The sequence below is a fragment of the Manacus candei genome, unplaced genomic scaffold (assembly GCF_025592945.1).
Source record: "Manacus candei isolate 608988 ecotype Guabito, Panama unplaced genomic scaffold, ASM2559294v1 h1tg000043l, whole genome shotgun sequence".
Lineage (NCBI taxonomy): Eukaryota > Metazoa > Chordata > Aves > Passeriformes > Pipridae > Manacus > Manacus candei.
The window spans coordinates 4,842,802-4,986,980 of NW_026138091.1; the positions used below are offsets into that span (position 1 = coordinate 4,842,802).

The 144,179-nt window shown below is 39.0% G+C and overlaps 1 protein-coding gene across 6 annotated transcripts; it reads right to left on the bottom strand.

Annotated features, from left to right (window-relative positions):
* Positions 1-810: 810 nt before the first annotated feature.
* CNOT2 (CCR4-NOT transcription complex subunit 2) lies at positions 811-82,119 on the bottom strand. Of its 6 annotated transcripts, none has more exons than XM_051795899.1 (17): positions 82,006-82,103; positions 50,983-51,055; positions 35,237-35,359; positions 24,668-24,734; positions 21,200-21,347; positions 20,402-20,584; positions 18,343-18,422; positions 17,059-17,184; positions 14,410-14,534; positions 12,833-12,953; positions 12,565-12,721; positions 10,692-10,753; positions 10,546-10,595; positions 9,622-9,722; positions 8,899-9,043; positions 1,845-1,950; positions 811-1,091 (listed from the first exon to the last, which is right to left on the bottom strand). In XM_051795899.1, exons 3-16 carry the CDS (start codon positions 35,345-35,347, stop codon positions 1,864-1,866), a joined length of 1,563 nt encoding a protein of 520 aa, XP_051651859.1. In that variant the 5' UTR covers positions 35,348-35,359; positions 50,983-51,055; positions 82,006-82,103; the 3' UTR covers positions 811-1,091; positions 1,845-1,863. The 6 variants fall into 6 exon arrangements, with proteins under 6 accessions (XP_051651859.1, XP_051651857.1, XP_051651858.1 ...); XM_051795897.1 differs by adding an exon at positions 44,801-44,871 and having other exon boundaries at positions 811-1,950; XM_051795898.1 differs by lacking the exon at positions 82,006-82,103 and adding exons at positions 44,801-44,871; positions 64,926-65,608 and having other exon boundaries at positions 811-1,950; positions 50,983-51,051.
* Between the last annotated feature and the right edge of the window lie 62,060 nt (positions 82,120-144,179).

Sequence of the window (144,179 nt, forward strand, 5' to 3'; positions counted from 1 at the left end):
ATAAAATCAACAGGCTTATATTTTTATGTCTACCATCTTAAAATAGAGATTAGAAAAAGTGCAGAATTTAAAATGCCATACACCTGACACAGAACCACAGCGAGGCCATTAATGGTCCAACTTCCAAGCATAATTCAACACATGCCAACAAGCTGCTTCTGCACTACATAGAAAAATGGGTCAAAACGTAAAGACAAACCCCCACGATTCATTGACGTGTCTTTTCTTGCTTTGGTAATTTCAGGTATTTTGAAATGGTCTGCACGGTCAGAGGCAACTCAACCAGAAATGGCAATCATATCTAGAAAAAGAAAACTATCCAAACAGTTCAGGTCTTTCTTGCTCTGCTCTAGAGAACAGTCAGAATTTTCAGAACAAATGTATATTCATGTTTGTTAGCATCTGGAAGTTCAAGTAGCGGTGAACATCAAATGAAATGTATTTCTGTTTTAAGTGCGAAAACACCAACATGGAACTAAGCTGAGCTCAGTTCTAACCCCAGCTTCTTCCAAGTGTTCTTTCTGTGACGAATTCTTGAAGCATCTTTCTATCACTTGACATGGTACCCCACCCGTCTTTCGAAAAATTATTTGCTATTATAGAGAAGGGATCTGAAACGAAAGTTAACCAAACTTTTTGGCTGTGGAAAAGAATATAAAACTCTCATAAATTTACTTGTCAGCAGCAAAAAGACTCTTCAAGTGTCTTAACCACTGTACAGTTTCATAGTTTTAATACTTCAACTTTTTTTTCCATTTTTCATTGTTGAAGAAATAATTTCACAATCTCAAATCAAAGTCAACACTGCAGTGAGGAGAGCTTTTCTACTTTATTACAAAGAGAAGAAGCCTTTATGTGGTCAGAAAATACAAGATTGATCTTTTTTTTTTCTCTTCCTATGAAACGCTGCTGTTCAAACAGCCAGAGTGAATTGTCTCAGTTCACTTCTTTAAGTCCCATCACATTCACTTGGGTATGGATGTCCTTGGCTGCTGAAAATCTGGCCCTTTAGTGCACAGGGCGACAAAGTAGTCCCCTGACCAGCAGTTCCAGAATGTCCCGTTTTCATATATTGCATCCATGCACACCTCCTAAAAATGAGGTACAGCAGGGCAAACATTTTCCAAAATAGATGTCATATATATAATATATACACATTCGTACATACATACCTTTATTCATGTGATGTCCAAAAATTTAAAAAAAATGTACACATTTATTACAAAATCGTAACAAAGACTGGACAGTGTTTTGCTCATTCTGGAAAGATGAAGCTCAGTAATACACAACTCTGGAAACTAACCAGAGACTGTGGCAATATCGTTCTTCTAAACAGTCAGATATTCTTGCATTAAGCTTGGCGAAAACTGCCTTTCAAAAACAGAAGGGGAAGTAAAATAAAGGAAGCAAACCTTGCTCATCTTTCCAAATGAAATACGAGAAGGATCTTCACATAAAAATGCACAAACAGTTTTTATTACCAATAGTGCTACAATGAACAATGCAAATTTTGTTGTCTAATTTTTTGTCTTTTTTCTTTTTTTTTGTTTTTACATTTTGGAAAACTAAGTGGTAAACTTTTGTCAGTGTACTCGCTTGTCTTTACAGACCCAAGCTTGTCTGCTGGCAAAAAAGAAAACAAAAACAAAAATTCAGACCCTGCTCAAACTAAAGAAAAACAATTACAAATTTAGTTGTTGGGCAGCACATAATTAGTAAGGCAGGACCTCAAATGGTGACCCTTCGCATGAGCCAATTGCCAGATCCTCAAGGAATTAAAACCAGGATGCCTGAGCCACATCAGTTCTGCAGTTATGTTGAGTATTGTGCTGAGACAGCCATACCCCAAGAAAAGGGAAGTCTTTAGAAGGCTTGCTGAGCAGGGTTGTAGTTGAAGGTTGATGGCAGATGAGGCCTTTCTTCTAGTTTGTCATATTCCAGATGGAACTCCTACAGTTAAAAAAAAAGACAAAACCAAATGACATATCATTTACTTGTTGAGACCTGGTCTTTCTACCAGCCATTGAAAAGCACAAATACAGAGGAGATCAAGCACTAACTTATCCTAAGGTAGAAACACATGATTTTGCTATCTTGGATTCCATATTTTAAGTAGAAAAAAGCAGTCAATTATAACTATCCTAAGCCATTATACCTGCAACACGTAGGCTCTCCTATTCTTTTAATGCTGCATGACCCTCAAAACCCTTGTTATGATCTCAAACAATTTTATATATGCACAGACACAAAACACAAATACGCAATTACAGCATGAGCTGAATTATGAACAAAAGCTTCTGTCTTTCCACATATCAGGAGTACAGAGGCTTAGTTTGGATGAACTGAAGTTTAGGAATAGTTTGTGTCATACTACCAGACCAAATGGCCTCAAGCTGTGCCAGGGATGGTTCAGGTTGGATATTGGGAAAGGGATGTTAAGCACTGGAATGGATTGCCCATGGAGGTGGTGGAGTCACCACCCCTAAAGGTGCTCAAGAAACAACTGCATGTGCCATGGTCTAGCTGACATAGTGGTGATCAGTCAAAGGTTGGATTTGATTCAAAGAGGTCTTTTCCAACCTAAATGGTTCTGTAATTCTGTGAAATCGTGAGTTAAACTAGCTAAGTTTCTCCTTTGGGAACACTATCTAAAATGTTATAGACACAAAGTACTGAGACCTACTTAAGCCAGAATTTATCAAAATATTTCACCATGTTTCATACTCATATCTAAGCTCCGGACTCAGCAAACCTGAAGTCTTGTATTTTTCAGATACTTTCAGCAGCGTAATTATGTCTCATCTCTATTTCATTTTCATTCAAGAAATAGGGTAAGCAGAAATTTCAGAACTGCTCTTTAATGGTAGTGCTTGGTAATTCAACAAAAGTTACCTTGGACATGCGCAGTTAATTTATTTTGCCTAAATCGGTGGAGAATCTCAGCAGGATATCATCTCTATCTGCAGAGCAAACTTGCCCCACTATTTTTATATACAGATGAAAATACTGAGAGTAATGACAGATTATTTTAGAACACTCTCTGAAGTGATTAAATAGTATAATATTTCAGTACAAATTAAATTAAGGACCAAGTCAATTCAACAACAGAAATAAAATCTAGAAACTCCAACTCGCAGACAAGGTCCATTTAGCATAAAAAGAACATTCAGCATGGTAGAAAAAGAAAGTGGAGGTAAATGTGAAGCATTCTGTATTCCCTTGAGAATACTGTCCCTAAAACTGGAAAACCATAGCAATATCTATGTAAGGTTACAACCATCTGCACTGAAATGTTGGTTCCCTGCTCTCTACTCCAAAAAGTTTTTAGGGGTTTTTTGTTTGGTTGGGTTTTTTTGGAGTTATTTATTTATTTATTTGGGTGATGGGTTTGGGTTTTTTTAACCTTTTAGGTAATATATACAGAAGTGCATTGCTTTTGGCATTCCTAATTAAAACTGCATGCCACATTGTGTGTGTTCTCTTTTTGTGCAGATACATACATGTGCTGAGACTGAATAGATGCCTGCTCCCTCCTTGGGTCAGAAGCAAGATGAAGGTGTAGAAATCTGTGTATGTATTTTAGCGTCAAAGGCTAGATAGCCTAGATTAGGCTGGGCTAGAATAGGTTGTGTGGATCTTATGGGGCCAACAGGAAGGCTGGAGAGAGACTTTTTGCATGGGCATGTAGGTATAGGAGAAAGGGGAATGGCATTAAGATCAAGAATGGTAGGATTTAGATTAGCTATTAGGAATAAATTCTTTACTGTAAAGGTGGTGAGGCACTAGAACAGGTTGTTCATACAGGTTGTGGACGTCCCATCCCTGGAAGTGTTCAAAGCCAGGTTGGATGAGGCTCTGAGTAACCTGGTCTAGTGGAAAGTGTCCCTGCCCACAGCAGAGGGGTTGGAACTTTAAGGTCCCTTCCAATCCAAACTATTCTGTGATTCTATGATCTTCAGTAATTCTGCAGCCATTTTATAATAGAAAAGATACTACTCAAGCTTTCTCTCCCATTCACAGTTGTCAAAGTTTCTATCTTGCACATAATCATGGAAAGGCCTACAGATTACTATCAATCTATGGTCAGCTTCAATCAGATAACTGAACCTCCACAAGCTCTGTCTGAAATGCCTTCAAAATTACCCATGCAAAACTGCTAATGAGACTAGTAAGATATAGTAAGTATCAGTATCCTAAAGAAGGGTTTTCCAAATCCAAAGCTGTTGTGAGCCTCTATTGGCAGTGGTAGCTGCAAGCAAGGTGGGTGTGGAATAAATGCTCAGTAGCTTGAGCAATCCTTTGTCCCACAGATTGATGTCCCTCATTCAGAAGGAGGAGTATGATTCCCTACCAAATTTTCTTTAGAAGCATGTGAGTTCACACTTCAAACTGTCATCGATTGCTAAAATAAACAGGCTTAAAACACCCTTTTTGATTTGCACTGCAGTATCAGCAATTCTCAAATTCAATATTCAGCAGTGTGTAAGAACACCTAAAGTTTTATTTGACAAAACAAAAAAGAGAACTCATTGACCGAGAATTTTTGAAAACTAAAAGGCAATTATTTATTACATATAGGAAAATACTTTTATTACAGGTATACTTTATGGTTTTGTTTTTGCCACTGTCGTTCAGGATGTCAACAGCAGATACGTTTTAATATAAACAGATACAAACAAAACGTAAAAAAAATCCATTTATCCATTGATAAATGCGTTAAATTGTTTTATTTTCCACACAGAGGTAATTATTAAAACTTAGATAGTGTTTATTAACCAGGAATAATAAATACTAAATGTGTGTGAAAACTTATAGCACACGTGTGACACTAAATAAATTGTTCTATGCAAAGAAAATAACCACCTCTCACATCATCCTAGGAACTTGCTTTGATGGTAAAGTTACATCAGCCCGCACATGTACAAACAGGATACTTAAGACAGAAGAGGATTGCTTAGAATGATCTTAAGCATTAATAGAGTACAACAAAACAAAAAAGTTAGCAGAATAGGTAGTGTCCCTGAGGATAAATATTCTGGACTGTGTAAATCCATCAGAGCAGAGGGTAGAAATCTCACAGCTAGCTCAAGAATTCCAAATGCAACTTAAAAGTAGCATTTATACTGACTTAAAGATGGATGCAAAGACTCTAATTAAAATTAGGGGCTGAACTGAAATGCTATGGCACATCTCTATTAGAATAAGAAATTAATTTTCTAGTAATTATGAAACTACTTCAATTAATATTGATCTTAAGAGGATAAGGAGTAATTTAACATAGACAGCAACCCTGACAAGTAAATAAACACTTGCAAATCTAACTTTCTGAACTTTCTGTCCCATAAAGATTCCATGTTCTGTAACTATAAAATCAAAGTAAAAAGGTCTTATAATTTTGCTCCTTAAACAGATCAAGTCTCCTTACTGAAAAGCAAGAAGGAGAAACTCTAGATAGCTTACTTCAGACAACTTAAATCAGGATTTCAGTAAATGTGCAATTGTCGAAAGCACTTCTGGTGTCATACCTACTTCCCTTCTCATATCTCCTCAACAGCAGCAAACTATAGCCACAACCTAAGTGAAAAAATCAGTGTCTTTAACCTCAGTGCCCATGTGCCCTAGGATGTTTCCATGTGCCCTAGGATGAAAACCATATACAGACATATCTATAATCAGATTCTCCTGCATTTTAGTTTGCATTTAAGGTGAATTTGAAGTTTATTGTCATTTATTTTTTCTTCACTATTTAATACCAATATGTCAAAACAGAATCCATTTGATTTTATTTCCTAACAGTTTAGGAATTCTTATTACTCAGCTACTTTACTGCATTTCCTTCTTCAGTTTATTATCGACTAGGTATATAAAAATAGAGCCTATAGTTTAATAAAAAAGATAAATATATTTGATGTTTTCTTGAAAGAATTCGTTCGTCCTTCTTTACTTTTGTTAAATCAATGTAGGACACTATCAAAAAATCTATTAAATCATGAGTGGGTTATGATTTTACAAACTTAGTCCTACAATTTAGTCACATTATCTAAACGGCTGTATTTCACTGTATCTATCATACTGCACCGTAATTTAAAATGGGGACAATAAATACATAAGCTCATAATGCAGGTCTGCAAATGTCTGCAAGCAATGTCTGCCAAGTACAATACATTAGAAAATGTGCTGCCCTATATTTGAGCATATACACTGGAACAACAGACAAATTTATAAAGCACCTTGAAAAACAATTGAACATGCACAAAAAAGAGACAGAATTTACCAGAAATTATTCCTGTCTGACTGCTTCAAAGGACTAATGGAACTCCTAAGCAGTAAGTACTATGGTGGACTTCTAAGGAACCGATATTCCCAGCCTTCACTAATAACAGTTACAGTAAGAGACTGCAATTTATCATAATTCTTTTTTTCTTCTCCAGCTCCTTATAGGTTTCACTTCCTGAAACATTTATTAATTACTCCTGTGTTTGTTAGAAAAAAATTACTTAGCCATACTTTTCTTTGTATTCAAAGCAACACAGTTATTAAATACTGCTGTTCTCGTTATGGTAATCTACATTAGTCTTCTTCAAATTCCAGAAATTAATACCAGAGGTAACAAAATTACCACTGAACGTTAATATCACACTTGACGTACATCTAAGTTCTTATTTATTTATCACAGATGGAAATGTCACAGAATTACTTCTAGTATGCAATTCCTTTTCCATGTAACAAAACCCCACAATTTTCCCAAAATCATTCTCTGCCTTCCTGTGATCAATACTCAATCTGTCTGCTGTATTTTGCACATAATCACGTGCAAAACAAATCAAAGTTAAATAAAAATTTCAAAATAATATTCCAGTTCAAATTTTTACATTAAGGAATATGCCAGCCTAAAAGAAAAGACATTATTGCATCCTATGGACATTGGGGGTGGAATAAATAAAATAATCATGTTCCTTGTTAAATTACCACTGCAGGTGCAAAATTTTAGAAAATTCTCTCTCTGCCTTACTAGCTATCAACAGCTTCTTGATGTCGGGGGAATTATTTTCAGCATGCAAATAAAGAGAAGAGAAACTATGTAGACCTTGGGGAAAACCATTCATAGAACAGCAGTGATTCCCATCTCTCTTTCAGCACAGTGTCTCCAGGAATGCTAAAAGAAGGATGTAGTGTGCATCACTTAAGGACTGGATGCTGAGATTCAGCACAGCACTCGGGATTCCAAATAGAGACAATACTATCTTCAAAAGTAATGCTAAAGCATCAAGTAGCAGATTTATACATTTAGAACAGGCAGGAAAAGAACAGACACTGAAAAGGTTACTTTTCTTATACAATGGGCACCACTTCCTCCTAGTAAAAGAAATGTTGTGTTTCCATGCAGGCTAAAAACGCAATTCCATTGATATATGAACCTACATGAGGCTCTTAATGCTCATAAATAAGTGGAATATATTCAGGTGACTCCAAAAAAGAAAGCTATCCTTTCAAAAGGTAATTACTTCCCCTCTGATGATCTTATGTAATAATAAAATAGCTTTAAATAGCATCTTGGGGAACCTAAGGAAGTATACCAAGCATCAAATAACAATTTGAGTAGAAACAAAAACTTTCATTTTGTTCGTGTTTTCGTTTGAGGGGAGTGATGCTTTTGCTTAAAAGTTTTGGAATTACCTTGCACTTAAAAAAAACATACAGCTAGGGCTTGCCATTAAAATCTTCAGTTACAAAGGTTTTCTTATGGCAGCAGAAAGGCAGAAGAGACAAGGAGTCACACATGCAATTGGACTGAAGAACCTCCCATATCCTTTAGAGCAACTAAAAATGTTGATTTCTGAGGGGAGCTTGCACAAACTAAACAAATTTGGGGGGGGGGGGAGAGAAAAAAATTGAATTATATCTAGTTAATGTCAAGATGATGGCAAATACACAGAGAGAAGAACACTCAACTTTATTCTCTTTAAAACAGATGTTTAAAAACACATCAACACATATATGTAACTATTTAAAGCAATGTTTCATAATCTCCAAGTGTATAAATACAACTTGTTCACAGCTTTTCAGCAAACAATTCATAAGTTATGCTGCAGGTGAAAAGATTTCTGATTTTATGAAATACCTAAGCATGTGGAACCACAGAATATAGTTCCAACATGCTGGAATTACATCTGTTGAGTTGGTCTGATCTGATCTGTTAGATGTGATACTGTACCTACAGATGGTCTGACACAGAACATTACTGAGAATATTCATGGACAGAATGGGATAAATAGATTATGAGAGCTGGGAATGGAAAAAGCTGTAGCTTTCTGATTTTTTTAATGCTTTGGTCTACAATATAGAAAACAAGCATCATGAAAATATGCCTCCCCCTTAAAAGAAGTTATTATTTCAAAGAACTCTGATGTTAGACAACAGCATGGACGTCCTGAAGTATGGTCAAGGAGAGACAGCACCCAAAAACAAAAAAAAACGTTTCCCACACCTGTTCTACATCCATTATTAATTCCAAAGTAAGGTGTGGTAGCATCCTATTTAAATTTCCAAAGCAATAATAAAGTGTTCATAAGCACAATTTTTAAAATGCCAAATAATGCTTTCCATTCTATAACTGTGTACATGGAAAAAGCTTTCAATTGTAACAAAACTCATAAGAGAGGTTCTATGTCCTTCTACCTCCCAAAGAAAACTGGAAAAAAAAGAGAGACAGCTTCTTATTTTGCACAAGCAAGCCAGTGTTTTAGGCAACCTTTATTCCCTCACACATCAGATATTAGGATCATGAACAACAGGAAGTTAAAAAGTTTGAGATTTTTGTGGAGAAAGTTGTGTTTTGTCTTTCTAAAAATACATGGTTGACAGATTTAAAACATCTGCACAAGGGAAAAGAGATACCTTAGCTACTTTCCTCCAGTTAAGACAGTCAAAGAAGTAATATGTTCCCCTCTCGTACGTATTGGTTTTCATTGTTGGCTCCATGCCCGGTGCCCTGGTGATCCATACTCGTTCTTCTTTGTGGTATCTCCAATCTCGGTTAAATCTTTCATTTTCAATAGGAAGGAAAAATAATTTTTAGTGTTAGTTATCTGAAATTGACATAATAAACTAATTTTAAAGGTTTCAATCAATATTGTGCATTGCATTCAAATCCAATACAAGATTTCTATGACGTTGTTATTATACCTGTGATTTCATACCTCTTCCATAAAATTATTACACCTCAAACTAAACACATATGAAACTTTAAGAAGTCTGATAGTTTCAAACAACAAACTCTTTTTAGGAGTATCTACTGGTTTTTGTTTTGCTGAAGATAGGTAAGTTACACATTTAATAATGATTGGCACTTGCCATTTTTTCACAGTGCTTCATAATGCAAAATACATGGGACAGGCTTTTGATTTCCACTATCTGAATGAAAAAAACCCATATGAAAACAAGGTCGGAGGAGGTATTTTAAAAAAAAGGTTTCCAGTTCAAGATGACTAAGCTTCTTTCTTTCAATGTCTAACTTGTTGGGGTGTGATTTTTTTTTTTTTTTTTTTTTTTTTTACATCTACTACTTCATTACTGCAATAGATTAACTCATATAAGACTGACAAAATAGTTTGAACGTACAGCTCTACTGCTGCTAATAGCTGTAATACATCTCCTCCATTCATGTAATAGAGATAAAACAGGAGATCTTCTCCATATCGGCCAAGTTTTATTGCAGCCAGCTGCAAAAGATTGAAGAAAATGAGGATGAAAAATCACAATAGATAAATGTTTTAAAACATACTATCCCACTTAAATAACACAAGGATACATCCAGAATGTGCTTCCATCCTAAGTGTGTTGAAAATGATACTCTAATATAACAAGAGTAATAATTACTAAAACAATCAATTTTTCTTCACTTTTAGTTAACCTTTCCAACTTAAAGGATACAACAGAAAAATAAACAGATGTAACAAATCAGCAAGACAGAATTTTCTCCCTGTATGTGTGTATCCTCACCTACTTATTTTGTTTGAAAAAACCCAACAGAACAACTTCTGCATGTATTTGCTCACTTCACACTCTATTAAGCAATATTACTAAAACTTCTTTCACTATTTTTCAATGATCCCTCTTAGGGAACCACAACAGTTGAAAGAAAATATATATCAAAAAATCCCTATTCATGTAGATACAGAATGAACAGATAAATGTGAGAACCACAATTTTGAACTCATCTCAAGAAGAAATATCTCCATTTAATTAATTTGGCATTTGAATAACACTGTAAGAATCCTAACCTTCGGGAGAAGGGCAAACTCTTAAAAACATACTGTGCTCTTTTGCTATTCTTTTGCATGCCCATTCTCTTTTTGTAAGGTATAATGGGTGCTTGATGTGTCCAATCAGCCTGTTAACACACCACTGCTCCTAGAAAGACTGAGGAGATCCATAAAATGCACTGATTTCAAACATTACCTCTCTGAAAGAAAATTTAGAAAATTTCTGGTAATAAAGTAACAAAAAATGCACACATACACACACATAGACACATGTACTCACCTTATCCCTAATGTGAATGTTAGTTAAGTATTCAGATGGAACATGGAAGTCTAAAAAAGAATCGGAATTGATGCAACTATTAAGACATGTAAATGAATGTAGTTTGCAAATATTAATTCTGATTTAAATAGTTATTTCTCTCTTACCTATGTCTTGAGGTCGACAAGGTGATGATGCCCAGGGGGATGCAAATTTGGGATAAAGATTTCTGAAGAAAAAGAAAAGCATAAATTTATAAAAATTAAACCCCAAAACAACCAACTTAAAAAAAAAAAAAGGCTCCATAAACAACCCTGAAAACCTAAAAACTATCACACAACCAAATCACTAGCTGGGGTGAGAAAAAAAGGAGGAAAATTTCCTAAAACAGTTATATTTATTAATTTTCTTTTTAATATTCAGAGTAAGGTTGCATTTAAACTGCCATGGGAAACTACAGGGTCAAGATTTCCTTTATCTTTCCTTCTTAGGAAACTTAAGTGTCAGAGATCCCTTTTTCAGGTATCCAATATTATACAGGGTTTCAATTTGACTAGGAGCAGCTGTCACAAGCCTGGTGTGTTCTGATTTATTAGCCTATGGTTTCAAAGGGGAGGAGAAGCTCATATTGGAAGGTTGTTTTTTTAAAACTAACCAGTAAAGATTTTACTCTTCTTCTGAACAGGAATTAGAGAGTTAATTTAAACCACTAGAAATACACACAGAATTCTTAAATTTTGTTTCCAAAAGCACACTTATTTTGTTGTGTTTCCAAGTCAGACAGGTATTTTTTACCATCATAAGTACCTCACAGGGCAGAAAAATTTGTCTTTTCATATGTGAACTGTTTTTAGTTTTTCAAACAACAATTCACAGAGCAAAGAACGTTTAACATAAGGCAAGATGGCAGGCCAGACACGGAGGACTGCATGGGCTGTTTGCAAAGCTTTTCTGTAGCACAAAGTAAAACCAACTTATAATACAGAACTGTCTGGATTAAACATTAACTCTATGCTCTCCATTCAAGAACCTAAATATGCTATACAGTAATTAGATATTAAGAATGTTAAAAATCCAGCTATTTACAGCACAGTTGCTAAAAAATAAAGAACTATTTCTCCTGTGCTTTATATCCACATTCATTAAGTTTCCATGATTATATGCAGCTCCATATAAATTTGTGAAAGATGGAAACTGGGCACGTATGGTGTCTGGTCTTTGTTTTTTTAATACAGTATGTGCAAACCTTAAAATACGTATATTACTCTGTCTATAAGGCTAATGCTATGTAAATCTCTGCTGGAATACAATGGTGTGAGACTGTCAGCTGAAAGTCAGAGCACCAGAAATTAAATTTCTCTCACAATTACAGTTCCTAGAAGACACCAGTCTTGTTCAAACTGCACTAAGTTCCTTCTGTAACTAGTGGAGAAAGAGAGGCACCCTGGGTTGGTTGGTTATTCATCTCACCTGTCTTATGCACTTCTCTTACCATTAGTGCAGTCACTAACTGCTTTTCTCCCCACTGCCTCTATAGCAAACCTAGATGACTAAACTAGTTCACCTAGGTGAACTGACTAACTAGAAGTTAACTATAAAACTACATTTTCATTTACATTTATCTTCTGTGCAGTGTAACACTGCACGTGCTCTGTTCATTATTACACTAAATCAAATTTATCCCCTGGATTGCTGAGAATTAAGTGTAGATATCCCCAGGATATATTAATATTTGAAAAGTAATGTATACATGACATTTATAAACAATATGCTGTCAATTCCTTGAAGAAAGTCCTAAAGAAGTTAGGAGAATAAGCAAAGCCATTAGGTTTATAGAAAGCTTGCATAACAGGATTTCAGCATGCCTTGAAGCACAATTCTCTTCTTTACAAAAATTTTATTTTACCATCATTACATTTTCAAATTTTATTTGGCAAAATACCTTGTGGGTTTGATAGTCAAGTGAGCTAAGTGAATGTACTATGAATGACAGCATAACAAAACCAAAACTGAAGGCAGTATTAAAAACCAGAAACTTACTCAGGAGAGTTCAGATTGAGACCTAGTGTTGTTAAATCACTTCCTAATGCAAGATGTACCATTCCTGGATCTGTTTCTGCTGCCCTGATGAATGTTAACAAGCCAATCATTCCAAACTGGTCCGTCACCATCCCTTGAGGAATGTTGGTAACCCGACCTGGGCAAGAAGAACAAATTAATTTTCTCCTTTTAAGAAGTGGAGAAATCGACAAGGGGATCTAAAAGACTGTCAAAACTTTTAAAGCAGAAAAAGTGGAATGACACGTACCATCAGGTAACACCTGGATCCCTTTTTTCTGCTGGTTGTTGTTTTGCGTAGTTGAACTTTTATCTCCAGGAAACTTGGGCCCATCTGTGCTGGATGATGTTTTGCCTGATGTACTCAAATTCTATTAAAAATAATTTGCAGAGTTGGTATGATGAAAACAAACCAAAATGCAAAACCTCACAGATCATATCTTTCAGTCAAGCACTCTAAGCCAGTACCTCAGGTCACTCTAATAAATGGCTCCAAGCTGAAGCTCTTGAGTTCTGCTGACAAACCTTATGTAGTGTTTAGCACTTCCTAAAGCATACCCACCATACAGTAAGTGCTATTAACAGGTTAAGAGTTTGCAGCTTAAAAGGATAAGGAAGTATTTTACACCTGATTTGGGTCTCCCAAGTGCCTGTGACTAGAGTTTCTTTTGGACTCACCCACATCGTGTACTTTTCCCCCCAGTCTTCCTTCATAACACTCCATGACATAGCAACAGATAATAAGCCAATTTCAGGTGCAAGCAACATACAGTAAGCATATTTGCAACTATCAGGAAAGACATGTAAACACTGTGTCTGGCAAGAAAACTGACTGTGCTCTAGGTACTCAAATGCTGACAAAAGAATCTGCCATATCCATTATTTCTCACTCTTTATTAATCTTTAGAACAAGTTTACAGTCACACAATCGCATTTACTCCCTCTCTCCTTACTGTACTCAATGCTAACTGTATCAGAACATCTTCCTCACAACAAAATTGGCCACAACATTTGGGGCCCGGGCTTCTTACTGCCCCTTTTTTTGAACAGTTGCATTTTTTAGTTCTCACATGAGTTATTAGTCACGTCTACTATTTATTCATCAGTATTTATGCCACCCTCATTAACACATTTTTTGAAATTAGAATGAAACAATCAGAAACTAGAACATTTTGTCAAAAACTGTGGAAAAACTGTCCTCTGTCATCCACATTTTGTTCATGTTTCATTTACAATAAAATAGCAATTTTTATTACAAATCTTTCAAACAATGAAGAAAAGCCCATAATTTTAAGAACTAAGCTACACACCTAACTCATTATAATTATACCATTACTTAAGATACAATATATCCCACTAGTCTACAATATAGCCATGAATGATCTCTATTAAAAGAGCTTGTTCCCTTTGATTTCACATCTGCATATAAGAATTTTACCTTGAATTGATATTGTACCACCTAACTTGCAAAAGATTTGACAAATTTGAAGAAAGAAGTTATAATGTGTAAATTACTACTACTGATGAGAGGCATCAACAGCAAAAAATGAGCTGCAACTGACAGAAAAAGAAATTATGAATTGCAAACTTGAGAAATATATACCAATTCTCAAAAATAAATTTTGAGGTGTCCAAGCAGGGTCACAGTGACTGTTTGGACAAAAAAGCTTCCTGAGAAATTCCATGCTGCTTATGCTAAATCTCTCACCAATTTAGAGAGGCAAATTTGAAAATCCTGTATTACAGATATAGTCACTACCCATTTTAAGATATAATCATCAAAAGAAGTATGAAGACTAAAACAGAGAAGATTAAGAGTTTACTTACAGATTTATTGTCATCATTACTTGATGTTGGGTCTTTGTAGCTGGAGCCTGGTAATGCTGGAAAATCTTCATTGTGTATTGAAAAGTCCTGGGACTGCTCACTTGCTGGTTTTGTTACCATTCCAACTATCATCAAAATGCAAGCAGGAATAACATTAAACAACCACTAAGTAAAGACTTCTGCTGCTGATCTGTCCATTTTCACTATGCTCAAGCTGTAAAGCGATGACTTTTAAAAAACCAGGTAAAGCAAAACAAAGCATATTCATTCAAAACATCCTCACACATTAGACTAAAGCCTTTTATTCAAGTGTGAGCTGAGAAACACTATGGGTTAAATTCAAATACATCCACTGCCACCTTGTTTTGCACATCTAAATAATCAAATAATCTTTACAGGCATTATTAAAGCTGTAGTCAGGTAAATCCACTGATGAAGGATGTACTCTTTTAAGAGTATAATATGTTTTTCCTACATCCCCTAATTGCATGAAGAATTTTGTAGCATAATCTCTTCAGAAGCATGTATTCTCAAAGTACACCCAGCTAACTTGCAACAGAACATGTCACGAATTAAATACTTGCCTGTGACGTAAGAACAACAACTACTTTCAGCATGAAAACTGAGAACATTTAGCCTGCAACTCTCAGTGCTCTGACCCTAATTTCAAAAGAGCAGGCCAGTCACAATGGAATTTGGATTCTTACTACTGAAAAGCAAAAAGGCAATGTGGTTTGTTTTTTTTCTTCTTTATGCCAGTTCAAACCAAACCAAACCAAGTTCCCACATGATGCACCCAAGAGCAAATAGACTTTTCTAGACACAGAGAAGTAATACAGTGATTTGGTTGCAAAGAACACTGCAACAGAGGAACAGAAAACAGAAGGAAGTCTAGGGCCTATTTTTCAAAGGTTCTTAGTAGATGTATAGGATCTAAAATGGTTCAGCAGATGACTATATATGACTATTTTGAAGTTAGAGGTCAAAGTTCCTTTATTTAAAAAAAAAAGAACAACACTGAGTTAATCTTGTTTCTGCTGTCCAGCCTTTTCATCCAGAGTTATTACAATGTCTTCCACTGGATAAATAAACCAGAAAATGAATTAACTTTAATGAATATTTTTATTCTATCTAAAAGTTATTTGAAGTATAATTTTCCTGAATAACCAAGCATGAAGAAAGTATGTCTCTGCTCCGTTTCAAACCTTCTTTTCTTGTCCACAACCAAAACTGCTCTCCATTTTTGTCTTGGAAGACAGCATCCAGTGCATCTCACATCTCCTTTTCTGGATTGTTTCTACCTCCATATGCATCCCCTGCGTTAAGCAGCTCAAGATAACTCTTCAAACAGAGAACTTTCTTTCGTGGTTCACCATACAGTTGTGCAAACGGCTATGCTAGCACCAAAATGGGGAAATGGTGTAAGCATGAGAGCAATTACAGGGGATTTTTTTATGCTGCAGTGCTGTCGAGCGCTGAACTCCAGATCCATGCTGGAAGTACATCTGGAAGTGGATCTCCCTCCCACCTTCTATCATTTTTTCATATAATGTCTTTTCTTTCAGAGTTGGAACTAGATGACCTTTAAGGTCCCTTCCAAACCAAGCCATTCTATGATTCTACAATGGACAAAATTTCATGCAAGCTGTATTAGGTCTCCACTCTTGGTCTGAGTTTTGAGTGTCTTTGTTTGGGGAAGTGACTTTTCCCTGTGTTTGCACAGGCAAGTTTAACTTGTTTGGTTCTTTCTCACAGTTATCTTACACAGAGGGCCTGGTTATGCCAAATCCATGAGGCTACTTTCTGTTGATAATGTGGTATATATTATCTCCAACCACAGTTTGAGCTATCTCTGAAAAACACCAGCTTTTATAGTTAGAAAACACTAAGTTATTTTTGGTTAAAAATTTGACAAGTATCCTAAAAATAGGTTATAAAAGCAACTTTTCAGAGTAGCTGATGCAACATGCATGACAAAATCTACTAAAGTAGTAACAAAAAAAAAGTTTTGTGCCTCACACTAAGCTTACCTGAATTTTTTCCAAGACCCAATTAATAAGATTTGTATCCACCTAAAGTTTTCTCCTTTTATTGTTTTTAAGTTGTTCAGTAAGAACTATATAAGATACCTACTTGGAATCTGACTGATAATAGTTGATGCTTACAGGTTATTTTTTTTGAAATTTGATGTTTGTCATAAGAGTGACGGTGAACAGTACTGCAGCAAATACTATTAATAAACAGCAAAAATATACTGTATGTTTACCACTGCTGACTTTTTACACAGTAACATCTCTACTATTCAAATACTATTCCTGTAACTTATTACTCAGACATCAACAGCTCTTGCAATTTGAATAAAACCTGTTACCTAAGAAATACCTCGAGCGAGCAGCCTCAGAGTGATCATACCGGACAGACCAAAACACCCAACAATCTCTATTGACAGTAAAACTAGAAAGTATGAATTCTGATACTTACAACGAGAGGTCTCCAATCACTGTAATATTAATTATTTCTTTTTTTAAATGAGTCTTAGGAGCTCACACATCTGGCATTTTTGAAAAGACTACCTATTGTCTTATGAACAGCAAAAACTGAATTAAGCAAATACCTATTTCATTCAAAGAGCTTTCAGTATAGTCTTACCATAGGGTGCCCTTCCAGCTAAAGGGTTTATTAATGGAGTTGGATTGCCACTTCCTTCCCTTCTGTTTCTGTCTGCTAGTGCTGGAAAATCTGAGAGGTCCAGTCCTGTCACATTTTCACTTCCATCTACAATAAAAACAGATATTTTTAATTTGCTTACATACTTTGCTCAAAGACTTCATTATGTGCAAGATAAATGTAGGACATGTCTTCTTTAACTTAGTCTTTTTTCTTGTACTATTATTATCACAAATAACTACAGCCTTTGTGTTACAAGACTTGCCTAAAGAGCACCAAGATGTTTGAGGTTTGCTTTTAAATAATAGCTAGTCAACAGCATTTAGTAACAAGGTCTACTCCTTTTGAATTAAAGATTGCACACGTAAAATACAGGCAGACGATCAAAATTACAGTACTAGGATAGGTGGCCTGTTTTAAATTTGAAGAGCTATCAAGAAGAAATTTGAGAGAATAACCCATATTAGCAGCAGCATCAAAGAGCTCTATTGTCCTTAGACAAATTAAGACAAAGCTGAAGCAGCTGAAGAGCCAATGCAGTGCAAGTTACATGGGAACACTTTTTCATTTGCAGCAGAAAATACTACATGGGTGAGGCCAGAGCTGCAGCTCTACAAAAATGTCACAATGTCCTAGGGAATGCCCAAATCCTTCCACTCTCGTGATGTCACCAGCACCTCAGGTTGCTTCATATATGCAACCACCTACAGAAACATCAGCACACATGAACCTAAGGCATTTCTGCACAAGGATATTTTCCACTCTCTAGTTCATTAAATTCAGGTGAAGAAGTAGTACCCAGAGAAAAATCACAGAGAAAAATCACAACTGAAACAACTGACTGAAAGGAATACATAAGCCAGCTGTTCAAAAGGAGCTTGAGATTTCAAAAAAAAAAAAAATGCTTTTCCACTGGTTTTATGTATCTAATGTTTTCACAGAAAATGGATAAATCTTTTCTTCTCTGATGTCCTTATCAATTCCATGAGCTATTCTGCATTTCTAACCAACGAGGTATAATCTATAACCACGTGAAGTACAGCGAGTATACTACAGAGTACTTTGTCTTCAAAAGTTTTAAAATCCACTGCTATGAAGTAGTAACAATTTGCTAGCGCTGCTCTTGGAGCAGCATTTCTATGGAACAACTGAAAATTATAAGAAAGTTGCACTCCAACAGAACAAAGTTTTTTTCAATGAGACTTATTTAGTAAAAAAAAAATCTCTACTGTAGTTTAAGATCAACATTAAACAGAGTAAACTCACCCGTTCCATTAAAAATGTTACTTGATAAGGAGTTATTCATTCCAAATGCCTGATTTCTGTTCATCCCAAATCCAGACATACTGTGAAAAAAATTTCAGGAAGTCAGACAAAAGGGTATACGTACGTTTTAATTTCCAGTGGAAGGTATTAAGGGGGCAAAAAAACCCCCTAGGACATTTAAATTATTTCAAGCTTAAGTAACCCATATTAGCCTAAACTCAGATTTTAATTATTTTCCTTTATACTTCTGAAAACTCTAAGCAGCAGAGTCAATCAAGTCAACTAGAATGACTTCAAAATAGCTCCGTTTTTTAATAGCCACCATGTCTTAAGATATCTGTCAACCAAGAGGTTATGACAAACACAATCGTTACTCAGTAATTTCATACAGAAAAATGAAGCAGCAGTAAATGCAGTAGTTAAAAGTCAGACTGTAATTCATTCATTTGCAGGTGGGAAGCTGGATCATGAAAGTGATCGAGTTTGTCACGACTCATTCATAATCTGAACGATTAAGGTGTGCAATCACCACCAGATACACACGACATTACTACGAGCATAGCGATAGTCTCTGTCATAAGAGGACACAAGTTGAAGTTTCATACAGTCAGGTAAAAATACCTGAAAACATCTAAATATCATATAGGTCTAGTGTGGTTGGAAAGACAACCCCACAAATAATCTGTTTCATTCCATGAGAGCTGGAGATGTTGAGAAGCTCAAAGGTAGGCCCCCAGCTGAGTAAAATTCTGAATGTCTGCCCTGTGGGGAATCACGAGATTCACTTTTCCCCCGTAACAGGATGAAAGCTGATATTATAGAAATTTCCATTAAAAAAAAAAAGAAAGAAACGCTTTCCTAGTGGAAATCACACCAACTTTTTACACAGTTACAAATCTGAAGCATTTCACTCTAATTTGAAATACCCTTAATTGCTTCATGTTCAAAAACCTAACCTAAAAATTTTTGATGCTCCAACTAAGCAACTATTCAGAAAACACTTCTTGGAAGTCACCTAATTCATGCACCTGACAAGCAAACACCATAAACTTTTTCCCAATAATGATTTCAAAATTTTGCTAAATATATCTATTAGCAATTGGATATTGTACTACTACTATACTTCTGTAGCCTAATAAACTGTAGAATAAGAACCTGTCATTGTTCCAGAGATATTTCCTTTTCAATTTGTAAAAACCGTAGTTTCTTGAAAGTGAGATATACAATGAAACAGTGAAAGATGAGGATTTTAATTCAAATGCTCCTACGGACAGGGATTTCATTATTTTCTCTCAGCTGAATGAAATTTAAACACATAATTTCTATACATGTATCAATATCCAATATTATTGTCCTCTGCATGTAGAGTTTTTAAGTATGTTACTACTTCAACCTTCTGAGACCTCACATTTCAAAAACACTTTAAAATATGATATTATCTTTTAAAATTATCCTCTCCTCTACTTGACACTATACAGGATAGAAAAGGCATAATCTGTGTAATCAGAGGCAAGACACAAAGTCTTCTCAGACTCCAAGAACATAAACTGCTACCACCGAATCGCTAGTGCTGTGATCGTTGAGAAAAGCATCTGTATGCCTATATCAGTGTGAAACTACACAACTAAGTAGCCTGATTAAGATTTAGATAACTGTGACATTAGTTTTTACCTTCCTTTATCTATTTTATAAAATACTATATTGGGTTAGAGATGGCACCTGACTGCATTAGCATGTTTGTGCTCCTCTAAGAGCGACTCCCCTAAGGAGGGGCCTGAAGGGAGAAAAAGGACAAAACAGGGAGCACAGCGATCAATGAGGTCATGGAACAAAGCAGCCAGCCATGCAAAGCTGTGACTACACACATTAAATAATTAGAACTAAGACAGTACTTACAAGTTTATCAGTATGAAGAAAGCATAAACATAGCACCAAAACACAGCTGAAGCCTAATGAACACACGAAGCAGTTTTTGAGATTTATTCTAATGGATAAAAATTACATTTCCTGATTAGCATGTACATGGCTCTACAGGGATGGTCCAACTAAAGAGCCTTACCTGTTCACAGTAAAAGGTTGTCGAGAGGGTTGCTGCTTTGGCATACATATTATGCTTGGAGAGCTTCTGTTGGGGCTGCCTAACCCTGAACTGCTCATGCTGTTTGTCCTGCTGGGAATTCCAATGCCCTGACCAACCTGGGAGTGGTTCATCATATTCCTAGGATTCATAGGCAATATCCCCCTGAAAGAGAAAAACCATCCACAGAGATGAATCTGTACAACAGTATTTGGCTACTCATTTGTATTACTAATGTAGGATGGACTCTGAGCTGTTGCAATTTAATTTGCACTTAGTGACCAAACAGCATGTTTGGATTACTCTCTATAATTAATGCAGTTCTGGATTTCTTCAGAAATACCAGATGACCCTTTACATACTAATCAAGTCCTTGGTCAAGTTTAGATAAATACTTAAATATTATAAATACGAAAAGGTGTTACAACTCCTTTTTTAATGAGAGCTTCAGACCCACTATCTTAATATTCTTACACAGTGTATGGCATCCTATAAAAATTTTAACTGTACATTTACCTGAACAATCAAATAACAACCTCTTACATTCTGAAGCAGAATTTGCCAGCAATTTGTCCTTTATATACAAAAATCAAATAATGTCTTACAGTAAATCCTTACTATTTTACTGTATTATTTCCCTAACACAGGCAGTGGTCCATAAGAAACTACTTTTCTTCTTTTTTATCAGACTGTAAAGTAGGTGAGGCAAAATATGCAGACCATTTAACAAGAGCTCTGCAAAAAGACACAATCGCAGAAATATTGGCTGTCAATAAATACCTGCTCGGAGATGGAGGCGTGTGAAGTGACATTGTTGGTACCCCTGTTGTTGGCGTTACGTGGCTCGGTAACTGAGTGCCTTGTGATAAGCTGCGATTTAACTGAGGGGTATTGTTGCTCATTCCCCTCATTGGAAGGCCTAGTGCACCTATTGAAAAAAAATTCAGAGGGGTGGAGATACAGAGCAATCAGGAACAAAGTCTTCTCCATCAGGTGTAGATGGAAACAATTTATGCTGACAACGTACCAAAAAGTGTAAAGACTGAAGGAAAGTGCAGTGCAAAAACTAAGTCCTTGTTTGCATAGTAGATGTCTAATTATCAAATTCAGCCCCATTTCTCTTTAACTTAGACAGGCTCTTTGAGGAATTTCTGTATTCGAAGTCGCTAACAAAATTTTGTTTCCTTTGAGATGTATACTGTAGATGAAGGGTTGAGTTTTGAGTTTTTTTATGAGACATGAAAACCTACAAATTATCTCATAAAAAGGCAGCATTTTGGGAAAATTAGCAACTGCACTCAAGAAATATGTTAACTGGTATATATATTTGGCCAGTATTTAGAACACCGATTTGTCTTGCTAAAAATTAAGCAAATCTTTAATAAAAAAAAGAAAGTGATTTACTTAACAGTAACATTGTTTTCAGGAAAACGAAAGCAACATTTTAGGCCAATTCTCTCTACAGTTTAAGTTGCTTCTTTATGGCAACAGTACTTCAGTGTCCATGATCAAGTCAAGTTTGACCTTTTGAGAAAAGAAAGCAAGCAGAATTTTAAATGCCCTCTATTTGCATTTAGAAACATACAGAAGAGTTTTAACATTGTGATCAAAAGTATTTTCTATACAAACAACTGTGTGACAGAATAATGCAAGCTTTTTTTCACACTTTTTTCAGTAAGGTAAAAAAATAAGTTACTTCAATTTAGAAGAGTAGAAGATAACCAGTTAGTGCCCTGTCCCAAAATGTCCAAAAGGTTTATGAAGTTCCTCATCTTTCTCACACCACTTTTCTGTGTTTATGAAGTTCCAGAATTAAGCTCAAAGACAAAAAAAAGTCATTTAGTGCAGCATAGCAATAGGAACAAACTTAGCATATAAAATGCAATAACTGTAAGTGACAGTTCCTATTGCTTTGGCACAAGGCTGCTGAGGTAGACTCACAGAACTCAAAACCTTATCTTGCAGACCAAACAAAAGAAAATTATGATGTATCAGCACTCTCCCATGGTAGATCGTCGCTGCAGAAGAGCTGAATATGCCATTGTATAATGTGATTAAATACTAAGAATGCAAAAGACAGACATAGCATATGCTCAAATTATTATCAAGACAAGGTCTGAAGAAACCTCCCAGTCATTTAGCTCTCACACTTAAAGAACTGGTGTCTGTGTCCTATCCTACAATTTACAATCCAAAAAGTTTGCAACAAAACTCGAAGTGTTTATAACACTCAAATCTGTCTCTATACATTCAGATTAAGAGCTAGTGTAACTTGCTATAACAAGCATCCTAACACTTCATTAAAAGCTGATTATATCAAGGTGTTCACTGTAAATATTTTGGCAATTTACTGCATCAGAATAATGACAATGAGCATAAATATATATTATAAATAATATTTCACACTGATTAACAATTACGTGGAATTTTAAAAATAAAATGGTACAAAAAAATACATACACTTTTAAACTAGATACAGCACACCAAAAAACCACAATTACAACATTCAAGTTAATTTTGTGCAAGCATTTGTTTTAGCAAAGCCAGTTTTACACTGATGGTTATTTCTTCTTGTTGGCTTTCTTTAAACTAGAATTTTTAATGATTAGGGATGTTACAGCAAAGTAGAACTATATTCCTGGCAAGGAGGGGCAATTGAAATAGTCACTGAGAAAATGCCCTACTTTTTTCTTACTTTTTCCAGTTTTCTAATTGAGACAAGAGATCTATATGGGCTATACTAGAGGTTGATCAATGAATGGCCAACTTCCTTCCTAATTTTATGTCTAAGTTACATTAACTTTATAACATGGCATCTTGCTTAATGACTGACAGGTACCAATCACTACAAGTGCATAGCCATTATCAGCTTTGTTTTTCCTAAAAAAGTATTTTAATCATAAGCATGAACTTCAACACAGAAGTTTCTTGCTACTTTTCCTCAAGATTTGGTAGAAATTGACTTCTGATAATATTTACTTTTAAGTTTTTGGCTATGTATGCCTCCATGTTAGAGATTACATCCTAGGCACCACAACCAACTCTATGAACAACTAAGTTGATGAAAAAAGTTGACCTTAAAAATAAACAACAAATAACTGACAAATAGAATGAATAAACTATTTCAGTATCTGTAGACAGTTAAGTTTGAAAGATTCAATTGTGCCAGAATCAGGACCCAAAAGACAAGACACAAACAGGACTCTTGGACTGGCTAGAAGTTGCTCATATAAGTCCCAGTAGAATAATCAAATGCCAATTTATATTACATAGTCACTCATCAATGGCCACTGAGATAAGTAAACAAACCCTACAACAAAAAAGAAACCAACAAAAAAGAAAGCCCACTATATTTTTTAAGAAGCTATTTGAAGAAAGCTCAAAGAAATTGGGAAGGCCATGCATCTAGCTTTTAGTTTGTCCAGACAAAAAGTCCAGACTCTCTCAACTACTCTGAAGACACCTTTTCATAGAATCCGAGTCAGAAGCACTTGGCAAAACAGTTGAAAACATTCAAAACCACACAGTGACACAGGAGAGATGATGCTCACAACCAGTTTTACTTGTGGAACTGTATCTAACTCAGATATTCTGTGTCACTGTCTGAATGCACCTCTCAGTTACAAGGAGCTTCAGTTCTCAACACTGGCCGTAAGTTAGCACTCCATGTGACTGTTGCTCTATAGGTCTTCTATTGCAACAGTGTCCACAGGACTGGCAGATATAGATGAAACTTCCAAGGTACAGGAAAGAAAAAAACAGTGGTGTAGAAGGCAATAATCTTACTGGCCAAATCTTTGCCAAATGCAAGTTGCCAAGTACATATGCAAGATTCAATATGCTCCAGCAGAGCATGAAATATCAGTTATATTTAAGGTATAATTTCCTTCAATTCTTTACATATTTTTCTGAACTAGGCTCATTTTGGCCCAGTTCACTTTCTTTAGGTTTTCTTTCAGAGAATCATGCTTAAATCACAGACATTTTTTATAGCCTGGTTATATCTGGATATTTAACAGTTATACAGTGTCAGTATATGACACTTTGCACATTAAACACTGCAAAAATGCATACTAAGCAAAGCAAAAATATATCTTAAAAAAATTAAAATAATTGAACATAAGGGGACATACTGTCATTTTTACAATCATCAGAAAACAAAGCCATCTGCATATTCTCTATACAGAGAGTGCAACTGTAACATATTTAGCATAAAATAAACATATAACCAATAAAAAGAATTCTTACTTTGTTGCCCGTATAAACTTGCCCCAAACTGAGACAGCTGACCTGATGTTGATGGTGATGCCAGCATCTACAATGTAAGAAGAATAAAAGGCTATTAAAGACACAAAAATACTGTGCTATCTTGCTCTGAAAGTTTGCAACAGTATGTTATGCCAAGAAAGCCAAAACAACTGAAAACTCCTTCAAAGTCATCAAAAATTTTAGAAACTCCCAAAAATATCTGCACAGTAACACCTGTAACAGTATATTACATACACATCAGTGTTCTAAGAGGAAAAGAATCAACTATTCTCCGTGCTGCTGCAGAAATGGAAAGTATAACTGCATTTGAGAAACAGAATATATAAACTGAACACTTGGAAAAAACCATTTTGTGATCCTAAGGACAGTTAAGTACTGGAACATCAATTTCTGGACGTCTTTAAAGAACAGATCAGTAGTTAATCAACATTTGGTATAGTTGATTGTCTCTTGGAGTAAGAAGAGTTATTAGTTGATCCAATCCAGCCAGTTCACCACAGAACATGCTACTTGCACTTACTAACACATGGGCAAATGTCTGCTTGTTTAGTTAAGTAGTCTGGACTTGGATTGAATTTTTAGATAGTTTCATGGAAAGGAATGTCTGGATTCTTAGACATAATGTGATTCCGTGCTTTTTTCAACTTGAGAGCAAAAAATTCAAATCAAAATAACTTTTACTGTGATAAACTGTAAATTGCTTTGTTGGTATCATCTAGACAGATGTAAAACCTAAACCTTATAAACTGAATCAGCTAGTTGTCTATACTTGGGCCAAATCCAGATGGTAAAAATGTGAAACAAGACATGCAGGTAAGTCACTAAACATCAAAAGTAGCATTCATATCTATAAATCACGAAGTATTTATGATTTTTTAAAAATATATACAGAAACAGGGAAAAAGAAATTACAGGATGTAATTACTGTAGACCATCAGAAAATGTATCAGAAATATCTCCTCACACATATTTCTCATATATATATATATATACTCATATATGTTCCTATATATTATACTCACACATATTTCCAACAAAATGCTCATATTTGAAAGTAAGCAACTACAGGAACAAACATCCACACTTGTGTACACAAGAGGTTTGAAACAGCAAGACAAAAAACTTTCTGCAAAAAAACCCCCAAACCTATAAAATGTGTCCAACCAGACCAGATATCTCCTTTCTTAGTGAAGAACTCCCTGTGAACAAAAAGAACACTTTAAATTAAACTACCAGTGGCTCTAACTCAGCACTCACAGCCAAGTTCACAGGCCACATCTGCATCAGCAAGTAATGCAGCCAAAGACAAGTGCACTTGTAAAACAAACAAGTTGGTTCTGAGCTAACATAGCTACTGCATTTCTAACTAGAGCTAGCCATGACTAAAACACCTGATGCCATGGACTGAATGCCCATTAGTGAGTGGTACATGTCTGGTGCACTTCTGGAGCACCTCTTCCAACCTGTTTTCATCCAGAAAGAATCAAATTCACTCACACCAAGATTGCCCTGCAACGCAAACCAAAGCATGCTGAAGTGGGGACACTTGGGAGACATATTTCGAAAGCACTCTTCCCCCAAACTAACAAATTGATTAAACATGGATACAATAAGCTGCTACAGTAGTTTAAAGAAAGTAAAGTGCTCAGGTGAAAGACAGCAATATTCAAGTCTGACAAGTTGAAAATCCTAAAATATGTTGCGAGGTGTGGCAAACTGTAACTCTATGGGAAAAAAATGAGAGCAAAAAGTTATGAGATACCTTCAGAGACAATGATAAGGGCTCACAAGTAAAAAAAAAATAATAAAAAAACCCCCAACAAACAAACCAGACACCGAGATAGAAACATCAGTCAAAAACTACTAACTTTGGGACAGATTAATTAGACAGTTAAGCCAAAAAAGAAGGTCTCCTAAGAACAGCTGCTCAGGGACTTCAAAAATTGCTGTGATGGCATGTGATGTAGTAAGTAGAAGATGGTACAAAACCTCAGCATAAAAACCTTTCATTTGTAATGCTACTTTGGACTAATAAAAACAATTAGAAAACCCCTTAGAGGCACTACATTATGTGAAAGAGAGAAAACGAATCCCACCTCTTCTACACTGAGTACTACTTGATTTTTTAAATTCAGTTAAAAGGAATGGAAAATAATATTTATTAAACACTGCTTATTAGAAAGAGGATTTTCTTTTGAAACATTGCAAAGTAGGTCACATCTATTGTGTCATTTACTTTTACATGAAAAGTTAATTGCAAAATGACTTGTAGAGAAACCTTTATAGAAAACCATAATAAAGGCCAAGCATTAAATTCACTAAGTCTCACAACTTAGTCTTAATGTTATAATGTACTTAGAACATCAAAGATAACAAACTTCAAGAAGAAATCAATAACAATTGCTGTGGATCTGTTCCAGGCAAATTAAATGCAGCATTTCTCTAATCTCATGGAGAAGGAATATGCTGTATGGGTATCTCAATTATTCCCTCTCTAGTTTATTAAACACTTTTTTCTGTCGTAGGAAGGAACAGTTTAAAATTGTCTTGTTTTTCTATTATTTCCATACAACTTATATCAACAAGAAAAAAAAAACAACTAAATTCGCCAAAACCTTAACCTATGCTACCAGGACCTTGATTTGCATTCACAGCCTCTGAGTCACTAATATAGTCTACTCAAACTTGGTCTACCAAAGACAATGACAACTCAAAAGGTACAGTGTTAGTAGTACTAAAAACATTCCTTCTGGCATTTTGCAATCATTATTTCACCTGGCTGGACTACTTGCCACACAACACACAAAATATAACCAACTCTCCAAGAGCATACTTGCAACTGTGGCTGGAAGTCAGCCTTGAATTTCTTTTAGTCTACAACAGACAAAGGTCATAACCTTAATAAAAACTAAAGCAGACTAAGCCTTAAGGTAACTAAAGCCTCTTCTAGTTGTTAAAACCTATTAAGCTTTAGCCAATTATGTCCAAATCTTAGGGAAAAAATGCTCAGAATTATCGTGGTAACAATCTAAATCGACTTGCCAGCAGTTAACAGCTACAAAACCCAGTTGCAAAAGTAGTATGGGATTTCTGCTTCTATTCCAACCTTGTATGACCAAACTAGACAGATTGTTTCAACTGGCTTTCCCTGTACATGTTTTTAGGAGACAGAGACTTGCATCTCCCACAGGGCACAGAGACAACCAAGCAAAAAAGACCTTGTGTAACATGACGGGTGCACTTTATTCTGCCAGTATATGGGAAGGACCAACACTCAGTACTGGCAGGCTGAAAGACTGAGTTGACAACAGTCAACTAAGACATGGACGTCATTTTACTCACAAGTCTCAAACAGTCATAGCACAGTTCTGATAATGGAAGATTATGCATCTAAACTCAAACCAATTGATGATCCAAGCAGATGGCTCAATTTTTCTGGACTGGTCCATACTAAAAATCAATAAGCTGTAAGGGGCTATCAGGTAATTTCCTATCCTTAGTGCTGAATGAGATTTTACTGTAACTGCTTTCATTAACTCTTAATGGGTTTACTGCAATACATTCACTTAAGAGTGTCAACAATCTCGAAAAAAAAAGCACCAGCAATTATTTAAATTTGCTAGAACTGTGAAAAAACTGCTGCGCTTCACAGCCCCCTCAGGAGGCCGGCGAACATAGGCTGCAGCCTCCCTGAAAGCAGAGGGAGGCGGTGGAAGGGAGGTCCAACAGTAGAGCTGGCTGAGCAGGCTCCTGCTTTCCCCTGCACTGCAGCATCCTGCCTCTTCCAAGCAAAGACTCCACTCAGTGTGGAGACAGCTGCCCATCACCATCACCGCCACAGCAGCACACTTTGGCAGGGTGGCACCAAGAAAACTCGGCAAAGCAACAGTACTGTGCAGCCTGCTACATTATGCAGTTATAGCCTAAAGCTACTTTCTTAAACGCAGGGCAAGCTGAAGTTAAAATACATCGAGCCAGCACTACAAAGTCAACTCCTAAAACCAAAACAGGTTCTAATAAGCAAGTTTGTGAGTAATATCTGGCCTGATATATGATGGATTTCTCAGGGGTGCAAACGTCAGCACCATTTTGTATTTGCACTACTTTATTTCTGGTACCTGTCATCTGTGCTGCACTATTTAATAACATCCGACCCACAGCCTCAGAGGAAAGTATTATACTGACTTAAAAAATAGTAGTAAACCAAGTCAACAAATAACAGATAAAATTACACATTTTTCTAGAGTCTGCCAGTTTTTTAATAGTGTTATTAGTCCTCCTCTTTAAACCACCTTCTAATACAGTGCTCGCAAAATTCCCACATTGCAAGAAAATATCCGAAAATATTTCCAAATCTCAACATCATAAATCAATGAAGAAGTTTTGAAAGCCTTATGAATGCAGCTTATTATCTGCAAGTGAAAATTATTACTGATGTAAATAATTTGTGAAATATAAAACGAAATACAATACTAAAAAATAAATGAAATTTTATTTAGTCTTTCAGATTTCATCATTTATGGTTTTGATCTTCTGCCTCCAGTGGCACTTGGGAATCCCCAAGGAGGTAGGACCACACTGGTGATGGAAGCAATATCTCAAGACCTTAGAGGCAAGATGTTGTTTTTGAATGACAATGACATTATTAACATGAGGTTAACATGGCTACCCAAGCGAAACTCCAAAACCAAATTCTCCCTGTGTAGATACATTGCATATTAATAAACCAAAAGACTACTGAAAACTCGTTGAAAGATGCTATAAAAAATGCCAAAGCAATTAAGAACTAGGACAACAAAGTAAATATTTTATAAATAAGTTGTAAAAAAACCAAACAACAAACAAAAACAAACAAACCCCACCACCACCCAAACAAAACACCCACACACTGAGCCCATAAACCACCAATATTACCAAACAGTATGTTCAGTAAACTGAGTTATTGGGTAAGAAACCATAACCTCCCTGTTCTAGAAAATGCAGATGATTTTATGCACGGAATTAATCTAGTCCAAGATACCACTTCAAAAGCTAAAGCTGACATATAAAAACTACTGTACCTGTTAAGTGAAGATGCAGTAAAATAAAGCTTTTAGATGAAGTGAAGTACAGAAAAGTAAAGAACACTACCATAGTAATTTAGCTATTCTATAAAAAAAACTAAATACAAACTCAACGTAGTGAAAATTATATACAGTCATCAACAGTAAAATTAATTTCCTTGTGACATAATTTCAAATTGTAAAGTGATATGAACTAACTCAAATTCAGATATTTACTTGCAAACTGTGTGAAATAGTATAAAAACCACTTTCATCTCTAAGCAAAATTAGTTTATGATGTATTGTTTTATTTGATAAATCCATTCAGGTACAAACTCATAGGTGAGATAGTAAAAGGTGCATTTTGCATTTGAAACTTTTTGTTCTTCCATCAAACTGTGTAACTTTCTTACAAAAATGCAACCTACAGGCAGAATGACTATAGGTTCTCAAAGGGAACTGCATTAAAACACAAAAAGTTCCTTGAATAGTTTCTAATCTCATCCCCTGCAAGTTCTATCCAACTATTTTTAGTTATTAATGGCATTGCAATTTTCATCCATTTAAAAGCTTGTTTGGTTTTTTGTTTGTGGGGGATTTTGTTGGTTTGATTTTTGTTTGGGGTTTTTGTTTTGTTTTTTTGTGGTTTTGGTTGGTTGATTGGTTTTTTAAAAAACCTTATTGTATACTCACTAATTGATGCAAGGAATGTTTAATCACTCTCCTGGAAGGTAAAAAGCAACTCTCTTGCTTTGGAACCACACTTCAAAGAGAGAAGACCAAGCTCTGTTGCACAAAGCAAGCAGGGCAAAGCAGCCCACTATTCAGTCAAATTACAAGAACGTTTATGTGCAAAGTAATGCATGTGAAAATATTCATTTGCCATTTATAATTAAAGACATTAATCTATTTCTTTCCCAAAATAAGCTTTATTTTTTTCCCTTCCACAAATGGATCAAAACTATTCAGACTATTACAAAGTACGTTAATGTACAGTGCCTCCATTCAGCCAACCAGCATTAGTGTGAATGCAACAACTACTCCTGACTCAAGAGGGTTTTGTGGGAATTCTTAAATACTTACAACTCCATGCGAAGCATCTGAAGTTAAATTATGACTAAGCTAACGAACTCTTGTGCAATGACTAAGACAAACGCCAGGAAAGAAGCCTTGGGAAATAAGATACCATAGGTTTCCTTAGAATCCTAAAATAATAGTATTAAAAAGCCAATAATTCATCTGGAATAACATGGTGTTCAGCAAAACTAAAGCCAAGGCTGTTTCCAGAAGACTGATTAAACTCTTATACAAATAGTTTCCCAAACTTAGCAAGATTATGGATATCAATTTGATGGTAAGCTAAGCCTTGTTTCATGGTTTTATCTCTCGTAAAATATCATCTCTTTATAAGGTCATGCATTTCAAAATACAGTAAAAGTTAAGTAGAGGTTCTATAAATCAGTTTAATAGAATCACAGCAAAAGACCTCAGACCACCCTTTGTTTTACCACCACCTCTCTGCCCATTACAAGACAAAACCACTGACATCTGCCTTCATGAAACTGCCTCATGACAGAGGAACACCGGAATCTGATCCATCACAGACATGCTTCTACTACCTCAAGATGGAAAAAACTTCTGGAAAGAAGGCTTCCAGAATCAACAACCTATTTCACTGTACTCAATATCCATATCTGAAGACTTTCTACAGCTAGGGAGCTAGATAAATAGTTGCAATGAGGCAAATCTAATCTTCAGGCTAGATTTTACTTGTCCCAATTAAAAGTGCAAATCAGAAATATTACTATGTTACTGAAAGCATTTTACAATCTGTTGAGCAACTGGAAAAGAAAATGAACAGCAAAGCACTGGGCCAAGATGTAGAAAAAGCATTAACTGAAAAAAATCTAACTTTTCCTGATCATTTGGGCAGATCTTTATTAAAAGGCATGTCTGTCTACTGTCAGAGTTATGACTGCAGCTCATATTCTCACGTATGCATCCTCAGTGGATTAGGCTAGACTGGTTAAATCTTGTACAGCCCTTATTACATTCCCATATATGAGAAATCAAAGAAGTTCAGAATCGATTGGTCCAATCTTTTCTCCAAGCTCACAGTCATTTTTGTTTTGCTCAGCTGATGACTATAGATTCAAAAGTATACGAATGCCTTGAGTTACTGATTTCTACCATTGTCACTCTATCCAAATAAAAATACATGCACCCATGTCCTGAAAATTATTTCACTGAGTGCATAGACACCTCGATTAAGTTGCTGAAATTTGCCACAAATAAGCTCTGCAATTATTTTGTGGCAACACAGTGCATCATCTTGTCAATTTACATTAAAAGGACCACACTTGTTTCCAGCCAGAAGTTAAACTATTTTCTTAACCTGTTTCACATTCTGAAAGTTCTACAAAATACCTAATTTCTTTGCCAAAGAATTACTAACCTGGTTATCATGCACTGACCAAGTGCACAACAAAAATTCATAGAGCATTCACAGACACACTCTGTTCCACTTCCCTACTTAGCACAGCAAGTATGTGATGATCCAAGGCAAAGCCACTTAATTAGTAAAAAGGAAGCATCAGATGGTTTGAGCAATGTAATCTCATCTAAGGAACCATAAGTTTGGGCCCAAAGTAATAGATCCAGTCAGCATCAGTACAATCTTGGAAGCACTTGTGCACATGAGTAACATGCAACTTTTCCATTTCAACTACCGTATTAGTCCTGCCTGTCTGGAACTGCACTCTCTAGTGAACAGGTAAGTTAAAAGAAAGCTTTTAGCTACACTGAGTCTCTGAAATAAAAGTAACATGTCCTAAACTATTTGTTGCTATGTCTTTGTCCTTGGCAAAAGTCTTTAAAGTTTAAAAGAGCACTTGAGCACCCTTAGTTCACTTTATAATTGTCTGAAGGAAATTATTTTACAATTCAAATTAGCCAAGGCAAAAAGTCAAAAAAATACCACACCACTAAGTGTTATGAAAATTGTTTATTAAAATGCATAAAATATCTTTTTCACATCATTTTCAGATGGGTTCTAGATTTTTTTTTCACTTAGTAAGTGAAAATTATTTCTTAATATAATTTGGAAACTTCCACATTTTGTGTTAAAGCAAGGCAGAAAGCTGAAAAGCACACAACTCAGTTAAACCCAGTGCACAAGTCATCACTAAACCTCATCTGAGCACAATGCCTCTTCAAAAGGCCAGAAACCCTACCGTAAAAGTAAAGCAAAAAACAGGTTTTAAAGTTGCTACAAACATGCTTGCATTAAGTCCTTACTCTAAATTTTAAGAGGATTTCACCATTCCCTATGTTCAACTGAAAATGAAAAAAGAGGAATAATTTAAATTACAGTAAAACTGCACCTTGTTTAGATAAAAACGATTTATTCTTTTCCCTCATATTTATTCTAGCTTTATTTTATCCCCACATTAAATGTGAAGACAGAAAGCTTCAAAGTGCTTCAAAATCTAGAACGCTGGAATTTTCCCCCCGTGTGTTCATAAAACTGGATCCAGGTTTTGAACATTAGTCCTTATTAGTTTATTTGGACAAAATTCTGAGCAATTTTATTTTAGTCTGTCAATACCGTTATCCAAAGAACAAAGTCAATCTATTTATTGTGTTCTCAAATACAGAACATTTTTAGCAAAATTCTAGTGGAAAGATTATTTGAAAACATGGTTACTTTCAACTGGAAAAGGTTTTCAAACCTGCAAAATTGGTTGGAAAGAAAATATAACCACCTTTCCAACCTTTCCATCTACTGTGAACCAAATGAAACAGCAAATGGAACACGTAAGTTAGCATATACATTTAGCTATACCTGAGTGATCAAAGGTGTACAGTCAATATTACCACCATAAATTCACTTTGATCAACTTTTTAAAAAAATCACAATAGCATTTAACAGTTTAAAATTTCATAAGCGCAAACTCAAAGTTGTCATGGTCAACAGTGAAGCTACAGGGCTGGGGGGGAACCTTAAAAAGGATTTGGAAATAAAATTTTACAAGGCTTTTGCAAATACACTCTTCTATTTCCTGTCGGAATAACATTACTCTTCTGACAACTACAGCAGCTTCTATGTCCCATTTTGGCCAGTTCTCCCACAAGCTTTCAGGATTTCTCATTTGTCACTCCTGGTGTCTGGAACACCCACCTTTCTTGTCTTGAAGTGCCATTCTAAGATCCACTTCTGCAACACTGCCTACAGAAAAAGCAGGCAACTAAAACACTCATTTGCTGGGACACAACGTGCCAAGCATCAGCTTTTACTGTGTACACTGTAATGCACAGCATTTATCTCACTCTGCCTTTCTTACTACACCGTAACAATTTTTCCCCCAGTGCCTCAAATTTAAAAGTGCAGATCTAATGTCCAAGAATCACTTTGGAGAAATAGTGTCTACTGTTTTTGAGAGTGCTAGCTGCACCTCTCGGTGACCATATACAGGAAAGTATGTTCAACATTATAAATATTCCACCTTTGGTACATGCACATATGTAATCAATGTAAACAGAAAAGAGCAGCCTCTTTAGTTTTCTTTATACCGTATTACACTTTAATCCTTTGCTGGATCACCTGAAACTTCTTATCAAATTAATTTATGAAACTGAATCAGAAAGCTCCATTTACACCTTTTTGGGGGGGTTTCATTTTGTTTCAAAAAGCCTTCTACTCTAAATCTATTTCCTTCTCTTTGAAAATCTGGATTAAAATTCAGCTAAGGGTCTATAGGAAATGCTTATGTTTGTATAGGTCAAAGTCTATCAAGACATGTCTTGGAGGCAGACTTGAAGCAATTGTACCTTTTTGAAAGTTTGAAAGGATATATATTCTTTTTTAATTAAAAAGAATACATTGCCTACACATATTAAAAGCAAGCCTGTCAATAGATTATATTACTGACCTTCAGGTGACATGAACTTCAAGTCACACTTTCAAGTCTTCCACATATTTCTACATGCCACTCCATATGAAAGTGAATATGTGACTGCCCTATTTATTTATCTTTGGTAAGAAGGAGAGCTTCAGTAATGTCAACACAGTTCTAACATACAGTATTGCATTACCAAGGGGAAAAAATTACTAGTTTCATAACTTTGTGGTATTACAAATGGGAGAAATACCTAACTCAGAATACTTCAGTAAACAAGTTGCACAAGGCATTTTCAGAAACTAAGAAAAGTTGAAGATGTAAAATGCAAAACCACAACAAAAACCTTGTAGACACAGCATGTAAGCACAAGATATAATCAATAACCCAATTAAAATTGCAAATACAATTCTTCAAGATGAAAAAATAAAATGCTGGCAAGCATATGGTTGAGGTTTATATATATAAATTCACTGAAATTAAAGCACTTGCCACTGAAAAGAGTCATGTACAGTTTAAAGCTAGACAAAGCCCTTCCTCACATATATTTCATGTACTTGAAACTACCTCACTACTGAAAGAAGAAAAAATAAGCTTATTCAACTTACATCTTTTTCTGACCGATGTGGGAACATCGATGATTGGCTGTAGTACATGTTCTCATCATGGTAGTCACCATCAACCCCCTCTACAAACTTCTTCCTTGAAGCACCAAACATGCTGTTTGTCACCTAAATAAGAAGAAAAACAATTATATGGCATATATGATTTGATTTGCTACATACTTGGCATATATATTTAAATATACATAAGAATTGTTAAAAACCCCCTGTTTCTAAATATTTGAAAATGCCTCTTAAAAATCCTTTCTGTATATTGACAATTTAATGGTTTTTTCAAGAGAGATTTTCATGCGACAGAAACTCATATTCCAGAAACAACTGGAGTGGGTAGAGGGGACATGTTTCATTTTTTGGAGGAGTATTTTTTTGTTGGCTGTCTGAGTTCTGTGACCTTTCAACCAAATTTATTTAAAGTTACAGAATGTCAGAAAATGAAAGAGTAAATTTCTCCAGTTTTCCTCTCCAAAGGTAATCACTTTCAATCTAAAAGAAGAAAATTAAGGCACATTCTTTAGAGCTCAGCCACCTTAACATAAATAACAAAATAAAATAGAGAAGAAAAAAATAATCTGTGAAATCGCTTCCATGTCTCATCACCATAACTTCGGAAAAGCAGCTTTCTACTTGACCCTACTCAGATCCATGATTAAGTAAGAAAAGGCTGAGCTTAACCACACTCAACAACCTCATCACAGACTGGCAAAGTTACTGCAGACAGCCCATAAAAAACCGCTGGATTTTATTTTACCCTTACTGCCAGAGATGCACACAAAGACAGAGCTGCTAAGTCAGGAATTGGAAACTCAAGAAACAGCAACCACACAGCTGGTCACAGAACCTTAATTCATTAGAAAATTTAATCCTGCAGCAAGGTCATACAATGTTGCTAAAGCATCTACTGCACACAGTGCATATTTATATATCTGACTCTTATTTAATCTATCTGACGATGAAACACTATCACAGCACAGCATGGACTAACCAAGTCCTGTTTTAACCTAACAGGTTAATGTTCAAACCAGTGAAATGGCACAAACTGGTCAGCACAGAGCAACTTATTCAGTTTCTTGTATCATAGGGGGAGACTGGAGAGAGTGCAAACAACAGGATGGTAATCAACCCTGAGCTACTGCACTACTTATCTTCACATGGATCTTTATCAACCTGAAAGGTAAGAAAGCTAAGTTACAGTTAGCTTATGAAATGCTCTGAATCCTAAGATTTACTATCTTCACTACTGACAGCATTAGGTAAACTTATAAAAACACAGGTTGATTTTTAACATTTTTTTTTAAAGAGTCAGTTTGCACTACCTCAGGCTCATGCTTAAAACTGAAGTTTCAAAGTATTTATTCTGGTTGGCTGCAAGAAAAGCTACTTTCAGCCTGAAATCCCCTAATCTCTGCTAATGCAAAATTACTGTGATATTCTTCACAGTGCGGCTTATTCAAATTTCACCTTTACTGACAAAGATTTGTAGGCAGTGTTTAAATAACATGAGTACTCCTACTCTGGTAACAACCCCACGATTTCAAAGTCATAGGACTTTTGAGTAAAAGTAAAGTCAACACTTAGAATGCATTTAATACAGCTATACTCACAGAATGGCCCTAAAAGATTCGGCTAAACAAGTCTATTCTACTACTCCTACAAGGGGGTTTCAGATCTTCAGACTAGTGATATTTCAAAACAAATTTATAACCTGTCACATGCATGTGAAGGATGGCATGTAAAGGTACTGCATACCTTCTTCAGATGAAACTTGTGTTTTATGATATTCACAAAAAATGTGCAAATGTAAGGTCTCAAAATGCTAGAATGCATTCAGTTGACTTTCACACTTACAGTGAAGTTTTCATTACACTGTAAGCATATCCCACTGTGTTAATCCCCCTACAATGCAATTATCACCTACCAGATGGGATGGAGCATTTAACAGGCTAGGGGGATTATCCTGTCCTTTGCTCTGCCTGAGCAAAGTGCAGAGAGAGATGAGCAGTTACCTTCAAAGGCAATAAAAGGGATAGTGAAATGCTTTGGTGAAGCTATCTCCAGCAATGAAGAGGAGCTGTGAGTCTCAACCAACTACTGCTTTTGAGAAGCAAAAAGGCAGCTTCTCACAAGCCCTGAAGAATTTTTTGATGCTCCTTTAACGATACCTGGGATAAGAAAAGGATTTTTTTTTTTGCCACATAACCCTCTCTTGTGATACATCATCACAATAACAAAATTGAATTGTCATAGAAAGCAAGTCACTGAAGCACATACAGTACTGTACTAATGCACTGCCTAACCCTGAGCTATGACCCAGGAGCTATATAAGGGGAAGAAAACGGTTATGTCTTTGACCCTGCAGATTTTGATCTTATTTCTGCAAAGGTTTACACATGGCTAGCTACACATGTACCATAAAGATTTCTGAATTGGTGGGTCAAAGCTTTCAAAATATATGTTTATAGTCACTGCAAGAAAGCTAGTATGCCCAAATATGAAGTCTATCTACTGAAAAGCTGAAAGATATTTTAAACTCTCCATTAAATTTCAACTGTCTAAAAGATTATTTTCTATACTGATAATCATATAAGACAGTGGCCCAAAAACTAATCAAGACTATGGCCTTAAGACTGATGAAGTGCAATGATATTAATATGGAGTCCAACAAGAAATTAAGAAAACTTTTAATAATTAGATAGATTAAATATTGATATTTTTATTGGCAATGCATATTTCTACATGACGCCTAATAGAACTGTGCTGATGAACTCCAGAGAGCAGAACAGTGCACTGCAGACTGCAGCTACAGGGGAAGAGGGGACATCTGGAGGAGCCCTGCCTGTGACCCAGCTGCATCACTGTGCCTAACTACCCTGAAGACCTTCAAAACCTTTTTGCAGAGACTGACACTTCTTCACAGCAGCATTTTTGTAAGCAATTCTGTGTCGTTCAATGCTGCCAAGCGAAGCAGTCACACGCAGTGCTCAAGCTGTCCACACTCTCTCTGAGGGAAGCGGGAGAGGCACTGGAGGGCATTCTGGCAATTGCCTGTACCCCTAATAGGATTCCTCTTCACTAGAAAGAACTGCCACTTGTTCTCAGGGTGAACCACAGCACAGATCACAACAGAGAAACGTGATGGTACAATTCATGCCGCTATCCAGCCCTGTCACAAAACTAACAGCACAATAAAACGAGTCAAGTTGCTAAAGATCTCCAACAGAAAGAGCAGCAACTGGGATTAGACTCTTAGGTTGCAGTTGCTGTAGCCAGGTTGCTCACTTTTTGCTCGTTTTGAAGCTAACACCAGCAGCCAGTTTATCTACTTCCCAGCAGTCACCAGTGACTGTAAACAGCTGGAATACTTCTGAATCAGAGCACTTATCCCCATACAGACTTTTATATTACAGTAGGTTTATGCAATGACAGTGTCATATGATTGCCAAGTTAGCAGTAGGCATCTTCCTATTCATGTCGACTTATTCCAGTATTCACTAACATACACATTAGCCACTCATGCTAAAAGAATATACACAGATATTGAAAAAACACTGTTGCAGTCCTCATAAGAAGGTGTGAGAATAACTGGTTCTGTGCCAAATGTGAGAAGATCTGCAGGTGGAACTTTATTGCTTATTTCTTAGGACAAGAAGCCACCAGGAAACCTCATACACAAAGACTGCAGCTCCCTTTTCATAAACTGATAGATCACTGTCCAAGCAGCTACAAAAGTAAATACAGCAAAGTTCATAGAGCACTTCCAAATACATTTTAAACCCTTTGGAAAATAACAGTGACCTGAGGTTTCGTACCTTCACAGAGTCTAGATTGGTGAGGTGAAGAAAGGTAGAAATCAGCTGTTGTATTTAAGTCCCTCATTCATACCAATACACACACATATGCCAACATAATCTCACAGAAGTGGTATGCCAGTTGCATGGTAATTTTATTAAGCAAAGAATTCCCATCTAGTCAGCTTAATGTCATACAGATACCTCTCCTAATCCTCTAACTACTCTTCATGTCCTACTGTGGGAAATCAGTTCTCTGTTGCACAAGAGACACATTGGCAGTTGTAACCATTCATTAAAAATGTAAAAATGGTGCACTTCTGTCAACTCATCCTTTAGCATAATATTGCAAAAGTACTTACAATGCTATTTTAAGTCTGCATGCAGTGAACAACATCAAGAATCTTGAAAATAAATTACGTACCGGCATACTCCTGTTACCATCTTATGACAGCTCCTCCATCATAAAATTTTTTAAGAAACAAGTTCAATTTGTTAACAAAAAATAAGTTTTAAAGTATGTTCTCAGTTGATGATGCACCAAGACAATTATCAGCTAAATATACGCTATCTGTATATCACACTTATTTACTGATTGTCTTTTGGGAATACCATCAAAGAAGACATCAGTTACATTAAGAAGCCTGACTTAACTAAAATTAGGTTCAAAAACAAAACGAGCTTCTGAAGTACCTATGCTGTCTTGGGAAAACAAAATAAAACCCAACGAACGAGCAAAGCAGCACATAAAATAACAGAGACAATCCTGCATTTCTAGTAACTGTTACAGTAAACCTGCCTACAAAAACTGGTATTTGGTTATTATGAAAATGGGCCAACCTTAGAAAGGAGAAATTCAGCTGTAAAGTTTGTAAACAAATAAGCAAAAAACTCAAAATTCCATTCCAGAAAGATAACCAAATTTCTTCAAATACTCCCATAATAAACTTACTATTACAGTGGCACTTTTCCTGGCTCCTCAGAAGTTTATTTTGTGAGTTTCCCCCAATTAGTATTTTGCACCTGAGCCATAAGAAAAAATGCTATTGGAAGGTAACTTCGTACCTTTTTTTGTTTGGTAATCTTTGATTCATCCCATTAGGTAATTCAGAAAGGCACTGGTTGAAAACTACTTGCAGTTTTAACTAAAAATTGATTTTGTAATTGACAAACAATGCACTAGTGCTTTTGAGTATTTTATTGTAGACAAAAAAAGTTTTCCTGTTTTTCAGAAATTACATTTTCATAAAAAATTAGAGTAAGATAACCCTTTATTCAGGAAGTGCATCTATTTGAATTTTATTTCCAGTTTTATGCCTGGGCTTGCCTTTCTTGTTGTTTTGTGGCATGTTTGTTTAGGTTTTTTAAAAATAAAATATATAACAAGACACTTTACCCAGGTAGCTATTCTAGATTTACTCAAAGGCACTCTGGAGAGTTCCTTAATAGAGCATTTACAATTGTAAAGCCCAGCTTTAAAAGATTAGAAAATCCGTAACACACTAACTTCTTCAGAAACAACAAAATCCTACCATTCCCTCTAGGCCCCAGATAAAGAAGTAGGATTTTGGCATTTTCTTAAACATTGCAATACTCTGAGCAAACTGACGAACACTCCTGTGTTCAGCGAAATTCCATTGCAGCAAACTGTGTGTATGGCCAAACTCATATGATGGGTGTGCAGTCTGAAAGCTGGATCAGGTAACTGGAGAAATGAACCCAAAAAATAAAATCACACTAAGCACATGCAAATTGTTCTTCTGAAATACTTAGAATTGTGATAGATTCCATACATTTCTCATGGAGGTAAAAAAGGAAACTGGAAAAAAAAGTCAACAGTTAAAGAAATTTACACTTCCTACTCTAAAAACTCATTTCTGTATGAAGTAAGTCATAGAACTGGTTATAATATAAGTAACTTCAGCTGAAAACTCAAAGAGGGGTGCCAAGACAACAAAGCGAAGGAGATATAGGGAACAAAAAGTTTTAGTCTGAAAAAAATTGTAATTTGTACGAGCAACAGGGGACTTCAACAGGGACATGCCAGTCTGACCTCAGACTAGTAGTCCTCTCTTCTGCTTGTACTGCCCCTCTGCTAAAATGCAACAAAACAGGGCAGTTGTTTAACTAATGCATGTTCCATAATATGTGTATGGGCATGTAGCAGAGAAGAGATCCTCAGGGGACATAAATACACTCCTATGGAGAGAGCTAAGCAGGTTAAGTGATAATCAGACAGACCATAAGCCAAGTTTGGAATTCTAGTATCTCAATTCACAGAATCCCCAGACAGGTCAAATATGTTAAAAAATACAAACAAGTATAGTATGATTTTTGATTAAAAGCTTATAACAGTTTGGGGGGGAGAGGGGAGAAGAAAACCACTTTTAAGAGGTTTTCATTTTTCATTGGTATTCAGTAGTCATCACATATTCACAAAACACATTTTAATAGCAATTAGAACAGAAGTAAACTAAGTAACATTATGTAGGTTGGACTTCAGGTTCACAATCAAGAGAGCTGCAGTGCCAAAATATTTCTTCTCTACCAAGTGTTACAGCTTCGATATCAGTATGACATACTTTGCCACCTCTGATGCTTGGTATCACTCCCAGCTGCTCAACAACTTTTTCCACAAACAACAGACAACTCAGATGATGCACACATGGACCAACAGAGCTTAACCCAGAAAACAAACCAGGTCCTAGTCTAGTCCAAGTCAGCCAATTGTTCTCACTGTGGTCTCACTTCTGCAGCAGAGATAATTGCTCCCAGTATTACAGAAATTATATAAAGGTTTCATTATACGGAGCATCTCAGAAACCTTTCATGTTGATGAGTCCCCTAAGAAGCTATAAAAACAAAAGGAAACCCCTGGTGGAGTAACATGCAAACAATATTTTACTCTGAAATCAGAATCTGCCAAATCAGAAATTTTTACAAGGAAAGCTGGTGGCGAAGAAAAAGGAAACAACACTCAGGTTTTAGGGAGGCTTTATCTCTCCTGGGGATGCAAAAATGAAAACCGCCTGCAGCAAGGACACTGCCAGGGCAGGGGGTGGTAGCATGGGGATGGGAGTGGATGTGTCAGAAACATGAAGGTCAGCTGGGTCTCACGTGCAAGGGAAGATGGTTGCTGATAGTGCAGCAGAGAGGCGACTCTCAAGCAACATTAACAGGACAGCATTGATATGCTTGTCAATGAGCAGTAAGATGACCACGTGCATGTTCTGTAGCTGGGAGAGTGGGGGTTTTTTCCCCTCTTTCTCTTAATCTTACTGTGGTCCTTTACATGACATCTAAGCTGAGCTGACACAGTTTCATCTGCTAAGTGCCTCCAGCTATCTCTGTAGAGTCATTACCTTACATACTGTTCAAGCAATATTTCTTAACACTTCCTAAACACCCAATTCAGTTGAAGCCAAAAATGCCCACTGAGAAGCTTTCTAGATCTGTATGTCTGTAAAATATTAAGCCTTATTAAATGATGTATGTCACAATAACTATTAAATAGTCTGTATCTGTTCACTAGACAGTCTTTTGTTGGCTCATTTACCATTTAAAAACTTTTGCACTATATATCAGACAGAGAGATAAAAGCTTGTAAACCAAGAGGAAAAAACAAACCTTGAAACTTAATTCAAATTTGGCTCATGATCACAGGATTCATGTGTTTTCATCATGTCAAATCTCTTATATGGTGTGAGAAGAATAAAAAATTAAAAATTAAAGAATAGGGCTCCTTTGACTTTCTATTTGCTTTCAGCTGAGACTCTCAGCCAGAAGGCTAGACTTCAGCATCTCTGCTTCAACTAAAAGGGTAACCATTGCTCCAGCTGGGACATTTCCACGTTGATTTTGAACAGGCTCCTCTTTCCAGGAATACTGTAGGGTTTTTTTAGTTGTTGTTAATTTTGTTTGCTGGGTTTTTTTGTTTGTTTGGCTGGTTGTAGTTTTTTGTTTGACTAGGTTTTTGTGGGGGATTTATCTTGTTTGCCTCTTTGGGGTTTTTTTGCATAACACTGATTCCACTACTTTTTAAGACAGCTGCACTGCCTACCTATTTCTTCCCGGATACAGTCAAAACTTTCATGTTTGTTTAATCTAAAACATTGTATTTTAAATAAGCCTTGGTTTCCCAAGCATTTCCTGCAGTTTAATAGTGTACGGTCGGATGTAGAGGATGATTAATGGAGTAGCAACAGAGTATTTTTTTTCCTTTCATTACTCGGATGGAGTTGGTTGACATTAAATAAATCAGTACTAGACCCATTTCTACTCCAGCTTTTTGGAGGGGGGGAAGAGAAGGTATGTTTTTGGTGAGTTTGGGGGTGGTTTTGTATATGGAGCACAAGGTAAAGATAACTGAAAAAGAAAGCAACTATTTTTTAAAAGAGTTATCTATCAGTACATTCACACATATAGTATTTAATGTAAACTGCTAACCATTTGTTAGAAGCATCCTCAAGAAAGGGGTAATAAGACTTTTTAATTTATGTTGAATTTTAAGAAATACAGAGTTCCTTTTGGTTTGGACACTTTTTTTTCTCCACAGAGGTATTCTAAAAATAGAAATAGCTGAGAACATTCTGGCCAAAAAATTCATTCTGCACACACAGCACATCAAACATCTTACCTTAAAACACAACTGGAAAATTCAAAACATTGTGTATGTTTAATATATTGAATCCTTGAAGGGAAAGAAACATTTACGAGCTGTCACAACCTCCTGGCAGCATACTTGCCTCTCAGTGACTCTCCTTCTCCAGATGAATGTTATGTTCTGCAAAAGCAGAAACATTTTCCAGGAGCACAGACAGGTTAAAGTTAAATTCATTTATGGCTTTTTAGAGCGTCCTCCTAAAACACACTTAAGAGTCTGTGACCCTTCAGGGCAAATGCAAAAATGCAAGTTAAAATTACAGACTTCTATCCTTTGGTTATTGTTTAAAATTTTTTTTTTTATGAAAGCCTTAAGACGCTTCCTAAATATTCCAGGGCCTGTTTCTTGTAACCTTCAGACTGCACAGCCAGGCTATGTTGTGATTACAGCTGTACTGGGTTCAGCCATAAAATAAAGTGTGACAAAACAACTTTGAATGCTTTTATATCATAAGTACAAGGACAAACCCAGTCTTAAAAACAAACAAACAAAAAAGCTGATTTTTTAAAAAAGATCATGAAAAAGTACCATAATTATTTAAGAGTTTAAATTTCTGAACTGCATTTCTTCATTATTTTTCATTATTTAAGTGCTAATTGATGTTAGTATAGAATTTTCAGAGTTAGATACTATTCCACACTGGAAAAGATAAATTACAGTCTCTGAGCTCCCTACACACTACTGCAAACATAATCATCAGGTAAAAATTAAGAAAGCGGTAAATGCACCTATCATGCCTTTCCACTGTACTAATCTTCCACACGTTTAATTTAAACCCCTTCAATCATTCTGTTCTCCATTAAGGTTGTCAAAAATGAATTAGAGTAGCTATGCACTCTATCATTTTAAGCACATGGACTTCAGTCAGATTTCTATACTGTAAAAACTTTGGCTTAATATATACTGTAAACTTGGTTCAAATATCAGAAACTAAATAATGTCATTTTTCAACTAAAAGCAACTCCTCTTGGAAGCGGCAGACTTTACACCACAACATTTTAAAACAGAGCTACCTCAAACTGGCAGTCTAAGCTCAGACTGCAAATGTTGCTGAGACCTGGCCCAAGTCCCAGACATGGGATGGTCGCCTCCGTCTCATACCTTCCTTGTAGTTTCTCAGAAAACAGTTGTATGTAGAGTTCCAAGATAGGACTGTTTAGTGTCTCAACAGCCTGGTAAAACAAGCAACAGGGTATTGCTTCCTGTTATTCTGGTCTCATTAAAAAATAAAAAAGTACTTTTACTGAAAATGGGTCTACTCAATCTTCAGCTAAAGTATATAGCTTTGCTCACAATTCCTACATCTGTGTGTTTCTCTGTTTCTCTCAGGGTGCTAAGAACATGAAGGGTGATACATTTCATCATGAACCTACATACTGGATAACTGGAGGCAGTTACATGTTGCATAAATTTATAACTATTTTTAATTTAAACTAAATACCACCCAGATACTCCAGCTCTCTTTCAGTGACTGAAGTGTACAGTAACTCGCTCTCAAAAACTACAAATGTCAATAGTGTTTACAAATACTGAAATATTTTTTGTGTTTGCACTTCCTCACTACTATAATTTTAAAAAAATTGTTTCTTTATCTTTGTGGTGCCATAAGCTTTTTTTACTGCACTGTTAAACAAACATATTCTTTACCACTTTTGTTAATCCTTTCCCCCATTTTAAAGGGAACTTACCCAAACGCTTATTGCTACAAAGAAAACTGTTTCTGGGAGCAGTGTACATAAACAGCCCATAGAGCAGCACTGTGCACAATTTGTAACTCCCAAAACATAGCCACGCACAAAAAGGTATGTTTCCCTAGTTCTGACCAGAATTTATCTTCAACAAACTACTTCAGAAACAGCAATACTACTAATATATACAGGTAAGTATAAAAGAACAAAAAAAATATATTTCATATAGTGACTGGACATATATATTATACATCAAAAGCTGTTTGCTTATTAACAGAAAAAAAACTTGACAAGACTGCTGTATTGCCCACATCTAAGTGAAACGCAGAAAAAAATTCGTCTCAATCAAATGAATTTTTTTTTAAGAATCTGAACTTACACTGTTATCAAGAAAATTATACTGCAGACAAACTATTTGCTTCCAAAATTGCAGATTCCTAGAAGGGAGGATCTAACGTATTGACCTGAATTTTTTCAAGCAACTGCAAAGAAAGGTGTAGATGACTCAAACTAAATATCTAACAAAAGCTCTGAAAGCAGAACAAGGAAAACCAGATACACTACAGGTAGAAAGCAGTTCATTTAAGTCTCAAAGTGTTCTTTGAAAATAAGAAGGTTGTTTAGGATACTTTAAAATTCGTTTAAAAGTGTCAGTAAATCAGTTACAGGGAGGGTGAATACTAACACATAACCATGATCTACTATAGGTTGCAGTCACAAAAACTTAAACAAGTCTTTTGGATTTTGAAGTGACAGAGAGAAACCTTCTACACATTCACTGGACAATTCTTACATTAAGAATCTAATTCTTACATTAAGGGTCTGGAATAGGAAGGTTTTTTTAATTTTTGTTTTATAATTAAGGATTCATTACAGTGTGAATCATCACTGAGCAAAACTTTCACAAGGCATAATGTTTCACAGCAGTAAAATCTACTGTCTCAGTCCTGTTCCTGGCTGGTTCCTTAAATTTTCAGTCAGTTGGGCCCTTGGTCCAGATGTGCTATAACCATGTGGTTACAACCATGGTTACATCATGCTATAGCAGGTGAGACCATGAAATAACCACAGCCCCAATTTACAGTATGTTAACAGTCAGGAAACTGTATCTGAAGATCAAAGGAAGTACCCTGTTGTCCAAATGCACTTTATTAGAAAGATGAATCCCTGTATGATGGACAACACTATTAAGGAAGTATAATATATAACTGATCACATGTGGTGGTGAAACTGAACTAGGGTGACAAATAATTGCCATTCTAAATTTTTTCATCATGCCCCTTCCACAGGGGCTGCTAACAAGTTAAAGAACACAAGTAGCAACTGAGGTACCGCCACTGAAATTCATATAGGATTTGCTACACGTACCCTGTCCATCCATCCCTACAGCAGGTACAGACATCTCTGGAACAAAAGCACAGAATCAACCACGCTGGAAAATACCTCTGAGATCATGGAGTCCAACCTATGACCTAACACCACTTTCTCAACTACACCATGGCACTAAGTGCCACAGCCAGTCTTTTCTTAAAGATCTCCAGGGATGGTGACTCCACCACCTCCCTAGGTAGCCCATTCCGACATCCAATCAGCCTTCCTGTGAAGAACTTCTTCCTGAACCTCCTCTGGTGTAGCTTAAGACTATGCCCTCTTGTCCTACTGTTAGTGGCCTCCAAGAAGAGATCAACCCCCACCTGGCTACAACCTCCTTTCAGGTAGCTGTAGAGAGTGAGGAGGTCTCCCTTGAGCCTCCTCTTCTCCAGGCTGAACAACTCCAGCTCCAGCTCCCTCAGCTGCTCCTCATAGGACCTGTGCTCCAGACCTTTCACCAGCCTTGTTGCCCTTCTCTGGACACACTCCAGCACCTCAATATCCTTCCTGAACTGAGGGGCCCCAAACTGGACACAGTACTTGAGGTGAGGCCTCACTAGTGCTGAGTAGAGAGGAAGAATCACTTCCCTGATCCTGCTGGCAAGAACACGGCAGGTACATCACCCCGCTTTCACTCCACAGGGTGCCAATCAGCATGCAGCACCCGCGTGCTATTTTCTTTATTTGCCCAATTGTCTTTTCACTGGGAAAGAATAACAACAAATGACAATAAACCCATGGATACTAAAAGATCTTTACTATTGTTACCTTCATGCTTCTCATTTCACATCAAGCTTTAAGCCTCAGTCTAAAATTTCAATTGAAAAAACCAAAATATTGACCAGTGCCTGTTAATTCATGATTCAAAAACAACACTAAAGGAAAATAATCTATCAGCAGGCCATGAAGAACATATAGAGAAAAGATGCATGATCTGAAGCACCTTTTGTTGTTGGTTATAAATTTCCTAAACTTTAGATTAAATGCTTAGATTACTGTTTTGGGCATGCATAGTCCTAGTTAAGCAGATAAAACTAAGGAGTTGTAGATTTTCTTTTAAAATATAAAACTTTTAAAAAGGACTTAAAAGTTTCTACATTTCAGGTTATTTACAAAAGAATTAATTCTACATAGACTTTCAGAATACTATGGCTCTAAGCACTTGGAAAGTTTTCTCTGAATCCTCTGTGTATTCATTTTTCTAGGCTTCCTGAGAAGTCTCTAGTTCAGATTAATTGACAACAAATTGAAATGAAAACATTTAAGTTTTCTGCTTTCTAGGTAGAAAGTGCATTCACGGTCAGTTCCATTTTCCTCCTTTTATTATTGTTTTCCAGTGTAACAGCCTTCTGTCTTAAAATGCTGATAAATTTCAGGGGAAAAATTACTTCAAATCTCAATTATTTATAGTGATCCAACAAAAAAGGAAGAAAAGCTGTGGCTTAGCCTAATTAGGAGAAAGACAGGAGTCCCTCTGGGAACTTTGTGACTTACAATATTTATCTGAACTTCTACTCTGTTCTGATGTTTCCAAATTTTTTCTCATCAAGAGCTGAGTATGCATGCTGCTCCCTACAGGAATTCTCTGGTTAGTAGTCTTCTGTAAAGACTACTAACTTTTATAATTAGTCTTGCACTTACATTAAAGTAGAATTTTACACATTGCTCCCTCCCTCCATATACATTCATAGGGACAGATATCCTCTGAAACAGGGGCTCTGAAATATAACTGCTTCATTTTTGTTCACAGCAACAGTGTGTTTGCAAGGATTTAATACAAACAAAAATCTGTATCTGAAAACATTCTCACAAAAGCATCTGTCAGTTCCAAGTTCTGTTCTAAAATACCTACTTTTAAAGGAAGAAAAACATACAAAGTATAGTCTTGTGTAAAAGGCTTCTGTGAAACTCCTTGGTATCAAAATTGCGAGAAACTAGAAATGAGAGACAACAGAGATACAGAAGCGCACAACCAAATTAGGCTTCTTTTACAAGACAAACCCATTTTAATACTTCAAAATGAGCAGAGCTGAAGATTACTCTCAATAAATTAATGACTTTTCATCTATGGATCCAGTATTTCAAAACAGGTCTGTCTGGTACTGCTTCACTAAGTATCATATCTAGTCCAAATTTAAATAAGCAGGGCTGCACTGCCACTCCTGAATCACACGCCTAGGGGCTCTCAAGCTATACCAGTCTTTATTCCTCCTACTCTGGTGTATGCATCTCTCTCAAGCATTTCTGGCTTTAAGAAGTGATCCTATTGCCTAGTTCAGAACATAAATTCACGAACAAGAACAGTCATCTGCCTCCCTTATCACAGCAATTAAGTCAGGACTGACTTCCTGATACTGAAGTATCTGGAACTACAACTTCCCAAATTCCTGGTTACTAGCCTGTATACTCCATTACTGCACTTTAAACACTGGCCCTCAGAGCTGAGCCTTCATCTGCACAGGGAACTAAATTTCACACCACAGGCTGCTCAGATCTCAGCTTTTTTCCAAGCACTACATGGGAGACTGAAGAGAAACAAGCTTTGCTACAAAAAGTAATTCTCAGAAACTACTGATTAAAAGCTGCAGTCTCTAATGGTAAAGTACCTACTCAGCCTTGCTCTAGGAAAGCCAAAACAGTCTGGAGACTGCCTTGGAAAGCAAAAGCAACACACTGATAAGTTACTCTGAGGAACAAGAAGCCAACCTGTGCCAAGCATAGCTTTCTCACAACCAATTTGGGATTCTGGGACAAGAGCTAGGATCCCATAGGAGAAAGTCCATGTTCGGATTTAAATCCTCCAACTGAATTCTAACTGAGCATAACAAACAATACGTGACAAAAGAAAGGAAAAACTCTTCAAAATTACTTCTGGGACTTTCCACAGTGTATCATTAAATTCAAACACATATTGCCGAAATGTAAAACAGAGTAATCACAAAAGCAAGCTATTCTTGAGGTTTACTAACTCTTTTGCTCATCTTAATTTAATGACTCCCAAGCATGTCATGACGTGTTTCTGGGAATGTGACCATGCTACTTTAACATGCTACTTGGCAAAACCCCAAAGCTAACTCATATGTTTTTAACTTCATGCCTTCTTATCACATTCACGTCCCCCCCCAATAATTTGTAGTCTCTAATTAAGGCAGTATGCAGACCATTCAAATACCTCCCTAATTCACAGGAATGTAACAAATTTTATATTTAAAATGCCATAATACCCAATTTAGAAATGTCACCTCCTTCCTACTCTATGTTTAGGCCACAAATATAAAAACTGGCTACACTTACATAGTACCACAGTTTGAAACTTGCAATAAAAACCGATGCACTGAATTTTTATTTCTTGACGTAAAGATAAAACAGTCCTGAAATTGAACCATCCATCTTCAAAGACAATTTTATTGAATTAAATGTAATGCTATCCCGAAATATCCCGTATCATTATTAACAACATACATTTCTGTATGAGCAAAACTAAGGGGTTTTTTTGCAGATCTTTTTAGCCTTGCTAATTGAGCTAAGGGAGCACTAAGAATTCCAAATAACGTTTATGTGTAAAGCAAATTCTCTTAATACAAAAAATTTAATGATTTATTTTATTTCTTTTTTTAAGGAGATAAATAAAATGTGATTGTTATTCATATGCCAAAATGCAGAATTCACCCACCCACTGTATGGTACAACTGCTGGAAAGTTACAATCACAGAACCTTGACTAACTTTGTTATGATTACAAACTACAGTAAATGATACTGAAGTGTAACAATTATTGCAGTACGTTTCAATGCACTAAACGTAGTAAAACACCATACAAAAATATGTACAAAAATGACTGTGTCAAATCATTTTATAAGTTATATTACATAAGTTATGTTCAAATTTGGGAAGACTATCAGACAGAACATTTTATTTACAAATTCTAAAGAAAAGTATTTGCAAAAATTTTTAAAGCACATGTACAAATAAACATACTTGTTTTTATTTTTCTCAACCACTTAAATGCACATATGCATTATTCCAAGGCACTTTTTAATAAAAACTTCATAAAAGAAGGGAACGCTTTAATATACTTCAAAGCCACTTCCTTCAACACCTCATTGTTGAATCTACTACCTTAATACTTTAAAGACCAAAATCTTATATTTTGATAGCTATTCCCACTCCCTTGGAATAAGGTTCTCTTTGAAGAACCTTAAGTGCACTGAAAACAGCAACCTACCTACACACTGTACTTTTGCCCATTAATTTTTTGTCTCTGCTGAGGTAAGCAAATTTTGACTGATGACCGCTTCCTGTAAATGAAGTAGATTAATAAAACATTATTAATAAAAATATACTGTTATCTTCCAACCTTCTTACAACTCCTACTGTTCCATAAACAGGAAAAAAACGCATTTGAAAACATTTTGTGGACTGCAAATACTATGAAAATAAACTTAAAATAAAAAGCCTCTGAGTAGTTTTAAAGTAAAAAAAATCCAAATACAATAAAGATCAAACTGAAACAGGAATCATTAAAAGAGAAATTTCATTTTAAAACCAAAATTATTACTTGCTTGGCGACTTGAGAAAAAGATGTATCAGCAGTCTTGCAATTTTTTTCCCAGAAAAAGAAAGTTCACAAAATTACTGAAAGACTACAGACATCTAATGTATCTACAGATCCTTTCTCCAAACAAAAAGGCACAGATGTCTTGATCCTGTAAAGAGAAGTTATTCTAACAATACAGATTTGTCTCTCAAGAAAACCACATAAGAAATCACAAATGCTCCCAAAGTTAGTTTTAACTGTGTGTCATTTATTCTCTGCTAACCCAAATAGAACTTGAATACTGACAACTCCTTATTATCCATCTTAAAGGGAACTTTTCCCTCCTTATGAAAGACAGAAATGCTTCCAAACCCAATGCTTGGGACAGCAAGAGAACAAGCTCAAATTTATGGCCAAACAGTTTTCAGAGATGATTGGAAAAACAAAACCTAAAGTGAAAGCACAGAATCTCTGTTTCCAAATCCAAAGGAGAAGGAAGAGAAAAACCATTCCCAACAGAAATCTTAGTTTATTGAGAAAATAATGTGAAGAAAAAATAATTAAAAACCGCCAACCAACAACACCACCCCTACAAAAAAAATCCCAAATAATAAAACAAAAACAAACCAACCAACCAAAAAAAAACCAAACAGAAAAACCAACACCAAAAAAAAAATTCAGAAAGCAGAGGATGACCTTTCAGGATCTGGTGAAGGAACCAGCTGTTGCATACAATCATAAAGTTGTCCTTTTCTTTCACTATAAAGCCAAAGAGCATACCCACACTGTAAGAGTGATGCCCAGAAGAGGAAAACACAAGCAGATGTGGGTACTGCAGCTACATGGTAAAACTCCACCAAGTGTTTTGCACTGTCCCTTCTCACCTGTAGTGGGTTTCTGTGGCTGGATTTTGGGGGGGGGGGGGGGGGAGGGGGGCACAGGGGTGGCTTCTGTTAGAAGCTACCAGAAGCTTCCCCTGTCCCGTGGAGCCAATGCCACCCAGCTCCAGGATGGACTTCCTGCCACTGGCCAAGACCAAGCCAATCAGGAGTTAAAGTAATGCCTCTGTGATAACATATTTAAGAACAGAAGGTTGTTGCGCAGAAGGATTCCAGACAGGGAAGAGCAGAGTGAGAACATGGGAACAACAAGGTAAACACCAAGGTCAGTGCAGAAGGAGGGGCAGGAGGTGCTCCAGGCACTGGAGCTGTGGCCCCTGCGGCCCGTGGTGCAGCCCATGGTGGAGCAGCTGTGCCCCTGTAGCCCACGGAGGACCATTGGGGTGCAGAGACCCACCTGCAGCCCATGGAGGAGCCCACGTTGGAGCAGGTGGATTAATGAAGGAGGCTGTGACCCCATGGGAGGCCCAGGATGAAACAGGGTTCTGCTGGGGACCTGCAGCCCATGGAGAGAGGAGCTCACACTGAGCAGGCTTTTCCCGGGTAGGACTTGTGGCCCCTGGAAGGACCCAGGTCGGTACAGCTCATTCATGAAGGACTGCACCCCATGGAGGAGTGACCCATGGGACAGCAGTTTGGGAAGAACTGCTGCCCGAGGGATGGACTCACACTGGAGAGGTCCATCAAGGACTGTCTCCCGTGGGAGGGACACAAGAGTGGGAAAGGACTCCAGCAAAAACAACAACTGACCGCAACCCCCATTCCTGTCCCCCTGCACTGCTGGGGGGGAGGAGGGAGAACATGGAAGGAAGGAGGGGTGGGGGGGAAGGTGTTTTTAAGACTGTTTTATTTCTCACTCTTTCGCTCTCATCCTGTTGGTAATAAATTTAAGTACTATTCCCACTTTGAGTCTGTTTTGCCCATGAGGGTAATCAGTCACTGACCTTTCCCAGCTCTTATCTCAACTCATGAATCCTTAGCTGGTTTTTTTTCTCTGTCCAGTTGCAGAGGGAGACTGAGATTGCCTTTAGGGGGTACCTGGTATCCAGCCAGGGTCAACTCACTACACCATACTTTCTTAAGGTTTCTTACCTTAGAAAAGCAGCAAAATTATAAAGCAGTTTTACTAACTAATTTGTATATGCTTAGTCTGCAAAATTCTTTCTTCAGCCTTAAGGAACACAAAAAAACCACTTCACTGAAATTATTCCCAAAGCACTGACATTGCAGGGGACCTATTCAAGGAGACTACCACCAAACATGGCTTTAAGTGTCTGACGAAAGCAACCAAGTTGCCCAGGCCCACAGCAGTTAGCTATAAAAATACAAATTATACCACAAATCTTACTGGCAGAATCCTTCCGCCTGAAAAAGTACTGAATCCTTCAAGGACTCCAACGCTGTAGGACAGAAAACTTTACAGTTTCCAAAACTCTCTTCTGCGTAGATTCTAAATTCACCTCATATTCAGTAATGCTGCTTTCTTTACTTGTCTTAAAATGTTATGATTTCAATTCTACCATCCTACACTTGACAATAGTACATATTTCTTCTAACATTGTAATCATTCAGACTGTAATAAATTTATTTTATTTCATTAAATTCAGACTTGCTACACATGGAATGGCTCTTTCATCCTGTCTTATAAACCTATCAGTGGGAGCATACACCATAGCTGACGTGTAAATATAACAAAATCATAAGAGAACTTAGAGAGAAAGGGTTATATTCTTTTCCTGAATAGATATTACAAACTAAATCACAGCATAAGCAACTGGTGCTAGGGTATAATCAGTAAATAAGTGTCATAATTCCAACACAAAACTAGATTCCCCCTCTGTTTTGCAAGAAGGGAAAAGGCTTGGGTTGCAAAGCCTCTCTATGCAGTCACAGAAGGAGCTGGGTTCCTTTCAGCTCCTCTCTCTTCTCTCTTTACAGCATCAACACCAAAGAAGCTTTCTGTTCAGTTCCAGTGGAAGAAAGGCATCTCATGCCATTATAATGCAATCTTTACCAGACAAATTAAAATAGCATTGATGAAATTCCAAAACAGTCCAGCCTCATTATCCCTATGACAGGGATTGATAAAGCACAAGTGGGACCTTACTCAAGTAACAAAACATAATGAAGAGCATTATAGACAAACCAAATTGGAAATAAATACATCTGAATGAGAAAAATGGCAATCTTCATGTTGTTACATATGTCTATAACATTATATTGAGAAGACAACATGCTAATACAAATATTGGTCTATTTTACCCATACAAACACAAACTCTATTCTGATTAAAATCACCATAATTCCACCTCATTACAGGGCTTTTGCTCTCCAAGTTTTACGGGAAATGAGAATTCTTTGGCCCAAAGGCTGTGCATCAAACTCTATTCTTCTTTTCCAAACCAGATGTTAATTTGTTGATTAAAAATTTTGCAGGAAACATTAGATTCTCCATAGCAAACAGTTACCTCATACTCAAGAGAAGCTGACAGCTGCTACCATGTCCTGCATGGTAGTTCCTGGCTCCTGCTGAGCCTTCACTTCTCCAGAGGGTGGGAGCCAGTATTTACTGGGTAACACCATTAATGGCTCTCAGACCCAGGAGAGACCTTACACAGCCACCCTGAGGAACCTATTCCACCATCTGACCATACTTACCCAAATTCCCTCCAACCTCCTGAAAACCTTTTTATACAAAACATCCTGATGATCCTGTCTCTTCCCAGAGGGCAAAGAACAGCTTTCCCTCTCCCTTTCCTCTGGTGCTTGTGAGGCATGGTATTGTACTTGTTCCCAGCAGAGAACAGCTCTGCTCTTCTGGCCCATCTTGCTAGAACCATTCCTTTTTAGTCCTTTAAGTACAGTACTCCACATGAGGTCCTAGTATCTTTGAATGCATCAACAGAATTTCACTACTATTTGGACACAGGCATTCCTGTGAATATGTCTTGGAACAGTGTCAGCTTCCCTCTCTCCCTCAACAACACACAGTAGATTTCAATGTCTCACTGCTCACTACAAGCATTACATCCTTTCCTGCTAACTGATCACATATTTTTACTGTTTAGCATTTCTGTATTTGCATTTTTATGCAAAATGGGTACATTTACTTTCTATTCTATCCAATAATTCAGGAAAGTATAGACAAGTACTAGGCTCAAGAAAATGTATATGAAACCTGAAGTTTCCCTACCGTTTCACAGTGAAGTACTCATACTACAGTTTTCCAGACAACTGATTAAAGCTTCAGTCTAGGACACACCTCCTTAGCTAAGTTATGTAGACCATAACTGGGTATGCCAAAAGCTTTTCTTAAAATACACAATATCTACTGCTTCTACTCTAGTCAAATCTTCTGCTCCACCACCAGAGAACATCATTGCTTCAGCACAGTTTGATTTTGTACAAAATCTCTTTCAAAATAAGCTTCAAGACTAATGCCCAGTCCAATTCCATCTATAATCTGAGCTTTACAAACCTTAACCAAGTCACCAACCCTCCATTTTTACTAACTGAAAAAAAAATTGCTAAGTACTTAAAAGCTTAACAACAACAAGAGAAAGAAGACAATACACTCTAAGAGGCATCTTATTTGAAAAGAAAGTAAGACACAGAGTGGAGGTAAAAGAATCTAAGCAAAAAAAAAAAAAAAGAGAAAATGGCTATTAGCTTAAGATTTGACAAAATCACAAAAAATCCAAAATTTTCTCAAACAACAGCTTCCCTTTCCCCCTCTCCTCTTTGATTTTCAGAAATACTAGGCAGTATTCACATTGACACAGTTCCACTTGGAATTTAAGACAAGATAGCTTGGACAAGTGTCTCCATACAAAAAAATCCTAGTTAAAAAAACCCAGAAAATACACATGGTACGGGCCAGAAAAATTGAAAAATATTTCTTCAAGCATTCCAAACTTTAATACAAGTTCATGCAAAGCTAAAACAAAGATGCCTCTGACATCGAGACCTGAGGTCACATACAGCAAAGACAAATGGAAATATTTCACTATGAGAAAGATTTAATTATTTAATTTACAAATTCCAGTAAAAATGTCAAAACAGTGTTTATACTAAAAAACATTAGAATACACATGTCATTTTACAAAATTTCCTCTATGCTAAGCTTAGATACAGCTTTTTATATTCTGCTTCTATTTGTGATACATGAGTTTAATATTTGCATTTTGAATACTGGACAAAGTTGTCTGTCTTTTTTCCTGTAGAAGACTTACTTATTTTCTCTGTAGTCTCATACTCATTAGTCTTGACTGATGGACAATTTCATTATTTTTAATTTTCATTTGCTTTTGTCATAGTTGAAATTTATTCCAACATCTTTCTTCAAATTCAAATATTCTTATACTGCTTTGACTTTACATACTTGAAAAACCTTCATCTGATCAGTGATTCTAATCCCAACTATTTTTGGTCATTTTCAGGAACAATCTGTTGAGAATTTTTTTTTTCTTACAGAGAAATAGCACTCATCCTGTGTGTACTAATGCACAAATAAAAAGAAAAGGTTTCTCTAGGTAATAAACCCTTTTGTATGCTCCACCAAACCAAGCAAGTCTGCAGCACAGGTTCTTTGCCAGCAACTGAAAAGCTAAGAAACAGCTGCATGAAGAATTCTGTTTTCAAAAACACTTAGGCTTGCCTTACAGACAGGCAAGAGAAGTGTCAGGGGAGGAATCGCTCCTGGAGTGATCTCAAACCACTGACTACAAAAGAAGTTTAAAGAGGCAGATTTCAAACTTGCTACTAGTAGTTAAATATAAGTGAGACAGACCTACTCACTGGATCTAATTGAGCATATTTCACATTTCCTCTGATCTTACTGATTGAAACAAAGCCAATAATCCTAAAATTGTCACACCAGAATTCCAATGGCTCATGCTAAAGAGAATGCCATCATTTTATTTGTCACACGCAAAAACAACCACCAGCTAAAATGAATAACTAATTAACCATGTACAATAAATTAAACTAAAATTTACCACTTGCTGTATTTATCTGCAGCTCACTTATTTATGCTCTCACATATTTCCGCATCTTGCACTCATCTAAAATGGTTCTAAATTGACACTAGTATCTCAGGATGCAGCAGCTCAAGCCTAGAACAGGCACCAATAAACTGCGTTTAGAACAATCAAAAATTATTTACAAACTACTCAAACATGCAGAGCTTTGGCAGGAGCACAAAACAACTACACAAAAGGCAGTTAAGAGAAAACAAACACTGAACATAAAGGACCAGTAATCTTGAATGATCTTTTACACAGACACCACCTCTATCAACTTGAATGGGAGACTGCTCTCAAAGCAGAACCACCTACGTGACCGTCACACTTAGTAAGTGCAGATGCATAGAAATATCCAAATTAGGCTTCTAAAACTTTCTATTATCCAGGTAAAATTAAGTAGGGAGAAAGAAATACTTGGAGCTTGTTCTCATCTCAGTTTCCCCTTTAACCACCTCACAAAATAAAATCAAAAAGATCATTTTTTCTTTCCATACATAAATCCAAAATACAGTAACAGTTTCCATTCAGAAAAAAGTCACATCTGACTATTATGACGAAAAACAATGCAAGATTATTAATTACTAGTTTTAACACATTAATGAACAGATATTCCTAAAACACTCGCACTTCTGTATACTTTTCTGTCCAGTTTACTTGTAAAAACAAAATAAACCTCTCTACTTGGCACCTTACAACCACATTCTTGTTCACTTGCATCACCCAGATGACTTAACAACTCCAGTAGAACAAAGATTATCATTTCACCAACTTAGGGGGCAAGGGTATAACAATCCACGAATCAAGATACAAACACACACACAAATATGTGTGTACATGCAGATCTCAATAAAAAAGTCTCCCTAGAGACAACAGATTTCAAAAGTTTTATGAATAGGTAGAACTTTTTTTTTTTAATTTGATAATATAAAACTCCTATAATGTAAGCTTTCTTTTATCCCTCCTGCCCTGAAAAGATCATACAAGAGCAATGGAACAGTATTCAAAGTCATAAAACCTAGGATGATATTCAGTTTATGGTTAACAATATTCGCACATTCAATCACATTTCTCAACTTGCTTCTTTCAAATTTCTTCATTAGCTTGTATGATTTGACAACTCCTTTTCATCTTTTACTTGTAATTCTTCCTCATACCGGACCTCTGATAACATAACTTTAAAATCCACATCTCTTACCTGTGTACAAACTCATGTCTTTCTCAGTATCTGGGATGGCATATACACTGAGGACTTTATCTGGACAGTCAATTTCCAATAGAAAGAATACCTACTTCTAATAAAGATGACTAAAAATTACGAAACATTCATTTAATTAGATTTCAGATTGCCAAAGATCATCTAACAGATAAAAAAGTGCAGGTAAATGTCACCACAGAAATCTATAAAACTACAGCATTCCAAAGACATTGGCTTGGTCCATGATTGCACAGACATAACACAGGCTCCCCACTATGAGCAGTGGTAAGAATGAATACCAGGAGTCTCTTTGGACAATACGCTAGTAAGAAAACATTCTTAATGTGGTATACAGGGAAAAGTGTGAAAAGTGGTTAAATTGACATCACCATAACAATACTGGACCATTCCCAGCACTGAAATAACCTAAAATGTGAATAAATATGCATGTAAAAGGAACTTCAAATGGGTATGTGGTCAAAAAAAAAAAAGAAAAAAAGTAACTGTCTGGTTTGGGCCAGTATAGGTAAGTATTTATAATGTCAATTAAATTACACAACTTCCTGTTGATACTACCTGTTTTTATGGCCCCATATATCTCTTCTGCTACATGGAATTACAGCTAACCAAACCATTCAACTGTTTTTCACTGGTTCTCTTATCAATAAAGGATATTTCAAAATATTCATTGCAGGTGATCACTACTTTAATCCCAAATTTTAATTCAAGAAACATTAAATGAATATTATCCTAAAAATTGGAAGATACTACTGCTGGAAAAAGGAAACTGAAAAGTATCTTCAGGTTCCCAACAACAGGCAGAAGCAGGTCCAAACAGGAGCATGGACAGTACTTAAAAGAGCAATCAACCTTCCCACTGGTCTAAGGCAAATTTTGACCTTGCTGTGCTAAGGGCCAAATTTGGCCCTGCTGCACCCTAAGGTGTTCAAATCCCAACACACACCACTGCAGCACCAACACAGAGAGACCTGATATTTCAAGAATTATTCTCTGAATGCATAACAGAGATGACAGATCTATCTCTAGACGTCTACCTTACAGGTCCAAATCTCCCACTCACCAAAGCCATGAAGTGAGTCAGACTTTTGCTAAGGTACTCACAACACCCAGAGAACAACTAAAGGCACACTCAACCCCTGACATGTTAAATTATTTTGTCCTGCTGAACATCACGTGACTTCACATTTTTTTCAATACTGCTATACTGTAATGATACAAATCATCATTGTTACCCAAAACCAGCAACATGTCAGCCACTCCACTTCACTGACCAGCTCCAGAAAGATGATGTGACATTTCTGTTTCACTGGGATGAACAACTCTAAAGTGCAAGACCTGTGCATCCCATCCTTAAGTACAGCTAATCCAAATCAAACTTTACATTGGAAGGAGTAACCCATTATGAAGACAATCTAAGGGCCTTACTCTAGGCAGCAGGACAGGTAACTAGAGCAAGACTTAATAGTTATGAGGACACCAAGGCAGACACTGTGCCCAAAATCATCCCAGTCAACTGTATCCAACTGAATAGGATATATGCAAAATTTCTCAGCACTGTGCCTGAAGTGTAGTCTTCCAGTGAGAAACAAACCAACGATGTTTCAAGTTGACACTACAGTTTCTTGAGTCTCAATCAAAAGACCCCTATTCCATTATTATGAAGAGAAAGGAGACAAGATCACCATACCTTAGTGCCAATCAATCACGTATTTTACTGTTAGCAGATCTGCACCATTTAAAAAAAAAAAAAAAGATACTTCCTCTGTGACACTCACTTCCATATTTCCATTGCAGTGTTTTGAAATCAAGAGACACCAATTTCTTTCCTGAATGGCCAAGAGAACAGCCAGTCCCAAAGCCTGAAGGAAAAGGGAGTGGAAAAGATGAATGCTTAAGAATATTACTCCATCTTCCTCCTCCTTTTTGATATTAGAAAAACAGGCCAAAAAAAATACTTTCTCTCTGCAGTGCAATGAAATTTTCAGTAGGATACAGCAAAATTCCATACTGACTGCAGAAAGGGAAAGGTAGTGAGTGATGAGCTGCAGGACAGTAGTTGTATGACTGGTAAGACTCGTGGCTAGTGCACCAAGAAAAGGAGAGAGTTTGTTGTGGGTTTGGGTCATTTGTTTGTTTTTACTTTAGAGAAGGAAACTGAAGGCAGGAAGGACAAAGCAGGCAATATGAACCTGCTGGGATACCTACAGTGACAGCAACAGAGTGAACATAGATGGATCATTGGAACTGGAGGTAACACTTGTGAAGACTTCAACTCTGACTCTATTTCTGCAAGTCTGAAAAGAGACTGAAAAACTGAAACCGAGGACTCCGAGCAATACAAAAGTCACCTTAGTGATAAAAAAAAAAAAGGGCTCAGTGGACATCACTGTCAGCTAGAAACTCTGACAAAATGAAAGACCATCTGTTTTCAGGTCAAACAGCAAACAGGTTTATTAAAAGGCAGACCCTCTACAACAGATACAAGTGTTTTGGCAAAACACAGGTATATTCCTGCCTATCAAAACTTCTCTGATTTTGTCAAGACAGCCAGACATGACGGCAACACCAAAAATATCCTCCTAGAAGCCTGGAACTCCTGACTTTCCCAACAGCAGAAGAAGCAGAAGTCAGCAGTGAAGCACAGCTATGCTTTGGCAACACCTACAGGTAAGAACAATTTAGCTACTGCAGAGCATCTGTTGGGTTGTGGGATGCCTCCCTTCCCTACTGCTTCTAATACACAGGACATTGCAGCGTGGGCAATTAAATCCTAGAAGTAAAGCCACTGTCATACTAGCAGTTGCAGATGGTATTCTCTCTGATGGACAAAGATGGCTGAAGACCTGCATTGTCTTACAAAGTTATTTTATTCCTAGAAGATGTGGGGAAGACAGAGATCCATTAGAGTACCCTACAAATCAACAGCCTGGAGCACATGCCCAGACAGGTTAAGTTAACAAGCATCCACCTCATCTGCTGTTTAAGAAAGAGATAAATAGAAGCTTTTGCACCTAGCCACCATCTTTTGGCCCTGCCCTACACTACACACAGCTTAAATAGACCATAAAGCCACTACCACAGATACCAATGACAAATAGGGCAAGTAGATTTAAAGGCCAGAAACTGAGTAAAAAACTGCGCAGCTCAGGGAAAAACAAAAATAGTAAAGTGTTGTCAGCAAACAGGGGAGGGCACCAAGAATGCTCCAGCTAAATACCACTTACAAATAGAAGAGATCTCTAATTCAAATAGCTGTGTGCATACAAGGACCTCTGTGTGAACACACATATGACTCAAGCCTCAAAGGTAAAACAATCCTCCCATCTGTTAAAAACCTGCTATAATAATATTTTTTTTTAAAGTACAGTTAAAGGAGTATTACATTCAATAACGTGTTTGGGCAAATAACAAGTTAACCAAGTACTTCTACAACTTTTGGATGCAGGATCTGAGCCCCAGCTTTAGAGCACAAGCAGCATTTGGCACAGCGTGTGCAGAAACAGAATGGAGACAATGCCAACAGCGACAACTCAGCCTCTGGACACTGGGAGTTCAGCACATATCTGAGCACATCTGCATTATTCCTGCTTTTTTGTCTGAAGTTGATCTGCAGCAAAGTCAATTAATAGGCAAATTGAATTTCATTCTATTTCATCTAATGTATTATAACTTCCTCAATTTTTCTTCTACTTAACTCTTCAAGCACTGTATGTTTATATGGAGCTATAAACACACACGTGCTAGTCTAGCACAATCAGGCACTGATGCAGAATTATTTTGTTTAATTTACTCAAACAACATAGCCCAGACATGGGCAACTTTTTTCTCCAATCACTCCATTTAACTCAACACTACAAGACAATATCCCATGAATGTTTCAAGCATTTTATCCACTGCTATTTAAATGGATATTAGATAACTCCAAAATGCCCTTATTTTTAGATTGTCAGTAGAGCAATTTTACAGTAATGTAGCAAGAATAACAGAGCAAAATAAAAGTGCAATTCATGATAAACAGCTACATATATCCTAAGTAGAATTTACTATTACAAGGATAAGGAGACGTGCCTTCACCCTCAATATACACATACGCCTTAGAGAGACTACAGCACATGACTTCAATAAATACCCACTGTGGACTTTACTAAAAGTACAAAATAGTGGCTTATGCAGTTGTCAGCTCTGCTTGCAAACAAATGCGGAATCATCGAGGAAAGTTAACTCAAAATATTGTTAGGTTTTTTGCTTATTTGGTTTGAGAACACTTTGCAGATGACTGGTTTCACTCTCACTGGCCCCGACCTGGTTCATCCATGGTTTCTGTTCGCTGCTTATGAAAGGAACAGGGGGGATGCTTGGAGCAGGGGAAGTAAAGGTTCTCTTGCAGCTTGTAGTGAAAACATGGTGAAGCAGGTTCCTTTGCTTGCCATGGGGCTCGCTTTCTAGGCTAGGAACTGGAACGTGTTGGTTTCAGCTGGGGCAGAGTTAATTGTCTGAAAAGGACTGTTGTGGTTTAACCCCAGCCAGCAGCCGAGTACCACGCAGCCACTCGCTTGCTTGCCCACCAGCAGCCACTCACTCAATGCTAAGAGATAGATATTTATTTAAATATAAAAATATATATAGTCTTTTAACAAGTTTAATAAGTTTTCCTAGTAGTTTCATCCCCAGGCTGCTTCATATTCCAATACTTCTTGCCATGTATTTGCTGGCCTTTTATCCCTTAAAAATAGCTACTACACAGAAGAGCAAATCCCAGGTTTATACTTTCTACTGAAGGCACTGAGTTGCCTCCTTCATTCCCTCACTATGGATAGAATGCAAGGAATGCACCTTCTGTCTCTTCATCTAAAGTCTGAGAAGCAAGACAAACAGAACTTACTATAAAAACTGCTATTCTTAGAGAAATAAATTCTACAAGTCTATTATAATGGATAGTCAGCCTACAGCGGCCAAGAGCCAGACCTAGGACTTGCTACTATAAAGGTGGAAGGGTCTGGCTCCTGGGAACAGACACACTGAAAGAAGGTAAGTAATTTGACTGCTGGGAAACATTAGAAAACTACCTTTGGATAAGATAGGCACATAGATAAAAACTGAACAAAAACAAAATAAAAAAACCTAAGAGGCATGCAAGATCACAGATTTGAAGTTTCTCCTCCACAAAATTTATTTTATCATTAACTCATTTTGCAGATTCATCCTAACTGAACTGTTCTATTTTGGGTTAGTAGCTTTCATAAAAAGATAATACTGACACAGAAAACAGAAGCCTCCTAACCATTTGCTTACCAGTACGATAATTAAGCAGGCATCAAAGGCAGAACAAAAAAAAAAAAAGCAGAAATTATTCTGGAAGTGTTGTGCAAAAGAAGTACACATGCTACAGACAGTTACAGAAATGGGCATCCTATACAGAAAGAATCTTGGACTTCACCTCGACTCGGTCAACTTCAAATGCATCCTCTGGGAAACTCACATCAGTCACACCAGGAACAGATGCACATCATCTTACTTCAATGACACGTTTAAACTAGTTGGTGAGCCAAGATCTTGCTCCATCTATGAAATACTCCATCTATAACCTCCAAAATCTAATTTTGTGAGTAGAACCAAGAACACTAATTGCTTCCTACATGACGCTTAAGCTGGAGAGAAACCCAGCAAACTACCTAAAATATCCTTTTAGAAACTTTTTTCTGTCTTTCCCTGATGCAGCAGTTCTCTTTAATTCAGCTGCCTTGCTGGAAATCAGAGATAACTGTTAGAGCCTAAGGCAGTACGCAAGCCTGTCTAGCAATGAACAGCGAGAAAACAACTTTCCACGTTTATCAGAGCAGGCTCTGCCAATCAACTTCTCCATTGGTTCTCACAGCAACTTTCTAGCCAGTTTACCAACTGGCAGGATCTCCTGGGTTTATGTTTAGTCGCTCACTTCCCCGTCTTACAGGTACCTGTGCTGGCAGGCCGTTGTTTGCCAGGAGGCATTTATGAATGAAGGGGAAAAAAGGAAGCGCAAAGCTCTTTGTGGTAGTGATGAACTGTTTGCTCAGACAGAGCTGTAACAAAGCTATTGCTCTGAAGCTGACATTTCACTCAGAAGGCTGACACCACAGAATAGCTTCATTTTGTTCTTCCATAATCTCTTTCTGGGGGAAACCAGCACCTTGCATAAATGGCTTGCACCTCTTGCTTCCAAGACAGAAAAACATGACACTGTTCTGAACAGCCCACAATGCCCAAAACCTTAATTGCCATGCTTTGTCTAAAATCTCTCCATCTAATGCTTTTCACTTTTGTGATGGGTTGACTTTGGCTGGATGCCAGATGCCCACCAAGTTGTTCTATCACTCTTCCTTCCCAGCTGCACAGAGGAAAGAAAATAAGATAGAAAACAGCCCATAGGCTGAGATAAGGCGGTTTATGACAGCAAAAGTGAAAGTTTGCGTGTGCACAAGCAAAGAGGGAAGAAAACAAAAAATTATTCTCTACTTTCCATCAGCAAGCAATGTCCAGCCACTTCCCAGGAAGCAGGGCTTCAGCAAATGTAGCAGTTGCTTTTCAGAAGGCATACACTGTAAGTAATGAATGTTCCCCCTTCCTCCTCCTTTCCTTGGCTTTTATACCTGAACTGATGTCATATGGTATAGAACACCCCTTTGGTTAGTTCGGGTCAGCTGGCCAACTTGTGTCCCCTCCCAGGATCTTGACCACCCCCAGCCCCCTGATTGGGAGAAATGTTGGAGACAGAACAGATGCTGTGCCAGCTCTGCTCAGCAGTAGCCAAAACACTGGTGTGTTATCAACACCTTTCTAGCTACCAATGCAATGCACAGCACTGTGAGGGCTGCTGTGGGAAATGAACTCCAGCTCAGCCAGATCCAATACAACTTCCCACAGAAAACACCTTTTGCAGGCTATGAATAGTAACACCGGCATTTTCAAGAAATGGCAGATAAGTCAAAATAATTCTGAGAGACAGAGCTTACTCCTCTATGCCCTTGGAATTGTGAGCTGCAAGACCAGCTGCAAGGAATCAGAGAAATCACAGAAACAAAGAACAGCTTCATGACTTCCACTTTATAAACCCTTATGCAGTATTTCAGAGGACACCCTCCTTCCAGTCTTGTATGATATCTGTTTATCAAATATTAGTACCTTCCAGGACACTGATCTCCAAGACAGGAGATTCAGAATCTGCTCTCCCTCTCCTAATTCAGCCGCAGCAGTGAATCCCCAGATCTGGACATTTACTTTCCATAATAACAACCCTACGGCAAGATCCTTGGAGCTAGCTGAGGGAAGCTAGACTTCATGCCTAAGTAACATCTGCATTAACCCTTTAACAGCGACATCATTTACTTAGAGGGCTAACAGAGAAGTTAGAGAGATTACTTAGCAAGTCCATTAGGTAGTTTTAAGCAGCCCAATAACCCAAAGTGGTCACTTAAAAAAGGTGTACTTTGAAACAAATAGAAGATGGCACTCTCAGTCTCCTATCTGGACACAAGTTAAAGATATTTTTAAGTGGGTATCATGCTTTTAATTTTGGTGTATTTCCCATGAGAAGGTTCTATAAGAAGTTCACTTAACAACTGCTTACTAAATTCTGAAAAAATGCAAAATGTACCATAGCCAATCTGAGGTTATATTAACTCTCAAAACAAATCTATGTGTTAAAAATAAAAACCAAAACAAACCACAACTAGAAAAACCCAAACTGACCAATTCTGGAATACATACCTGATGGTATATCAGTCTGGAGATTGCAATTCATGTTTGCAAACCAAGAATAAACACATACTTTTCACCACAGAATTAACAAACATAGAAAAAAAAAATCCAGATATCTCCAGACTTCTCTGTAACATGATGAAAACACACACACAAAATGAATCATCACTATTGTATCTATTAACTGCAAGACTGAGAAACTATAGGTTTTAATACTGAAATTAAATCCAGCGTCAGAAAAGTCGACACTTAATACAAAAGGAATTTCACCTTTTAAAAGAACTGGCCCTTCAAGAATCTTCAAAATCACATGAAATGTAAGTTAAAATTTTTAACTCAAGTATGAAAGAGTGTCATGATCTTTTCTAATTGGCATAGTTACTATTTAATATTATTTAGTAAGATTCCAAGGTAAAAAATTCTTTAAGAAAAAGGTTTCAATAAAATACAATTAACACACTCATACTTTTCTTTCAGAGTAAAGCATTCCGAAATTATGACCAAACATTCCAAGATAAAAGCCTAAGTGAAAGACATTGTTTCAGTAGTTTACTCCTTTGAAGTGCACCACGATCAACACGTGTGGGTTACAAGATGTGTACGGGAGGAATACACATCTGCTGCTCTAACGGATGCTCCCTTGAACCATTTTCACATCTCTTTTTAGAAAAATTAGACTTTACCATTACATTTCTTACCGATCCAGAACTCTTCTTTTTTTAAAAACAATTGCAAGTAAATGTTTCTAGTAAGTCTATCAGTTTATATAAAGTCCATCCCCATCAAGCACATTTCTAATGTCTAGTAGACAATTTAAGGAACAAACATATCATAAAGATAAACTGTAATGCTACTAAAACTCAGTGATTCATGAGTACGTTACACACTTGACAAAAAAAATTTTAAAGAAAAAATGTTAAAAAAACTGAAAGGCAATACAGCCTGATTTAGAACTTTGTAAGGACACAGAAATTGGTGACAAGACCTATAGTTCATATTTTAGGGAGGTTTAAATAAGCAAAGTCTGTACCTTGGGTTAACTTCATATTGTCAGCATGGTGGTCCAGTAAGGGGTTTATCACAACAGATCTCAAGAGAAGTGCTCAATTAGAGGACACCGAGTCATTTACTGAGCAAAAATTACATAGCTTGCAAACTTTTTATTCTGCATATTCTACACTTAATCCATTTTATACTGTTCTGATTCTCTTCAAATAAGCACAAAACTGTAACCTAATCACATTTTTTAGTCAAAACTGGCAATTATTTGTATATGCATCTGAAGAAGGAAGTACACATTAAGAGACTGCAAAACTAACACAACTGCAGTACCACTACACATCATTATAAAATGATACACTAAAAAATTATCACACTTCTCAGCCAAAAGAACCTAAATAAATTTTATAAACTACAAACTCTGGCTTTCCCAGACAAAGAAGGTTTAAGAGGAAAGATCTCAGATGCTCTGTGCCTAAAAAGGAGGCAGTAAGCACACAGTGAAGAGCCAGTAAACAAACCATAATTCAATACAGGCCCTTCACCAAGAAGGACAAGCACCACAACACAGGGATGACAGAGGGGGGTAGAAGAAAATATGAGTCCAGAACCGATCCCTAACAGGAAAATATGCTAACCACGTTCTCATTTGAGATCTCAATAATCACTACTCACACAGGCACACAGAGGCAGTCTTTAAAAAACACATAATCCCACAGGGATTCTACTGACTATACATCGTTGCATGGGTTTTAGTTTTGGGGTTTTCTGGTGTTTTTTAAAGATTATTCCAAGGTTTTTTCAATCATTAATATACTGTAATTTGCTATAGTGATACGAGACCTATTCAGGTTCTTATGCTTTAGCACAAGTCTAGTATCACTACTGCCTATTTACATAGGAAGAATTTTACCAAAACTCCAGGTTACAGGAAGAAAACGAGACCTGCATAATAAGAAAAAAATACCCCACTCTGGAAACAGAAGCATAAAGAAGAAAAGCTTTAGTCCAGCAATTCACAATGTCAGTTACACATAAGTTCATCCTACTGAAAACTACCGAAATGTTCATTATCTGCAGCGTATTTACACAACATATACATCTGCTGTATGTGTATTGCCAAAGCATAGTCTGAAAAGGAGGAAAAGGGCACAGCACCACTTACAATGGCTATGACATTACAGTAACACTCATACTCTTATTCATTCAGAGAGCAAATGCTCCTATTTGGTCTATGCATGCGTTTTCAAGGATACTTAAGTTCTTGCATTTCTTTTCCTGGACTTCCAGAGGGCCTACATGCCTACCTCTTAGCCTGCTGAAGTCAGAGGACAGAAATTTCATCTCAAGCATTAAAATTAGGTGGAGAAAGATATGTGGGATAAATCTGGATCTTAAATAGACACCTAAAGATTTATAGTTGAGTCTGAGTATTAATTGCCTCACTTGTAAAATACAAAGAAGTGGAAAAAATTAGTCACATATTGCCTAAATAAACATCTTTACTACTTTTATAGCAGTTTTAATGTAGGTGAACACAACAAATGAAACTAAAACCTTCACCTCACCTGAGAACATTCACTCCTCTCCTAACACTTTCGCTTTTAAATGCTTCACCCTTTTCCTCATCACATAATCCTCCTATACCCTCACACCTAAAGTATCTTCATTTACCACACAAACAATTGTAGTCATTCTTTAACTATAAAGTCACAGCTAACCCCTGCTTTCCAATCCATTTTTATAAGTGTCAATAATCTTCCTATGCATACAACTTATCTCTTCAAGTAAGGCTTCTTTTCAGAAAAGAAAAAAATAAAATTCAAGAGCACAAAAATACTTTTTAAGCATTCAACTCCAGGGCCATTTTCAAAAGGAATCTTTAAAAACTATCATGTTTTAAAGATAGGAATTCTGAAAAAAATCTTGTAACTTGAGGTTTATCTAACACTTCTAAATTAAAGACTTTCCAGAAATTTTCTATAGCTCTTCTTATACTCCGTGTTCAGAGAACTGCACAATAATGCAACATGAAATGCACTTTAATCTCAGCCTTGTTTAAAATTGCCTTAAAATGCACTACTTTGGAAGAAGAAAAAGCCATGAAAACATAGATTCAGTTTTACTTTTAAGAACTTACATTGTTACAGAAAGCACAGGCAGTAATACTGTGATGGATAATCTCAGTCACTGCTTTAAGACCCCATATTCAAACCAAGACAATTCACTTGGCCAAATTACAGAACACACAAGCTTTTTATGCCCAAAGACAACCTTTAACTACCTTTCAGGCTAAACTGATCAGATTTATTTTTTTTTTAACTAGCTAAGATAGTTCAATCTTTTCTGAATGTTTTTTAACAGAAACACTGCTCCCCCTCCAGCTGAAAACATCTTAAAATCTAGTCTGTTGGGATGCTCTAGGACTTGAACACTGTGCAACACTGACAAGTATGATATGTTCATGTCTTAAGAAAGCACTGTGTGCCATAACAGTGAAGACCTGCTCAAATCTGCTTGAGCTGCCAGGCTCTGCAACACCACCTTGCTCACATGCTACACAGAGATCGTACAGGCTCTCCGCTGATTTACAGCACATTTCACCTTCTTGCACGAGACCTCTGTGCAATGGTGTGGATGTAAGCCTAGCTACAGAAAAGCTAAGGACACTTCATCCTAGAACTGAGAAATACTTTTAATTCTCTTACAAACCCACTGGGTGCTATCAGGAAAATAGCTAGGGGAGGAGGGAACCAGGAGAGGAATTAGAGTTCAAAACAGGAACAGAAAAAGAAATTGCAGAAAGAAAGAGACAGATATGTAAGATGCTGAGGGGAAAGCAAAGGGTCTCAAAGACCCTGCTGCTACAGCATGCAGAGCTTCAGATCTTGGACCCAACCCTTCTGGATTTTCTTGGCCAATGGACCAGGGACCACTGTCAAGATGCACCTCTATCCTCCTCTAATTAATTACACAGAGACTATAGGAAGAAAACAGCGTGTCTAGCTAAGATGCCTAAATTCCCCATATGTAAACTGATTTTATGCCTGTCTCTTAAGGTTTGTATTTTCATTTTTTTAATAATGCTGGGGGAGCCACACAAAGATTTTCACAAGTGTCTTCTGTTTGAAATACTACAAGTCTATGCAGAATCATTAACTATTCACAGCTGCAAATTAAATGAAAGGCATTTCTATTATGAAATGTTAAACCAATGTCTCAGTTTCTCTATTTGTAATGCATGGCTGTCACTTCAGTGAGGAAATATAAAATATAACTTTTTCAAAAAACATTATAAAGCACTTGCATGAAACTGTAATGAAGAAACTGGAGAGAAAACATTAACCTAGTATTTACTTATAATTTTGGATAGCACGATCTGAACAAGGAGATTAAAAAAAAAACCTCAGTGAGAGAACACCATGCATCCACTCTAACCAGTGAGACCAGAGTGCTCTGGGGAGAACACTGTTTGATGAAGAAAACTATATAACAGTGACATGGAGATGGATCCTGAGTTAAGATAGGAAAGAAAACCTTCATTCCAGTATTTCTTCAATTCAGATTCCCTTGAATTTGCAATTTTAACAGTCACTGAAGTAGGGTCTTATGTATTGAGGGAGGAGTTTGTAACAAAACTTCAAACGCTCATATAAACAGTGACCTACATCCCTCTTATTTTATGAACTGAAAATGAGACAAGTTTATGACATGGCAAAACAAAGACTAAGCATCAGGAAGAACAATGAGGTAATCCAAAACTTTGCTTTTCAACCTTTTTCAATAAATTGTTGGGGAAGAAATGAAACTCAGCAAAAACAAGTGATGAAAGAGTAAGAAAAGCACAGGGACAAAAAAACCCAAACTACCCAACAAATCATATGAATACATAAGGTAGAAAAAGAGAGGCATTCTGGGAGTACAAGAGACAAAAGAAGCTATCTTAAGTGCCTTGCATCTATCTAAACCCCTGTCTTCAGATAAAACTGAAGTTCTCAGCATCATGTGCCTATATTAACACTGGGAAAGCCTTCACCATTTGATGGAACATAGCTGCTCTTCTCTAGGTTTATATACTAACCCAGCTAAAAGCTTCTCACAGTAAGTGAAAAAAATTTTAAACTTTTAATAGCTAAAATTTTAAAGCCTATTTGATATTACAGAAGAATGATTATGGGCAAGAATATGATCGTCTCACCAGTGTTGCATAGATCTCTATCACTATCACTGCATACATCAACCTCAAATTTAAATTAGTTTCTCATAACAGATGTGTAATTACAAGGTATCACTAGGAGTCTCATTCTTACTCAAGGGACATATTTCCATTAGTAATCTAGCCATTCGTAATTCTGATTTTTTGCTGATTTTATTTTGCCAGTTTGACAGTTTCCAGAGAGGTCAGACTCCTGACAGGAACAGGACCTGGTGAGGTTTCCAGTGAACAACAAGGCCTTGTGGAGAACCCAAACCAAACCCACTCTATCAGCAGCTGTCCATCTTATTCCAAGATAGCACCCCTCCTGTGACACCACTGGAGTCTTACCTCTGAGAGAAAAATACAGAGGAGAGAGAAAGGAAAAAAGAAAGAAAAAAAAGTATAACTTGAGCAGAACCGTGGTAGCTGCATTCAGAGAGAAAAAACACACCACCAAAGGGAACTTTCTTTTGTAAACCAAGGTAGAATTTGGTGTGTCTTCTGGGTTTGATACTACACAGCATGAGGGCAACTAATTAAGCAAGACCATTTTCAATTTTTTTTTCTTGTTTCAGTATTAGTTTAACCCTGACAACTGGATTATTTTACATGTTCTTCATGCATAACAATTTCAGAAGCTTACCTTCTAAGCAAAATCTATCATTCCCTTGGGGTTTTTATACACTTTTTGCTTTTCCAGTAAAAACAGTAGCAGATAAGTGTCACTACAATTATTACTGACTAAAGGTTTTCATAGAAAATAGGTTCATAACCAAAATATCATACCTCAGAAGGATCAAAACGTACTCACACAGTTTTACAGAGTGCCATGTCAAGGGCAACATTAGAGGGATGTGAGCTCATTCTGACCCTGCGTTAGTCAATAAAAGACTATCCATTCATTCTATAAGCTGCACGTCAAAAAGGCAGATTTTGAATAACCCTCACAGAAAATTTCAAAGTTTTGCTTCATTAGACAGGAAAGGGCGCATTATACCATCTTCCACAAAAATCTAAAACTTCTCATAAACAGCAAGTTATACAATGTGTGCGGGATAAACACTAACTTCACAAAGTTAAATTATATTAACAGGACAATTAAGTATTTAAAGTAAAAAGTGTGCACTGATTCTTCACACAAAAATAAATGGGAAATTCTTTTCACAAAACTCCCCTCTCCTAACAACCCCCCATGAACGTAGTGAAACCAACAGTTTCCTGACACAGCCCTGCTCAAACCAAGCCAGGAAGGCTCAGTGATAAAATGCCAACTGCCAGGGCCTCCTTCACATTAGCAATCTTCTCTTGCCAGCAGACAGACAGACAACAGATAGCTGTGGTGAGGAAACTGTGGGATACACTCATAAAAAAGAAGACTGGGCACACAAAAAATGAAATACACAACCAATGTGTTATTCTTGCGTTTGGCTCCCTGGACTCCTACTCTAGAAAAAGAGGAAATAAATACCAAACAGAACAGAAGAACATATTTGCTTATAAAAACACTGCATTTCTTCTCTACAAGCACAGTACTGGGCGACAGGCTAAGCCCAAGCTGACACACCAGGCACAGAATAACACGGCCTGGCCTGCATAGGCTCTTCTCCTCTGGGATGCTTGCCCCACCCTTGCTCTCCTGCTCCTTGATTGCCTACCAAAGGTGCATGCCTGCTCTAGGGTGGCTAGGGTACAGTCTTGGCCTTTCTACACAAAGAACATGGCACTCAGGAGCCCTGCAGGGCCAGTAAATGAATTTCCTTCCTTCCTCCAGAGCTACAGTGCTCCAGCTGTGTCCCAGGGCTCTTTCTGGAGAGCCCAGAATTGAGGAAAACGCAAAATGCTTCTAGGCACAAGGCAAAGCTAAGAAACAATGATTTTGTTTTAGATATCCTCCTCTCTTCCCTCACAGGCACAGTCAGCAGTTCACCAAGAACCGGAGGGATGGTCTCCACATCACCAGCATAAGGGGATGGTATCCACAGGCCTCCAGGAAGGGTGATGCATTGCTTTGTGACTTCCCCTCCCAATACATAAGCTGGGTCAAAAGGGTTTCTTAACACGCACAACCAAAGGAAGAAGGCACAGGATGACAGGCCTTACAGCAGCTGTTGTTGCCCACTCTCCCACAGAACAACCCAAATCCAAGCTAGAAACAAAGCCTCTCCATGCAGAAATGGTACATATCTAACTACCTGAATATGTATATATGCTGTCTGGCCTCAAGAATGACAAAGGTAACCCATACTTCGCCAAGGGTAACCCTCACACTGAAGCATGGGCTTCTGGTGTCATAAATACCAAGTTTTACAACTTTTTCAATCTTTCTAGATTACCTCTACGGTCGACAAGGAAGTCTGAGGGCTGACAGTACTTCCCCTGTCCCAAAGTTATGGATACCTTACCTAGACACTGCTAGAAAATTAAATTATTTGAATTGTTCAGATAAAACAATCATTAGAAAGCATCTACAAAAATCTCGTTTATTGTTAAAGTTGCAACCTAATGAAGGGACTACCTGTTTGTTTAGTTTTACAAGTATCTATTTCTTCAGACCACAGATACCTTTGAAATCATTCTTCACTGAACTACCAGATTCCTCAGGGAAAGAAAAGGACCTTGTAAAGTGAAGGACTTGGGATGACAGTAAACAACACTATAGAAAATTAACTTTTAGAAGGACAGTAATAGAATAAACAACAGTTGTCTCTGTTCTGGCCTCAGAGTTCAAGATGAACTTTCAGTCCCCTACTCAGAAATTTCACCTGTGCTCCTAACATAGAAATATAGCACCTACTTCAAGAAGTGGTGAAAAATGAGAACCCAGTTCCTCCATAATAAAGCTATAATTCTCGATAAATTCAATTTCTGACCCTTAAATTATGTACACATGACAAGCTTGTTCTGTACAGGTATCATCCTATCAGCAAAACATGGTGCATACTATCATTTAACACGTTATTTGCAGCCTGAATTCAAAAAGCATGAGAAAAGCCATATTAAAGAGACCAAAACATTGCTAAGACTACAGCAAGTGGTGTACAGAAACTAGCAGAACAGTATAATTTGATCATAAATGTCACCTAAAGTGCTGAAAAAATAGTGAGGTTTATTTTCTAGGAGATTTCAAGTTTGCCCTCAAAGCTGCATTAATATGATTAACATCTCCTTTTCATGTCTGCAGCATCCACGGACTTACAGAACTCTTACAGTTCCAGTACAGAGCCAAATTAAGTGAGAGGTCTCTGAGAAAGCACACACACCTGTGAGCAGGAATCCCTGGGACTTCTTTAGAGAAACAAATGTCTGCTGAACTATATAAAAACTGTTGTTTTGCTCAGATATGCAGAGGAGTAACATACCTAACCATGCAAATGAGATATTTGATACTCTTAAAAGATAAGCAAAGCTACTCTTTGACCATAGACATTGACACTTATTTTGGATGTAAATACCCACAATCAAAAATTATGTAGGATGTGTTCTGCTTCATACCAGTGGGGATGAAGCCTCTAGGTGCTAACAATACAAAATGTGTTACATAAGACTATGCACTCATTTTTAGAAGCACATTACAAAATTAAGTACCTCACTGGAATCTGTTGCAGAGCCTTGGACAGTTACATCAATATGCACAAAGAACAACTGCTCAGTTGGAGCAGAATATCAAATTTGATTCAGATTGGAGTTCTCTCCTGACAGTCCCAAAAAATACTGAACCATCTGAGACTATGAAAGTTAATTTACATTCATTAGATAAAGAAAAACCAAACCAAAACACAAACTACTAATCATAAAGACATATTCTTTTCTATGAGCAGCAGAACTAATAAAAATTAGTTTCTTACAGATTGGTTCTTCTGTTCCTTAATACTTAAACCACGATAACCCTCAACTTCCTTCTTTTCCACGTCTCTTCATGACTTTCCCCCCATCCCAGGGAAAAGAGTTATGGTACACACATTCTGGAAGTCTGCATGTGCTTACAGGATGCCTGACCAGCTGCCATCCTACAGAACACATAGTGGATGAGGTCTCACTATTCCTTTTCCAAGAGTGCACACCAATTTGAACTTCCTTCCTCTACCTAGACACAATTTCATAAGGTCTGTAGGACCATAATTTGAATCTAACTTCTCTTTCTGATTTAAGTTTCCATATATAAACATGTCTATATAAAGTATAAATTCAGTTAAATGCTTAACTTTTGAGTTAACTGAAAATCTGGGTTACCTGTGTATACTTGACCTACTTTAAATTATTTTATTTCTTGTAGTTACAAACAGAACAATCCATTAAGCACATTCTACTATCAACAGATTTTACTACCACCGTTTATTCATTTGCGGCCTATGTTATTCCTCTTAAGGCTCTCTCCTAAGCACAGCAGGGCCTATGAATTACCTTTAGCCTACTGAGTTTTAAAATACACTTCTCAAAATTATTTTGTTTTAATAAATGGACTCTGCAGATGCAGGTGTTCACTAGTACAGAAAGGCCCAGCAGCTGAACGCTGGAATGCACAATTCAGGGGCAGTTAAAGATGCCTCTCCTCAGTGAGACACTCCTGGTTACCAACCAGACCTACACTTGGCCAGCCCAGTTTTGAGGACTTGTCAAACTTCGCTATATAAACTAATTCAGACTAGTCTGAAAGGAATCTACACTGAGGACCGCAAAAGAACTGCCAGATGCTTTAAAAAAGAAGTCATTTAAACTAGTTCTACATCTTTTGGAAACAATTAAAAGATTTGGATTACAGATAATATCAACAGTTTGCAAATTCCTAATTAAACTGCTATGATAATACTACTTGCCATCAAGCATATTCTGTTGGTAGTCACAATATGCACTGACCTAAGGAAAGTTCAGAAGAGCAGTGATTTCTTGAAAACTATACTTTATCCTTGCAAGAAATCTGGATATTCCCTGTTTCATCACAAATGTCTCACAGCATTTATGTTCTTACCTAACTGAACTTTCATGAAACTGGGGGGAAAGAAAACAAGTATTTACTGTCCAAAACGTATCATCCTGAAAATGTCAAAGTTTCCTAAAAAAAAAAAATAAATTAACTCCATATCACAGTAGCAAAGGAACCTGAATTTACTTCAGTTTGCACCATGAAATAAAAAGTAATACTGACTTATTCTCATGTGTATTGCTGATCTCAATCAATCTGATCTTGATCAACTTACTAGAAATGTGCATCCACATCCAGAAAATAATCCAAAAATTAAGATTTCAACATAAGGTACCCTTCTACTTAATGATGGTGCTTTTGGCATGTTGGAAAAGGTACACCACACAGTGAAGTATCAAGAGCAGTACTGACACTGCAATAAAGTAATCAAACATCTCATAAAAAAGATTTTTTACGTCAAACAGTTTTACAGGTGGACACCATATTGCAAGGTACTTTAACATTCAGAATTGCTCATCATCTCATTAGTCTTCCAAAAGTTGACACTGTGTACAGCTGATTTCTTTTTGAAAACCTTTCCAATTCCCACTTCTCCACATCACAACACATGGTAGAAACACTCAAGAAGAGAGAAGACCTTCTTCCATATGTTTTTTTAACCTACTTAGTCTTTACATGTAATACCTGCTTCACAACTATTTTCCTGCTTCATACCTTTTTCAAAAAATAAATATTTATACGCAACAAGTACTTTCTCACAAATCTCATCCCTACTGAATGGTAAAAGGCTCCAAGCATATACCCAAACAAGTCCCCTTCACAGTAGAGCAACAGAAAGAAGGTTGGCAGACCTTTTTTCCATCATTATAATTCTCTGGCAACATTTCCTTTGCACGAATAGTTTTCACAATTAAAACAAAAAATGCATTAAAAATACTTACAAGGAATAGTCATTCTACCACAAACAATGTAAGGTTTTAGTAGGCTGGAAGGGGAAAAGTACTGTTCTAGTGAAGCTCAAAGCAAAAACTCACACAGTCATATAGACTGCATGACAAGTACACAGTCCACTGACGGAAGCATTAGTTATTCTTTTTACACCAGGACAAGCATCATCCTACAACCCTTTGACAGAAAAGATAATATATGATACTACATTATCATTGCCTCTGTTACGGAGACAGCCTTAAAAAAACTTGTTTGCCAAGAAGCTGACTACAAATCTAAACATGAACATTTTATAATTCAAAATAGTTGGCCGTAATTAGTCCTACTGCTACTTTTTGGTGCCTGGAAACTCCTTGCTATTGTTTCCAAATGCAGACATATTTAGATTGTAATGAAAATGTTGTGGACGTGCTATTCTGAAACACATAAGGACAAACAACCCAATTGCTATTTTGGCCATTTCAGGGGTTTTAGTATTGTTTTCCCTAACTATATACCTGACCTGCTACTGGTACCTAGTTCCACAGAAGCCCTGAACCATATGAGTAAAACACAGGAAACCATTATCCTCTTGCTACAGACTAGAACTTGGCTATAAATTGGTTAAATGACTTTAACATCACTTCAGTATGTAACTCAGAATGACAGAAAGCACAATCCAACTCAACCCATTGGATTACTGCCTGCTCAGCACGAGTAATGCAAAGTTGGAGTTTCCATTTTATGTACCACAAACACAGCAGCATGTTATACTAGTTTTCAGTTTAAATAAACTATACCTTTTGACAAATAACTTTACCTCAGCCAACTGTATTCAAACATCATTGATCCACCTCAAGTGCATAAAATGATACTTAAAAATAACCCCCCCAACAATTATCCCAAATCAAAATGAAAACAGGAAGAAACAATTGTTTACTTACTACTAAATTTCTGGTCAACAACTCTTGCATTGCAAGTCAACAAGAGGAGGATGTGTCTGAAAAAGGTCTTCATTATAATCAAATTTTTAACCTACCAGCCTAATCTGAAAGGAATTCTCATAGGAAATGTAGAGAGTTGTGAAATTAAACATATTACCACTGCAAAGAACAATCAGATGGCAGAGTAACCAAGTCAAGGGTAAAGAATAATGCACATATTTTCTCTAATGCTACTGATAACCAATGCTATCTCAAGACAAATTACAGGGTCTCAGTAACATCTTTGGGTGATCTGAACATTTTATGGTTGAGGTTTTGGGGGGTTGCCTTTTTCTTTTTTTTCATTTTTACGGATACAAATGCAAAGATTTTCAATCCTATGTAAAAATCTCGTGCTGATCAGCACAGACCATGTCTCGTATACACACACCTGCCCTGAAACCAAAATAATTTCATAAGGACAATTTAAAATATCCTACTGTGAGTATTTTCATTTGACACAATTCTTCCTACGCAGTTATAATGCTCAATAAAAGCAGAGTTACCTGTCAACATACAGCATCCATCATGAAAACTCTCAAGCAAAAAGTTAACATATGAGTATCAGTGCTTTGAAGTCAATGAGACTACACACAAAATTTCAAGTGTTCGAATGCTTTTACAGGAACCCCAGTCAGGAGACCAACCAACACACACAAACACAGCACCTATGTGCTAAAGCACATCTGCAAAGAAAAACAAAAAAAAAGGCCAATGATTCAAGAAACACAACTGAAACAGGCTGTATTGAATTGCTCATTTCAGTGCATCTGAGACATCAGGATAAATTTCAAGCAAAAATATTAGCTTGTATAGTAGAATGTTTACTTACAATTTTTTATTTATTTATATCTCAAAAGCCCAGATGAAGCAAAGTTAACCTAAATGGAACTTCTAAGCTTTTGACAGCAAATGCTGAAATCCAAATATACACTGTATTAATAATAATTTTAAAAATGAGAAAAACTGTATCACTTAGAGAACAATCATTTAAATCTATGGTAAAAAAATGTTAGTTTGACTAACTACTTCTATAGAAACTGGCGTAGGGCTTTCATTTAAGCTAACATTTGGAAACACACACAACAAATACAGCAAGTATTCTGCCAAGAATTTAAGAATTTTTCTTTTTCTTTTTTTTTTCCTTTGGGAACATATTTTTTTAAGGTGCCTTTTAAAAATCTGTATTCAGTCAAATTATAGCTTTAAGGGAAGACATAATTTTAAAAAGTTAACTACAAGGGTCTACTTCCTCTAGAACAAAATTCTGTACTTGGCACACTTTCTATGCTACCTCATAGGAAAACAAGCCATTCAATGCTTCTCTTCAGTTTCCAGATCAAGACAGATAGCCAGGTGCAAGAAACCTCTATTTTAATTCAACTATGGTGTATTTTTAAGTTCTATTCACTTCTTGAGTCAATATAAAGAAGGTGGTGGAAAACATTTCTGAATAAACAAAGTTATGACACAAGGCTGCTTTAAAGCTATAATGAGGTTACAACTTTGCAATTACTGTATGACAGACCTTGCACCAACATGAAAATTAGTGTAATTTTTAAGAAAGCTACAGTAGAGGCTAAAAAAGCAATAATGTTCCTAATTTCAAAGCTAATCTCTATCTTAACAGAAATGCATTCAGAAATACAGCAAATATAGCTTTCTGAGATCTATCACTGCGGGCACTTAGAATTTTTGTATGAAGTGAGTGAGGTAAAGACCACGATTTTCAGGTGAAAACAGTATTCAGCTTCAGGACACTGCCCTGTTTTTTCCACTGAATAACAATTCTCTAAAATTAGATTCTCCTAAAGAGAATTCAACTTCCTTTTTTTTATAAATTTCTGAGGTCTTTATTTTAGCCAAGGGCTTTTCTTTCATTTGTTGATAGAACTTACACATGAACAGGTTGCAATAACAATGACTGCTTTGACAGCAATATTAAGTTTCTAGAAGAGATGTGTAGACAAGGTTTATCTAATACTACACTCTTAGCTTTATCAACAGCTTCCTGAAAGTGAAACGGAAATACACTTGCAAGTCAAGCCAGTCAGCTCTTGATAGTGAGTATTCAAATCCCTTTCTAAAATCAGAAGCAGTCAACGCCTTGAAGTTTAGCATGCCAGCTGAATTCTCAACATAAACAACAGTGGAATTTGGGGGCAAAAAGAAAAGCAAAAGGCATAGGACACATCATGTTCCAGATCATAAAACTCAATCTTGCAAGTTGCATTCTATTAAGGTGTCACTATAAGAGAACTCAAAGTACATCAACACACACACAGCTATTCTCCCAGGTCCAAACAAATATGTCATTGCAATATAAACTTCAACAATTATTTTGCTCTTGCAGGTCTTCACAAGTCTTAACAGTCTGAAACACATCCAAGTTTCCAGGAACATAAAGGTCTTGACTGACTAATGTGACAACAGGTTTGATCATCTTAAACTCCCTTCCCCCAGCTGAAGAGTTAAGACTAGCAGCCAGTCACCAGCACCAGATGTTGCTGCCGTGCAGGCATACAGGAATGTCTCCTGCACACACTCTAAGTTACACACACATATATACATATATACATATATATACATGAAGGAGACACAGAAAATTCTAATCTTCCCCTGGGGATAAAAGAGTGCAAAGTTGGAAACAACTTTCTGCCTGATAAAACAAACAGCAGAAATAAAAACGTGCTTCTGTTAGATGTGGATCAGCAGCAGAACTACTATACTTAACACAAGCGTGTTTTCATTTTCCCACATTACAGGGCCTCCAAAATAAAGTTACCTGCAACTTCACAAAAACAAGCCCACCCTAAAACCGAAAATACCCATTAATGACACCTTGTTTTCACCAGGAGCACACATACACTAACTGGATGGCCAGCACTGACTCTTGCACCTTTCCGCACCACTCTACTGTCCCTGTCTCATCCCTAACCTGTCACCCTGTGCCACCTCCTCCCCCAGCACGGGCCAGGTTCACGACAGAGCTTGTCACCGCTGCCTCGGCGGGCAGGGGAAGGCCGGCTCCTTCCTCTGGCGGCCGCGCTCGGTCTCTTTCAAGTTTGTTTTACAAACAGGTCCGAGGGAAAACCAGAACCTGTTTACACATCGCCTTAACCGCCGCCAGGAAGAGAGTGAAACAGGCACAGGCTAAAAAAAAATATTTTCCAGAAGAAAGACAGCCAGCAGCACCCCCGCCTCACCGCCGTTCTCCGCCCGGGGCCCGCGGCGCAGGCCGCACGGCAGCTCGGCGAGGCGCGGGGCCGGCGCGGCCCCGGCCGTGGGCGGCAGGTTCCACTGCCCCGACGCCGGGCCCAGGGAAGGCAGGGGCGGGGGCCGGCTGGGCGCGCAGCCCCGCGGGGACCGGCTCGGAGGGACGGGGGAGGCCCGGGAGCGGCCGGCGGAGCGGCGGCGGGAAGGAGCCGTTCGGGCGGGCCGAGAGGGCCGCGGGGCGAGCTGCCAACGGCGGCCGCGGGGATGCGGGGCCTGGGCACCGCTGGGCCGCGGCCTCGCCCGACCCCGGAGCGGCGCCCGGCGGCCGCCACTGCCCGCGGCCGCGGAGGAGGGCGGGGGGTGGCGGGCCGGGCCGGGCCTGCGGCTGCGCCCCCGGCTCGGGCGCCGCGCGTCCCCCCCGCTCCCCCTCGGAGACAAAAGCAAACGGAAACCCGGCGGGGCGGCCCCGGGCCCGCCGAACCCCGCCGCGGGCCGCGCCGCCGCCCGGGCCTCCCGCATCGGGCCGCGGCCGGGACGGCGGCGGGGCCCCGGTCGGCGGCGGGGCCGGGGAGGGGCGGCCGGGGCCGGACTCACCGCATGAATTTTCTTGTCCCGCGGATCCAAGATGGCTGAGTATCCAGCACGGAGGATGCTGGGGGAGCAACCTTTACCCTCTGACCCGGCCGCCGCCGTGACCCCGCCGCCGCTCGGCCCGGCCGCCAGCGCCGAGGGGCGGGGGCAGCGCCGCCGCACTGCCCGGAACGGCCCGGCCCTCCGGAGAGGCTGAGGGGGACGGGGAGGAGAGGGAGGAGGAAGGAGGAAGGAGCAGCTCCCTCGGCTGCGCTCCCTCCGCCTCCCGCGGGAGACGCGGCCCTGCGCTGGGGGCCGGGCCCACAGGCCGTGGGTCCCGCCGCGCTCCGCGGCACCGCTGAATCGCTGCCGGCCGGGGACGCGCCCGGCCCGGGTCCCGTTTCGTGAGGGGAGAGGGTGGTGCCCAGGCCGGGGGTGCCGGGCCAAAGCGGGGCGTAGGGTGAGCGGGGTCCGGGCGGAGCAGGGCTCCCCGGTCCTCTCCTCGCCCCTGCGCCCCCGCGGGTGCCGGGGGCCTGTGCAGACCTAACCCGGGGGGACGCACTGTCCTGGGAAGCGCCCCAGCTTCCAGAGGGGGTGTGCCATCCTCCGTGGCCCTGGCCTGTCCGCTGCCCGTGCGTTACAGAGCGCAGAAGGAAAGGCCTGGCTTCACCGCAGGCTGTGTGTTATCCTGCGGGGGATTTAGGTCAAGAACGACATCCCGAAGGGGTAAATTGTGCGAAAATTCCTATTTTCTCTGCAGTGTGATAGCAGCGGAGAGGAAGGCCCTACTATCCACTTCGTGTGTTAGTAAAGTGGAAGAACATTACCAAGATTATGCAACTGGGTGTTTGTTTTCAATTTATCGACCCTCAAAACATGAATGTTACAGCTATGGCTCAAGTACAGCAAGTACAAGTGATGCACAAAACACTCATAATGCAAATAATCCTCTTGAATTCAATGAGACTGTCAATGGTACAAAAGCTAAGCCTTGCACAAGTGTTTACAGGATCAAGGCCAACATTATTGGTGAGCTTTCTGCTCCATCAAGAAAAACAATGGCACTCTACCTTAATTTTATTGTGAAGTCATCATAAAGTTTAAAAATTCAAACAAAAAGATGAGCATATGATACTTAGCCAGAAATAGCAGGTTTCAGTCAATAGTTTCACGTCTGCTTTCTTCTCAGGTTTGGTTTTGACCCTTCAAACTGCTTTTAGAATTACTGAATTAAGAATTCAGTAGGTTGCACAACACTATTATAGAAACATTACTATTACAGTAACACGTCTGTCAACATACACATGTTTTGAAGATGAAAGAACAGTCTTTAACCAAAGAGGAGGACAGTTTCTTAATGCTGCCACCTTTTTATGCAGCTCAATTGTATGATGAGCATGAGTGCCATGTCATTGAAATGAATGTCTATACACATCGTCCAGGAAAACACTGTGTTTTACTATTCTAATAAGTTAACCTTTCTTTTGTGACTCAAATATGTATATATTTGCTACAAACAAACCATTTTAAAGCACCAAAAGTGACATGCTGTTTTAAGTAGAGTGTGAACTTCTGGACTACTTTTGTTGTTCAATCTGAAAAATCAAACAGTTCTTCATACCACGTGACAAATATAAAAGCTGAAAACAATAATCAGTGTTATTTTAGACTGAAAACAATAAACAATGTTATTCATCATCAGTGTTGCTAAATAACCATTTGGATAGACTCTTTTATACCCATTTATAAACACTTTGCTTCATTATGTTTTATTTTACACTTTAATATTATGAGTTTCTTTTTCAAAAGCTAATTCTTTTTCCTGTGGCCCAAAGAGAAGTCATTTAAGATGGTACTCAACAGTATGATGCAAGTGAACTAAGCACCTGACATTGTCATTGCATCTACATGAACTGATCTCTCTGGCCATTGCAAAATTACAGTTTACATGCAAAACAATTAACATTTATAAGACTAGAAGCCTGTATAGTTCAACAGAGCTAGGTAATGGGAAAAAAGTACCATTTATTGTTTTAGACTGGTTAGCTTAATACAACTACCTACCTAGCACCCACAACGTGTGTAAATTGTGTAATTCTGTTAATTAAAAAAATCTATCCTGCCCTTCCTAAAGATGTGTTTAGTTGAGCAACCTCATTACTCAGGCTGTAGTGGCTGTGTATTCGACTTCCTCATTTGTTTTCTTAAAGAAAGTGAAAGCAGTTAGTGTTTTAATGTTTTAAAAAAAAACCCTGAAGCCACTAAAGAGGGTGTGTTCAAGTATGTGTTCGTACATTTGCTACTTTTAGTCTTGATTCAATACGTTTTTCTACAATGGTGAGGCCTGTTTCCCATAGTTGCACCTGCTTAATTAGAGAGGTGCTCTGAGCCCATTTAATGCAGGGACTGGTAATCATGTGTGGACACTCCTAATCCATTTTGAGCCATATATAGTACTGTTTTACCTCCTACAAGTCTTTGTCTACAAACAGATATGCATTTGTTATTTTTAATCTCATTTAATCAATGGTCCCTTTTTTTTCCTTTGACTTACTTCACAGGCTGATACACATCCATCTTGAACCAGTGTAAGAAGGTCTGTGGGAGTGAATCTGCAAGCTTTTGTCTATGGCAGCACAGGTGAATGAACTATAAAACATGACTACAGAAAACCTGTCCTGCATGTGATTGTGTGTGCAGGCCCCTGCAGTCAACAGTTCAAGTGATGCTGTTAAAGTCACTTGACACAACCTTTTACCTAATGTTCTTGAGAGCTGGGGCCTTAACATGCGTGTTCTGAAGTCATGATACATGTCTAGGAGCCATTTGGACTTCAGCTGACTATTGCTTCTGCTAATGCCCACAGAGGGCTAAATTTTCCAAAGGGTGGAAAATTTGGGAAGAGGTCATCAAGAGAGTCAGATGTGCTTAGAATACCCAAATGCTTTATGGATCTCAGCGTTCACTGGAAATTCTCTGCAGTTTTTCTGGACCTTTGCTCCAGAGAGTCTGTGGGTGCTCGATGACTCCAGGTGTCTCCAAAAGATGTGGACAATGCAGCCACAGAAGAGGGAGGAAGGCGAATTGCCCGGAGTATGTGCAGGGCAGAGTTAGGCTGTTCCACTTCACCAAAACATGAAATTAAATTAATCATAGTAAGATCACAATTCTCAATTATGAGTAGAGGCAAAACATGATAAATAACCTTGTAAGCCATTTTTAAACAGAACAAAAAATTCATTGGAACGCAGCAAGAGTCCTTCCTTCTCCCACCTACATATTTTCCCAATATTCTTCAGGAAAAACAAACACAGTCAAAGCAATCACCTAGAGCAAGGGTTGGCAGCTTTTCAGCAGTAGTGAAACAGGCTGTATTTTCCTTTCTCAGATTAGAGTTTAAATCCCTTGGAAGAAATAGCTTGAACCAGAAGATACTGCCCATTGATTGCAAGATGCACTTGATTAGATAAAACAAGAGGCAGAAATTTCTGATTTCTGCTGAACTCACAACTGTGTGACACTCATGAATATGGAACTGCAGCTTCTCCCTGATATCCTTGTTGCTGCATGATGTTCAGAAGTCTATCAGTTGCTCTCTTTGGAAAGTTGTAGGGTTACAGCACTCCTGGGCATTCATCTTTGCTCTAGAAGAACATGGTGGATTTTTTTTTCATTAGTATAGCCTTTTTGATTTTTTAAATATTTCTAAAACACAAGGATAAAGGTGTGTCAAAGTGTACACCAAACCTAATATTAAAGATCTCTCCACAAAGAGGTGTTAAAGCATTTTTTTAAAGAATAAAAACACTAAGGCCTCACATTTTCTTACTGTATTTTCTCATAGTTCTTAATTACTACACCACTTAAATTGAGCATAAAATGTTTAGATTTATATGGATTTGGTTAGTTAGTTTGACTTTTGCAAGTTACTTTCCAATTGGTAGTGTATTTAGGAAAGGTAAAGAAAGGATCAGCTGTTTCCATGGCACTGTCCTTATCTATCCTTTCACTCCTACAGGGGATTTCCAGGGATGGCTGCTGGCAAGGGAAGCCCTGGAAGTGCAGCTCAATTACTGTTTTAGTGTTAAAATGCATCACAAGGTATCCACACAGATGGCTTCTCATCTGCTGGATTTGTAGTTTCCAGGAGGGAATATTGGGAGCAGAAGTATCTTTATCTCAGCCTTTCATATTTTTACTATCAGGAAACCCTTTCTCAGCCTTCTGCTCTAGTGCCTTCAGTGTCTGATTTAGTGCTAATTATATCAGAGTATTGGGGGGAAAAAAATACCAAGTTTAAAAAGAAGTCTGCCAATTCTGGAAAATAATATGACCCTGAAGAGGAGATAAAATGTAAATTTTTCCAAAAATAAGATGCTTCACATTGCTGAATAGGAACTAAGAGGTCTGCCAGAGTGCTAGTAAATGAGAGGATAAATCAAGAGTTAGAGATAGCAGCAGTTCCAAGTATTTCTTCAGACAAAGAGAAGAATAATGCTGCAGATGGAAATACGTTTTCCGGAGGAGGGAAGTATTAGAGAGGCACAGGCCAGTGCCAGAATAGGTGCTGACTGACATTCCCAAGCAACATTATCCCCAGAGAGATGGAATTTATGGCAGTGGGGAAAGAGAAACCCTTCCTCCCTTAGTTCTTGAGACTTTAGTCAGTGTCATGCTTTCTGGTAGTGTTGGAGAGCTGCCTGGTCTGAAGTGCTATTTCTCATTTGAAACTATTGAATCATGGAATCCTAGAATTGTTTAGGATGGAAAATATCTTTAAGATCATAAAGTTAACCCAACACTGCCATGTTCACAGCTAAACCATGTCCGCAAGTGCCACAGTCACACATTCTTTTAATGCTTCCATGGATGATAATGCCATCACTTCCCTGGGTAGTCTGTTGCAAAACCTGACCACTCTTTCAGTGAAAAAAATTTTCCTAATATCCAGTCTAAACCTCCTCTGGTGCAACTTGAGGTCGTCTCTCGTCCTATCGCTTGTTACCTGGGAGAAGAGACCGATCCCCTCCTGGCTACAGCCTCCTTTCATGTAGCTATAGAGAGTGGTAAGGTCTCCCCTAAGCCTCTTTTTTTCCAGGCTAAACAACCCCAGCTCCCTCAGCTGCTCCTCATCAAACTTGTGCTCCAGACCCTTCACCAGCTTTGTTGCCCTTCTCTGGACACACTTCAGCATCTGAATGTCTTTCTTATAGTGAGAGGCTCAAAACTGAACACAGGATCGGAGGTGCAGCCTCACCAGTGCTGAGTACAGGGGGACGATCACTGCCCTGGTCCTGCTGGCCACACAGTTTCTGATACAGGCCAGGATACCATTGGTGTCCTTGGCCACCTGGGCACACTGCTGGCTCATGTTGAGACTGTCAACCAGGACCTTTTTTTACCAGGCAGCTTTCCAGCCACTCTGCCCCCAGCCTGGAGCTCTGCATGGGGTTGTTATGACCAAATACAGGACCTGGCACTTGGCTTTGTTGAATCTCATACCATTGGCCTCAGCCCATCGATCCAGCCTGTCCAGATCCTTCTGGAGGGCAGCCTTCCTACCCTCCAGCAGAGCAACACTCCCACCCAACATAGTGCCATCTGTGAATTTACTGAGTGCACTCAGTTTCCTTATGCTGACCATCAATAAGGACATTAAACAAAACTGGCCCAAATGTCCTGGGGAACATCACTTGTGATCATGTCAAAAGACAGTCAGTGTTTTATTCCAGGTGTTGGGCTGTCCTTGGCATGACTTTTCCACGTGACTAACTAATGTAGTTACAATGAATATGAGCTACATTCTCTCCATTAAGCTTCAGTCTCTGTTGATAGAAACATAAACTTAAGCGGTTAAAATGGTCATAATTAAAAGTTAGCCTGGGAATAAAGAGTTATTACAACAGCTTTGTAAAAAACTATCAGAAAACATGTAACCAGGACCCTGAGGAAAACAATTACAGTAAAGGATGATTCCTTTCCTTTATGACAGGTCTCAGGTGGGGAAGGGAACAGCCTAGGGGGCTGGAGAGTGCTGAATTCTAGTTCTTGCTTTTTGACAGTTTTTCAAGATTGACAGCCAGGCCTATCTCCAAAAATGTGCTCTCCCCCGAATAAGTGTTAATGAGCCCAACAAAGGAACCCTGGCTACATCAGATGGTGACAGTCTGCTATCCCACCAGAAGCCAGAGGACTTCAGTATCACTGTCCCACTGGGCAGCATGCTGGCAGCATAGCCTCAGCCCCGTTCAAGCAAGTTGCCAACATGAAGCTACAGAAGACCCACAAGAGCACTGCTGCCTGGGCAGCCCAAGTCAGCCAACTCATTCCGTTATTAGAATATTGGTAGTGCCTGGAAAAGGTTTCCTGAGCTTGCCAGTGGTGCTCTTAGCTACTCATGTCTCATACTGGCCCCAAAGCCTGGAGATAGTTTCACATGTGGACAGACCCCTGGAGTACTTGTTATCTGTGGAAGTGTTTGTCTGGGCTTTGTGCTTGCTTGAGAGGAGAGTCAGCTGTTGAGCTGAAAACTTAACTGGGATCCTGATCATCACATTGGAAGACTCTGAACATTGACACAGAGTCTGGTGTATCTGACTGTTCATCCAGTGAAGGCTGAAACCCAGATTTGTAAGCCCAGAGCTGTTGCTTGCCTCCTTAGCCAATTCAAGCAGCAACCTTGCTAGGCCAATGAGAGGAGAAATCTCCTGCATCAAAGCTGATCTGTCTGCAGCCAGTACACTGAACTGAATTGCTTTCTACTGTGGCTTGCATAAAGCCAACCCCCAGAATTTCTGGGAAACTCCATAACCATTACCATCACAGGACTGCGACTGAGCCTTTCCAGCTAAGCAACAACACCGCTGTATCACAGATTATAGTGCTCTGTAGTGGAGCAACAGAAGCAACTTTTGAGCTCTTATGCAGCTTCATTACACAGCCCAGCAAGAGATATAAGTATGGGCACATGCCAGCTCAGGACCCTCCAGACATGTCCTTGGTCTTGGATTTGCTGCAGCTAATAGGATGCTGGTTTGTTACAAAACTTCCCCAAACACCTTGAATACTACCTTGCTTCCTTACTCCTGTCCCATTCAGGACCATAAATTCAGACTTCTGTTTACCATGAAGCCAAGCTATTTGTGAAATCTCATGATGCAGAAATTCAGCTGTAAATATTGCATGCTCAAATATTTGAACCTCTCACACCTCTTCCCACTCCAATACTGCTCATCATTTTTAGGACTCTTAATGGAAGAACTGCTCACATCTGAGAGCAATGGAGCTATTCTGCATGCAGAGATCAACTGACCAAAGCAGTTTGCTGCTTCCTCAGTCAGACATGTCTCAGTAGAAATAAGCAGGATTTTAAATTCAGTGGCCTGCCGTGCTCCCATGAGCTCCAGCAGAGCCCAAGGTTCCTATTGCAGCCTTGCTCCTTGTCTAGCTCTCCTTCTTGCTTGAGTTGGCACTGAAGAAAGTGGGCAGCATCTACATAAAAGAAAAGTAAGAAATTTTTTTCTCTTTCTCCCTCTCTTTCCCCCCCCCTCTCTCTCTTTCTCTTTCTCCCTATTTATCTCTTTCTCTCATCTTGCTCTCTTTTTGAGAACACACACACAGTGATATAAATATGCTTACAATAGGCAGCAAGTTCTTCTAGTACAAGAGACTAATCCTATTCCTGCTGTGGCTCCTGTGCAAACAAACTGCTGTGTTTGTTGGGGAGCCCTACAGATTTTGGTACAGGCCTGAAACATAGAGATCATATAGTGCAAAACTTACAAATATGATTTCTGTATCCAGGATGTTTCCTATTTCATTATGTGTTGTGATAGCTAGAAATGAAAGCATTAAAATCCCAGTTCTGCAGCACTTTTTCAGGCATAAGCTGTGGCAGGTGGTACATGCCTGAGCAGAGGGACAGAACCACAAAGACAGCCCTCCACATTTTAAATTCTTTTTTTCCTAGGTATGATCCCATCCCGCTTATGTTCACAGCAAGCCTGTGGGGTATACACACTTTCCCTTATAATTAAGCAACAGTGTAACACTGATTCCAACTGGTAACTGAAAGAATACAGTATCACACACTGGCTGGAGTCCTGTGTCTCGTACACACAATTGTATTTTACTTTTAATATTTTTCCTTTAATGTTAAGTCAGATGAATTTGAAAGCTAGGGACACGACTCATCTCCCCTCCTTTAGCTCTCTGAGAAGGAGGTGCCTGATCTAAGCTATTAATCCAATCTTCCTGCAAGTCAGCGGAGAGAGAAGGGAATTTTTACTCCTACTGCCTTCCGAGTGTGGGTGTGTCTGCTGAGGGCTAGCGTAGGTGGGATGTGTGGCGCTCAGATGGCTAGCTCTAGCTGGGACAAATTGTACAATCTATTTACTCAAATGAGTAGACTAAATATTACTAGCTCTGTGTATTCAGTTGTTTCCTAAAAAATAAGGTTGTGCGCAAACAAGGATTTACTGCTCAGGGCCTGTGTTTGGAAAGTATACAGAAAGGTCTCCTTTTATGCACTGGACGGTAAATCTAGTCGTGAAATATTATGTTGGCGTAAGAGAATTGGAAGTATTCCCTTGATTGCAAGATTTAATTTAGTAGGAAGATCCTAGATATAAAATAATGTAACCCTAATGTATAGTCCTAAGAAGAATTTCAAAAGAACCCTGCCTTTCTCAGGGTTGGAAAAATCTACTGCAGGAAAACAATTTTTTTAACATGAAATTGTTATTAACTTCTTAAAATGTAAGTAGCAATTCTAACATCCTCTGTTTTCATATTGATTAAGTTATATCTGGGTTATTTTTTAGTATGAAGGCATATTTATTTTAAATTACAAGCTCCAGAGATCAAGGTTCTAGTGTTATAAATACATAGCTGGAGAAAATTCTTTCCTGAGTGCTTACTGTCAAAATAGACAAGATAGAAATGGAAGAGATGATGAAAAAGAACTTGAGTGACTTGTTAAAAGTCCTGTTACAGTCTCCTCTCCCAAGCTCCAGTGAGGGAGTAAAGCTGCTGACTGGGACTTCGAATGGACTAGCTTACTCTAGTTAGCTTGGCCTTTCCAGTTCAAGTGTTCCCTTGGGAGAAAAACAGTATGACAAATTGCAGTTTATATTCAAACATGGAATATCATGAGGAAGATTTTTATTATTTTTAGTATTGTTAGAATGGCAAAAGATTTTGTGATGAATAGTTGTGGTTGCCGCATCCTTGTTAGCGATCTGTACTAGCACCCATGTGAAATACTAGCTGAAGGCTTATGAGCATGATTTTTTTTTAAGTGTACAAATGTGAGATAATCTGAGACATCTTCAGTGGACCAGATATACTCTGGCCCCGTGCCAACTTCCCCACTCAATCTCCAGTGTTTCTTTTTTGAGAACATTTATGGATACTTCTCATGCTAATCCAGTGAAAAGACAGTTGGTGCTCTAACCCCTGAAACCAACTGACGTTTGGTCAGAAAAGAAATCTGACTTCACAAATCCCAATATCGTTTCTAAAAGGTTGTGGCCCTTCTTTGGTTGGTTCATACTTGTTTAAAAAAATGTAAATGGAATAATTTTGTAACAGCAGGCTTTGAGCCAAATCAAGAGCCTAGCTTAATACCAAACCAGATACTGTCCATCCTTCCACAGTCAACATAAAATCAGGAAAAGCTTTGGACTAGCTCAGTGTGGGTCAGCAAGCCCATACTGGAGTGGATCAGAGTGGATCAGAGTGTGCAGTGACCCTGCAGCGTGCAGTGACCCTGCAGATCTGGCAGGAGCCATCATGACATCACGGCCTGGGGGTAGGTAGCCGTATTTTGGGTTGTTTCTTTGGGGTTTTTTTTACAGCTACTCACATTGCAAACTGACAAAAAGGTGCTTACCCCAGGAACATTGATAATTAGGTCTCTGTGCTCAGCTAACAAAGTTGTGTTGTTTTCAGGGAGGATGAGCTGTGAGAGAAGCTTCACATCTGTCTGCAAAACATCGACTGGACCTACCCTGAGAGCACAGCCTGTGCATTGCTCCACTGTGCAGTGAAGCACTAGGAAGTTTGGCCTTTGCACTTCTTCTCCCTTTTCTTGGGGGAAGCGCCTGAGTCAGTCATCATTCATTGCCTTTGGGGTACTTCAGATGGCATTACTCTGTCCTCTGGTGCAGATGGGGGTTTCACCGTCCAATCAATCATTAAAGCAGTATCTGTAGCCATCACTGCTAGTTGCTGAACCACTAAAGCAATAAAAGGGAGTGCAGTGTAGGATGCTCATTGCCAATATCATCTGGGTCTGAACTGAAACATTTATTACTGGGCATTAACTGCTGCTAGCTTAACTTTTCATGAGTGAATTCCCATTTACCTAAGTAGTTTCATATACTCTCTTGCAATTCCCATAGGCATTCATAAGAAGGATTTGGGGAGAGAAAATTCAATGTTATTGTTAGTATTATCCTTGTTACAGTTGCTAATTACCTGTTGAATATCTGTGTTTAACTGAGCCCACGTTGCACTGTGTTAGGTCAGGACCTGCCCTGGAAGGTTCCCAGAACCACAGCCAGCTTCTGTGGAGCAGAGGATATCGGTTTCCAGTGAAGCTTGGAGCAGATCACTTGAGCCCTGCCCCGAGAAGCAGTCTGTTCTCTCTGTGTTTTTCCAGGTGGTTGCTCTATTCCAAGTGTCCAGTCTCAACTTTTCCTTCCATTATCTGTTGCCATTGTAAATAAAGAAATGCATGATTCTATTAAATTCTCACTAGTTATCCGGAAATAAATACCTTAATTCAAGTCTACTGTGAAGTGACTTTTGTGTCTTGGCCTCATCCTAGTTTCAGTAGAAGATTTTACTGATGTTATAGATAAAAATTATGTTGGAGGGAAGGGATTAACCCTAGTGACAAAAACATAACTTTCTAAGCTCACCATTGAACATTTTCATAAGTTTAATCATATCTAATGCATTAAAGAATTCATCACTTGTAACATATAATTAAAATTCCTGTGGTATAATGTAGCAGTAATTTTTACAAATTCATCTGGAAAAATGCAAACAATGATGTTTTTGTTTACAGTGTTATCAAATATTTTACATTTTATGGCAGTCTGGGGGAAAAAAAGCTATTGAATTAGTTTAGAATAATTCCTCATTTGTATTCTCTAAACTGGGCAAGCAATCTTTCACTTCTTTATAAGAGACATTTTATAAGCACTCCGGCTTTACCCACCCACAGCAAGGAAAATAAGAATTGTGTTTTAAGGGCTGTGTCACATGCATATGTGTCATGTGTGTGAATACTGTACTGTTACAGTTCTCTGGAGAGAAACAGTGCAGTTGTGGATCCTACTTTCTAAACCCATCTCCTGGGGTAGAAATAAAAGCTCACAAGTAATCCCTGCTGCAGCATATCACATGACTTTCTTTGGGTTTCTTGAGAGAAAGAGATGCCCCGTCATAATTTTCACACAAACATTCGCTCCCTGAAATTCTGGTGTAACAATTAACTGGAAAAATTTGGTAAAACCAAACTGTTTTTAAAATACATTCTAGTTTCTCTTGTCTGGCAGTTATAGCTGGCATTTGCACTCATTGTCCAACAGAATGACTTCCCAAGTCCTAGTATTTGTTTATTTTAGACTGTGAATTCTTCCAGAGGGGATATATCCTGATTATTGTATGTCAATGGTGGAAGTATTGAAACACTACTTCTACACCAAATCAAAATTGCCAGAGAAATGAAATTCACTTCACATACAAAAGGAACTAAAATGCCAAAGCACAACAGAAATGTCTGTACTTCAATTCTATTGTAGATACATTTCTACTTTGTTTAGAGCTTATATGTAAGAATATTTTCCTGTTTAGCTTTTCAACTGAGTGACCTGCAGTGATTTTCTTTTCACATCTTATAACAGTAACATTTTTCATCCATTGATACTTTCTAAATCATATATTCAGCATTTAATTATTTTAAGTCTATCTTCTGAAATTAAATTCTGATCTTGCATGAAGTGCCTGGAGAATGTCATAACCTAAGACAAAAGCCCCTGCTGAACATTCACTGCATGTCTGCGTGCTGGGTGCCAGCACTGACCTGTGTAGTTGCAAGCCTCTCCTGGGCTGGATAACCCACAGCACTGCCACTGGCATTGGTCCTTTCAGCTCATTCTCTGAATTCATGTGTTGGTATAGGTACTATAGATCTATGGCTATATAGATCTATATACTATGATCTACTACCTGTATCTGGGATGCTCCAGCACAACTGTGGTGAACATCTCTGGAGCACTGATAACTACTGAATACATCACATTATTTTAGTTTGTGTTGTCCCAGAATCCAAATCCTATGGAAAGCCTAATTCTGAATTAAATACCTTCCACCGAATTTCATTTTAAGCAGCATAAGAAATTTAGCATATAAATCTCTGCTTGGTTTCCCTGCTGCATTTTAGTGTTCTTTGGGATTTAGGTCAGTAAATTTTTATTGTTCATGACACCATTCCTCATACCTCCTCTCCCTTCTTCTGGGATTACCCCCTAGGTTACTCTCTTCATCTCATCAGGGACTCTTTCTTTCTTTCTCCCTCTGGCCTTTGATAATTTCTTCAGGTCCATTTGGCCCATCAGTGGAAAAGGGCATCTTGCCCATAAAACCTCTGTCTTTTAGGCTGTTCTCAGTGTCTCAGCTTTTCATAAGCATGTTGCTAGCCTGGATTCTTGTTTGGGTCCTTGGTTTTTGTTCCCTGCTTGGTATAGCTCTGCACTCTATACTTGCCTTCATCCAGCATTTTCTTTAGCATTGCCTCTCTCTTCTCACTGTGAAGTCTTAATGACCTTTATACTCTTTTGCATGACAGGATTTTTATAAGCCTTTAGCTGTTATGCTGCTCTTGGGGGGAAGGGATTGTACACAGATTTCTTCAGCTCCATCAGAGCACACTGATATATCAGGGATTTTACTGATCCACCACAATGCCAAAACAAGCTTTTGCATCTGGGAACCCACCTCAGCTGCAACTGCTTCTTTCCAACCATGACACATCATGGAGGATCATCTACAAGGCCAAGGATGTGGCAACCACCATTATTCATCATGAAATCTCTCACTGTGGGAGGCAATGATGGCTGGAGTGCAGCTGTAGACTCACCAGCATGCTGCCTTGCATTATGCTCTGGCTCTTCTCAGCCTTGGCCACGCTGTGGTGTCACACATGAATTTGTGTCCTAGAAGTGAGTAGGAGTGTAGCTAAAAAAGTGCTTGGATTAGACAAAAGTCTGGCATTGCTATTATTAGCTACACACGCACGAGTCTGGCAACTGAGGACACATAGTATTTACAGGAGCACGACTCTCTGCAAATACGCCTCTCTTTAGCCACTCTTATTCCCATCCTTTTGCAAAAGGAGACTGGAAAGAGAAGAATAAAGACAGAGTCCATAGCTCTGGCTCTTTTACATTTGCTGCTTACATCTTCTTTCTGTGTCAAAGAACTGTGACAGGAGGATTGAGTCTAAAAAACTGCAGCCTTGCTCAGCAACAGTGTTTTCTTTCCTGGAAATGCATTTTATGTACCTCAGCTTCAAAGTCTAATAACCCTCCTACTCAGAAATATGATGTTCACATTTAAAAGGTGGATAAGAGCTTTTGCTTTCCCAAAACATCCTTCTAATTAGGAACAAACGGGGTGACATTATTCCTTGAAGGAAGCATTTATGTAGATGTTTTGGTTTGAAAGAAGAAAAATGTTCAAAAACCTGATCAACATTCGGACACCAATCATGCTAGTCATCTTCTAGTGTGAAGAATTCAAACAGGATTTCTAATCTCATGACTATGAAATGCAAAAAATCTGACAGCCTGTAGCCCCCTAAAAGGCAACCCCCCCACCCAAACCTTGGAAATAATTGTTTTCTTTTTGCTTATTTAAAAATTCAATCTGACAGTTTCTCACATGTGGCCACTAAACTATTATTTAAAATTTTCAGGATGATCTACTTCTTACCTGAAGTGACATAAACATGCTCCTCTATCCACGTGGCCTGCCAGTTATTAACCTCAGTCTAAAATCTTTAGCCAAGCACATTGGCACCAATAGCTTGCAGGTGTGATGCTGCCAACCCCGGTGCTGCTGCTCCTGGAATGAAGTCAGCCAGATCCCTGGCATGGCTTTGCTGCTTTTCATCTGCTCACATGGCACCCAGCCCACTGTCAAGGGCCTGTGCCCATCTTAGGGATCAGTGCTGTGATGTGGGTGCAGATAGCCCTGTTCCCATCACAGGCACTGCTGCATTCGGGCAGCTGGGTCATGGGGCTGTGTGTGCATACAGGCATCGCAGGGGATCTGGTATCCCACAACAAACAGTAGCTCTGGGGGTTACAAAAGCCTTTGCTCACTCCCCTGGGTTTCTTTCCTGCAGTTACCTAGTGAGTGGCTACTGAGCCTTGAAGAAAACTGGGATAGCTGGACAGCACTTCGGAGGGCACTGGTTCCAGCTCTCCAGAGGGCAGCCAGTGGAGCCAGGGTCACATCCCACCAGTACACCGAGGTGTGTTGCCACCACAGGGCACCATGGCAAGCTGGTATGTCATGCTGCTTTCTTACGTACCTGTCAGCGTGAAGTACAGAAAGCTTTTGCTAGACTGATTCTCTGAAAGCAGCAGGAAGCTTTGAGATGATATAGGCAGAAAAAGCACTGTTACTGGGTGTAGATCTGATTTTATAAAAGAAAAGGGGTTATTGTAGCTTTCCTTGCATGACATAAAAAACAATGAAAAAGGCCATAACTTCTTGACCACTGTGTTGCATCCTGCAACTGTTCAGGCCAGCCTCTCCAGAAACATAAAAATACATTAGTAAATGCCTCACTGTGCCCCTCCTCTAACTGAAAACAAGTTCCTTTGCAACTAAATATCTTTTACCAAGAAACGCAAAAGAGTGTTGTACTGGAAGGTCCGTAAGGTGTATGTATATATTTTTTCAGACATCTAGTAGAACTTTTAAGACTGGTCCAAGTTATTCAAATTTATCTATCTTACATTGATAGACAACTAATATAAGTGCCAATGGTTGTCTTCTGAAATGTTTTTGTCCTGTGTTCTCAATACTTGGAAATAACTTGCAAAATAGGGATTGAGAACATTAGATTGGTTTTTGATCAGTTCAGAAACAAGATAATGGCCAATTTGTCAGATAATTTATTTGCTATGAATAGTTTAGTCTTAATTATAATCAGCTAAAGTTTCAAACCCTTGTATTTTTAACTCATCAACCTCACTAAGCATATGGGGAATCAAGATGAACTCACCCTTTTACCTGGAAAATCAAAAGCCTTTATATGCATATGGGTTGATGATAGGTCCCATAAAAGCACGTCACCAAACTGCTGACATTTCAGAAATTCTGTCTCATACAGTGCAACTCTGATTACACGATGTGGTTTTAGTCATGAGATTAAATTCTGTGAGGATGCCTGATGCCAGCACAGCAGCACCTCTGATCATACTCCTTGACTACAGCCAACTTTTAGACATCAGTGGCTGTTATTCTGTGGCAAAGGCTGTGTGCACCTTATGGCAGGCTCTCATTTTTCAGGTGCCCTTAATGGGCTTGGTGCCTTTTCAAACAAAGAGATTTAAAATCTTCAGTGGAATGCGATCCACTTCTGATAAAAGATGGAGAAGCAAAAATGTTTTATGATATTTTACTAATAGAAATGCCAGCTTTTAGAAAAGTATTTTCCCCTTGACAGTGTGCTACTGTATTTTCTTGTGTTTTCTGAGTAGCCAGACTAGAGAAGGTGGTGTGATTGTTAAATATACTAGCACAGGAAACAAAACACCTACTTAAATTAAAAATTAATGAAATTAAAATTAGTTAAATGTTTAAAATAAAAATTTAATTAAATTAAATATTAAATTTAAAAGTAAAATTAAAAAATTGGAAAGTAAAACTTGAACTCTTTATCAAAATGAGAAATATTTATACAGAAAATGGAAACGAAGTGAGGGATGCTTTACTGCATTAGGTCCTCCCACAAAAGAATTGATATTATTTAGAAATAGCTCCTTTTGGGCATGTTCTGCTCCCTTTAATGGCCCAATCTTCTTAATTTCCAATTTTCTTTGTAAGTGAACTGATTCTTCCTTGTAATAGTGTTTTTAATAGATTAAAAAACAAGAAAAAATGACACAATTTTCCAATTCTTCATAGAGTATTCTGAGCTTGAAGGGACCCACCAGGATCATGAGTCCAACTCATAAGTGAATGGCCTATAGAGGGATCAAACCCACAAACCTTGGTGTTAGTGGCACCATGCTCTAATCAACTGAGCTAATCTCAGGGTCTTTTCTCCAGCTTTAGATCATATTTAGATATCCGTAGTCTTAAGTGTGAATAAATATGATTGATCTTTATCCTAACAGTGACCACAATATACTGTAAATTCTATCCTGGCTTTTCATTTCTTGAAAACTTGAGCAGCTGTGCATCCTTATTAAAAACCACAAAAAAAAAGAAGACTAGTACAAAGGGCTTCAGATGTCAAACTCCAGAGTAACAACTGAACAGTCTCCACTGTATTTTTGCCTCAGAGTGATGACATCTCTTGCTTTCACTGTCCCGTTGAACCACAAGTAAGATGAGGTCACTGTCAGCTCTCATGTGGGAGATCTAAATTGCTAGAGCAAAGGTGTTGGGAGTAGCAATGCTGATGACTCATTACATGACACATTTCCTTCTGAGTCACGGTTGAATCAATGCCCTGTCAGGATGCTGAGAGGCTGTGTCCATCTCCTAAAACCAGCTAGAAAGTAACTCATTGACAGTGAGATTCTTCAGCACTGGAAAGAAAAAAAAAGGAAATTACAAAACTTTCTCTAAGAGAAGCACTTTCTCAGAACAGGCTGTCTTTATTCTCTGCACCATGCTTAGGTCCCTGTAGGTCTCTGATCTTGGCAGCTCACAGAAAGGTCTTATAGTCAGCACCCATCGTGCAGTAACTTGTGGTTACGCAGTAGGCACCTTCCACCTGGATTAAATCCTGGCATGTGCTGAATTTTACTCTGAGTTTTTTCCAGTATTGAAACTCTGATATTTAGTTATAGTATGTCATAGATTTTTAGACTGAGCTGCCTCAGTGAATTATCAAATAATGGAAAGGACAGTGTGATTCACTGATACGAACAATAAGGAGCTATAACTTGGACCTCTACACACAAGAAGAATCTTCCCAGGTCTAAGAAAATAAAATTCCACAGGACAGTGCTTCGATGATATAAGCACTGAAATGAATATTTTACTGGTAGTGAACCAGTAAAAATCATACACAAGAATATATGTTTTAAATGAATATTTAAAGCAAATTATGTCAAGCAACAAAGAACAAGTGTTTCATCAAAGCAGTGTTTTAAGTATGATGTTCCAAAATCCAGTACAAGCAAATGCTTGTAGAAAGAGGTGATATTTTTGTTAAACCATCTGCAAAAACTAAATAAACTTTTGAGCACACAGTATCTCTGTCAGCTCTGGCAAAAAAGGGTCAAAACCCCAGGCTAGAAATATTTTCTTTTTATATAATGTTATTAGACTGAGATAAGAATTGTTTGTCTGACATCATGTTCATTTAATTCAGCTATGTCCGCTGATTTAATGAAAAGTGTTATGCCTACCTACATACATTATAGTAAGAAGGGAATGGAAGCCATCACACATCTCATTGTTTATTTTAAGGGCAGCAATATAAGATCACATTATTTATGCTGATAAACTTAGTTTCCTTGACACTCTCTAACTGTGTACCATCTTCATGATAAAACTACTTTTAGAAAACAAAATAAACTGTACAATATTTAAAATCAAAACAAACGTAAGCGTCCAGTCTGCAGAATTAAGCAGTGGTTTGATGAGGCTTTGACAATGTGTTGTTTTGCAGATGGATAAGTGACAATAAGAACATGAACTGTGAGCTCTCTACTTTAAACTTGCAACTTAACTAGTGAAAATAAACAGAAGCACATCAGGCCATGCTGTTTTCTTATGTGAAAGCTTTTTTTGCATTTTAAAGGTATATTACTTCACAGAACTCAGTAGATTAGGGCCCAGGAAGAATCCCAGAAAAAGCAGAGATGTTATGGTAATTAGTTTTAACTATTCAGTGAAGGTGTTCTGTTGGAGTCACTGAGCTAGTAATCGACATGAAAAAAATTGACAGGGTGAAATCTTATGCCAGACTTTTTATTTCATCTCTTACTTTGTTTAAATTTAAACATTCCTACAAAATATTTATATTTTAATGAAACTATTTTCTGACAGAACACAATTCAGCCAAAATGGTTTTGAACAGCTTTCGCAGGCTACGTAAAAAATAACTGCAGGAATCAGTAATTTCAACATGAGCAACAGCTTGCCTTTTGATTCAGTAATTGAGAAACACAGATAAGCTATGTGCACTATAACCTGAATCTGTGACATAATTCCCTATTGTATTACCTTTGAAGTGTTCAGTATATTATTATGTCTTTTTTCAGTAAGATGAAAGTAAAAAGTTTTCCAAAACGGCAAATCCCCTGTAGGTGGCAATTTGGAATTTATTCACTTCTTAAGTAATTGTTTTCAACCTCTGGATACTCAGATCAATGACAATTAATACCCTGCATTTGCAAACAGGACTCAATGATGCTGACATGCATCGCTGAGCAAATAGACTGATGTGTCAAACTGACAAGAATATATTTTGCAGATGCCATTTAATCCTGGTAGTGGTCAATGAAGTAAACACCACAATAAATCACACAAGTGTGTGCTGCAATCATGACCGAACTGCAGTACGTGGCAGTATGTGGGATTCGAGTGTCTCCTCGCTCCTAACTCAGTAGCAGTTTCTGAGCCCTCTAGTGGCCCTCCCGGTGTTTCACTAGCCACCAGAGATGTCAGACATGCTGAGATGTGTTTCTCACAATAAACCAGGCCAGGGGAACCAAATCTGTTTCCTTCTTGTTACATGGTACAAGCATAGGGAACAAAGTGTTCCTGACATTTCTCTTTACATCCCTCCTAACAGCCTGACAGCACACACATTCACACAGAGAGGGATGCTGCCATTGCCTTCGCAGATGCCCCTGTCCTCTGTGGGTTTCCAGGTGTTCCAGTAGCTATGGGCATGCACTTCTTCAAATTATGGCAGGCATTCATGCTGAGCAGGCATCCAGGTGGCCTTACTGCGTCTTTCATACTGCTTTCCCTCCCAGGAGGAAGGTCAGAGGGGCACACATTGGTGATAGCAGGAGATGAGATGAAGTAAAAGCTGAGAAAACCACGGATGGCTTTGGGCTTTCTAGCTTGGTTCTAGGTCTGAGAGCACATAGGTACTGTCTCTTGCTTCTGAATCATGTCAGCTTCCTCAAAACAACTCATTTGTCTGTCCTTAATAATTTCTGGACAAATGGTTAGTTCTTTTTCATGTTCCTTGAGACTCTCAAAACCAGAAAGAGCCTGAATACTTTTCCCCATATGTGCAAAAGAATTTCTGAAACTCCCCACCCAGTCACCTATAAATAATTCCAGCCCCCTGTGATTACCACTTTATAGTAGGAAGTATTAGTGAGATAATTTCAGGCACTCAGCTAGCTCTTAACAGCATGTTGCATCCCATCACATGGATCTCTTCTAGTATCTCCTCATGAAGGTTACTGCTACAAATAAATGCTTGTTCTGCTAATGCTATGACAGCACAAGTTAAAGTGTGGGAATGACAAATATACACACCTCATCATGCAGCACTTGATAAACATAGCAAAATTTGGCTATCCCTGGCACAATATATAGGCACCAGAGCTTGGTAGCAACACTTTGGTACTAGCACAGAAGACCTTTAATGAGCCCACGTTCAGGGCATCACTGAAGGTTCAGCAAAGACGAAGCGGAGCTTAAAAGTATGAAAATGGAAAATGTCATCTGTCATGTCTGATTTAAGGGTCCATTTGCCACGTGAGAACACAAAGTATGGCTGACTGAGCAGCAGTGTGACATCCTGGGAGGACACCAGAGGAAATTCCTGCACTCTGCCTTCCCTGCTTGCTGCTGCCTGACCTCACTAAGTCTGGGCAGTTGTAATGAGTGGAAGGCACTATCCCATGCTGAGTCCTGGGACAAAATGTCCATCCGCATCTGGCCCAGGACATCCTCCCTGGTTCTCAACGAGACACAAATCCTCCACAGTTCAGTACCTGCATGGCACAGACAAAGTCAAGTTCTCCATCTGCTCTCTTGCTCTGCACATCAACTAGAGAACTCTTTTTCCATATTAAGGGTTTGTAAAATTGAATGCTACAAGCACTTCAAGGTAATATACACAGTATTTCCAGCAAAAAGTACAGAGCTAAGCTGTTTGCCTTCCCACAGTTTTCACCTTATTCTGTCTGTTTCTATCTTTTTTAAAGGGAATAAGAAAGAAAATATTTTTTCCCCCTCTCCAATTTAGGTCTCCTTTTTTCTAGTAAAAATTTTTGAAATAAAAATTTAACATCTTACTGTTTTTGAAGTTCTGCACCAGGAGGGTAGCAATTCAGCTGTTGTCATGCAGTTTAGATAAAGAAGTTCATCCCACAAACAAAAAACAATAGTCACAAATGTTAATGCATTTTAACAAATATGACATGGTGACATTTTTCCTGACAAATTGAAAGACCTTTCAAATACCAGATCATATTTTTCAGCTGTGTTGTTGTTAGCATTTTGTAAACTGTAGAAAATTACTTGACTAAGGCACATAAAACTTAAGCGAGTTTAAAGATCCAGAGAATCAGTCAAGGGATTTTATTTGATCATGCCTTGCTTAGCTTCAAAATGATTTTCTACTTCAGTGGACTTTGTGGAAGCAAGAACTTTATGGTGCATATCTGTATCTGCATTTTGAATTTCATACTAAACACTGCAATTATATACTGTGATATTAATATTCATAGTCTGCGCTCTCCATGGTGAGCATACTCATCTTAAAGCAAACTTCACTAAGTGACCTGATGAAACTTGTATACAGGAGAACAGTTTTAGGGTGTCTGGAGCAGTATGTTATTGAGTGCATCTGATGGCATTATATCAAAAGCAATACAGGCCTAGGAAATTTTCTGCTGAATTTCACTGCAGAAGAAAGCAATGGAACAGTGACAGAGTTCAGAGGAGTGGGGAGACTAAAAGTATGGGGTCCAGCCAAATAATCTTCACAATTGTAAAGGCAGCAGTGATTCAGAGATTTTGTCTGCAAAAGTCTGGGCAGACAGTCCACACTGTCTGTCTGAGTAATAATTACTCTGACTTGCTGAATATATTGTACAGGGAATTACTTGTCAACTTTCTATACTCTGTAGACTCTTTTTGTTAAAAAACATATATTTTAGCTGGTTCATAAAGACTGACAAAAATCTTCCAAAAAGTTTTGTAAGTATGTGATTAGTACTGCTTTTGGTAAAAGAATTTGTAAATGCAGTGTTGCATCCTCAACTTGGATGTAACTGCTTTTGCAAAAAAAAAATCTGATTTAATAAACTCTAGGCAGAAATAGCAGCAAACAACCCTCGTAAAATATAAAAAAATAATTTTCCTTTTAAATTATGCATTCAAATCACACCACTGTACATAGTGTTCTTGCATGTTTAATGAAAATAAAAATTTCAACAAGTTCCAGATATTACTGGTGAATAAAATATAACTATTTTCACATATCCATCTAGTCAGATTTATGAAAACTAAAGGCTACAGATATAGAGCACCTGCAACTCTACTATCTTTGGATGTCCAAGGTGATTACAGCACAGACAGGCTTTTCCAGCCCCTTACATACAGTACTCAGCATATTATTTTGGAGTCATTCCTTCAAATAGGGATACATTAGCTTAAGTGGACTGACCAAAGCACAACATTACCAAAATGGCCTTGAGGAATTTTTGGGGAATAATCCAAAGTGGCTTTTTGGGGAATAAGCCAGGCCAATCAAAGCAGCAACAAATATTCCTTAGCTACTTCCGAAGACGAGAGCCATAAAGCCAACCACCTCAAGGGTTCGTATGGCTATGGTGGATCCTCTTGCACCCCTCCCGGGAAGTCTGGATGCTTGATTACCTCTCTGCAATGCCTGTACACCAACAAATGCAGCCCGGGGAATAAACAGGTAAACTTAAGAGATCTGTGTGCAGTCACAGGGCCATGACCTCATTGCCATTACAGAGACATGATGAGATAGCTCACAGGGCTGGAGTGCTGCCATGCATGGCTATGGACTTCTTAGGAAAGACAGGTCAGCAAGGCAAAGTGGTGCAGCTACTCTTTATGTGAGAGAGCAATTGGAATGTGAGGAGCACTGCCTAGGGGTTGATGAAGAATGAGAGTTTATGAGTAAGAACTCAGGGGCAGGCTAACATGGGTGACATGTTGTGGGTGTCTGCTTCAGGTCACATGGTCATGAGAGGAAATTGCTAAGACCTTGAGTTTGCCAAGCAAATCACAGTATTTGCTCATCTGTGGCAAAGCCCAGTCAGTGAGGTATCCACATTGCCATGGTTCATTTCGTCGTGAAAGTGGTTCCCTCCAGATTTCATTAAACTCAAAATGCCTTAGTGTTTTGTTACAGATCATTTTGTGCACTCTGATCCTCCATGCCTGATCCAAACTCCATGAAGTTAAAAAGCTTGACACCTCCAAAACTGGGCTTTGCATCTTTCTTATTAAGGTTCTCAGGTATGACAGGGAAGCATAAATGCTGCAGAGAGACTAACTTGCAGGAGCAAGCAAGAGGGTGTTTAATCCATATCACCTTTTTTCTCCTACACTCATGTAAAATCTCACATATTTTCCTCTCTTATTAGCATATTTGTCTATCTTCCATGGCTACATTCTGAAATGCACTATTAAAAAAGCATTGCCACAACAGTAACAAAATGCTTATTTTGGGACAATGAAGTTCTTTGTCATTCCACAGCTGGAGCTATATTGTCATATACTAATTCTTTTTTATACCAATACCTTCTCAGAATTTGGATGTTTCATATATTTATCCTAGAACTCCCCTAAAAATGGCAAAAATAAAAGAAAAAGTAAACTTCAGCTTCTTAGAGATCTCCCACAAGTTGTCTTTCCAAGATTATCGCATTAGCACAGCAGATTAGCTTGATAGATTGAATATAATGCACTCTCATTTTAACTAATGCTGCCTTACTGAAGGGGCTAACAAACTTAATTCTATCCAGGTCAGGATTACCTGACAGAGTAACTGAGAAATTTTGTGTGCTTACAGATAGGATTAAACAGATTGACTCATTTATTTGCTCTGTTTGCATTACTTTGTCGGAAAGTACTTATCCCTGGACTTAGCCTGAGGACTTTCACTGTTGGCATGAGGCTGCCGTGAGGTCTCACCATGTGGAGGGGTTTGGTGGCTGGGTTCAGCAGCTGAAGGCTCATCTTCAAACAAAACCTGTTTTAACTCCATCTCTGGCCACAGTCCCTCATTGCCAGCACTTGCCTGCTCCTGCACAGAGTGGGGCAGCCGCTGGCAGGATGTCAGGCCAAGAAGCTGAAGCACTTCTCCAGGACCTTGCCCAGACAACAGGGCCTTTGCCCTCCCCACTCTGGGCTCATCACATGGCTTCTGAGGACGAGGGTGGGGGTATTTTTAGCTATTACCTTCTTTGCTGAATGACAAGAAACCCCCTGGGGCCAGGGCCAAACAGCTTCTCGGATTTGTCCTGTCTCTGTCAGACTCCAAGGTCAGTGGGCAGCCTCCCAGCCCAGACATCCTGCAGTTGCACTGGGAGGTATTGGGTAACCTCACATTTACTCTGCAATGGACAGTCACAGGTTAGCAGGGACATCCTGAGGCTGTGACAAGACGCAAGAGCAAAATCCATATGGGAAACAATAACAAGGTATTTACAGGGTGAGTCGCAGGGCTATAGTTGACCCAACCTGTAGTAAAGCAGAAGCCAGTGTCTGGGTAACCTTCCTCTAAAAGACAAACAGACCTTCTCATCTCTTTAATTGTATAGTGGCTACCATCAATTTAAACAACCAACTCTTTTTTTTGTGTGTGGGTTTTGGTTTTGGCTTTTTGTGAGTATGCTCATCATTACTATGACCATGCTTTGGAGCCTCGTGCATTTCAAAGCCTTTCTCTGCTAATAGGGACTGGAGTGGCAATTGCAAGCCTTCTTTGAAAAAGAAATGCTAGCAGAGAAAAAATTCTGTAGTTTGCTGCTGGCTTCAAACAATCTCCAGAGTGTTAAAACACGAGAGAGGACACAAAAGAGGAAATTCAGACCACAAGAAGAAAGTAATGGGAGATCATATTGCATATCCTAAGAAAGTCCTCTATATGAGGCTGAGGATACCTGACAAAAGGAGTTTCATTTGCAGGGAGTTTAAATTATTAATCCTTGTAAAGAGGTCACTGTAAGGTCTTTTCTACTCTCAGAAATAGTGAAAACCATGTGAAATGCAAGAAAGTACTGGAGAAAAAAATAATGATGGCAATCTTCATTTAATAGCACAGTAACCTCACTGGGAAGGAAGAAAATTCTTTATTGAGAGCCAAGTCTTATAACACCTAAACCTTGTTCTCTAGTACTTTCGTTCATGGACTTTAACTTGCTTTGCCAAGGTTCCTAGGTTCCCCTGTTTTACCAAGGAAGGAGCAGAAAGAAATTGAATTGCTGAAAAGTCTTTGAACACGTGATCACTAATTTTCTTTGCCCAGTCTCATATCTCTGCACCATGTCTCCTAAAAATCGTGGAGGACCACAGACTCTACCTGATTAGTTTGTTTTGAAAGAGCTTGAGTAGGACTGGTGTGACCAAATTCACTCCAAGTAACAGTAGAAGAGTGTGAAATAACAAGTATATGTCACAGCTCAGCTTGGCTTCCTTCCTCAGGGAATATGTGCTAGACATTAGGTCTAATTGAGCCATTTTGGGGAAAAAAAAAAGCTAACATATGCAATGGCAAAGCTAAGAATCTAAGTAAATCTTGAAATCTGACTCTGTTAGTCAGTCTGTCTTAAAATAGCCTATCCTGTAACAATGACCCTGCTATATTTGTATAACTGACAACAGGAACATCAAACAGATTTGAAGTGTAACCATTTTTGAGACTTTTCAGTGTTTCTGTAGTTTGGCTTCTCTCCCTTTCTGAGCTGCCTGACAGATCTTTGGGAAGTGACATGCACAGCTTGTGCAAGAAAAGCTCAGGCTCTGGCTGGACCATGCAACAAAGCTGTTAGTCATATTCCTGGAGCCAGATCAAAACCACACTGGGCACCAGTATGTGTCCTGTACAACACACTCACTAGTTCAACCTGGTATTAACAAGTTAACTTTGCACCAACAGAGTTTAGGTCTGATCATGTATTGTCTCTCTGTGCTACTTCTAGTTTCTATTGGATCAGGTAATGCCTGTGTTCCCACAGCCAGGTTGGAAATATGAATTTTCTGTCATGTGTCTGGGTTAACCTACCTCCAGTCCATGGACATGCTTGGGCAAGACTGAAGTTGTTCTTCTCCACGCTTCAATGTTAATTCAGTATTAATGAATAAGGGATGCCCAGCTCACTGACTTCTGCAGACCAGACCTAAAGGACTAAGCACTAGTAAAAGAGTCATGTCCAGCCTATCCTAGACTAGCCCAGGCAATGTACAGATCATACACGTCAAACGGTTCTACTTCTTTGCACCAATACACTAAACCAGAAACAAATATATGCTTTGCATTTCAGAGTTTTATTCTCTGGGTTGTTCTATGTTGATTTTTCCTATTGGAAGAAACTACCTCATCTCCTGTGACTTTGTCCTCACAAGTCTTCCTTTAAAAAAGGAAAGTTTACATACAGAATTGTTTTTCAAGTTTATGTATAGAGGCTTATTATTATAATTGAAAATTACCTGACACCATTAATAAATAGAATAGTTTCTATGCTCTGATTCATGTACACCAATTTATCTTCTTGGAGTACTATGTTCTTGCAGAGAGTTCCCAGGATTAAAATCCAGCCTGTTCAAAGGCATTGTCTGACCACCTTCATGCTGCTAGCTATTGAAATAGAAATTTAATATTACAGGAAAAGAATGCAATAGTTCCTGCTGTAAAACTTCTTTCATAATACTGGCCAACATATATGCTGTCTTAAAAGCTGGTTAAAATACCATCATACACTAGCTGATTCCAGCTGCTGCAAGTAGCCCAATATGTCCTGGTCAGGAACAACTCCAAGAATAATGCAAATATCACCAAATGCTGGAAGTCCATATTAGGAGAGTATTGCTCTGTCCTTCTGCATGAGCTGCATTTATGCCTCTTCATTCTAAGAGAAACTTTTTTGTTTTCTTATTAATTTATAAGCCAGTCCTTTGTGGGGCTCTGCTTCATTTGTCCAGGAGAATGCTCTGGTCTTGCAATTTTGGGCAAGAAAGTGAGCCTTACTTTCAAATTTCTGAAGATGAAGATGTTACATTTTGTAGGATCTATAATTGCAGCTCCTATTGACAGCAATCAATATATTTCCACATAGCAGACTATGCCATTAATATTCATGAAAACGTGTTGCACCTACACAAAAACATAAATGGGGGGGCTTTTTTAGTAAATATAACAGATCCTCATATACCATCAATATGGCCAGAAGTAAAGAGAATGCTTTTGATTAAAAGACAAAAATGTGAGAGTGGTCCAGGTCCAAATTAGTATTTTAACCAGTTAATTTTTATTATCTTTTACCATCTCCAGTATCTTATATTTTTCGTTCTCTACTAATGGTAGATACACATGGTAATATTTTCAATGTAGCTGGATAGCCAAGGGCCATGGAAAGAAAAAGTATTAGCTGTTTCATCTGTACATACTTGTTTTCTCCAACTTTTAAAAGATTTTCCCAACACTTTGGTTTGTTATCTGTAAAACACCTTTGAAATTATTTGGGATGGGGATAAAAAAAGTATTAAAGAAATTGAAAATGAAGATGAAGATTTTTTCTGAAGTAACTTAATGCTTCTAGGAGAATTCTTGAAAACAATAAATGTTTGGTGAATGTGTTTTCTGTATACCCACAGAAATGGATTTCTTGCATTAGTGTTGCTTTGAAAATCAAATACTGGCTTTCTAAATTTAGCTTAGAGTAAACTCTGCTTTTCTTCTTTGAATTTACCAACAGGTTTGGGGATACATGTTTTATTGGAGCTATTGTCACTGATTTTCATATTTGGAGATTTTCACATATATGATATTTCTTTTAAGGGAAGGGAAAGAGGCAGCTGACCTCTGCAAGTGACAGTGTTAAATGTTAAGAATTTTACCTATGCTTTAAGTGAAAGAAATATTACATAAAATACCCAGACAGAAACTTTCGAGGGCTTTGCAATGTAACACTGCAAGTTAGGAAATTCGTAAAACTGGCTAAGCCATATGAATCAACTTCATTCAAAACCTGAGACTGGTTTATTTAGAGATTTTAAGCCAGTGTAGATCTGTTTACTTCTGGACTACCAAACATAACTTCCCCCCTCTTCCTGGCCCCAAGAGGAAATGATAATAGAAGACACTTGAAAAATGGTGACTGGAAGTTTCTGCTGTTGACTACAATCTAGCTCTTCATCAAGACAAGCCTACACCAGAATCCTTGCTATACAGTGTTTGACATGCTCTCCATCACAACAGAGGACAAGAAGCAGAGAGCACCAGAGTGCTATATCCGTGCAGTGTGTAAGTCCTATTTCCAATCAGTTAAACATAAATTTGGTTTGGCTGCAATATCATCCTTTACGTGGTACTTGCTTTCGATGGAAGATTCCAACACAAGTGGAGTTTATTTTGCTCCTGCTGGTGTTGATTTTCCCTGTCCATCAGGTTTCAGTCCAAAATATTACTTTTAGATGCACCATTAAGTGACCTTTGGTTTGATGTTGACATCTTGCCTTATAGGAGCACTCTCAAGTTTTTTATACTAAGATCTAGTTCCTGACGTTGCTTTCTGACATAAAATAGTATGCATTGTCCCCTAGTGAGTTTAAGAAGTCCACAAATTATTGTAACTTTTAATTTAAATTTGTAAGAAGTAAGTAAAAAGAGGGAAGAGGTATACCAAGCTGTGACCAATACCACCAATGTGGAGAGCAACATTAGAAAAAATAAACACTAATTTTGATCCATGGTGTGGGCTTTTTTCCTTCTTTTTCTCAAGAAAGATACTGTATTTTTGACAGTTCGATTGCATATTCTATGTGTTAATTTGTTGAGCATATGCATATTCTGCAAATGAACAGTTCAAAATATTAAGGTCTGAGATCTACCCTAAAGGCATATAAGGATATCCTAGTTCAATGGCTCAGATTCATCTCACCTACTTCAGTGCCTGGTGCTCAGTCATCAATAAGGAACATAGGCATCTTCCAGTTGGCTAATTAGTCCACTGAAATCTCTCCACTGACTGGAAAGGAAATCAAGGTTAATACATGCTTCACTTCATTAGTTGCCTCATTTCAGCAAGATGCACTAAGTGCCAGCAAGCTTGAAGTTATAAACACAAGAGCAGAATTTGGCACTGCATGGGTCTGGTATTAAACCATAAGACAGGCATCCAAGTTCATTCAGCAGAAAATACCACATTACTTAAAGTGCTAATTAAATTACATGTTGAAATAACATATCTTTACAAGCAAGGGAAAGGTTGATAATGTTGTTCTATGAGGACTGCTAAGTATAGACAGCCTTATGTATAGTATTCATTAATAATCATAAGTAAAAAATGACACTAAAAAGCAGTGACTTTTTGTTGCAACATTAAACTTTGTGAGCTATCAGACCACTCACTGCAGTGAAAGGCCATGTCTGCTACAGCAGCAGTACATTTGGATATAGATCAAACAGCTCTGCAAGTAGCACAGAAGTTTTAATTTACAAGTCCTAATTTGTAAGAAGTCATAATTACAACCAGTTCTTTTTCATGATCTGTCCAGTCCTTGCTTAAAAATAAAATAAAAATAAATTAAATTAACATAAATTAAATTAAAAATAAAAAATATGTACCTGATTAAATTGTAAGAACTACAGATGACTGATCACTGCTACATGCCTCTTTTCTCATTCTAACCTCCTTACCCTTACTTTTTTCTCTTATAACTCTTGTGAGGAGACCCATAATAATCTGGGCTAAGGAGGTATTTACATCAGTATTATATCAATGTGCTTTCACTCTCTTCCATGTCATTTAGGCAACTGAGAACACTACACAGTGTTTAGGGCCAGATGCTTGTATAACCTTAACTAGGTGCTCTATATCACCTTAACTCTTGGAGCACACAAAGTCAGTGGGATCACCTCTACAGGAAGGCTGTACTTGCTTGATAGTATGCAAGAACTTGGTTTCTGAGATTATACAAGATGTGCACACAAAGCCATTTTTAATCTAATGATAACTTGACAAATGTTGACTCTTGTTGAAAGAGCTACTAATTATATTCTGCAACCGTGCTACTAGATCAGAGGGATTAATATATGACATTCATAAAAATTCCCATTTCATGGATATCATGCACCAATTTAGTAATTCTTCATACTTTTCTGTAGTTCAGTGAAACAAGGAATTGCTGGCTCACCAAGGACATATAAAACAACACTAGTGTTTAGGAAGATCTATCCTTCTAAGGTCCTGCCATCTTCACTGCTGCTTTTTATTTTTCTTTGGTATTTACATTTTCAGTGCGAGAGTAGGATTTCAAATCTTGTGCTGTGAAAAATAACGCAGTGCTTATTACAAGCAAAAAAAGAAGAAATGTAGACTCAAAACCTGAACTGAGAATTCAAGGTGTCTTCTGCCAAGCTATTCCTTAACTGCAAGAGCTGCCTCCAAAAGGAATGGAATAATCCAGGCTACACATCCATTTACTACTTAGTCTTTCAATGGGATTACAGACAAGGATGTCTTCGTCATTTTTGTGATGCATGCAAAGATTCCTGGGGAATTATGCTTCCAGGATCAGAGTCGCTTGCAAACATCAATTAATAAAGATCTGGGTGAATTTCAGCCAACTGCCTGCAGAGAGCTGAATGACTCTGTAAATATCAGAGATCCTCAAGACATCCAGATTATGAGGAACTTTGCTTATATAATAATGAAAACTTTTCAAGTGCTTAATCTTATGGAACTTCAACTTCCTTGGTGCTGTACTTTTAAAGCAAACTGTCATTAGTGATCTGTCTCATCAATACTCCAGGCTCTGATATGTCTTTGAGAAGACTATTCATTTTTCTAAAAGCCAGCTGCTAGTCCTGTAATGACAATTTCCACCATATCAGATGCCACTGGCTCCAGGATGAGAGTGATTTTATAAGATAGACACAAGGCCTGATTCTCCTTTCCTCTAAGATCACCATATACACGGTTGAGTAGTTTCTCTGGACTTAGAAGAAACCTGCAGGTGCAGGACTAATGCAAGTCAGCAGAGAAACCAAGGTTCTGCAGATGAGTCATTTTCAGTGCTAATTGTGACAAATGTGCATCTGAAAGTGCCTCCCTGATGCCACGTATCACACAGCAGGCTCAGATGAGGACCCCGACAAAGTGAGGGCAGGTGTTTCAGAGTGACGGCTTCACTAAATCCCAGTCTTCTTAAAGAAAAGCAATCCTTAGAGAATAAATACTGATCTTCCCTAGACATTATATTTCTTATTTATTTGCCAGTTTTTCCATTTTTCCAGATCTCTCCAATCCAAAAGCTTTCTGCCTGGGGAAACGGAGAGCTTCACAGCACAGGTCGGCCTCAGGGAAAGTCTTAGATTGGTATGGTGACACGAGCACAATTTAAACTAAAATATTTAGAAAATACCATCAAGGGCACATGAAGGGATAATCCCTTATTTTTTCACATGGTCCTAAAGGACTGTTTGGCTGGGCTACCACAGGACTGTAGCAGCCAGGCAAGCAGAGTCTGGCCAACAAACATAACATATTAGGGAAACAATTAATCTTCATTCCAAATTATCTGCCATTACTGACTGCATACATGTATGCAGCAATTAATCCCCTTTCTTGCTGAGGTACTGGTTCCCTGAAATTTATCACAAGTTTCTCCAGCCACCTTTGCTGCCATCAGCAGCTTTGCTGGGGCTTTCTCCTGAGCACACTCTTCTTTCTCTCCTCCTGATGCAAGGTGTAAAAGTGGTAGTGGAAATTCAAATACTATTCCAGAGGTAAATCTATTGAATAAGGTAAATCTATAATCATCCAGTTGCAAAAATCTGTTAGAGATCATATAATTTGTTTCTGTATCCCATGGTATTTTGATACATTAGACAAAAAGATGAACTATGCAGGTACATGACTAGAGAAGCCTTTAAAAAATCTATGGAGCGAGAAACTCCATAGTCACAAAGTACGTGACTTTCTTCCTGTTTTCATTCAGATGAATAAATGTTGCTTACATTCAGGCTCATGTGACGATGGAAGATGGGTTTGGATCCAACCCTCCACATAAGTACCTTAAAATAATTCAGACTTAAATTGATGTTGCATATGTTTTGTATTCCATGTAGGCCATCTGCCCCACAGATGTGAGATGCAAAGACAATTTTTACAATGTTTGGGGTTCTTTATACTTATTTATTGCTATCCTAGCAATAATGTAGGTTTGGTGATTTGTTACCTTGACATTATTTATTTGGTTGCTTTTTTGTAAACTGAGGTGGGAAATACTTTTTGAAAGAACATCTAGGACAAATCTATGAAAAAAATTTATTTGGTCCACAGGTTTATTTAATTTGTACTATTTCTAAGTCAAAATTTGAAGTTTTGTTACTACACATTTTAGCAGAAATCATTGTAGAATTAGTGTCTGCTTAGAGTAAAATATATATCTATGGACTAATTATTTATGTACATAGTTGGAACTTGATGACTGCCAAAAATGTGGTAGTCTTTTCCAAAATTAGAAAGACTCAGTAATTCCTTTGTGCAGAATACAGTTAACACAAAGTTATTTTTACAACAATAGTCTTAAAAGCACTACAGCTGAACAGTTGGATATATCTAAAAGACAGACAACGAGGTCCACCTAATTAGAGATTACAACTTTTCCTTTAATACTCTCAGTAGCATTTGCATAATTAAGCAAAGTGGTTATAATATTAAAGAATGCCACCTGGGGAAGGACTGCTCTGAAATTACACCCTCTCCTATTTGTGCCACACAATACTGTTTCACACACACCAGCTTAGGTTCAGTCAGCCCAAAGAGTAGCTCTATGATGATATCCACCACTATTACTTGGTTAATTATAAAGGTAACATAGAGATACATGGGTGCTACCTTGGGTCTGCAGTGCCATATTTTTGTTGAGATGTATTTTTGTTGAGATGTATTTTTGCTGTTCAACTGTTAAGGGAAGCATACACTGAGGTTTTGCATTTCCTAGTGTTTTTTTCCTAGAAAATCCCTTTTATGAAAACTTCCATTTTCTTTTATCTCTAAATACTACCTTATACTTCAGCTAATTAATAATCCTAAATTAGCTGTTGTTAAGATTTTCAGCCTAACTGTTCTTCTTCTGTTATTACACAAGCATAAAACTAAAAGCCAATTTCATCTGCCTGCAAACCTTTTTGTCCAAATTCTTTCAGCTTTGTAAGAAAGGAAAATCAGTTTGAAGCATCTTAAAAATTAACAGGGGTAGGGGTGGGTTCCTGTATTTTTTGAATGGTTTCGCCACTAAACTGAAAACCTGTCATACAACAGTTGCCATAAGTCATGAAAGAAGGAATAATTTTAGCATCTGTTAATGCAAGAAAAATATTCAAAACATTGAAAGAAAATGAGTAAGCCTAACCTTTCTTCTTTGTATCTGTAGTTCAGTCAAGCAGATTATTTGGAATTATGCTGGAGATGCTCAGATAGCTGGGGTTTAGCTAGTATGGGATTTAGCAGGAACCTCCCTCATGCTTCATTCCCTATCTGGAAGATGCTCACTGTAAACATTCACAGAGTATGAGTAAAATATAGCTTAAACTAAGCTGCCTATGTAGAACAACTACACAAAGAAAGGCATGGTGAGAACAGCCAAGTGTAAGTCAGCTCCTTTGTTTGAAGCTTGCAGATCATATGGTGCATGACCCAATTAGCCACCCTTGATCTCAGATCGGCTCCACTGCCACTAAAAGTCTTTGGCTAAGTTACTATTGTTTTCTTCTGGCTGGAATGTGGGAGGTAAACATTTTAGCACACGGTTAGATTGACTCCAGACAGCTAAGATAGACTGTTACATGAAACTCCTGGTTGAGTTCTCATCATTTCAAATCTGAGGTTTCATAGCAGGTTGCTGTTTGATCTTGGCAAACCCAGGCAGAGCAGGGCTGCAGAGAGCACACTCCTTGCTGTTCTCCTCAATGACATCTCCCTTTCCTTCTTCTTCCCCAGCACAGGATGCTTGATCTCATTGGTGCAGCTCCTCAGTGTTTTCCACTAATTCTATATTGGTGTTTCCCAGTAGCCACAGTGTCATTTAAGAGTCCAAGTCACCTTGGGTTTCAGTTATGGAAGTCTTGAAATGTCTCCAGGCATTGCACTGAGATTTTTCCCTATTAGTTGCCAGAATTTAGTGCATCAAAGGAATATTGAATTTGAGATTATTCACATATTTAAAAGTGAGCTGATATCTGCCACTCATAGGTTGATCCTGATCCTTTAGCAATTCCTCCTGGATCTGAATGCCAGCTCATACAGACAGACTTATTTTTCTGGCAATTCAGCTGTCCTGTCTGAGCCTATGAAACACGAAAACACAGGCAGTTTTGTATAAAACAAAACAAAACAAAACGCCCCAAAATAGCTAGGTTGCCTTTCAAAAAGCTTTTTACAGTCCTGCAATATCCAGATGCTGTACCTACAGGATCCCCCGTGCATCCCACTGTGCCCACAGAAGCCAGTGAAGCTTAAGGATAGTCAATAGGGATCCTAGGGCACAATGCTGACTGAAAAATTTAGAGGTTTTATGCTGGGTGTAGTGATGGAAAAGCTCCTCCAGTCTCCAATGATCATAGAGGTGTAGTGGCTACTGCAGCAGAGGAGACAAGTTTGCAAAACAAAACCACTGATGATCACAAAGGAAAGTTTTAATATGGACCTTTTACTTTGATGGGAGAAAAAGAAAAATTGAGGCCTGAGCTTCCAAATACGAAACTAAGAAAGGGCTTCATGGAAGTGAGCATTAATCAATTTGGAATACATTTCATTATTTAAAAACTAATTCTCTTTCTGTTAAATTAAGCTGACTCAGTAACTCAGTTTAATTCTGCCTACTATAGTGAAATTTATCCTAATTTTCTGATCACTCTCCTACCGTGCAATGAGAACCATTCCATGAGGCAAACCTTTAATCTAAAAAAAGTAAGTAAACATAAATACTTTGATTATGACCATTTCATTTAGAAACTCAGTGCCTTCAGAAAAGTAACACTGAGTTTTGAACCATGATACATTTGAGAAACATGACGATATATTCATGCTAATGGTTTACATCTGTGGAATGACTTACATGGGCATGTTGGTTTTTAGGTAAATTGACTTTGGAGACATTTTCCTCTTTATTACAGCTCACTTGGTTCTTTCTTTCTCTTTTTTTTTCTTTTTTCTTTTTTTTTTTAAACAGAAACCACTTTTTGTTCCAGAATTGCCTATAGTTAATGGACAAAGATTAACAATACTTTTTAACCTCAACTCAGCCCATTAAGCTTTGAAAGTAATAAAATATAAGGCTGTGATATGAATTAAATCACAGAATCACAGAATCTGCTGAGTTGGAAGGGACCCACAAGGATCACCGAGTCCAACCCCTAGCCCTGCACAGGACCATCTCCAAGAGTCACATCATGTGCCTGAGAGCATCATCCAAATAAATATCTGGGAGATTGTTTGCAGTGAATGCAAAGACATTTATTCTAAATAAATAATGAGCCAATTAATTTATATTTTTAATGTTTTCTACTTAAAAAAAAAAAAGCTATTACTCTAGTTCAGGCAAGTATTTTCTAGTTTGGACTGTAAAAATAATTGGTAAAAAGCTAAAAAAAGAAATTCGTTTATGGAGAATAACAGAAAATGTTGATTCTCCTAAGACTGCCTTTTGAAATTGTATATAACATTAAATATTCCTGGTTTTGAACATTCAGCTGCTTTTGACTGGCAACATTGTTCACTATCACCTGGGATGTTTCACACAGTAGTCACCTCAGGATGCCGAGAGGAACAGAACTGCCTTTACTGAATTCCATACAAAACAAACAAACAGATTTCACACAAACTAAAAAATAATGAGGAGGGCTCAAGTAGGGAAGCGATTGCAGTGGTAACTCTACTCCTGGCAAATCAGGTGTGTTTGTGCAGATGACCCTCTTAACAACCCAAGAAAGTAGAGGGTAGTGTTGGGACCTTCTCTGCCCTGCCCTCCCCTCCCCTTCCCTTGAATTTCAACATTAAAAAATAAAAGGAAGTATTTTTTGGTGGTTCTGTGAGGCATAGTTATGAGGAGGTATCGAAGCTGTTGCTTCTGTGGATATTTCTCCCTGCATAAATTAGGTCCAGTGTCTGTACTAGGACAGTACCTGAGCATTTTGGAAGGTTCAAAGCACAGAGGATCACACAGCCACTCTGAGGGAGAAGATACTAACAAGCAAATGATAACCAAGTGCCACAGAGTTTTATTTCTATGCTAATAATGGCTAAAATGTTTCCATCAGACTTCAGGCTCCCATTCCTGCTCCCCATCACCTTCTCAGCTGTGCCTCCCCATCTGCTTTTAGAGCCACATGTAAAATTACATCAGCTAATTGACCTACAATAAAAGTAAGCCTGCAGGAAAAGAAGGAAGGCTTTGTTTTCCACTTTGAGTAACTCCCTAGTAGGACTCATTCCTCAACCCCACAAGCACCAGTGGCAGCTTGTCACCAGGACGTGCTGGTGAAGGAGAGCCTGACATTGTGGCTGAGGAAGTGAAGGAGGAATCAAACACCGTGCTAGACATCCACAGTTCTCAGACAGCACTGAGACTCTCCTAGCTGGAAGCAAGGTAGCCTTATTTTGGTTTGTTGAAAGTCTGTTAAACATCTGTGTACTGCAGCCTGCTGCGGTTTAATGAGGTATTTTACACACTTACCTTTAATTAGCACAGATATTCCCTGAGGATATATCTATATATGAAGTTATTTTGAAAAGGCAGCCCCTAAGCACTGCTGTGTGTGCAGTGCTGCTCCCGAAGATGCCCCAAAGCCCTGCAGCAGGGCAAAGCCTACCCCCAGCCTCTCCTCCAGCCCCAGGGTGTCTGTCCTTCTCCTGCCATGGGGCCCATGGGTGCAGGAGTCAGGAGGGCAATGCCAGGGGATTGCTGGGGACTGGGATTTTGCAATCCCTCAACTCAGTTTGTTCTCCCTCTGGCACCCTGTCAAGGGACAAACTGCTAGGCACAGCCAAAAGACAAGTTTCTGGCCCAGGGACAACCTGGCCCTGCAATTTATCATGAAGGAAATTACTTTGTTGTAACTTTGTCAGTACCAAATGAATTCACCATAATTAGTGCATTCAGTGTGAACCCCAGTGGAAGCAATAATGATTTCTAGCTTATTCAAAAAGGTTGTTATTTTCCCTGACAAAAAAAATTATGATCTAAAAATATCTGATGTATTTCTCATTACTTTAGTGACTGAAATGATATGTTTGGAAGAAACACCAATTTTTCCGTCTACTGCTTGTGACACAACAATTAGTCATAAGCAATATAAAAAAGACTTTAGTTAAGAAGTGGTGAGAAATATACAAACGTTTCTGTATTCATAGCTGCTGGATTATTATTTGGTTACATTAGCCTAACTCAATTTGTAGAATCAGGAATTTAGAAAACATACCCTGTAAAAATTCAAACTTGTTGATAGTAAAGAGGCAAAAGGATTGTATCTCATCAGAATAGTCCTCCCAGGAGAAAAAAGGTACTTCGGTAGCATCCAGGAATCACATCATGTAGTAAAAATAACAGTGCAGTTGTCAAGAAACCACAGCTAGCCTTAGGATAGTAGTGTTCGTTTCATTACAGAGAGGGAATGTAATCATATCATATTATCTTTGTGTCTTGTCACTAAGTTTGGCAGCTATATCTCTAGTTATTCGAGTAAATATATGGAAAAATACATTTGTAAATATTCTCCCTAATCATTTACTTTATCAATCTTTGATGTCATGCTTGTTAGTCACTTCTTTTATTCATCTATTTGATAAACATAAAAACAATATTATGAAAATGGGTACTATTAATATTTCAGAAATTTAAAAACCCTTCATGATGGCAACTTTACTGTATCAATTTTGGCCTTTACTTTCCCTGTCTTCACTCTTTCCAAGTCCTTTCCCCTCCAGACTTCGCATTTTCAACTATTCTCTTTGCACATGTTATCTTACCCTTGCTTTTCAGCGTTGCAGCATTTTCTGTGTATCCATCTTCATAAATAATGCATGGGGGAAGAATCTACAATCTCTCTGTCAATCCTTCTCCAGAGGGTAGGTTCATTCTCCCAGCAGCAACAGGTGAATAATTGACAGATATCACCCTTGTCATACAGACTGGTTCTCTCAGAGAGAGCTGCTGCACCTTTCTCAGCTTTTCCTAGCACCGTATGCTCATTATATAATTGTGAATTTACTGCCTGTTAAACATAAACAAATGTGGTTCTAAAGTCTAGATTTCCAAGGCCACCATTTATATTCTTAGCATGGGCATGATGGTGACTGGGGCTCTGTGAAGGTCCAAGGTGAAGGTTTTAAAGCTTCATTGGGACTTGGAGCCTTCTCATGTAAGGATGGGACATGGGTTAGGCTACTTATGCAGTCTCTCCTTCTCTTGAGACAAATCCCAAGTCTGGCTGTTCTCAAGCAGAATATTAATCTGAGCTTGAGCTACAGCTATGTGGGTGGAAGATACATGGTCATGGGCCCAACATATGCAGCTCTGATTGGAAATAAGGTTTGGCTCCTGTAGAAGTCAAAATGAAATTTATCTCTTGCTCAATGCAAAACCAGGTTCTACCACAGCATGAGGCTATTTCTCCATTTGTTTCCTTTTCTTTCAAAGTTAGATAGTTTCCCTCCCCCACTTCTTAATTTCTTACTATTTCTGGTAGGCTGGGAAATCTTGTTCTGGTAATTTTTATATCATGAGCACTAAAGAAATTGTTTCTGTTTCATTACCGCTCACCCTGCAAAAATTGTATTTCTGCTGTGCTCTTTACCTTCCAGCTTTCCATTACACAAAAAGATACACTATTAAAAAGTAGAATAACTTGCACTACTTGCACTTTTCTAAACCCTACTGCTTAAGGGAGTGATTTAAACAGCGCCTACTGCATCAGCTAGGCAACTTGGTCTTATTATTTTCTACAGATAATGGGGATCATCTGTCATTAGTGAAGCTTAATTTATTCACCTCATTTTCCTTGTTGAGTTCCCTCAGCAACAGAACCCAAACAACAAGTGAATGAGGAGAGAAATATTTTTAAAGGACAGCCCAAGCTCTCTAAGACAGAGGCTATGCAAAGGCTGCTACGGTAAGACAAGTCCTCTTTGAGGCTTCTTGTTTACAAAAGTCCCTCTGAGAGTGTCTTGCTTCTGATGCATGAGGTCCAATGAGTCCCACCAGAGCTGATGCCCAGCGGTGCTTGCAGCTTCATGCACTGACTCCCTCTCTCTGTACATGGGAGCCCTTTCTGCCAGGGTCCTGGGGCAGAGATTAGGCTTTAAATAACACCTAAATTAGGAAAACTCACTAAAATGGAGAACTGTCTGCACATAAGCCTCTGAGGTTTGAAATACTTCACTAAGTGTCACACTCAGTTACTGGTGAAGATATGAGTTGTTCAAAACTCATTTTGTTTTACTTGCAGAATTGCTGGCTTCTCATATGGAGCAGATACATCTGATTACAGATCATGAAGTAAACATATATGAAAGTTTCCAGGCCTCCTGAGCCCCTCCATCAGCTTATAAAGCCCTTTTGTAGTTAAAACAAAAACAAGCCTCTGATTCTCTTAAAAAACCCTGTGAACAAGGAGCCTTACCATCAGAGAGAAAATTTCACCCATCATCTATTCTATTCTGGTATTCCCAGGTAAAATCTTTATCTGCATACTTTCTAAGGCATCCTCCCTCTAGGTGACTTCTGAAGATCTTCAAGTGAAGATTAATCCGTACCAGGAGCCCAGGAGAATTTGATTTCTCTCTTTGAGTTCCTTGGTTTTGATGTGGTCCCTCCTGCAAAGTCTTACTGTTGGGATATTCTGTAATAATATCACTGATCACGAAATATTTGGCTTAAGAAATGTAACGAGAAAATCTTACATTTATTAAGTTCATGAAGAGACTGTTTCACACAATGAAGTGACACACCCATCCCCAAATCTGTATTGTCCATGGAGAGAGACAGAAGTGTTTGGGCAAGAGGTCTCTGCTGGCACTAACTGAATTCAACAAATAGTTTGCAAATCATTTATAAGGTGCTAGGTTCCCCCGTGCTCAGAGAAACCTCTAAAGACAGAAGAGTGATTTCTGTATCTTTGGATCTCTCGTCCACCAGCTGCCACTGCTTATTTTAATGTTAATTTTCACTAATTTGAAAAATCAGGTCAGCTGTGTAAATCCTTCATGATCAGTGCATTCAGGGTCACCAGCCATGCTCAAGAAGCCCACCAGACTTCAAAAGACAGTAGTAAAATGAGCTGTCCTTCTGAAGGATGGAGGTGGCTTGATGAATGAGGTAAAGCTGCCCCATTCCCCTATTTATCAGAGCATATGAAGCTAGTTCTGCAGTTTTACACTGGCTGCACCCTCTCCTGATCCTGAGAGCAGCATGACAGACCCCAGGGGTGCAGATAGCGACCAACAAGAGGTGAAATGGTACTTCACCCACATCTTAGCTGTAAATTAGGAAACTTGATGGTCGCCATAAATTACATTGCCAACCCCAGGGCCTGTTCCAGCAGTGCCAAGGCACTGCCACCTTGGAATGAATGCCAAAATGCCAGCCCCCAGCCTATGGGGCTGTGCAAAGGCAGATGCAGTAGCTGCATGTCCCCTAGGGGCTTCCTGATGCTGAAGAGATCTTCAGGGAGGCAGATGAACCATGATAAGGGCTGATTTGCATGTCAGTCACTTATATCACTACTTCAGAATTAATGATCTGGTTCTTCGAAAATATCAGTTGCTACTGAAAATAATAAACAGAAGTTGTATGTGTCCCAAGGAGCTAATGCCCATAAAGAGATCACACAGCATAAAAGGGATTGCCAAGGAAAAGGATGCACCCATTTGAAGCTCTTGGGAACAGATAAACTCCAGATTTATTTGCTTAAAATTAGACCCAAAGGCAGCTGAGAGCAGCTCCATACATCCCATGTCACTTGTCAAAACTTCATTGCCTGAAATGGTTCATAAATCACAAGGCAGTGCAAGAGCATACCAAGTAGAGGACCATTAATTGCATATTAGAAGAAATAACCTTTTTAACAAGCAAGTTTACAGGGGCTAATATAACCAGAAGAGAAAACATAAATTCTTTGTACTGTCCTCGGGACTATTTGCTTTCATCTGTCCCGCCTTCAGAAACCTCTGAGTTTCTTCACAGTGTAATATTTCATTCTCTTTAGCTGCTGGAAGGTCATTGTTTGGCTTGTTAATGCATAAGGTACAGAATCAGTGACAGCTGCATATGTGTCTGAGCAAGGGCCATGGCATAAACAGACATATGCTATATAGAGCACATTTCACTTGCTAGGGCAGCAGCAGTTTTGTTGTACTTCAAGCCTGTCACTATACCTGTTGGGCTTGCTGCACCAAGGATATGTTGAGGATTATGTCATGTCCAGGTCAGACATCTCTCTAGGAAAACATGGATTAGTTCTGAAAGATGAAAAGCAATAGATTGTCCACTGTGTATGTGTATGTATGTCTGTATATCATGTATAATATTATAAAACTTGGTTTTAGCAGATGGAGGTGTTGACTCCATGAGTGCCTGTGCTTCTGCAAGGGAGAAGGTGAACTAATGTTATTAACTTACATGTCAAAAGAGAGGCATGTGCATGCTTGTAAACCTGAAATACAGAATAATAATTTACACACACACACACACACACTCTCAGGCAGGATTAAAAGCCTGTAGACATTTCAGGATTGACAGCATGCCAGACTCTCTGGAGACCTGGCTGGTGGAGGGTTTGTTTTTTTAAAACTTGTAAAACAAGAATTCCCAGAAGGCAGCCGGTCTGCAGGCAATTAGGAAGAACACACAGTACCTCTATGGGGGCGCTTTGCTTGCACTGAGGCAGCACATAGCAGAGTGGGCATGGGTGTTGTCACACATGCCACTGCACGTGGGACAGTAGGAACACACCAAATTGCTGCCTGAGTTTCTTCTGTGTTGCCCCACTGGAGGGTTTTCGGTATAATTTTTGTGCGCAGACCAGCCAATGGCTGCATTCCTCCATGCTGTGTCTGGGAGGAGCATGTTGTTATACTTGGGAAAAAAGAAAGCTCTGTCTTCCAGCGGCCTTTAAAATTTGCCCCCAGTCATTAAGACCCAATAAAACTGTTGGCACCTCCTCAGATATCCTATTTTCTCATGCCATCTTTCCGGTGCACTGTATGGGCTTCCCTGTTCAGTAAATGAAGGATACATTTTAAGAGCCTCATGAATTACTTTGGGTAAAGCTAGAGGAAGCAAACTCCTGGCTTCTGAGGGAGATTAATGTGGTAGCAGCTCCACAAATAGGTATCCTGGACCTCAGCCTGATTCTCTGTCCTTCACAATCTTCTTTTCAGTTAGGTATGATTCCCAGGCAGGCAGCCGGAGCGAGGGAGGCAGGGGACACACTGGAGCTGCAGCCCTGAGGCAGGGAGATACCTGGGGTGCCTGAGGTGTATCCCTGTGGATGTAGGGCATCTCTGGGTCTCCTGCCCTGCTTCACGCAGAGTTTCGTTAGAACTGGAGACGTTACACGGAGAGGCTAGAGATTATTTAGAAGCATAAGCAAAGGATGCTAGAGAAAGTGCAGCATGCAAAAGACGACATCTCCGCGGGCAGCATTCATAGGAGGCAGAGGAAGGTCCTGCAGAAGCAAACTCATTGGATTTATCAGATTACATACTTGTATCCTTGGGGTTTGTTTCACTTTTGCAAATTCTGGGCTTTGTTTTGAGCTTTATCAGTCCAAAGAGATAAAAACTTGAGAGCCAACATTTTACAAAACTCATTCCAGTATTGTTCCAACATAAGAACTTTCTCCTTTCTTTCCTTGGCACTGCAAAGACCTGCATAAATTTAATTACATTTATTTATTTTGCATTAGCATATTCCTTCTCCCTTTGTCAAATCACCATGCATTGGCTTCCCAGTTTAGGATTTTTCATATTACAGAACTTAGCACAGAAAGGATCATATGAGCAGGGGGAAAAGGGCACTAGAACTAATTTAGAAAAAAAAGATTTTCTCACACAACCACATTTTTGCAAATAATTTTCTCTTCTGGAAAAGTTTCTGGGTTTGATCACTTGAAAATGAAATGTTTTCATTAGCAAGCATTGGTTTGAATGTTTTTCTTAAAAAAAAAAAAAAGGGGTATAGTTTTTTATTCCTTTTCCCCAAACCTATTGAAAACAATTGACATAATAAGCTACCTAAGCACTCAGCTTGCATCAATCCCAATGGGAATAAGATAACCAAGAGTTAAACATCTAAATAGTCTAACTAATTGCCTCCTGACAAAGAGACTTCATGGAACAAGCCATTCAGCCCACACAATTGTCTTCTTTACCTTCAGAGAACACCATTACAGCTGCCAAAGGCCTGATATAAGCTAAGGATTAATTGAGGATAGAGGGACTGTTAAATATCTTGATTTTTGTGGATAGACCTGATGTGAACCTCTGCTTTCCACAAGCTTTTACGTACAGAATTAATCAGCCTGAAGACAGAACAGCAGATGCAATATTGGTACCTTCCACAGCTACAGTTGTAATGAGGGGTACTTTGTCCTCTTTCGTCACTGACAGAATAATACTGGCATGTTAAAACCACTGCAAATGGCAGCACATCTGGGTGGGTAGAAATTACCCCTCTAATGAGACTGCCACGCCTCAGCAGCTAACCAGTTAGTTAATCTTAGTGCTCATCTTTGGAGGACATTTGGGAGATGAAAGTAGGAGCAGGCATTGTCTCCCTGGAGGGTGCAAAAGTCTTCACTGAATGCAGGTACCAGGGGATGGAGAGAGCAAGGCCTGGAAAGACCCCAAAGCTCCACTACAACATAAAACATCTGCATCAGCATCATCAGGGGAGAAGGATCTCAGAGCTGGAAAGGATCACAGCCTAGGGCTGCCAGAGGCTGCCAGAGCCCACACATGGGCTGAGATCCCTGGCCTGCTGGGGATGTTTTGTTTTCTGCCAGGCTGTCTCAATCTTTATAGCAAGGCTGGGTTCATGCCTGAGACTTGGGATAGTGTGCTACAGTGGGACAACCAAAGTCACTGCAAAAGCTGTGCTGAGTACAGGTCTGGGCAGGAAGTGTGGTTGGGCATTGGACAAGAAGAACAGAGAGGACACTGGAGCAGAGGACAGCTCAAGAGCATGGTCAGACATCAGAGGCAGAGAATACAAGAGGTTCATGCTGGACCAGGTGCTGGAACAAATCAAGAGCAGAAGCAGAAACTACAGTAAAATAGGAAGAAATACCTCTTCAGGCTTTGTCAGAAAGAGCTGCAGTGATGATCTCTTCCAGTGCCTGGGAGGGGACAAACTAGGGTCACAGATGGATGTGAAGTTTATTGGTGCCCTCAGATCAACCAGGAAAAAGGGGCACACTGGCAGCTACTGGAGGCAGGGACTGAGTGGAACCAACATCGCCAGGGAAAAATAAAAGAATAACACCATCCTGCTGAAGGCATATTTAGAAATATAGTATGGGTCTGAAAACCACAGCTAAAGAAATTGCTGTTTAAGTTAATTAGATTAAGAATCTTATTCCCAGAGATAATCAGAGCCTTGTTTAAATTAGCACATTGTCTGATAATTAAGAAATTTGTTACAATAATACCCCACAACTATCCAAAACCAGCATTATAAAAATAATTTTGTGAAAAAATTTTGACTGCCTGTTAAGGTCATTAATTAGAGAAATTATATCACAAATATTCTGTTAAATTAGTGGTGGTATAAACCAAGACCTAACAACTGCTGGTGAACAGATATGACAGAGACTTTACGTAGTATGAAAGGAGAGCATATTACATGCAGACTATGAAAACACACCAACATAATAATCATTGTGCACCTTGTGTATTTTCAGTAATCTTAAATTGATGTGTATATGATATAGCTAGAATTGCTATTGACTCCAATGGTCTCAAAATGAGAGGCATCATACAGCTAAATCCTGTGTGGATGTGGAGTGAAGGAATTAATTTTCAGTAAATCTGGTTCTGTTACCATAATGTTTCATTTCATTCCCTTTGGTCTTCCATCCTGGAATACATTAACATGTAAGCATCGTTCTGTTTCTTTATTATAAAATACAGCCAGGAGTACTGATTGATTTGTGTCATACCCATCATAATCAATCAAGTTCTCACTCCATTGTCTTTCTCCCGAAATAATCATTCCTTGTTATATGTAAGTCTGACCAAATCTCTAACTTTGTTATTCTTTCTTGAATTTTTTCTATGTTCTTCCTTGAGATGAGAAACAGTATTGAAGAAAACCTTCCAGATACATTATTTATATATATACGCACATACATTCTGTTCTTACTACTCAGTGCAGTAATTTCTATGTCTATTTAATGAACTTTTATGAGTATTTAATCATCATTAATGCATGATGTTCACTGCTGTTGTACATTTCATTGATAACCACAAACAGTTATATACCCAGCCTAGAAACCAGCAACATATGAATATATTAATTTTTTTCTAATATTCACATCTGTTATATTTAATCAGATAAAAATCTGACTTCAATTACACACACATTGCCTGTCTCGGTTTGAAACAATTTGGAGGGGCAGAGACCTTAGACAGAAGTCTCATCCCTCAGATTCAATATCCATAGTTTCTCCAGTACAGAGAGAGACCAAATACACCCAGATGTAAGTGAAAAAAAAACTCTTTACCAAGAATGTTAATAACAATACTGGTTAAACTGGACTAAACCACTTTCCCAAGCCCTGTCCACAGGACCAAGTTGAGATGGTGGCCGGCCTCCCCCATCCAGAAAAAAAACACACATGGCCACAGGACAGAGACAGGATGGCCACCCTTCCATGTGGTTCACCTTCCCCACACCCAGAAAGCCTGGCAGGAACAGCTGGAGAGTCAGCACCAGTAGGAAACAGCAAAAAGCTGGCATTCAACACCGGCAGATGCTGGAGTGAGGCTGTGATGCTGGTACAGGCAGCTGGAGCAGGGCTGCGGACCCTCCGGGTGACTGGAAGGACCTGCAAGACACCCGCTGGATCCAGGAACGAGACTTGGTTGTTGTAATTTCGATGTTCCTTGGTCGAAGTGGTGGTCGTAGTCCAAATCCATCGAGGAGGTGGTGAAAGCCCTGCATGAAAGGAGAAGCCCCAAAACTCAGTTATATATGCTCAGGTTCAGGTGGGAACACCTTGAGCAGGGAGTTTTACACTGAATGATGTAATACTGTGACTTAGGGGATATGTCTGTCTTTGACACCTTCTAAGATATTGCAGCTGTCTCTTACATCTGTGCAGCTGAGTCCATTATGGTCCATTATCAACAAGACATAAATACCTTCAGGCAAAATGTGAATTTTTCCGGGATTTATCACAACTGAGTCATCTGTGTAAGGAAAAGGAAACACTACCCCACCTTGCAGGGTCTCTCTCTTTCCTTATCCTGTTTAACACCCAGCTTGTAGTCTGAGGTGTCAGATGTGCACACCTTCAGTCCCTGGCCTGGGTGGCCACTCAGCACACTGTTAGCAAAGCACACTGCTGACTGAGCCATGAGCACGAATAGTCCAGTGTCTTACAGCACCTGGGCGGTCACTTCGGGTGGTCAAATGTTTGAGTCATTAATCACTAGCAGTTAAGTCTCTTTAAAGAAAGCAAAACACCAAAAAGCCAAAAAGAGGTGGTGGGGTCTCTTATTTGGAGAAAAAAAAAAAAAGGTAGATACCAGAACTTTTGTGTAACCCAGGACATTGCCCAATTTAGAAATCTATTTAAATTCTTCTAATGAGCTTCTTAAAATTCCCCTTAATTTTTAATAATCAAAAGTATTTAGAATCAAAGTTCCTTAGTTCATATAACAGGCACAGCAAGAGGCTATGAGTCTAAGATCTGCTCAGCGTGGGGCCCTAGGTTATTATCTGTATGGTCATAAAGGGTTATGTGCAACCATATTTCTAATTCTCTAATGCTGATGTACATCAGTGTTTCAAATGGGAGGATATGTGTGAGAAGAAAAGCCTTGCATTTTCAGGAAAAGATGCTTTCAGAGCTTCCTATATGGGTGAAGAGGAGAGAGGAGTTGGGAAGTAGGAAAAAAAGAGAAGTAGGAAGAAAAGTGGGCAGTAGATTTTTCAGATGAGAGAATCTCTTACCTCAATGCCATACTGTGCTCAGATGTGTTAACAGAGGTGGTGGTTAGGACAGTCAGTTTGCTGGGCCAGCGCTGCTCAGAGCAGCAGCCCAGGACACTGCTGCTTCCTGCAGCGTGAGCTGCAAGGCAGGCAGATTTCCTCTTGGGACTGGTTTGTTTTGAGCCCTGCACATCAGCAATTGCCACAACTGCAGACTAACTGGTGGGTGTCCAGTTATTGTGACAGGGTGAAAAAAAAGCCAGGAAACATTCACACTTGGATAGGAACCACCAGAGTGGTTCCCTCCATGCATTCCTCCAGATGACTTTGGATGCACGCACTCAGTAACATATGCTCTCCATCTACACCATATGCCTTTGGGGAAACACAAATACAGACTGACTACAGCCACCTAAAATATGGCCATGAGTCCTACCCTTTAGGTCTTCTCACTGAGTCCTGCTGTGGGCATAGCCAGGCCACACTCTGCAGAATGCTTCACTTCTGCAGCAACCTCAGAAGATGCCAACAGAGGCAGCAAATACTCCTGGTAAGCAGAAAAGAAAGGATTACAGAGGGCAGATGGTCTGAGGCACTTATGTCCTCCCAGGAGCTTCTCAGGGTGCCAGTTTAGGTTTCAGAGTGCTGGGCCATTTCTTGAGTGCCCTCAAGAGTCAATAGCAAGGGAGGCAAATCATCCTCCCCATATATAGGAAGCACCTCTGTTGCAGCACCTACATTTGCTGCCTGACACTGGGTAATGTGAATTCTCTCCCTCTTCATGAACATCCTAATAAGACACCTGACTGCTTACTGTACACAAATTGTCCTCTGCTGTTTAAGCTGTCTCCCCTTATTTCTTTTGTGGTTTTTTTACCTGTGACATTTGTGCCAAGTCCTTCAGATTTATCTTCTTTGAAGAATATGGCCTTGTTGGATTTTACAACACAATTGTGGCACAGGTTATAGGGTTTGAATATGTGTACCCAGGAAGCTAGTGTTGAAAAATTAATTACTTCGTACTGGAAGGAGTTCTGCGCCTCAGGGATCTTCATCAGGATGGATGGAGCAGAGGATTCATTTCAGAAGACAGATGTAACCTGGGTCTTTCAATACAAGTCCTATAGACGCGTCTCTCAAACAGAGGTTTGCCAAATGAACTTCCTTGTGTAAACACCAACTTCATCATATTAATTAAACTGTAAAATTCATATGCACTCACTCAATATTTGCAAATGATGCTGCAGCAAAATTCTTCTTCTTTTTCTTTCTGAACTGCACATATGCATTTTGTGGCCCATAAGAATGTGTATGCTGAAAAGAAATTTAAATACCAGCTGGCCCAAGCCCATACACAGTTGATGAGAGCACCAGTTTACTCAGCTGAATTCATTTCCCAACAGTATATTTAAGGGTAGAATGTAATTTCAAGGTCTAACAGCTGATAAAGTTAATGTGTACACAGGAGAAACAAAAGGTGCTGTCACTGCTGCAGATGATGCCAGTGCAGATCCACTCACATATATTACTATGCTGAAATGATTCTCCACAAAAACAAGACATACTCAGTCACATTCCACGAGGAGTGCAGGGGCTGCAGGGGGTCCCAGGGGATTCAGTGGAGGGTGGGAAGTACTCAGGGGAGGAGAACAGTGAGTGAAGGAACTGCGAGCCAGTGACAGGGGGACAAGGGGGGGCAATGGGAGAAGAGGGATTTGGGGCAGGAGGTTAAGGCACAGAAAACACACTTTTTACACAACTGGAAAGAGAAGAGACAAGGAGCAGGAGCAGGGGAATGTGAGAAGACAGGAATTAACTGCTGGAGATAGACTGTGGTCCTGTTCCTGCAGTGAGGACAACTCCAGGATGACACCCAGTTGACTCTGCTCAGCTTGGAAAGACATGATCACTCGATGGCTTCACTGCACTGAAGCTGTCTTCCCTTCTGAGGGGACCAGTTGGCTCCTCATTGCCAAAACCTGTCTGAAGATCAGTTTAAAAGTGAAGGTCTGAGGTGGTTTTTGTGTGTGTGTGTGTGTGTTTTCTTTCATGAGAACTCCTGTTCTCACTTGTGATTAAAGCTGGGACCTAAGCAGATGTCAAGACAAAACAATGACATTATTACAATATTCTCTTCAAGAGAGCTGGAAAATCACATTTTGGGCTGTTCTAACCCAAGCATTCCTCATTTTGCTAAGCTGAACTGTGAGAGTTTTCAGAATCGATGGCCAAAGCAAATTTCTTATCTTGGTGTACTTGTCAAGAATGGGAATTCAGTTTATAAAGAGTGGTTCAATTTGGCCTTAGTGCAGAAAATAAGAGCAGCATCGAAACTCCAGGAAAGCCTGCACTTCAGTTTTGAAGAAGCCACAGATGTGAAGGGCCAAACTCATGATGGTATATCAAAACAGATCCTAAAGATCCTGGTGCCTGAAGGGGAATATAGCACCTTAACCCCAAACTCAGATCTGCTCAGCTGAACTCTACAGCACCTTGTCTGCTACCAGAAAGCTCTCCTGCACTCACCATTTATCCCACTGAAGCTATTTCCCCCTATGAAAAAAAATTTTGGTTGCTTACTCCCAGTGGCACAGCCTATGGATGAAAAAGATGCTGTCTGGCTGCCTTCCCCTGCCCAGCCTCCCCAGTGTCCTTGGCAGACATCCCAGTCCCTCCCATAGCCCAGTGCCCACAGTGCCTGGGGGGAGCTTGTAAAGAGACACAAGTTCAGACCCTCTTGGGAGCATGATCAGAGTACCACATAATGAGAGAAGATGCCATCCCATAAAGGAGGAGCATGGCTGTCCCTGCATGCGAAGAGGGACCACCTCATTGGGAGGGAGCAGCCACTGCAAAGGCATCACCACAGAGCCACCCTTCTCTGCAAATACTCAGTGCTGAGCCTGCAACAGCCTCAGTCAGGCAGCAGGAATGTACAAAAGCTGTGCTGTGCTGCACATCCTCTGCACAGCTCTCTGAGGGAGAAAGTCTCCAAGACCTGCAAAGGTTGTGCTGTACATGCCCCCAGGCCAGAGTGGCTGTGTGAAGAGCCTGTCAGAGCCATGAACCATCACATCAGAGAAAAGAATGTTAATCTGTGCTCAGAGAGGGTTTCAAGTGCTGTCAAACAGGCTGGAGGTGGCAGAGCTCCTGTTTAACCTGGGCAGAGAGCAGCTAAGGGGTGGGCTGCTGAGCAAAGAAAGCAGCAGATGCAGACAAAAACACTGGACCAGCAAAATCACAGCAAAATACTGAATGTTTTCTGTGCTGAGCCAGCCACAAAGCCTTGTACTGAAGAAACAAATCAGATCTAAGTAAGAGGAGAAATAAAACACAAAAAGCCAGTGCTACTGATACATAAAGAAAAGTCAGGGTCTGGAACTGTTGGCAGCAAATTCACCTCAGGACCTCACGATGGAACTGAGAGGTGGAGGTGAATGGGAGTGCTGTCAGCAAGTGCCCTGCACCCAGCAGCACAGACAGGGCTGCCCTGGGCCAAATGGTCAGGTCTAGAGCTGAGAGAGCCCCTTTGCCCTGCCCTCTTGGGGGCCCACGGGGAGATGTTTCTAAGCAATTGTCTGTCCCATCAAGAGCCAGAGCTTAAGTCTGGCTGCTCAGCCTCCCAAAGCAGTCCCCTGCAAATCTGGGCTAGTACAACCAGGCACCAGTAACCTGCAGTGTCTGGAAACAGTCACGGAGACAGTGACCTGAGGTCCCCCTCCGAGCACAGGATTTTGGGTAGAGGTCGTGGGGCAGATGACCTGAAGAAAAATGAGCAAAGATTCATTTTTCTCTGCAGAAGCATTTATCATTCATGTAAAAAAGGTTGTGATTAAAATCACATTCATAAATGGGAAAGTGGACAACTTGCTAATCCTCACTCTGAGAGGGAGGGAAAGCAACTGCCAGGGGAAAAAAAAGAAATTAAGTTATAAAACAAGATAGTGGCAGCTGGTGATGGCTTAGGACAGTCTGGAAGTTCATCCGCTCAAAATCCTTCTGTGTAACAGAGATGTCTGCTCGAGCACTCTGGCCTTGATGCTGCACTCAGAGCCACAGGCTGGGTGACAGCGCAGAGACCTTTTTTGCCTGCCTCCCCTCAGGTGCCAGGGGTCTATCTGCTACAGAAGTGAAGTCTTCTCTACCGGGCAGTGTATCTCCTTATTTTTTGAACTCTCCCTTGCACAACCCTGCCTTTGTCTTTCATGGGGTTTCTAACTGCTACAGTCTAAAGAGGAAAAGCACTTATTCTCCACTACTGAGATGCACGATTAGACACTATAATACTACAAACAGTCTAACAGTTGGGGGAGACTGCCTGATTATGCCATAAAAAATGTCATTAAAATGCTAGATTTAAAGGAAAACTCCTTAGCTCTGGAAAAACTCATTAAAAAGTCATTATTAGGTAGGACCACCATAGCAGAAAGAGGTGAGTGTTTGGGTAATGGACCTTGCATATGCACAGAAGGACCTCCTGGTGATGCCATTATGATGCAAGATTACAGTGGCTAAACAATTTCAAAGCCAATCTATGGAGACCCCATTGAGTTACAGAAATGAAGAAAGATTCTGCTGTGCAGAAGTCCCGTTACTTATTACAAAAGAAAAGAAACAGATATATATTGCTATGGTTTTATTTTGCACCGGAGGTAGTCTCATAAAGTGAACCTCCCACCTTTTGCAGAGTTCCTATGTCCCAGCTGTAAGAGGATGTTGCAAATCAGCATGCACGATCAAAGCACACAAAAGCAGCACACCCTGAGCAGGATGGCTGGTTTCAGTAAGGTAAAATACACCTAAATACACCAAGGCATTTTTAGCCTACCATCAGCAAATGAGTAGGTACATAGAAGAAAAACATGTAACATCATATTTTGCTAATAAAAAATGCTTGCCAAATAAATTGATCTGGCTTCACTAGCAAACACTTTTTCTGAGTGCTTGCTGTGGCCTTTACCCTGTTATCACGAGGAGGCATGTACACCTGTTGCACTGCAAGGAGCCTGACTGTAGTTCGCCAAAGCAAGGTGGCCCCAAACCCCCACATTTCTTTGCATTGGCCACGGTAGCTCACATCCATCAGAGCCCTGTTGCCAAAGAATGTGCTAAATCTGTTAACTTTTTTTTTTTTAAACAAATTGTTCATTGCACACAAAGTCACAGTTGTATTTAGTGTATGTAAAGCCTTTTGGTTTCTCAGCTGAACAACACCATTCAGCTGTGGAGGTTGCTGAAGGGAACGGAGGGCCCTGGAGACCTGCAGTTACGAGGTCAGAATCTCAACCAGTGCGTGATGCTCCCAGCTGTGACCCTGCTGCCTGCTCTGAAAATGCTCTCATTTAAATGAAATAAAACATCTTTGATGAAGGGGTGCAAGTACCTGGTCTCAAAAATTCTCAAATCATTAAAAAATATAACCCTTTTCTTTCCTGCCCTGTGACTGAGGGTGCCCCACTCCATGCAGATGTGGCAGTCCTGGCACAGCAGCAGGAAGCCTGGTGTTGCATGCTGTGTGCACCTGGGATTTTTTTCTGGACAACATCTGCTTCCCATTAGCCTGTAACTTACAGTTTACATCTATTTTACAGGAAACCAGTAACCATACCATTGTGGAAGCTGGAGTAGAGTCTTGTAAGTAATATCCACTTTCAGGTCAAACAGACTGTAGCTTCTTTTGTTTTCTATTTCCATCCAGCTGCAGTCATCAGGAATAAAACTGTGCAAAAGCTCAGGCAGATTTACTATTACATACAGGGGAACTCAGGAAGCCATCCTGAAGTTCACAGGGATATTTTCCTACCCATTTCTAAACCTTCTGACATATTCACAGAAGGGGTTGCCATAAACGGGTTGCTCACCCACCTGGTTGCAGTGACTCTAATCTCTAAGCCCACTGGCAGCCAAGCTGCTGTACTTCTGTGTACACCAGTAACAATTTAGGGTAAAGAACCTCACCTTTTGCTGTGTTTGTATGAGAGAAGCTCCCTCCAGGCTTCAGAAGTGTTTTATGTGGTCACGGAGGCAAACATTGGCTGAGGTAGGAGCTACTAAACTGCACATATACTGCAGGCTGTTGTTCCACTTTTAAACATATTTCTAATACTCCAATAATGGTGTAACTAAATATGTAATTAGAGTGGAGCCAAGTTTCTCAGAGTATAATTTTCCAATTTAGCTTTGACCACAGCCTGAAATAGCTACAAGCAGGCAAAGCACCATTTGAGGAGAAAACCCTTGCTAAGAGCACGTCTGAGAACCGCCCCAACCCAGGTGGCTCAAAGGGAGGGCTGGCCATTTGTCAGGACTTGTCCTATTCTTTGGATTAATTCCCAGAGTAACTTCCTGGACCTTCTGCATTAAAAAAATACCCTTTGCTATAGAAGGTTAAGCCTTAAAATACCCACTGGGGAACAAATCTTGGAGGCAAATGGCATTACAGACCAGCCATCAGTGGAGGAAGAACACTGAATGGCAGTAAGAAATAAAACATCTCCTTGCATTTCCTTGGGCCCCTTTCTTTCCACTTACAATAAACGAACTCATGGTGCTACGTTAAGACAGATCACCTGGGATTTCTCTGCAACATGCATGTTATTTTAGTAAAGTGGCAAGCAAAGGTGTGAACTCAGGTAAAGTTATCAATATGGACAAGCTTTTGACTGACAGCTCTGTGGAGAAGCTATGCTTGGATCTGCAGGGAAGCTAGTTCATATACCACATCTGTAGTGTGAAGCTGGTTGTGTGACCCTGACTGCTGTATCCAGACTAGAAGTACTATGGACTTAAGCTTTTCACCCTGATTTCTTCAGGGAGTGGAGCATCACTGCAGGAAGGCTTTCACTAGGTATGTTAAGACCAATGCCCATCTGTCAAATGAGTCTAATAACACGACTGAGTTATGTGTATATCCCCACACCTAGAAACTTCAATTACAGCTTCAACTCCCACTGTAATATTTAGCTGCATTAGCTGTTGTTGCTGTTAAACGTTAAAAGAAAATGGAATAAATGGGAACTGCCTTCATGCCCTTAGGGATTCAGGTGTGGAATGGACATGATTAGCACATAAAGCAGATTCAAGATGCAAATGCAGGCCTGTATTTACTTACTGTTATTGTGGAATCCTATATGCCATATGCTATACTTAAAATTGCTAATTTTAAGGATTCAGAAAATCATGCCAGGCATAAAAATATCAGGACACTCTCTTAGAATTAATTACATTGTGGATAAAATTAATTGGTTAAGGGTTTGGTTATTCTCAACTCACGTTTTTAGGCCGTTTTTTGATCCTCTTAATGCAATCCAAGTTGGAGGTCAGGGTGGTGGCTGTAGAGGATGGCTCATGCAGAAACATTGCAGTTATCAGGCGAGAGAAAAAATGTGGATGACAGAGGCCAGGCTTGTGTGCTCAGCACCTCCCATCCAGCATCACTTTCACATGCTCAGGACAGGATTTGGGGCTTGTAGTTTCCGTCAAAGTAGAAAAAAGAAAGTACATTTACATGACAACAAATGCAGGATTCAGCACTTGAAGCCACTCTCTTGTGTCCACACAATCAGGTCCCAGTGACATCAAGGCAGATATACCTGCTGTGAAATAAAACTCTAGTGACACAAAACAATTATATTAGTGGTAAATGAATATCTGGCATATGAACACTCACCATCAGACACTACACAGGAAATAGGCAGTTTAAGCAAGGTTAAAGAGTTTATCAAGACAACCATAACCTGAAGACTAACATTTTCTTTATTGTATTTTTCCCATATTAAAATTATACACGGAATAGGCATGATTTCCACATGTATTTTATTGGTTTGCAAGCAGGGGGTCTTGCAGTGCTCTCAACCCCCTTCCTTGCAAAGGCACCTTTTCCAGTTCAGGGTAATTTCACTAAGCTGATGTAGAAGGCGGAACTGTGGTGCTGCAAAATATCATTCTTTAGGGCCAGGCACTGATCCAGCTCTGAGTGAGTGCCACAATCACAGTGATGGGCATTTAATTTTCTTCTGCTGTGAGTAAATCTAGGTGTTCAGAAAAAAGGTTCCTAATTGTTGATTGGTTTTGCTGCATTTGTGGGGTTTGTACCTCTGCTGAAAATTAAAGTCCATCCTCTCAAATACAGTCAACTCCATTGTCATCAATATTGGGCTCAATGCCTGAAAATTTACAAACTAGGGTAATGACAGACTGGAGCATAATACCTTGGTACGTCATTTACCATCACTTGGTTCTTACAGGCCACAAGTGCCTGTCTTATTAGTCCAACAGTTTTATGGGTTTATGCAGTCCTCTATGAGCTGCTAATTATTTGATTGTACTGAATGATTGCAGGCTATGATATTTTGTATAGCACTGCCCAGCAGTGCACTGCTGTGAGCTTTGCAGCACAGCAAAGCCAGGCACCCAGCCACAGCTCATCAGAGCTGCTTGACCAGGTGGCTGCAGCACGAGGTGCCCCCTGGATGCATGCTTTCCATGCAGGGCTCCCACGTACACTGCAGTGCACCGGCGGGAGGCCAGGGCATCTATCATGTCCCTGCTCCAGCATCCATCGATCACAGCCTTCCCCATAAGCCCAATGCAGTCAGAGCAGAGATCTGGCAACTTGCTCTGCCCAGCATGGGGGACAGCATAGAGGCTGTGGTGCTACCAGAGTGCATATCATGACCCTTGCACACACAGGTGGTACATCTGGTTTGCTCAATAGCAGGAGTGCTGCTGGATCCGTGAGGAGGACACGCACACTGATGTGGAGCTGGGCCAGGGCAGGGAGACAGCCAGAGTGGGAAGGATGTGTCCTGGAGAGGAAGGGATTTCTGGGAAAGGTGGGTGGGAGATGCCACAGCACTTGAGTGAGGGTGTCCAACCCGTCCCTATGTACTTGCCCAGCACTGCCTTGTGAGATGTTGATACTATTTCTTTTTGACAGGTTGCATCAATACTGGTAACATCCCAAGGCTATTTCTTACATATATAGTGCTGATCACTCCCCAAACACGTCATACATACACATGAGGTGCCGAACTCAGCATCAAATCTATGACTGCCAATACCTCACCTTCACATGGAGAGGATAGTGGAGAGCCCAGCCCTTCAAATTATATAAAAGCTGCATGGAAAGTTATGATTTTTGATCACCGTTTGCTTTAACCACAGAAACTACTAATAATAAAGGGTTTGTGTTAATGTTACTACTTTCTGGAAAGTGGAAGGCAGAGGTATATTGTCTACACACCAAACTCAGGATTGCTGCTGCGATGCTGCGGCAGAGATAACACCAATAAACTTTGTGCCACCGAGCAAAGTAAAATCAGGGAGACCATCCCATAGAGCAGTTAATGGAATAGAGGGAGTGACAGCCATGCCACTTCTTGGAGGTTTGCATACAACCCATGACTCTTCAGGTGATAGTTTTCAACTTTACTCTCCACCATCTTTCTGATGGAGCTCAGCATGGAGAAATAAGGTTTGGCACACCTCCAGGATCAGCAGGCACCTAGAAATTTTATCTTGCATAGCTCATTGCAGGGGGAAAGTTCCTCAAGAAGAGTAGCAAGGAGTTGCTCCTGCCTCTCACAGAACTGGGGCCTCCCAGAGCATTGGGACCCTTACCAGAGCTAGGGAGGAAGAGGAAGAGTTTCCTTCCATGAGTTCTCCAAGCTCCAGGAGGGACCCAGACCCTCCTGTCCCTACTAGAGGCAAAGCATCGAGGACATCTTGTCCCAGAAAATGCAATAACTTCTAAAACAGTCTGCTCCACAGTGCTGAGGAGGGGTACACACTCCCAATGAATGCCTTATCCCAAATGCAATGCATGACCCCAGACCTGACAGTATATTCTTTTTCAGATTTAAAATAAAGCAGCATCATACTGTGCCACATCCAGACCTCCCTGGAACACTGAACCCTATTCCAGTGAATGCTGGCCCTGTCTGTACAGACATCAACCTCTACAGAAATCAGTTGCAGAAGTTGCATTCTGGGAGGGAAGTAGTAATGAGACAAAAGATGTCTAAAAGGATTGATCCCCTCTGGTCTGTAAACTGACCAAAGATGGTTGCTTAACCCGTAAGACAAGAAGAAAAACTCCATTATTTGGATGACATTTCCTGGAGGCAATTTGCCGTTTTAGGACATGCTTGTGATGTTTACTTAACTTCAGAGTTGCTCAGAATGTGTAATAAGATGCCAGAATACCACAGTCATATGCTAGCTGTTCATGCCACACAGTACAGGACCACAAAGGAAAAGCAGCAAAGCAGCAGTCAAAAAAAAATTGTGTTTGGACCACCATATCCAAGCCTTTGTGCAACCCACGGCTCTTCATGAACATCCTCAAGATTAGGAGAGGATCTACCCATCTATACATCATGAGACATTAATATAAAATGACATTACATGAATTACTTGAAAATAACCTGCTCCTACAGACCTCAAAGCAAGGTGAGCTGCACTTATCATCTATGATTTGTACTTTCATGTTTGGCAACAAGACCCCAGCAGCACTGGCTCCCACTGGAAAACTCCATAGAAAATTCTAACAAACAGCCCAGGAAAATTGTTATGTTTGCTGTTTTCCATCGCCACTTGGACACATCCATGGTTATATCAGGCTGTACTGAGGCAGCATGCTATTGCAATATGGAATGCATAAAAACAGCACCAAATGTTTCACTCAAAGGCAGTATGCTGGTTTGTCAACTGCCAACCAAGCACCACCCAGCCCTCATTTAGACCCCTCCATGGGGTGGGTGAGTCAGAAGAGTGAGAGTGAAAAACCTTGCTGGTTGAGAAAAGACAGTTTATTAGGACAGAAAAGGAAGAAAATAATATTTTAATAATAATAAAATGATCAGAATATATAAAATAAGTGCTGCACAATACAATTGCTCATCACCTGCTGACCGATGCTCAGCCAGTCCCTACGCAGTAGCCCCCGGCCAGCTTTGCCCCCAGTTTATATATTATGCATGACGTCTCATGGTCTGGAATATCCCTTTGGCCAGTCTGGGTCAGCTGTCCTAGCTGTGTCCCCTGCCAGTTTCTTGTGCCTCTCCAGCCTTCTTGCAGGCAGGGCATGAGAAACTGAAAAGTCCTTGGTTTAGTACAAGCACTACTTGGCAACAACTAGAAACATCAGTGTGTTATCAGCATTATTCTCATACTAAATCCTAAGCACAGCACTATATCAGTTACTAGAAAGAAAATTAACTCTATCCCACCCTAAAACTACAACAGGCAGTCATTTATAGTATTCTCTTTGAGACAAACAGCTATTTTCTCATTATTTAAATAGGATCCAAACCCTGTAAGAGAAGCTGCAAGTAACAGTCTCCTTATGTCTCTACAAAGGAGGCCTCCCCAGTTGCTGGCACTAAACCAGCTCTTATTATACAGCCACACTATAATTACATCTGGGTCAGGAGGCATAAACTGGCAAGTTTTATTTGGAAACAATAATTGGGAAAAGATGCAATAACTAAGCAGAGCTAATAATCTGGGTCCCATTTGCCCTCCTGAAAATGCTTTTCACAATTCTTATTATCACAGGAATTAATACAAAATGTATTAATACATCCTGACGAGTATTCAAAAGAAACTGTGTTAATAAAATAGGCATAACCAGAAAAATATGTAATGAGTTCTGGATTCCCAGCTGAACATACTGGAGTGGGGATGTGAAGCAGTAGCCTGAGAGCTGCTGTAACAGCTGGGGGATTTGGCCGGTCTGGTAGAAAAGTCAAAGTTCCCTTTTCCAGATCTCTGGGAGACAAGACACCAACCTCATAATCCGTTTTTTGTTGCATTAAGTGCTGATTTCTGAACTGTTTCAAGTTACATTGACTAAGTTATTATACCTTTAAAGTAGCCCATAGTGAAATGCAGTGAGGTGTCCAAGCACTGGCTATCTCACTGCAGACCAGAAGATACTTGTGGAAGGCAGTTTTTCTTCCATGTTTTTGGAACTTCTGTTAGTTCAAGCAGATGCCTGACTGAATTAGATCATCAGTGACTGAGTTGCAGTGACACACATTTATAAAAGCAGTGCCAAGAGGCCAGAAATTATCAGGAAAGATGGTTATAATGATATTACCAACTGTTTGGCTCGACTTCCTGTGTGATGGATGCCAGCCAGTCATTTCAGTGTACAAGCTACTTCTGATACTTGTGCTACAAGATATAAATTTGGTCTAATGAGTAACAAACAGACATGGAACTGAGACCTTCAAGGGAAAAGCTTCAGACTGCCAAGCTTCTCATTCATGCTGGCCATCTGAGCTCTGCACGTGCCTGCTGCAGACCAAGTGTTCTTCCGGTTTTTTTCAGACACGCAACTTGGGGAGAGTGGGTGGTCACACCAGATATGTAAAGCTGAGCAGCGTGATACCTCCTATGTGACCCTGTGGAAAAAAATGTGTCCCAAATAAGTGAGTATGAAGATTGGGTCATCCTGAGTGTGCCACGGAGACCAAGTGCTTCGGTAGATCATATCAGCGAGAAGCCATTCAACATTTGATAAACTGCTAGAAGGTCATGGTGAACACATCCCTGGCTCTGCCCCAGAAGCAAAGTGGGAAACCTTCAAATTCCATGATAAGGAGAGAATATTTACAGAAAATGATGAAGTCTACCATTTCTGAGACCGTTTAGCTTCAGATGTGCTTTGAGAGTTTCCTTTCTGGAGGGGTGTTGCAACACCAGGCATAAGATCCTCTTCCCACTTTGTTAGGGAAGTAGACAAGACATCAGCAGATCAAGAGGGAAGTGGTTGCTCTGTTTCCTTTTGCTGTGGATGTTAAGCTATGCAGTACAGGTTGTATCTGTGAGCCGCAGAGTGGGGTAGCAGCCACTCACCCATGCTGGCTCCTTGCCTGGAAATAGGTCAAGTACCATCACAACAGGGATGGTACTGGGATCAGACAGCAAAGAGCAGAGGAGACTTTTCTCCCCCGTGCTTTCACAAACCCAAGGATAAGGCTCAGCTTGAGGAGAGGCTATCTGGGGAAGGAATAAGAGGAGAGAGGGGATGGGGCTGAGAGGAGAGGAGGTGAACTTGCCTAGGAATGAGGAAGAAGCTATAGATGTATAAAATGTGGAGGGTCATGTAAAGAAAAGGAGAAAGCAGGAAAAGTCTGGACATGGGTGGGCCTGGGGAAGTCAGGGAGAAGAAGCATTTAAGAGCACAAATCAAGTTTATTCCTAGTACAGTCTATTAATGGCAGGTACATTTTGTCTAATGGATTTTAGGTTAAGCAAGATATGTCTAAAACCCATTAAGCAGATGGCATCAGGTGAGCAAACTGCTCTGATACTGCAGCGAAGGTTTAACATCTTTCTAGCATTTGGTCTTGTGTCTCATGAGCAGTTCTTTCGTCTGTTCAGTTCTCCTCCTCTGGGCAGGGCAGGCAAAGATCCTATGAGACTGTGGCCTTGGGGTCTTTCAGATGGGCCATGCTCGGTGCAGAGATGTGTTGAATTTTCAGCTGCTGATACTATTTGGATGCAATTGCCTATGAAATAAGGTAAAGAAACGTATATGTGCATATTTAACAGCCCACATGGAGGAAAACCTTCCCAGGGGAAGAGGACAGCACTTCCAACCATTTGTGATCATATTAAATAAAAAGAAGGTTCATTAATCACCTGTATAATTGGGATTATGAAACCAGATAACATTATTTAAGATCAGTGAGCTAGACTTGGCATCCTTCTCCCATTTTTAAGAGGTTCACAGAGCACTGTGTTCATAGCAAAGCTCTGACACATGCAAAACACCCAGATGTTCCTGAGATGAGAAGGAAACTTCTCATGGTCACAAGTGTGAAGTCAGATCCCGGTACACTGCAGCCTTTTTCACCCTTCCCAATGTTCCTTTCAAAATACTGATATCACTGTGTTCCTAGAAAATATCAAATGGTCAAAACATAAATGCTGCAACAAACAATACCTCTTGTTCCCACACAGTTCTTCCCCCTCCAGAGCTAAAGATAATTTAGTGGGAGAATTGGTTATTTCAAAATGAACTGTTCATTACCATATTTTCATTGACAGTTCAGAGAACCTGTCAGCTCTTCTCTGTCTAATTGCTTTTGATCAACAAAAGAAAAACATGCACTCTTAAAAGAAAAACTATTTTGGCACAGCTGGAACAGCTCCTTGTTTAAAGAGACTGACGTGGAAAAGAGCAAGCAACAGATAATGATGAGAAGAGAAAGGAGAGAAAAATTTGACACATTTTCCCAAACAATCACTTGTTACTTCAGTATTTCTGCAGACAAATGCAGTTACTCCACAGGAAAACTTTCCATGCCTTCCACAACCTCTGTCAGAAGAAGAATTTATTTGAATTGGCTACTGCTAGCACTCAAGAAAAAGCCAATTCTTGAGTATTTATAGAGGAACAAGTTGTTAGCTTGTGTTGCATGAGTCAGGTTTCTCACTGGTGCCATTCAATCAAGCTACAGAGATTAACTTGGACATACAGTCCACTAGAACCTGCCATGGAATACCCATAATTGAATTTTAGTCTACAACTCTAGTCATAACATAAGTAGCAGCTGCATAATCCTAAACTCTAGTGGAAAGTATGATCTGTCAACACTTGGATTTTAACAGATTTCTGTAAAACACCTTGCATAGAAAAGCTTGGTAGCTCATTGCTTGCCCTTGGTAACTCATTAAGCATTAGTATGTCACACAGAAAACTGACTAATAACATGGTCCTTCAAAAATTGAATAGAAATTTCTGTTTATTTTCAGCCCACTTCTCTTTACCAAATCCTGAAATACGGAAGACAGAAAATCAAATCTTGAATTCCAGTTAGATTCTGGGATCAGATTAAAAGGAAGAATTTGCACATATAGAAAAAGCACAGGAATCCCCCAAACACTAAACAGCCATCAGTTGGCATGTTCATCGGACCCTAGAGTGGTCAGGGCTCTGTTCCCCTGCAGGGTGCCCCCTGCCTAAAGCAGGACGGGGATTCAAGGCCAGGTCTCACTTCTCCTACTCACTGGCAGCATTCGCTGCCCAAACATTGCCAGCCCTTCCTGACTCCCCTCCCGGTGCTGCAACCCCCCCACTCACAGCAGTGCCCTGCGGGAGTCCCACCTCAGCCACCAGCCCCATCCTCCCTCCCGCCTCAAGGCACCAGCTCTCTTTCTAGGGCAGAAACATCAGGCTTTGTCTCCAGGAAAAGGCTCTGCCAGAGAGCTGGAGGGAGATTTCCAAGAAGGTGATGCTGGTGAGAGTTACCATTTGGTTCCTAGACGGAAAAGTTAGATCTGGTGTATGAGCTCAGGAAAAATGAAGCAGTTAGACCAACTGTTGAGCACATCTGGGTCAGGTGTCAACATGCTCTATGGGAAAGACATGTCAGGTTACTCAGTGTGATGCTCCTTTCTTCTAACAAGGGCCTTGATTTCTAAACATGTAAGATTAGAATTGATTCGGTTTGTTTTAAAAAATCCTCTGTGTATGGCATACATTATCTGCTAGCCAAAATGGGCACCCTTGGGATTTCACCAGAATA

What these genes read in the sequence shown, in the direction of transcription:
- CNOT2 (XM_051795901.1), bottom strand. Translation starts at nt 35,347, where the DNA reads ATGTTTGGTGCTTCAAGGAAGAAGTTTGTAGAGGGGGTTGATGGTGAC. An exon ending in GATCCAGGTGTTACCTGATG is followed by an intron (nt 12,722 to 12,832) that starts GTACGTGTCATT and finishes CTTCTTGCCCAG; the next exon opens with GTCGGGTTACCAACATTCCT. An exon ending in CTATTAGCAGCAGTAGAGCT is followed by an intron (nt 9,044 to 9,621) that starts GTACGTTCAAAC and finishes TGAAAATGAAAG; the next exon opens with ATTTAACCGAGATTGGAGAT.